Source organism: Mirounga angustirostris, unplaced genomic scaffold, assembly GCF_029215605.1.
Source record: "Mirounga angustirostris isolate CCGP_5_RB_7025 unplaced genomic scaffold, mMirAng1.0.hap1 SCAF_13, whole genome shotgun sequence".
NCBI classification, from domain to species: domain Eukaryota; kingdom Metazoa; phylum Chordata; class Mammalia; order Carnivora; family Phocidae; genus Mirounga; species Mirounga angustirostris.
The window spans coordinates 88,306,976-88,414,679 of record NW_026991721.1 but is presented as its reverse complement, the minus strand read 5'-3'; the positions used below and the strand labels follow the sequence as shown (position 1 = coordinate 88,414,679).

Genomic DNA, 107,704 nt, shown 5'->3' with positions numbered 1-107,704 from the left:
ACGGGAGTGGCGCTGCCCCGTGAGGTAACAGGAGAAGCCCTTGGGCTGGGTAAGAGCCAGGACTGATGAGGCAAGCAAAAGAGGAAGAGCCTCGGGTGCTGAAAGACAGGAAGGAACTTGCCAGGGGCATGGGCTAGGGACAACTCAGGCCAAGCCCAACATCTGTGATAACCCTGTAAGCTAGCCTCGTCAGGTGCCCAGTATTCACTCACCCTGCCTTCAGTAGCTACCCCCCTCTGTGGGTCAGAAGGAAAATGGCCTTCATCTGGCTCCTCACGCTGAAGCTACTTCAAGATGACAAACACTGTACTCATTTATTAAGAATGCATTAATGAGGCCTCGTAGGAGAGCACTTACCCTGCCATCTGTCTTCCCTCTCAGTCCAAGCCTCCTTCACCTTTGCCCCAACACTGAGCTGTCGCCATGCGTGCCCTCCACCCGCTCTCAGCCAGGCTTCCCTGAGTGCCTGTGCCCTGCGCTGCAGCCCGAGGGGAGCCCTGGCTTAACTCCAAACAACAGGGTGGAACAGGGCTGGTGAGGAAAGAGGTGGGACGGGCAGAGTTAACAAAGCCGTAGAAAGGAGCCTTGCCAGAAGGGGGCGCCGGAAGAGCACAGCTGGGAAAGGGAGCGCACGGTGGGTGGAGGGAACAGCGGAGGTCAAGCGCCCGGCCCGGCAAAGCAGAGGTGTGTTGGATAAAGGGTCAAAGAAACCCTTCCTGTACTTCCTGCCTACTTCATCTCACCTACTCCTCCCCGCAACACTGGGAACCAGGTACTGTCATCTGACCACGAGTGAAGTGAACCGAGACAGGCCACATAACTTCCCCAGGGTCAGAGGGCTAGTAAATGATGAGCTCTGGATGTGAACCCCAGCGGTCTTGCTCCAGAGCCGCTCCAGAGCCTTCGTGTACAGTCTGAGACCACACTGCCTCCCAGGATTAGCCACTAATTCGCTCTGCTGGCTGGTGAGAAATGTAGGAAATCAGCCTGAAAGGGAGATCATGAATCATGAATCTTCCATCAGTCCTATTAAACTAGCTGCATCGTCCAGCATTTGGGAGGAATGTTTCCCAAACTGGCATGCCATGGAACACTGCTCAGGAAGATACTGGTATTTCTACTACGCTGAAACAAGTCGGGGAAAGGATACGTGTTGTCTTCCCTCCACCCTCCACCCCCCACCCCGTCCTGGTGCTTCACAAAGCTCATCAGCAAGCGGGCAGGTAAAGAAATCCTGCACTTTAACCCAGGACTCAGCCAATGTCTTGCTCATCACTTTTGTGCAGCAGGGAAGCGCGGGGTTTGGCATCGGCTTCCAACACCGGCCTCAGTTGTGTCCCCCCTCAACCCCCGCCCCGCCCCATTTCTGCGGTTGAGAGCCCCGCGACCACCTGCCGTGTGGACTTTGGACAAGTCTTAAATCTCCACTTTTTTTTTCTTTTCTTTCATATTCCGCCCCCCCCGCCCCCCCTCCCCGCCCCAGGCCGCGCATGGGGGAGGAGTAGAGGGAGAGGGAGAGAATCTTGAGCAGGCTCCACGCTGAGCAGAGCCGCACCCAGGGTGGACCTCAGGACCCCGAGATCACGACCTGAGCAGAAGTCAAGAGTGGGAGACTTAACCGATTCAGCCACCCAGGCGCCCCTCCACTTTAACCGTAGAAAAAGAAAAATGGTTACAATGGCTGGCCTTGCAGGTCGTTAAGAGAATTAAATGAATGGAACAAGGGTTTCTTTCCTTCTCCCCGACACAGAACAAAGCCGAGGCTTCAGGCTGTGCGCGTGGGTTTCGGGGGACGCGGGAGCACCGACTCTTCTTCAAGTTTCTGCGGGTTTGCCGGCTCCGGAGCTCCCAGGGCCCCGGGGGCGGGGCGGCGAGGGGGAGCACCGGGGAGGCGCGCTTCCCAGGCGGGGCGGCGGGGCGGCGGGGCGGCCGGCCGCCGGAGGGCCTTGCAGGCTCCGGGCGCGGGCCGGGGAGGAGGGGCCGCGGGCCGGGCCGCCTCGCCGCTTCCGGGGGAGCCGGAGAGCCGGGCGGCCATCTACCCGGACCTGCGCGCCGCACTTCCCCTCGCCGGGGGCGACCGGCACCGCGCGGGAGCCCGAGCCAGCCCCGCGGTCCGCACCGCGGCGGGGTCGCCGCCACCCACGCGCAGGTGAGCCCTCGGCGGGGGCGGGGGCGGGGTCCCCGCGGTGGGGGTGGGGGTGGGACTGTGGGACCCCTGCGCCCCGGCCGTGCCTCCCGGACTGGCCGCATCCCTGCAGCACGTCTGCCCGGGGGGACCGCCTTCCTCTCTCCTGCCCCCTTTACCTGGCTGCCTCCAGCGGCCTGAACGCGGAAACGGGGTGGACAGGCTCTCCCAAGAAAGCCGTCACTTTGTCCGCCGCGAAGAAGCTTGTGCAGGGAGCCCCCCTCCTTCAGTGTGGGTTGAAGACCCTGGCTCGGTCAGGTTGTTTCCATCTTTAACTGTAGTGTTTCTACTACAGTCTGCTCACATTCTCCTTTGCTCTTCTGATGGTCTTTGCGAGTGTTCCAGCAAGAACATGGCTTTAGTTAGGGTTCATGACTTACCGAGGCATTTCTTTGACGAACATCTATCTTGGGCAGGCCAACGTGTGCAGTGCTGGAGTGACCGCAGTGGACACGGAAGGGTCAGCCCTGTCCTCCCCCTGAGGACGTAAATGAAGAAATCCCAGCACAGGGCGCCTGGGTGGCTCAGTTGGTTAAGCAACTGCCTTCGGCTCAGGTCATGATCCTGGAGTCCCGGGATCGAGTCCCGCATCGGGCTCCCTGCTCAGCAGAGGGGTCTGCTTCTCCCTCTGACCCTCTTCCCTCTCATGCTCTCTGTCTCCCATTCTCTCTCTCTCAGATAAATAAATAAAATCTTAAAAAAAAAGAAAGAAAGAAAGAAATCCCAGCACAACCCTGGTAAGTGCCACCAACAGAGGGACAGTCTGGAGTACCCCGGTAGCTGAGACACCTAAGTCAGAGGGCACCTAGGACCAGGAGTGATGGACTGTCAGAGAAAGTCACATCTAGTTTGTTGTTTTTTTAACTTTTAAGAAACTATTGAAATACAACCTGCATACAGAGAATTGCAGTCATAAGTGTACAGCTTACCCAATTTTCAGAGTGAACATTTCCTGCACAACCCGTATCCAGAATAAATAAAATACGGCTAGCACTCCAGAACCCTCTATGTCCACTTCCATTGACTGCTTTCATCTAAGGGGAACTATTATCCTGGCTTCTCACATCATAAAAAGCTTGCCTGGTTTTGAAGTTTTGATATGTGGACTCATGTGTACCTACTTTTTGTGTATAGTACTTTATACTCAGTATGTGAGATGCAGCCGGGTTGCATTTAGCCGTGATTCATTAATCTCAACTGATGTGTGATTTCGCACCGTACAGATAGAGCACAATTTATTTCTACTTTCTACTGGGCACTTGGGTGGATGGACATGGGTTGTTTCCAGTTTGGGTTTGTTTGGTTTTTTTTTAAATAGTGCCTCGAGGATTCTTTTTTTTTTTTTTTTTAAGATTTTATTTATTTGACAGAGAGAGACCAGCGGGAGAGGGAACACAAGCAGGGGGAGAGGGAGAAGCAGGCTCCCCGCAGAGCAGGGAGCCCGATGCAGGGCTCGATCCCAGGACCCTGGGATCATGACCTGAGCCGAAGGCAGACGCTTAACGACTGAGCCACCCAGGCGCCCCAGTGCCTCGAGGATTCTTGTGGTTGTCTTTTGGGGGATGTATGTAGCAGTCCTGTTGGGTATATCCCTAAGAGTGGAATTGCTAGGTGTGTTTATGTTCAGCTTTAGCCACATGGTTTTCCAAAGTGGTTGTAGGAATTTACACTCCCACCAGCAGTGTGTGAATTCCTGTTCCTCAACATCTTTACCAGTACTTGATTCTGTCTTTTTCATTGTAGCATTCTGCTCAGGGCTCGAGCAGTGGTATTGCACTGAGGTTTAATTTGCATTTCTCTTTTGACAAATGAGTCTGCATCTTTTCATGTCTGCTGGGCATTTGGATATCCTTTTTGCAAAGTGTTCAATTCTTCTGCCCATTTTTTTCAATAGATTATTACTTTTTTTTAAAGATTTTATTTATTTATTTGACAGAGAGAGAGACAGCTAGAGAGGGAACACAAGCAGGGGGAGTGGGAGAGGGAGAAGCAGGCCTCCCGCTGAGCAGGGAGCCCGATGCGGGGCTCGATCCCAGGACCCTGGGATCGTGACCTGAGCCGAAGGCAGACGCTTAACGACTGAGCCACCCAGGCACCCCAGGTTATTACTTTCTTACTAGTTTGTAAGAGTTCTTAAATATTCTGGTTATGAAACATTTATTGGATATGTATTTTTAAAATATCGTCTCGGGAGATTGCCTTTTCACTCTCTTAAAGGTGGCTTTTGATGAACAACAGTTCTTCACTTTAATGTTGCCCAGTTTATCTCCCCCCGCGTCATGGTTGTATTATTTATGACCAGTTGAAAAAATCTTTACTTACCCCAGGGGGTAGTGGGTGGGCAAAATGAGTGAAGGTGGTCAAAAGATACAAATTCCAGTCATAAGGTAAAGAAATCCTGGGGATGTAAATTGACAGCATGGTGACTAGACTACAAAACTGTATTGCATATTTGAAGGTTGCTAACAGAGTGGATTTATTCTCATCACAAGAAAAAAATGTGTAACTATGTGGTGATGGATGTTAGCTAGACTTATTGGGTGACCATTTCACAATATCTACATATATCGGATCATTGTGTTGTGCACCTGAAACTAATGTTTTATGTCAATTACATCTCAATTTTAAATAATCAGAAGATGAAGTCAGAAAGATAAACTCCTATATTTTCCTCTAAAAGCTTTATTGTTTTTCTCACTTATATCTGCCATCCGTTTGAAATTAAGTTTTTTGTATGGTGTGAGATTTGGGTCAAGATTTTTTTTTTTCCACAAGGCTATCAAAAATGATGCAGCACCACTTTCCACTGCTTGGCAGTGTCAGCCTTGTGATCAGGAGACTGTACGGATGTGGGTCTGTTTCTTTTTTTTTTTTTAAGATTTTATTTATTTATTTGACAGAGAGAGACAGAGCGAGAGAGGGAACACAAGCAGGGGGAGTGGGAGAGGGAGAAGGAGAAGCAGGCTTCCCGCCGAGCAGGGAGCCCGATGCGGGGCTGGATCCCAGGACCCTGGGACCATGACCTGAGCCGAAGGCAGATGCTTAATGACTGAGCCACCCAGGCACCCCGAATGTGGGTCTGTTTCTAGACACCCTGTTCTTCCATCCATCTGTGGACTCATGCACAGTAGCATGCTGCCTTAAATAATGCTTTATAATAAGTGTTTATTATTTTATTATTTATCTTTATTATTCTGGTGGTGGAAGCTCTCAGCATTGTTCTTCTTTAAGATCTTAGGTATTTTTTTTTATCTAGCTATGTCTCCCAAAGCTTCTTTAAAAAAAAAAAATACAGGGGCGCCTGTATTTTATATATATATATATATTATATATATAAAAAATATATAATATATATATTATTTCATATATATATATATGAAGGACTCATTTGGTAAGCTCAACGGGGGACTAATGTAAAAGGGTATACAATTGGCATAATTTGTAAACCGTACCCATCCATAAATTTACTCCTGGCACAATCTGTATTATATTCAGTGCTGCATATTTACATCAGATCTACTGCAAAGTAAATACAAAATCAATTTACACCATTTTAGTTAAAATGAGCTTTAGTACCTGTATGATATAGTTTCAGAACAAAGAGGATGTTTTACAACTAAGAAGCTGAGGTATCCCAAAGACCAATTTGCTACTTTTTTGCAAAATACATCATCATCAATTATAATGCTTCCCATTCGTGTTTGATCAGTAAGATAGTTCTCATGTGACTGAGCTTCACTAAAGTTTTAGATTTGAATAACCAGTTACAATACTTTTGACTTATAATTAAGTTTTTAAAAATGGAGGCTGTTACACACACACATGCACATATATATACTTTTTGACATTTTTAAAGTCTTCAAAATTTATAAAATATACTTTTGAAACCATATGTGCCAGTGAACATGATTTATTTTAATAAAGGTCATAAGACTTCAGTTAATCAACCAGAATTCTATGACTGTTTTCTGCCTGCTAGAGTTCCACCTTAAATTTGACTTTATAGCAGAATCAGTCATCTGGAATTTATTTCATAAATTCAATCTCAAGATTTACTGGGCTGCTTCCAATCATTTTACTGCTTATAAATAGAAGTAACAATATAAATTGAGAATAGTGGTTCCTTGGCTCAGAGTTTCCTAGACAGCTCTTCAAAACTGGATTCTTGGGCCCCATTTCTGAAATATCAAATAAGGTTTTCCAGGAGTATCTATATTTTTTTTAAAAGCTCTCTGGGTGATAACAATATGGTTTGAGAACCACTGACATAACCGACTAGACCAATCTTCTTAGGTACGTCAGAATCCTGCTTCCTAAGCTTTACCCAGAGATTGACTTCAGTAGATTTGGGAGGGGGCACAGGAACTGGCATTTCAAACCATCATTGCAGTTAGTCCCTGTATGTGTTTTCTGGGCTGCATAACAAATTACCACAAATTCAGCAGTATACACCAATACCTTTTTATTATCTCATAGTTTCGGTGGGGCAAGGGCCAGGCAAGACTTGACTGAGTCTTCTGCTGGGGTCTTACCTGGCTTAAGTCCAGGTATTAGCTGGGGCTACAGTGCCACTGGGGATTCAGATGGGGAAAGATCCACTACCGGACTCCCTCAGGTTGTTCTTTGTTGGCAGAATCTCCTTGCAGTTATAAGACTGAGGTCTGTTTTCTTGCTGGCTGTCAGCTGGAGATGACTTCTCTAGAGGTTACTTCTAGAGATCACGCAGATTCTAGAGGCAGCCTGCAATTTCTTGACACTGGCCCTCTTACAACAAGGCTGGCAAATTCTGCAAAGTCAGTAAAGGAATCTCTCTCCAGTCTGCTAAGATGAATTCAAACATACACACACACACACACACAAGTATGACACAATATTTATATATATGCTATATTCACATGTACACATCATTTTTTATATATTTTTATTTAAGTAATCTCTACACCCAATGTGGGGCTTGAATTCATGATCCCAAGTTCAAGAGTCATACGCTCTACCGACTGAGCCAGCCAGGCGCTCCACGTGTACTTACCTTATATAGTAAATATACATGGTGTACGTATATACATATAAATGCATATACACACATGTACACATCATGTATATAGTAATGTAACCAGGTGAGTGACATTCCATAATCTTTGCCATATTCAGTCACTTAGAAGTCATGAGTCTGGCCCACACTTAAGGTGTGAACATGGGGGCCACCTTAGGGCCTGTCTACTAGTCTGCAAACCACTCTTAGAAACACAGTATTGGGGCACCTGGGTGGCTCAGTCGTTAAGCGCCTGCCTTCGGCTCAGGTCATGATCCCAGGGTCCTGGGATCAAGCCCCGCATCGGGCTCCCTGCTCAGTGGGAAGCCTGCTTCTCCCTCTCCCACTGTCCCTGCTCGTGTTCCTTCTCTCGCTGTCTCTCTCTGTCAAATAAATAAATATAATCTTTAAGAAAAAAAACACAGTATTGTATCTATCCAGCTATTAACAATTCAATTGAGCACTTTAAGTGACGCTATCCTGCAAGTCCTAACGCTCCTGCCCAACAAGTGTCTTAGCAAATGTTTGAGAAGCAAAAGTTAACCTTTGAAACCAGTGTTCTTAACGTCAAAATCAAGTGTCAAGATAATTTATTCATCAAAGAAGCGAAAAACTCTTTCAAACAATTTAAACCTTTAAACAGACCAGTCTCTCGCACTCAGATTCAATGCTTCCTCCATTCACTAGCATGACAGACAATCAAAGATAGTGTAGTCGTTTCCTGCTGTTTCTCTAACCAGTTACGAAAAACTTAGTGGCTTAATACAGCAGGCATTTATTAGCCTACAGCTGTGGCAGCCAGAAGTCTAAAGTGGACTGTCAGGGCTATGTTCCTTCTGGATGCTCTAGAGAAGAATCCATCTACTTGCCTTTTCCAGCTTCTAGAGGCTGCCTGCATTCCCCCACATCACACCAACCCCTGCTTCCGTTGTCCCTCCTCCTCTCAGCCTGACCCCCCTGCCTGCCTCTTAGAAGGACCCTTGTGATGACATAGAGCCCTCTCAGGTCATCCAGGATACTCTTCACATCTCAAGATCCTTAATCTCATCTGCAAAGTCCATTTCTGCCATGGAAGGTAGCATATTCACTGGTTCTGAGGATTAGGATGTGGACATCTTCATGGGACGTTAACTTGTCCACCACAGACAGTGATTCCAGCTTAACAAAAATGTCATATGAATTATATAAAATACATATTCTAATCATACGTCTTCATAGTTTCAGTACATTCCCTGTATAAAAGAGATTGGACAGGGGCACCCAGGTGGCTCAGTTGTTAAAGCGTCTGCCTTCGGCTCAGGTCATGGTCCTGGGATCCTGGGATTGAGCCCCGCATCGGGCTGCCTGCTCCGCAGGAGGCCTGCTTCTCCCGCTCCCACTCCCCCTGCTTGTGTTCCTGCCCTTGCTATCTCTCTCTCTCTCTGTCAAATAAATAAATAAAATCTTAAAAAAAAAAAAAGAGAGATTGGACACCTGTTAGGTATTGGATAATACTTAATACACCTTGTATTTTGTACAGTGAAACCTCGTAATAGTTCCCTCACATAGTATATTCCTACATATAATACTGCAAAAGCATTCTAAAAAACACTAAAGGTATCGTGTTGTTGCTTTTTTAAAAGAAGCTTTTACTAATTTTCTATCAAGTCTTTGTAATTATCTACAAAGTAGGTATTTAGGTATGTATCATTTTACTTTATGAATTTTTAAAAAGCCCAAGGAAAAATGACTGTACCTAAGGCCACACAACAAATCCAAGACTAAACAGAGCTAGTAATTAGACCTTCCATTTGGAGATTTAGGTTCATTATCTTCTCATCTGTTTGACAACTATGTCCCCTCTATCTCAATATATGACTAGTACTAAATCTTGTAAAGTTTAAAGCATGTTTAAGTGTGATGGTCTCATAGCTTCTGCTGCACAGGAACTGAAAGATAACAAGGAAGGTGCAGTGGAGTTTTAGATTCTAGAAGTAGACCGTGTATAGGGTTAATGGAACTTAATCTGTCATCTTGCTCAATTACCCTATGTCAAAGATGCAATTTTTTCCTGTATTTAAACATTTCCGTAACAATAGTCCCAAGGGCTTATACCAACCCACTTACAGTGGCATATGCTGTTGGGCAACTGGATTTCTTCTTAACCAAGCAATGAAAACAGGCAATTACCAAAAATCAGTATGTATGACCAAAAGGGCAAGTCATGTCCTAAAATGAGAAACTGAAACTTTTAAATCCACATCTGTTAAGAAGATTAAAGTATTATGTTAGTTTCGAACCTTTAAACTACCATTAAGAATATCAAATGATTCTCCAGTTTATATCAAGGCCAAATAATGAATTTTAAAATTAAGACAAAATTGACAAAATATTTAAATAATTTATAAAATCCAGAGACATTATGTCTGCTACTGAGAGAAAGGGCATCTGGAATGGTTGAAATGAAGATGTCGAGGGACAGCAACCCCAGACCTGGAAAAGGATTTCAAAATCACTGGTTATCAGGCATTGCCTTAACTTCAGCCTACCACTCAGACTGTCTGAAATCCAAAGAATATGAGGTAGGAAAAGAAACACACATATATGACAATGTTCACCTTTTAATGTCTCCTTGGCTGGCTTAGCAGCGAACTGCTCTTCTCTTTCAAGATGTCTCTGGTTCCTGTGCCCACTCCTCTTCTTCTTTCTGCCCCCCTGGCTGCAGTGGTTTAAGGTCTTTTTTTTTTTTTTTTTAACTTTGATATAGTTTCATGAGTCATCAGTAACTCGTCTGATAGGCACTGGCTTGTCATAAAGGTGTGTAGCATTCAGCAGTGAACAAGCATCATCCTCAACCTTGAATAACATCCTTTCAACTTGGAAATTTATTACTGTGTGTTTCACAAAACAAGTAGTTTTTCTGTGAGTTCCCAGGGGTCTGTTTTGACCTCTGCAGACAGGTCAGATTGAGAAAGCAAGCAGCTCTGCCCACCGCTCCAGCTTGAGAGCCAAGTTCTCTGCCAGCCCTTCACATGCGAATGCTGCAGCCCCACCTCGGATCAGGGGGTGGGGGGGCTCTATTCCACATACTGTCTTCCCAGAAACCTAGGCTGAAAGAGCCTCCACCATCAGGGGTATCCTGGTCATTGTGGTGGAAGGGAAACACAACAAACTACCCATTGAAGACATTCTTGGTCCTCTGCATTTCCATATACATTTAGAAGCAGTCTGACAATCCCTGCCCCCCCCCCCCCATTCTAGAATTTGGATAACACTTACCTTTAGATTAGTTTGGGGAAAATTACAATGCTGAGTATTCTAAATCATGAACATAATATATCCCTCCAATATCTAGATTATTTTATTATTTTTTTTTAAGATTTTATTTATTTGACAGAGAGAGAGAGAACACAAGCAGGGGGAGAGCAGGGAGAGAGGGAAAAGCAGGCTCCCCGCTGAGCAGGGAGCCTGACACGGGATTCAATTCCAGGACCCTGGGGTCATGACCAGAGCTGAAGGCAGACGCTTAACTGACTGAGCCACCCAGGTGCCCTGATCTAGATTATTTTAAATACGTACTAACTATTTTCTGAACATTATATGCCGAATCATTACCACTTTACATAAATTATGTCATGTGGTCTTCACAATAAAGCTGAGGAGGTTCTAGTTTTATTTCCATTTCAAAGATGGAGAAGCTGAAGCTTAGCAAGATTAAGCAGCTTGCCAAAGGCCGCGATTAATAAGAGGTGAGAATCCAGGCACTCTGCTTGTAGAGTCTGTAGACTCTACCACTATGTGACTCTATCTCCCTGAGTTGACAGCTGAGGGAGAGGGGAAAGGAAGAAGTGGGGGGAGGGGTGTTCCTATGGGAAGACGGATAGGTGGATGGAGGGAGTTATTCAGAAGGCAGACTGGAGGAAGTCTTCCAAGGTTTCTTGCATGTGCTCTCTCACTACTGCTCAGCATCTACCTGGATACATAATTATTTGTCCAAATAGCAACTGTGGTCCGATTTCAGCATTGACACAGGAAGTCCTTGTTTGTCTGTGAAACTGTTCCTCCTTCTATTTTGAATGTTAGCCTTGCTGGATAGAGTATTCTTGGCTGCAGATTTTTCCCACTTAGCTCTCTGAATAGATCATGCCTTCTGGCTTGGAGAGTTTGTGCTGAAAAATTGGCTGCTAGCCTTACGGGTTTACCCTTATAAGTAACCATCTTCTTTTGTCTTGCTGCTTTTAAGATTTTTTCCTTACTACTATATTTTGCCAGTTTAATTATAATAGGTCTTGATGTGGATATGCTTTTGTTGATTTTGTTGGGGGTTCTCTGTGCCTCTTGGATCTGGATATTTGTTTCCTTACTTAGATTAGGGAAATTTTCAGCTATTATTTCTTCAAATAAATTTTCTGCCCCCTTTTCTCTTCTCCTTCTGGGGTCCCTATAATACAAATGTTATTATGTTTGATGGAGTCACTGAGTTCCCTAAATCTATTCTTGTTTTGCATAATCCTTTCTTTTCTCTTTTGTTCAGCTTGCTTACCTTCTAGGTCACTAATTTGTTCCTTTGCTTCTTCCACCCTGTTGTCATTGCATCACACCTGTTTACCGTCTCATTTATTGCCGTTTTTATCTCTCAACAACCATTTCTTAACTCTGTGGTAAGGGTCTCCCTGAAGTTAATTATCTCCTCAAGTCTAATGATCAGCCTTATGAGTGTTACTCTAAATTCTCTATTAGACAGACTAGTTGTACCTGTTTTTCTTGGATTTCTGGCCGTGGCCTTATTTTGTTCTTTCATTTGGTATAAATTCCTCCATGTGCACATTTTATCTAAATCTCTGCCTTCTTCTCTGTGTTAGAAAAGCCAGTTGCGTCTTCTGCTCCTGAAGGCAACGGCCTTATGAAGAAGAGCTCATGCAGTGCCCCGGGCCTGGAACTTCAGTTAGTGTCTCTGGCATGTGCTGCATGTGCTCTGCTGCTGTGTTCTGGCTGCCCTGTCCTTTGGGCCAGTTGTCTGCAGAGGCTCTCCTTGCCGGCAGCGAGCAGTGTTTGGTCCCTGGCCTGAATGTGGCGAGTTTTAACTTGGTGTGATCTGGTTTGCTTGTTAAATGTGACCTGATAACTCCTTCCACTGGAGCCGAAGCCCTGCAGAACACTTCAGTCAGGAGACATGGTGTGGGCAGGGGTTTGGGTTGGGTCTTCTGGCGGAGGGGGCCACTGCCCGGCGAATGAGACAGACTGGGCGGGGACCGAGACCAGAGCTTGATGGAGAGGGGCAGTCCCACCAGAGTGCCGGGGCCGGGGCGCGGTATAAGCTGGTTAGGCCCCCAGTGTCCCCCAGAGCTGCCTCCTGCTGGTGGCTCTGTTTCTGGGAAATGGTGCTGGCCAACTCCTTTGTTCCTGGAAAGGTGTCTCTGCCTCTCCGGAGAGTGAATAATCTGCCCCCAGTTGCTTGCCCGCCTTCTCTCCAGGAGCAGGGCAGTACCCTCAGGGCTCTATCCCAGCCAAGTCCTCCAGTCTTTTAAAACTCCAGGCTTTAAGCCCCACTAGTTGCAAAATCTCACAAATTTCAGTCCCTCTTGCCTTCCAAGCCACTGGCTTTGGGTAAACCGTTCTCCTGTGCGTATCTCCTGTGCGCTCCTCTCTCTCAGCTCTTTGCCACCGCCCCCCGCCCCCCGCCCCGCTCTGCAGCAGCCAGGAGCCGTTTCTCCCCCATGCCAGGTCTCTGCATTTCCTACCTTCCTCGGTGTGGCTTCTTCTCTCCCTTTAGTTGTGGAGTTTGTTCTGCCAGTATTCCGGTCGGTTTCTGTGGGTATTTAGGGTGATATGAGAATTTTTGTTTGTTTTATGTTACGTTAATCACCATACATTACATCATTAGTTTTAGATGTGGTGTTCCATGATTCATTGTTTGTGCATAACACCCAGTGCTCCATGCAGAATGTGCCCTCCTTAATACCCATCACCAGGCTAACGCATCCCCCCAGCCCCCTCCCCTCTAGAACCCTCAGTTTGTTTCTCAGAGTCCATCGTCTCTCAGGGTTCATCTTCCCCTCCGATTCCCCCCCTTCATTCTTCCCCTCCTGCTATCTTCTTTTTTTTTTTTAACATATAATGTATTATTTGTTTCAGAGGTACAGATCCGTGACTCAACGGTCTTACACAATTCACAGCACTCACCATAGCACATACCCTCCCCAGTGTCTATCACCCAGCCACCCCATCCCTCCCACCCCCCACCACTCCAGCAACCCTCAGTTTGTTTCCTGAGATTAAGAATTCCTCATATCAGTGAGGTCATATGATACATGTCTTTCTCTGATTGACTTATTTCGCTCAGCATCATACCCTCCAGTTCTATCCACGTCGTTGCAAATGGCAAGATTTCATTCCTTTTGATGGCTGCATGATATTCCATTGTGTATGTATACCACATCCTCTTTATCCATTCATCTGTCGATGGACATCTGGGCTCTTTCCACAGTTTGGCTATTGTGGACATTGCTATAAACATCGGGGCGCACGTAACCCTTCGGATCCCTACATTTGTATCTTTGGGGTAAATACCCAGTAGTGCAATTGCTAGATCGTATGGTAGCGATTTGAGTGTTCTCTAGCTGAGTTCGGGGCACTTGGTGAGCCCACGGCCCTCTTACTCCTCCGCCATGTTTCCCCCCCCTCCTCCCACATTGGAAGTCCTTATCCAGAGCTTCCGGCCAGCTGCCCTGCCCCAGAACCCCAGGGTGTGCTCCTGGCCGGGTGCAGTGGGGGACAGTCACTCAACTGCTCACGCTGGGCTCCCACTCTGTCTCGCCACTCTCCACAGATCTGGGTTTTTCTGGAAGCCGGATCCAATCCAGTGGTAGATGTGGGATAGGGATCAAGGACCAGTAGAGGGACTGAGCCTCTGTCAGGCATTAGGAGAGAACATCTAGAGCCCACACACTGGGACTGAGAGTAAGGTAAGTACAATTTTTGTGATCTTCTCTCTCTGTCTCTTATAGGATGGCTGTTCCATAAGGTCACGACTGAGTCCCCTCCCTTCTCTCACTTTACCAATGCCTGGTCTCATGGGGTTAGTTTTGAGCCCCATACTATGGCATCATCATCCTCCTTCCCAGCTCCTCGCGCCCGGTCCAAGAAGCCTCTGGGCAAGATGGCTGGTGAGTGGAAGCCGACTCCTAATTCCGCTCTGAGTGTACTCCTCTGCGTTCCTGTTGGCGAGGTGGGAGGGCTGCCTGGCCCACATGCAGCAGGAGATGCAGGGAGGCTGACGATGGTGGGCTCCTGGGCTCCGGCCTTGACCTCAGAGCCTAGATGCTTTGCGGTGAGTGAGGAGAGAGGCACGCATCATAGAACCTTCAGTCCTTTGGGCTCACGGCTTTTCCATGCATGCTCAGCTAATTTTCCTAACCTGGAAACCATGGTGCAGAGCACTTAGCATTGTGTTGCTTGTCATGGAAGTCTTTCTGAACCATTTAGAGGAAGGAGCCAAGCAGAGTGAGAAAACAAATTCATCTCCAGAACACTAAACTTTCTGTCCTTATCAAAAGCTGGGGAAGCTGAGCTGGTCTCATTATGGAATACTTACAGTATACCAGACATGGCATTATCTCAGTTAATCTTCAGCAGCAATTAAAATGAACCTGTGTTACAGATGAGGAAATGGTAGACATAGACTGACTTGCTTAAGGTCATACAGCAAGCAGGCTGCAGGTCTATAATCAGATCTATGCCTGGCTCTAAAGTCTAGATGGCAAATCACTAGGCTCTCCGCTCTTCAGGTGCTCTGAGCAGTAACCCTCTTCCATGCTTTTGTTTTACCATTTAGCAACAATCTGGGATTTCCTGGGGCCAGACAGATGCCAATCCCTCCCCTTTTTCCCCTCCCATAATGGGTAGCCCACCTTAATCTAAATCCACCTCCCCTCACTGCAGCAAGTGGGTTTGGGAATTGATTAATCCTGACCCGCTTAACAGAGCTCTGCTTACAGACTAGCGGATGGTTGGCTAGTCACTACGAGTGGGAAGTTTAGGGTAGAGTGAGCTGACAGTACCAGAAATCAAAGGGCCTGGAATAGGGCAAAGACATCTTTCCTAATCAGGCTGATGAAAGTCAGAGTGCTTTCCTTTCTTTGTTCCGTTGTTGTTTATTTAATCATTGAAGTATAACTGACATACATTATATTGGTTTCAGCAGTACAACATGATTCAATATTTGTATATTTTGTGAAATGATCACCACAAGACCTAGTTAACATCCGTTACCGTACATAATTACAGAACTTATTTTCTTGTGATGAGAACTTTGAAGGCTTCCGCTCTTGGCAACTTTCAAGTAGGGAGTACAGGATTATCAACTATAGCCAGTATGCTGTATGTTACGTTCTCACGACTCATAAAACAGCCAGAGTTTTTATGACTTCCCCAAACCTTTAAAGATGATGGGACGTTCAAGGCAAGTCCTGAGGGATGTACCAAAGAGCAGAGCGGTAGGTCTCTGAGAGTCGGGTGGCATGGTCTGCCCGTGGGGGGCGATGGGCGGACCTGCCAGGTGTGGGGTCCTCTGTGCAGGGCCATGAGGTCGCAGTCTGGTGAGACTACCCGGCCTGAGCAGCGTTTCTCTGCCCCGCAGACTGGTTCAGGCAGGCCCTGTCGAAGCCCAGGAAGCTGCCGGACTCCGCAGAGAGCACCTCCAGGGACGTTTCACAGCCGAGCTCCCGGGACGCCCCCCCCGCCCCGGGCCTCAGCTCAGCCTTGCCTCGCACCCCGCCGCCCACCCACGTGGGTGCCGCCAGCAGCAGCGGCGGCCGCTGGAGCAAGGACTACGACGTCTGCGTGTGCCACAGTGAGGAGGACCTGGAGGCCGCCCAGGAGCTGGTCTCCTACCTGGAGGGCAGCACCGCCGGCCTGCGCTGCTTCCTGCAGCTTCGGGATGCGACCCCAGGCGGCGCCATCGTGTCTGAGTTGTGCCAGGCCCTGAGTAGCAGTCACTGCCGGGTGCTGCTCATCACCCCCGGCTTCCTGCAGGACCCGTGGTGCAGGTACCAGATGCTGCAGGCCCTGAGCGAGGCCCTTGGGGCGGAGGGCCGCACCATCCCGCTGATGTTGGGCCTCACCAGAGCCGCCTACCCTGCTGAGCTCCGGTTCATGTACTTCGTGGATGGCCGGGGCCCCGATGGCGGCTTTCGCCAAGTCAAGGAAGCAGTCATGCGCTGTGAGCTATGGGGAGGGCATGGGGGAGGTGGGGGGCGGCCAGGGAGAAAGGGAGCTCGGCCGCAGCGCCACAGCGTCTGGTCTGCTTTGGTTTTTAGGAGACAGCCGTTGTAGCCCCGTAGCTCAGAATGCAGGCTCTCGAAAAGACTGTTACTCGTGGAGGTTATCTGACCCCTCTGTACTTGGGTTTCCCCATTGGTCAAATGAGAATGATACTATGTGCCTAAATAAGTATATGCACTAAACAAGTGTTCAGACCACGGCCCTGCCCAGGTAAAGTACTCCCTAACAGGCAGAGCCTACCACATATCAAGTTCTCAATAAATATCAGCCATTATTATCATTGTAAGTATTAGGTTTCTCTCACTGAAGTCAGGTTGGAGATGTCCACCCAGAGCCAGGAAAATGCCCAGAGGGACATTAGCTTATGAAGGCAAAATAGTGCAAAATAATAGGAAAGAATTGTGTATCTGGGGGGGGGGGGGGATATTATATTACAGTGGGTTTGGAAGTGAAATAGGTAAAAAGGTAGAAGAGGCGGGACCTATTGGAGGAAACAGAGATGCTAGGATTTGGGAAGGGTGACAAGCCCTGTGATTCTGTTCGCTCTCTTGCAGATCTGCAGACCATCAGCTGACACTTCTTACTTCACCATGGGACCCAGAAAGTTGGAGCGAAGCTGAAAATCCAGTTAGAGAGCCCAGGGCCTCACAGGGCCTCAGAGGGCCTTGGATTCCAGCTGCTGTGACGAGGTGTAAGGAACCAGAGTTTGTAGCACTTTGTATGTAATCCTGGGGTCAGATTGCCCATCGGGCACTCATTACTGTAGGCTCCCCAGAAAGGCCATGGGGAAGCTGGGGACTCCCCCAGGAAGGTCATGGGGAAGCTGGGGACTCCCCCAGGAAGGCGTGTGGAAACTGGGGACTCCCCAGGAAGGCCATGGGGAAGAAGTCGTAGGTGTCAGGAGGTGCTGATACCAAGATCACCTGTGTTTTGCTTCCTGCCTCACTGGACACACACAGCCTGGCACATACCTACATCTTCTTCCCCTGGAACCGGGCACTGGTATAGAGAAGCACCATCCCACCCCTACCCCCCAGAAGAGGTGACTCACCTGGGTCATGAGCTAGAAGCCTGCACTGCACGCTGGGCTGGTTTCCCCAGTGGCCTGGCATCAGGAGAAAGCAACAGGTACCAAGTCCTTCACACACTACTGCCCTTCTCTTTCCCAGGGACGTTGTCCACTCCAGAAGGCTACAGGGAAGATGCATTCAGCACTGTACTCTATTTACTTTTATTTCGTGTGTGACATGAAGATGCAAACCTAGAAACCTTTCTGAATAGTCAGGAGGGGGCAGGGAGCAAGTGGGCTGAAGAGAAGGAAAAGCTCAGCCCCTATCGCTGGCTCAGAAGCCCACCCACCGATGCTTTCCCTCACAGGGGCCTCATCAAAGGTCTGACTAGAACTCATGCTTTTACAAGCTTCTTTACCTCTGTACTGAGAGAGGTCAGCAGTTTTCTTCTGGCAGATGATTGTGTACCTCGTAGGACAAAGTTTCATTCATCTGTTCTCAGTAAGTCTGTTGTTGAACCGAAATGAACTTACTCCCCTGATGGGTATTTTGTGCCTTTGTCCCCCTCCTATGTCCCCTCCTTTCACTGGAAAATATGTATATATTTGAGATAAATTAACACAATGACATTAGTTTTAGGTGTAAAATATGACTTGACATATATATTATGAAAAAAAATTTTAATTATGAATTATTTTATTACATACAGAAAGACTATACTGTCCGCTCATGTACCTTCCACCCAGCTTAAGAAGCAAAACCTTACAATCCCTATGGTGCCCCCTTTGTGCCCTTAATCACCTTCTCCCAATAGAAGAATTTTGAATTCTGAATTTTGGGTTTCTTTGGCTTTTCACTTACACATCCCTGACCACATGTTTACCTTTACATGGTTTTGTACTGCATGTAAATGGTATTATAATGTTTTTGTATTCTACAAATTCTTTTTGTTGACCACATGTAAGGTTTATCCATGTGGATGCATGTAATGCCAGGAAATTCACTTTCATTTCAACATGTAAATGTACCAACAATGGACATTTGGTTGTTTCCCATTTGTTGCTATCAAAAGCAATGAGCTTATGCACATTTTTGTACATGTTTCCATGAGATTTTCTAGGATTTAACCGGAATGGGGAACAGCTGGGTAGTAAATACACATTTTCAGTTTGGGTAGAAAATTCCAAATTTTCTTCCAAACTGGTTATGTCAATTTATGTTCCTACCATTTGTGTATAAGATTTCCCACTTTTTCATGTTCTTACTAAACACGTAGAATCATCAGAGTGTAAAATGTTTGCTGATCTGGTGGGTGAAAACTGATATCCTATTGCCATAATATTCTTTTTCTCTTTCTCTTTTTTATGAGAAATTCCATGTATATCATATAACAAAGGGGAAGACAAAAATCTGATGAATCCCTGTATACCCATCACCCAGTTTCAACAGTAAGCAACTCAGAGCTAAGCTCCTATCAATTAACTCCAATTCCCTCCCCACCAGATCCCTTTGAGGCAAATCCCAGGCATTATTTTATTCCTCTGTATTAAAATTATGTATGTTTTTAGGAGTTTTTTAAAAAATGTATCTTTTATGGAACAGAAAGCTTTATTATTTTTAAATATAAAAACGTTTACCTATTACTGTAATCTGTGTTTTTGCGTCTTATTTAGGAAATCCTTCCCTGTTTCCTGTAATTTCTTCTGGAGCTCTTTCCCATTTAGATCTTTAATCCCCTGGAATGTTTTGCTTGGATTTGATTTTTGTTGTTCCTTTTGGTTTGTTAGTCAAAGGTCCAATTTTTTTCCCCATTTGAATAGCCATTTTTTACTGACTACTAGTCAGTCCATCCTTTCTTCCTACCGATTGTGAGGTCACTGCTGCCATTATACTGTCATGTGTGGGTGTGTTTGTGTATCCCTGCATCAGTGACACACTGGCTCATTTACTATGGTTTTTAAGAAATCTTGATGCCTATAAGTATTTTTATCGGGCTTATATTGAGATGAGAGATTAACTTGGGAAGAACTGATCTTTTTTATATTGAATCTTTCTCTCAGAAAAATGGTATGTCTCCATTATTGGTATTGTGAAATGTATTTCAATAATTTTATAATCAGTCATTCACTTTTATTAATTTATTCTTTAGTGCTTCATATTTTCTCTTGCCACTGTAAAAGGTATTTTTATATCTCTTATCTATTACTGGTAGAAAGGATCACAGTTCTTTTGCATATTGATCTAATATAAAGCAACCTGCTGAATTACTTAAAAGACCACAGACTTTGTTCGGTTTCTATAATCATATAATTTGCAAAACAAAACACAAAACTTTAGTTCCTTGTCTTTTTGTGCTGCCCAGGACTGCCAGTATGTTGAAAGTGACAATAGCAACTATCTTTGTCTCATTTATGCTTTTAAAGGGAATGCTTCTAACATTTCTCCGTTAAATGTGATATTTATTAGAGATTTTTGGTCTGGTGCAAATTTTCTTTTAACAAGTTTTAAGTTTCCTCTTTCTAGTTAAGAGTTTTACATTATCTTGAATGTGTTTTAAATTTAAAATGCCCCCATCTACTAAGGTGAGGTGTTTTTTTACCCTTTTAAATTGGTCAATACAATGAAGACTTTCCAATGTTAAGCCAGCCTTAACAATCTTGGGGTAAACTCAATTTGTCCATGATGAATAAACTACCTCTGTTATAAATCACAGGATTCAGACTGCTAACATTTTCTTTAGGGTTTTACATCTATGTTCGTATGTAGAATTGGCCCATAATTGTCTTTTCTCCAGTTGTGTTACCAAGGTTAAACCAGCCTTCTAAAATAGTTGGGGAGTGGATGAAATGGGTGAAGGAAATTAAGAGGTACAATTTGCCAGTTATAAAATAATTGAAGACACAGGGATGTAATGTATGGCATAGGAAATACAGTAATATTGTAACAACTTTGTATGGTGACAGGTGGTAACAAGACATATAGTAGCGACCATTTGTGTAATGTATACATATATTTTTAAAGATTTTATTTATTTGCCAAGAGTGAGCGAGCATAAGCAGGGTGAGCAGCAGGCAGAGGGAGAAGAATCTGGCATCGTGACTTGAGCTGAACGCAGATGCTTAACTGACTAAGCCACCCAGATGTCCCATTTTGTAATGTACATAAATATCGAATCACTGTTATACACCTGAAACTAATACAATATTGTATGTTAATCATTCTTCATTTGAAAAATAGCTGGGGAGTGGTCCCTTTTTTCTATTCATTAAAGAGTTTAAAAGCTTGGAACTCAATTGTTTCTTGTATGTTTGGTAGACTCATCTGTTAATCCATTTGGGCTTGGCATTTTCTTTGTGGGAAAAAGATTTAAAACCGCAATTTCAATGTTTTAAAGAGTTGTAGATCTGTTGAGATTTTCCATTTCTTCTGGAGTCAATTTAGCATAGAGTAAGCAGTCAATGAAAAATACAAGACCAGCTTAAATAACTTTTCAATTTGAATTTCCTGGATCACATAGTACAAATCTGAATTCTAAACCTGCGTGAAGATTGGCCTGTGGTTATGAATTTTCAGGGGATTTTTTTCTTCCCTACACAGCCAGATGTTGAGACTGATAGCCTTCCTAAATATCTTGTCTCCTTTAGTGGGGAGCTTTTGTTTTGTTTTTAGTAGTTGGCCCTTCCATTGAGGTGGTGGACCTTAGAGATCTTGACTCTAAGGGAAATGCTCTCTTCCAATCCCTCACCTGGCACAAACCCCCAGGGCTTGTCTCCTGTGCCTTAAACATCACAATGAAAGCTCAAGGCTAGGGGCACCTGGGTGGCTCAGTCAGTTAAGCGTCTGCCTTCGGCTCAGGTCATGATCTCAGGGTCCTGGGATCGAGCCCCGCATCGAGCCCCGCATCGGGCTCCCTGCTCCGTGGGAGGCCTGCTTCTCCCTCTCCCACTCCCCCTGCTTGTGTTCCTTCTCTCACTGTGTCCTTCTCTGTCAAATAAAATCTTTAAAAAAAAAAAAAGAAAGAAAGAAAGCTCAAGGCTCTAGACTTCCAGAAACCAGCAATCACTCTTAGAACTTAAGCTTCGGTGTCCACTTAACCATTCTATAGACTCATGCTCCCACATTTTTCATTTCTGAAAATTTTATTAAGAGAGCAGCAATATAACCAAATGGATGTTTTTAATTTTGTAGCCAGAACATTCAGGGTTTTTTTGTTTTTTTTTTTTTTAAAGATTTTATTTATTTGACAGAGAGAGACACAGCGAGAGGGAACACAAGCAGGGGGAGTGGGAGGAGAAGCAGGCTTCCCTCGGAGCAGGGAGCCCAATGCGGGGCTCGATCCCAGGACCCTGGGATCATGACCTGAGCCGAAGGCAGACCCTTAAGGACTGAGCCACCCAGGCACCTCACATTCAGGTGTTTTTAGCTGACCTGTTTTTAGGATATCTCATCTATCATAAGGCCTGAAATGGAAGTGTCTAGTCCTTTAAAATAAAATGGGGGAAAAAAAAAAAAAGGTTTTGGGAGTAGTTTTGAGATTCCTCAAGAAGACTGAAGGATTAATGCTTATTGACAGACTTGCCAGTAATAACCTTCTAATACTGCAGTTGAACTTTCTGTGATGGTAGAAATGATCCACATCTGTACTGCCCAGTGTGATAGTCCGTAGCTGTATGAGGCTATCAAGCACTTTAAACATGGCTGTTGGACCGAGGAACTGAATTTTTACCTAATTCTAATTAATTCAAAATGTAAATATCTACATATGGCTAATGGCTATTAAATGTGGCAGTGCAGGGCCTTCTAATGTTTCCAAGCAAGAGAAACTAAAACATCACCAACAGACAAATGCCCCTGAGCCAAGCAAAGCCCTGTGGTGTTGCCATCAAGGCTAGCTGCACTGTGCTGTCTGGGATCCTAAGAGGTCCTTTGGTGGCTGAGGCTTCCTATGAGTTCATCCTTTCCTTGAGCCAGGCCTTTTTAGGAATGCAATTCTGACCTCACGGATATTTGAATCACAATTACACCTGTGTCGGTGAATTTGCCACTAATGAATTAAATCTCTCCAGAATTTCATTTTGTATCTCCTCTTGGCTCACTACATTCTAGCCACAAGGGCCATTTTTGTTTCCAAAAAATGTCAAGCTTGTTACTACTTTAGGGTCTTCAGCATTCTGACATCTCTGCCTGAAATACACATTCCCTGGTCTCTTCACAGGCTGGTTCCTTCTCATCCTTCAAGTCTCAGCTCAATGTCACCTCCCTGAGAAGCCACCCATGACCACCTTATCTCCTCCCTATCCCCAGGCTCTATCACATTGTCCTGTTTCACTCTATAAATAGCACTTAATCATATCTAAAATTATCCTATTTTCCTCATCTCCATTTGAATGTGAATTCTATGAAAGTAGAGATCTCCCCTGGCTTGTTCAGGATGGACAGTGTTTGGCACAAAGAAAATGGAAGCCTAGAGAGGGTAAGTGATTTCCCCAAAGTTGCACAGCTAGCGTTGGGGCCAGACTTTACAAATCTAATTCAGTGCTCTTTTTGTTAAAACAGAGATATTCTGCTCAAATTCTCTTCCAGAGAGGAGAGAGAGAGAGGGAGGAGAAGGAGAGGGGGAGATAGGTGTGGGGAGGGGGGAGAGGAAAAAGGGGAAAGAAAGAGAATGCAAACTTAGAAATTTCCATAACATCTAGGCCTTGACTTTTTGAACAGGTTCTGCTATGGCCATTTACCCCCAAAGACATTTGTTCTAGTCTTACACATAGTTTATGACCTCCTGCTGTATACTCCCAGAAGGTGGGGGATGTTATCCAGGAAACTTGTGGACAAGTTTTTGGCTGAAGATAATTATTCCAGGTCCTAAGTCTCCCTACTAATGCTCTCTTCTTCACAAATGGTCTTTTATCCAATTCATAATAGTATTTCTGGTAGAAATAATCAATCCAAAAGCAAACGGTCATGGACACAGAATACACTTTGTTATTGACTGACTGAAAATTGCAAAAATTGCCTCCCTCATTAGTTTTGTCTGAAAAAAAACAAAAACAAAATAAAACTGACATTGGCGAAAACAGCAAAATTTTTGACTAAATTTGAAACCATTTCTGTCAAATAACACCAAGGAAAAAGGGACTAGCCAGAAATAACGGCCCCCCCCCAAAAAAAACTTACAAAGGGGGAAATTATAAAATTTTATATGGAAAAAGAAAAAGTAAAGAAAAGCCCAGAAACTGACAGATGATTCATATTCGAGCTGCAAATCACATCCCTGTATAGGATAACAGACACGTGCAAACTAGGTTAACAGAGGAGGCAGAAGCCCCCAGCCTGGAAGAAAAGAAGGTATGGAAATGTATTTCTGCCCTGCTCAGTTACCTTTCTTTTCGGCACTGAACACGATGAAAATTTCTATGAAATGAAAATGGGTGAAAAATGGAAATGGTTTAACGACTCTCATAAAAAAAAAAAAAATCGACCAAGAAGTAAGATTGGTTCAACAGATGTTTCAGAAACAATTCCTTCCACGCTAACTAAGCAATGTTGGTATTCTTATGAAAACGTCAGTATTCGACTCAAGGTGTCAGGTGCAAAGCATCCATGGAGTCCAAAGGTGCTTTCCAGCTCCGGCCACCCGGGGCGGCGGGGGGGAGGAGGGGTGCCCCGACCACTGCAGCATCGTTAGCCGGCCTGGTTAGAGACTCGCTGCCTCCTTTTCTCTTCCCTCCGCACCAGGCTCAACTCAGGCCGGCCAGCGCCAGGGAACAAGCGGCAGCGGCCGGATTTAAATCGCTCACCGCGAACAGGTCACTGGGACCAGCGCTCCGAGACGCGTCCGCGAAGCCCGTCGGGAGTTGTAGTCGCTGCGCGCTCGCGGAGGCGGGACGCGGCAGCCGCCGGAGCGCCGAGAGGGGCGGGGCCGCGGCTGGGGTTGGCGCAGGCGCACAGCTCTGGCCAGGCAGGATGGCGGCTCTAGCGCCTCAACCCAGCAAGAGAAAGCGCGAACTGGACGGCGAAGAGGCGGAAGCCGCCAGCATAGAAGAAAAGGAAGCGGGCGTTGGGAATGGTACCTCCGCCCCTGTGCGCTTACCGTTCTCCGGCTTTAGAGTGAAAAAAGTGCTGAGGGAGTCTGCGAGGGACAAAATCATTTTTCTCCATGGGAAGGTACCATTAGGCAGCCTGGGACGGGGATGCGGGTCGCAGTGAGCCAATCACTGCCTTGGAGGCGGATTTTTTTTTTTTTTTTTAAACCGGAGTCTGGCCGGAAAATACCAATAGCACTACGGGGGGGGGGGGAGGAAGAGTGTACCACTAGCCTGCGTGAGAGCGGGGGCGTACAGGAGACAAGTTTACCCTTAGAATCAAGGAAATCCACGGACGTAGGGTTGATTTTCCTAAGTCTTCCTTTACTAAAAGTAACTAACATTTATAGAGAGTATTGCAGATTAAAAATCACCTGTTGAATTCCCAAACCGTTCATCATGTATTCATTTAACATATAAAGGTGCTGGGAACCAGTAAATGTTCCTGGGTCGTCTGTGGAACGACATAGAGACTGTAGGAGATAGGATCTCAGCCCTGAGGAGACAGTTTATTAAATTGCTGATTCAGTTGCACATTTCATGCACTGAGCTAGGTGCTGGGGATGTAGAGATGAAAGTTACCATCCCTGATTTTCAGGAATGCAGAGTAGACAGATAGGTACAGCTGGCTCTAATAACATGTGCTCAGCTCTGTAGAAGGGATTGAGGAGAGACTGAGACCGTCCTGGGAGCTAGTGAGGAGGCCCAGCCACAGGTAGGCATTAGGGTTCCTTAGAACTCCTAGCAAGAGCTCTCATTTTGGGAGGATCAGGGGGACCTGGGCCTAGGCTACCATGCCTGTGTGTCTCTTGTTTTGTTTGCAAGATTCCATCTAGTTCTCTTAGCCCCACCTGTCTTCCATCTGTAGCACGTGCTGAAGATTTTAGCCATGAGAACTTTTGAGCTAGGAGTTAATTGCGATACCCAGATTCTAGTTTCTGTTTCCGCATTGACTATTCGTGTGACCTTGGGCAAGTCACTTAATCTCTCTGCCATGTTTCTTCATCTGTGCAGTGGGGAGAATTTGACAGAGGCCCTGCAAGCCTAAAGTAGAAGAAAGTGGAGAAGCTTTGCATCTTTCAGAAGAAAGATGCGAGTGCTGCCCCAAGGATTTGGGTTAATGAGGTGGCTGCTCTGGGAGAAGAAACAGGAGGCCCCAGAGCTTCTGCCTCTGCTCCTGGGCTCACTGATGGTGTCTCTGCCTACAGGTGAATGAGACCTCTGGGGACGGAGATGGAGAGGATGCTGTTGTAATCCTAGAGAAGACACCGTTTCAGGTAGAGCAGGTGGCCCAGCTCCTGACGGGCAGCCCTGAGCTCCAGTTGCAGTTCTCCAATGATATTTACAGCACCTATCACCTGTTTCCTCCGCGGCAGTTGAGTGGTGAGCAAGTGGTGGCTGAAGTGGCTTCATGTGGGGAGAGGGGGTTGGTGGGACATTAGGGGGTGTGGTGGTTCCTCTGCAAAACCGGTTTGCATATTCTAGTGCAACAGTTTTCAATGGAAGCAGGAGGGGATTTTGCACCCCGCCTCCCCAGGAGACATTTGGCAAATTCTGAAGACAGTTTTGGTTGTCAGAACTGGGGAAAAGGGGGTGCTGCTGATACCTAGAGGGTAGAGGCCAGGGATGCTCCTGAATAGTCTACAAAACAGAGGATGGGACCTCATAACAAAAAATGTCAGTAGTGCTGAGGTTGGTGTAGTATATTTGGGGAAGGGAGTGTGATTCCTGGTATAAAACATTTCATCTACTAACCCAATAATAATGATTGTCAACACTTACTAAATTCTTATTATTGTGCTAGCCACCATTCTAATTATCTTACATGTGTTATCGTATATAATACTCGAACAGTTATGACTGGACTTTACAGGTCAGGGAACTGAGGTTTTGAAAGGTTAAGTGACTTGTCCAAGATCACACAGCCAGTAGGTGGCAGAAAAACTAAGATCTTTCAGTAGACAGAGGACTCGCTCACCACGCTGCTGTGGGGCTGAGCAGTGTGTAGGGTGCTGCAAAGACCAGTTACTTCTCTGAAGGAACTCACTTTTAGTCCGGGAGACAGTGAGTGCAATCGAGGGGGATGGACTTGGGAAGGGCAGGAATTCATGGGCTAAAAGGCAGAGATTTGTTTTGGATTGCCAGGATTTTTTATTAAGAAGAGGAAGAATTTGGGGTATCTGGGTGGCTCAGTCGGTTAAGTGTCTGCCTTCAGCTCATGATCTCGAGGTGCTGGGATCAAGCCCTGCGTTGGACTCTCTACCCAGCAGAGAGTTTGCTTCTCCTTTTCCCTCTGTGCGCTCTCTCTCTCAAATAAATAAAATTAAAAAAATAATCATAATAAGAGGGGGCGCCTGGGTAGCTCAGTTGGTTAAGTGACTGCCTTTGGCTCTGGTCATGATCCCCGAGTCCTGGGATTGAGTCCCGCATTGGGCTCCCCCTGTTCTGCAGGGAGCCTGCTTCTCCCTCTCCCTCTCCCTCTGCCACTCCCCCTGCTTGCACATGCTCTCTCTCCTTCTCTCTCTGTCAGATAAATAAATAAAAATCTTTATTAAAAAAAGAGGAAGAACTTATTTATTTCCTTTATTTTGTTTTAGCTTCCATGTCGAAAGCTAGGCGTGATGTGGGTTTTTTCCCTTTAGATGGTTAGGTTTAATAGGCAGCCTTGTTGGAAGCATGAAAGAGACCAGTTGACCTTGAAGATTCCTTTCAACTAGGAAATTCTGGGATTGACTTTGTCGTATGCAGCAGTTTTGTATTATCCTTCTATCTTTTTGTTTGTCCTCTGGCATTTAAGAGTAATTTGGCTTTACAGATACCCTTCCACAGCCCTTTTGATAGGTTTAATCTTTTCTACACCCCCAAGAAAGGGTGCTGTTATTTGGAAATATATGTGAACACTTGATGTGTAACAAGGAAGCCTTTCATGACCGAAGGCAGAGCAGCCTGGTCCTCCGCTGAAAGCGAGCCAATCCTGATTGGTTGGAGCTGATGGAAATGGACAGCTGTATTTATTTTCTCAGGCACTGACATTTAAGCAAATGTAGCCCCCAACAGGGGGTGGTGGTAGCAGGACAGAAGGCTCTGTAGCCAAACACCACTTGGGGCAGCCCCCAGACTATAGGCTCTGAGGTCGTTGTTCTGCTGCCACCCCTTTCTCTCGCCTTCCCCAGTCCCTCTGCCCACACTCCCCACCCTCAGTCAAAATACAGAAGGTTCTGCTGCACAGAGAAACCCTGTGGAATTCGCAGCTTTGCCTTTTCCTTTTATTTTTCCGGTACTTCTGTGATACCGCACACAGGTGGTGGTGGCCGCTGTCCTGGCTTTCTATTTTTGTCTTTTTTTTTTTTTTTTTTAAGCTAAGCACTGAAAGAGGCAGTCAGTTATCCGCTCACTACAGGTCTTCCTCCCCACTCAGAACCCCAGATGTCTCCTGCCTTTCCCCAGTATTGTCCACTACCATCCCCTACCCCGCTGGGAGCTTCAGATGTGAACTCATCGTTTCTGGGGCTCACTGTCTTTGCATAAACATTAGTATACACGCAGCTCATTTTACTTTTATTTTCCCTCGCCAAACTAGGCACGGTGAGTGGAAGTCATAAAAATTTGTTTCAGGTCTCAGCCCTCCTCTCTCTCTCGTATGGCCATACACCCTGTCCCCTGGATGATAGTCTAGATCAGGGGTTGGCAGACTTTTACTGTAAAGGACCAGAGAGGAAATACTTTAAGCTTATGAGCCACATCAGTGGTCTCTTTCACATATTCTTCCTTTTATTTTTTCTCTTTTTTTTTTTTTTTTTAAACAACCGCTGTAGAAATGAAAATGCCACTCTTCGCTTGCTGGGTGCACGGAGCTCATCCTCTGGCCAGGAGTAGGAGAGAGAGCATGTGCAAGCAGGGGGAGTGGCAGAGGGTTAATTCATTAACCCCCGTTCCAGATTCTTTCCCACTCAAAGTGTGGTCTGTGGACCAGCCGTACGGCTATCATCCTGGAGCTTGTTAGACATGCCGAATCTCAGACCCCGCTCCGAAGTCAGAATTAGTATCTGTGTTTTAAACGCAGCCCCTCCTCCCCCAGCAAGTCACATGCACATCGGACTTTGAGAAGTACTGGTTTTTAAATACCGTCTGTGTGTGGTGATGCCCATGTTTCTTTCTCCATCCCTCCCTCCAAGGACTCCAGGCTCATTGCAATAAGCGCCTACCTGACATCTCTCTTCGGAGGTCCTAGGTACCTCCTAGGTAAAATGTGAGACTCAGACACACTAATGTCTTTAAAAACACTTAGCACATATTGAATAATAACTGCTATGATTATTCTCACGTGCGGGGCCCTACGCTGGGTCCTGGAGCTTGAGATGAATAAGACACCCGCTCTGCCCGTAGTCTTGTTTGGGGAGGGACGTTCCCCCAGTTACTATGTGAAAGAGGGAAGTAAACTCAACAGGGTTTGGTCATTGCCTGGATGTAGGGAACAGAGGTTTCGACCCACTAGGTGCTTCCTAAATGCTGCTGAAAAATGAACCCACAAACTGACTAGGCTGTTTTTCCTGTGGGCCAAGTGTTCCACAACCACGAGGTGGCGGCATTGCCAAAGTATTCCTGTGGCCGGCTCCTTTGGCCTCTTTGCTGGAGTCTTCTGGGCCCTGGCCCCACCTTTCCAATCTCAGAGTCTGAGTCACCAGCTCTTAACACTGCCTGGAGAGGCCTTAAGGCATGGTTCCTGCAGCCTCTGCCCCCGAAGCCCCCTGCGCAGTTGCCATTTTGAGTTTTTCTGACATCTCTGGCTATTCCTCCAGACGTCCTTCCCATCATACTGCTTGCTGAGGGAAGCCCTCTGCACCCCCAGTTTCTGAGCTGACTGTTCTCCTGATTTCTTCTGCTCTCTCTCCACTCACCGGCAAATTTCTTCTCTTCCAGCCTGAAGGTTTTGCATTCTCCTTTGTCCCTCCCAAATTCTCAGCTGTCCCCAAGAGGCTGCCCGTTGGGGCCACTCACGGCCCCCCACCCTGTTGACACGCTGGAGAGAGCCGGGGCTGTTGGAGTGAGACAGGCCCGGGTCCTGTCCTAGTGCTAATTCTTACTAAGTAAGTGTGGCCTGAGACAGTGTCACGCTGTTTCTGAGTGTAGTGTAGTGCAGAGCTGAAGAGCGAGCCTCGGGCCAGACGTCATCTGTGCTGGAATCCTGGCTTTGCCGTTTCACCAGCTGAGAAGACTTGGTAAGTTTTTTGTATTCGTGTAACAGAGACGAAGTGCCTTCTCCGTGTTTGGTGCTGTGCTAGGTGTATGCATTAGGTATTCGCTGTGTCCTTGGAGTTGTAATGGGGGGACAGAAGCAGCTAGCAGCCAAGGAAACAAGCGTTTCAGTGGCCGTGAGCTAGAGAGGGGCTGCTCGGGCTGTGGGCCCAGGAGGGCTCTCTGCAGAGCTGACACTCAAGCTGAGACCTGCAGTATGGAAAGGAACCAGCTGTGCAAAGAGCTGGTGCGGGGGCTGGGGGAGTATTGGGGCTGAGGGAACAGCATGTGTCATGGAGGAGGAAAGAGGAACAGAGAAGAGGCTGTTCGGTCAGGAGCTTGAGGGGGCAGTTGATGGCTGTGGTGTGCAACACAGATATAGTTAGGGAAGTCGCTTCAGTTATGTTCTTGTTAAATTAGGTTAGTAACTGAACATATCTTGAGATGGTTATGAAACAAATGACATAAGGAAATGTTTTAGGGGCACCTGGGTGGCTCAGTCGGTTAAGCATCCGACTCTTGATTTCTGCTCAGGTCATGATCTCAGGGTCATGAGCAATCGCCCCATGTCCGGCTAAGAGTCTCTCTCCCTCTTCCCCTCCCCTCCCTTAAAAAAAAAAAAAAGAAAATGTTTTAGCCTCCGCCCAGAGTGAGAGATACATCTTACATTGTGACCCGGTACTTATGAATAAACACACATGGATATAAGGGAAACAAAAGGTTCACAAAACAATACTTACCCTTACTTTACCAGACACTCACTAGTATTTTCAACTGAATTCCAGTCTTGTCTGTTTCCTTTTAAATGCTGGTCTTAACTTCCTAAATTAATCTCATCATCATTGTCATGGGTTATGACCCATGGAATAAGGCATATAAAACACTTGGCACAGTGACTGGCATATGATGTATATTTGGTTAAGTGTTAGTCATCTTCTGTTATGGGGTTTCTCCCTTTAAGATTGCATGAGCCTTAAATGGAACAGTATAGATAACGTGGGAAAATGCCTGGCCCTGACCATGGGCAGGTTTCCTTTCTTCCCCCTGTGGCCATGTGGCAAACGTGAGGGCCGAGTGGGCCAGATGGCTGGCATGTCAGTGCTGCCCTGGCCGTCCATGCAGGGCAGAGCCTGGATCATCTGCTTCTTCAGCTCTCACGCTCTCACGCCTATGGCCATCAATGGAGCCCTTTCATAAGATCTCTGTTCTCTCTTACCTGGGGGACGTGGGAGGGTGGGGATAGTAGAGAGAGAGGTGTGACTCAGAAATCCAGACCGTGTCTAAAAAGGCCAATTGTTTTCCCCAATGTAGAGCAGGGGCGTGGAATCTCGGGTTCAGAGGAGGAAGGCGTCTGTGTGTGAGTGAGGCCGGGGCAGGGAGTAGAGGGAACCTAGGGATCACATCTTCTTTTGGTTGCAGAGAACTCTGGATACTTTAGCTATAGGCATGGTTTTCTTCCCTGTGCTCCTTACAGAGGCAAAACCAGGACCCCTGGAGTCCAGAGTGAGGGCTTGTTTGGAAGGAACATTTTAAAAACTAGCCATTCCCATAAAAGTTTCCTCTGGTAGCATTGTTCACGATAGAAAAAACTAGAAACAATCCAGATATCACCAAACAGTAGACTGGATAAGTTCATCAAGGTGTTTCCCTGCACTGGACTGCCTCTTCCGTGCGATGAAAATGAATGAGCCGCGGCTACGCACATCAAGAATCTCACCATGTAGAGCAAGAAAAGCAAGACACGAAATATACACAGTGTGGTTCCAATTAGATAAAGTTGAAAAACAAGCAGAACTAAACAATATACTGCTTAGGGATGCATGCATAAATAATAAAGTTAATAAGACAAAGAAAGAAATGATGACTGCCTAATTCAGCAAAGCGATTATCCCTGGTAGGGGGAGGGCAGAGGGGACATCCAAAGTTTCTCGGGCTGCATGCTGCACGCTCCGTGCATGGGTGTTCTTTTGTTTTATTTTAGGTCTTTATTTTATTTTATTTTATTTATTTATTTATTTAAAGATTTTATTTATTTATTTGACAGAGAGAAAGCGAGAGAGGGAACACAAGCAGGGGGAGTGGGAAAGGGAGAAGCAGGCTTCCTGCTGAGCAGGGAGCCTAATACGGGGCTCCATCCCAGGACCCTGGGATCATGACCTGAGCCGAAGGCAGTCGCTTAACCGACTGAGCCACCCAGGCGCCCCTTATTTTAGGTCTTTAAACAGTACCTATTTTATATTTATGTACATATGTGTGTATATATAAAAATGTGTATTCACATACAAGTTTTATATTGTACAATGTATTTACCAATTAAAAGTTAAGAACAAAACAAAAACAAAGTTAAGAAAAACCAGCAGGTTCTTAGCAGAGCTAAGAATTTTCTCCCACTAATTTGTAGAGTCCTGCCTTCATTCTCAAATTTGGTTTCCAGTCACTGTAACTGAAAGTGTTTGATTAAGGCCTCCTTCCTCTGGGTTTCGGGTGCTAGCAGACTTCTGTTTCTGCATACCACCTTTTCTCTGGCGCAGGGAAGTGGTGTGGCCTGACTCTTTTCTCTGTGCTCCAGCATGGGGCCAGCCCTGGCAGAATAGGGCAGTGTGGGGAGGTCCCCCAGCTACTGGAGGAGAAGGCTCGGTACCAGGCTCCGTGGGCTCCACTCCAGCACGTACTGGCATGGGCCTGTCACCCCATCCCCTGTGGGTATTCTCGGCAGGCCTCCCATTGCAGCTGAGCTGAAGGATAAGAGTTCTCGGAGCAGTGACCAACAGGGAAAGTCTTGCCAGAAAGGTTACCTCCTGGGCGGGGTGTTGAAGAGCCCCATCATCTAACATGAGAAACACCCCAGGCTTTCGGCCAGTGGGTGACACCAGGGCAAGTCATGGAATTGCTCTGAGACTCAGTTTCTCTCATGGAAAACGAGGAATCAGATCGCTGGCTAGCCCACCTCCGTGGGCTTCAGTGTCCTATGAGAGCATAGAACCACAGTATCTCAAGTTTGAATGGAACTCTAGAGGTTTATTTAGTAGTGCGATTCTTAACTAGAACTATTCATCACAAATGCTTATGGAGCTTTCTTGAATACAGAATCTGGAACTACTGAATAGGTCTCTCTGTCGTAGGGGTAGGCCATTCATCAAAGTCATACAGTCACATGGTCAAGTCATCAGATAGTACTGAAAGGCTTATATACATGGCCAGGAACAGGCTTTTGTACCACCCTGCCCCACCCTGGTCCTACTTTCCAGAAGCAACTACCATGAAGAGAATTTCTGGGGTTAGTGCTTCTGGTAGTCTCTTCTAGACCCTTAACTGAAAAGTGAGATAATGCAACTCCTTGATTTGTCACATTTTGACCTTCTTGGTCCCCCACAGTGGAGATGGAGAGGTTTAGCTCCTTTATACATTTCACACCCTCCCTCCCCTCCCCTTCCAATTTTTAATGTTTATATTATTATTTTTAGGGTTTTTAAAAATTGCCTTTGGAATCCTAAATACACTGAAACCTGTAGCCCTTGATCCCTTTCCTTGAGGTTGTCACTCTGTCAGTTAAGAATATCCGTCCGTGCCTCTAGCCTTCACTTGCTTTGCTGTCTCCTGACTTCTCTGTCAGCCATGCTTATATTTCACATTGTTTTATGGTATGTTCTGTTGCATGATTGTAATCAAGTCTTGTGTACTTTGTCTGTAAGTGGATTCTGAGCTGCCCGCCAGTAAACAGCGTTGACATTATGGTGGCCAGATTAATGTGCACTACACACTCAAGCAGAGTGCTGGGATTCTAGTTCCTCTCCCACCTGCCCAGTACTTGAGATCCCCATGCCCCTGGAAGGAGGATGCGTCTGATGTCTAGGTCAAATGGATGCCCTGTTCTCACATCCCAGCAGTTCCTCCAAATCGTGCTGCTTTTTAGTTTACTTCATATTTGAGCCATTTTTTTAAGTTTTTCCTTTTTCATAAAGTTTCTAGTTGCCTCTTTTTTTTTTTTTTTAATTGTGGTTAAAAGAATCCTGAGCCTTTACTCTGTTTTTGAAATTACCCAGCCACTTAGTTTAATAATTCATTACATGGTAAGTCCTTCCTTCCTGGAAATATTGTTTCCAGGACACTCTCTCCTGCTGCTCCAATCTGGACAGCTGATTCTTTATAGGCATGCTGTATGGCTGTCAACTTGAGACATCCTGTCGCAGCGTTGCTGGGTTAGATCCACTGTTCTCTGGATTTGATGTCTCTCTTTAGTCTCTTACTTAGCTGAAGTACAGTCTTAAGTACTTCCTCAGAAAGAACACATGAAAGGTAAACCTTGAATCCTTTATTTTGCCCTCACTTTTGATTGATGGTTTGACCGAATACAGAATTTAAATTTCTTTTCCCTCAAAACATTAAAGGCACTGATCTGTTGACTTCAAGCATCCATTGTTGTTAACAAGACATCTGATGACAGTTTGATTATCATTTTCGTACAGTTAACTTGATTTTTCATTTTCATTGTTTTTTTTTCTTGCTTTGTTAGTTTCCTTCTCTGGAAGCTTATTTTGGTATGCTCTTTATCTTAGGTGTACTGAAGTATTGTAAGGCTGTGTCAAGGTTGGATTTTTTTTTCATTCATTGTACTTGGTACTTTTGGACCCTTTCGATTTAAAGTCTTACGTCATTATTCCGCTCTGTACATTTTTTTCTGTTACTTCTTTGATAATTTCCTTCCCTCTGTTTCCTTTATTTCCTCTTACTGGAAACCCTATTAGGTGTTAATCTCCTAGAGTGATCCTGTATATTGCTTCTGTTCTCCCGCTTTTCCCATTTATGTCTTTTCTTTTTACAGTCCAGTAGATTGTCTTAACTTTATCTTCCAGACCTTTCTAGTGAAGGTTTTAATTTGGCAATCATATTTTTAATTTTCTTCCCTCTGACTCTCTATTTCATTTTCTTAGCATCTTGCTCTTGCTTTACAGGGTCCAAATTGACTTTCTCTGACACACTAATTGGAATTATTTAAAAAATTATCTCCTGACCCATCCATGATCTCATTTCCTCTGGGATCTGGTTCTGGTTGTTTATTTTGGTCATTCTTTTTCAGGCTGCTGGTTTTCTCAACGTCTGGTGAATGTTAGTTCATTTGTGTTTAAAAATGAAGAAGCAGGCTGATAATATAGTGAGCTGATGTGGGGTTTGTCCACCATCTCCTGGTAGGGCTATTTCCACAACAGTCCTCCTGGATGCGTAGCCGGCCCTGTGCTGTGTGGATGGGGAGCGGGCCTTGTTGGCGCAGTTTGATCGGCACGCTGGAGTCACCAGCACCCACGCCGGACCCCTCACGCTCTCTTGTCCACTATAGCTTGTGGGTTGCTGCTTTTTGTATGGCCTGAGAGCCAAGAATGGGTTTTACATTTTTAACGGGTTGTTTTAAACAGGAAAAAACTAAAAAGAGTATGAAAAAGAGACAGCATGACCTACAACACCTAAAATATTTACTGTCACATTTTGCAGAAAAGCTTGCCGACCACTCCTCTAGTCCGTGGTTTTCTGTCTTTGGATGACGGCCCTCCTGTTCATCTGGCATTAAGTGCCTACCCCTGGGATGAGGGTATGGCATTGGATGGAACCAGTTGGTACAGCTGTTCTCTAGATGCCCTTCGGTTGATCCCAACTTACAGCTTCATTTCCCTTCCTCTGTCCCTGGGCACTTGGAGACAGCTAGGTATGTACTGTCAGGCCAGAGGTCACATAAAGGATCAGCCCATTTGTACTTAAAAAAGAAAAGACCTTGGGGTGCCTGGGTGGTTCAGTTGGTTAAGTGTCTAAGCTTTGGCTCAGGTCATGATCCTAGGGTCCTGAGATCAAGCCCCATGTCGGGCTCCCTGCTCAGCGGGGAGCCATGCCCCCCCTTTGTGCTCTCTCTCTTTCTCAAATAAATAAACTCTTTAAAAAAAAGACCTTTATGTAAAAAAAAAAAAAAAAAAGACCTTTATGTAGATATGTTCATATATATGTAAACTCGTTAAAGACTGGGATAGTAAATACCCAACTATTGTTAGTGTTTATTTCAATGAAAAGGCTTGGGTATTAGACTTCTGAATTATTTGAGAATTTATTCATGTGATGCTTGGATAGATATTTCTTAGGATGTTAACCTCATCACCAAACAAAACAAAGAAGCAGATGATCAGATTAGCCTGGATTGGAGCCTCGGCCCCTCCTTCCTTCATAGCTTGAATGACCCTCATTACATGGGCTTGTCAGTTCATCAGCAAGTACTGCATACCCCCAAGATATGTGGACCCCAAACTCTGGTGAATTACACCTGTCTACGGAGATGCACCTGTGAGATGCTAATGGAGAGCATGAAGCTGTGGAGAGGTGCACACTGGGAGCGGGTGGGTTAGAGTGTGCGGAGGCAGCTCCACCCCACAGCTGGGGACATGGTGGCCCCTGGGACGGCTGGACACGGTGATGGGAGGGCGTTCTGGGAAGTAGAAGGGGTGTTCTGGGTAAGGACAACACTGTGGACAGAGCTGTAGGGTGGGCTCTTAGCATTAGCTGGGCTTTGAAATGGGGCAGGGGAAAAAGTGAGTGAACCCACAGGAATCTATTCCTTTGGTTTCATCACTTGAGACCACTTAAAGATGGCAGATTGCTTTCTTTTTTTCCCCTAAGATTTTATTTATTTGTTTGAGAGAGAGTGACTGAGAGCACAACCGGGGAGGAAAGGGAGAAGCAGACTCCCCACTGAGCAGGGATCCTGACGTGGGGCTCAATGCCCAGGACCCCGGGATCATGACCCAAGCCAAAGGCAGGCAGTTAACCAACTGAGCCACCAAGGTGCCCCAAGATAGCAAATTTCTGTCTACTTTTCTCCCTGGGTGCTTCAGAGCTCCTGACACCAGGGAGCCAAGCCCCTTGTGGGGCTTGGAGGGACAGTAGAATAACAACAAGCAGACATTTCAAGATGGAAAGACCCCTAACACCTGGGTAAAATTCTTCAGCCAGAATCTGGGGTCTTCCTTTCTCTTGGCGGTCTAATTGGCTCATGCTCTCCTTCCCCTGCCACCTCAGCTCAAGGAACCCTTGCACACTGCCTCCTCTGTGTCCCCATCTCCTCCCTCTGTTCAATTCTCCATTTAGACTCATGGCTTCCATGAAGCTGGGAGAAGCCATTGCATTCAGAAGCGAGAAATTGAGTAGATCCTGAGCTACTGAGATGTAGTCACCATCACAAGACTGGTGTTCTCGTTCTCTCTCCCAGATGGGGCAAGGTCCCAGGACTTTGTGGCAGTCTTGAGGCTCAAGTCAGCAGAAAAGTCAGCTTACTCAGGACCAGTGGGTGAAGGCGGATCACCCACAGGATAGCTGGTTCCCCTTCATTGCTTGGCTCCGGCTGGTGCTGCCAGCCTGTGGCAGCCTGGTTCTGATCCAGACTTCTTAGTGAGTGATAACCTATAATTCTGGTAGTCCTGGGCCCCTCTCAGTGGGGGATATACCCTGTTTCTTTGATCTTCTGCCCGCTTCCGGCCAGTGCACACAATATGGCAGTGTCCATGGATGTTGCGCTGAGACCGGGTCCGTGTGCTCCTCTCTGAGTAAATAAGGCGATGCCTCTAGGCAGGAAGTTGAGAGAGGGGCCATGTTTTGGAACTCCCGAGTGTTCGGTCCAATAGCTTTTGTAGACTGGTCTGCTTAACCCCAGAACAGCTTCTTCCTGGGTGCGGGGATGTGGGGGTCTCTCAGCTCTAAGGGCAGGACTGTCTGTCCGTGCCTCCATTATCTCATTCAGTACCAGTTCTCAGTCCTTCTGTTCAGATGGAGCTTTGTGGGATGCTGTAAGCCCCACAGCCATCGTATAGCAGCATTTCCCATTCCTAACAGACCACCTCTGATACCATGTAACCAAAGGCCGGCCACCCCAGGCAGCCCTGGAGCAGCATTCAGAGTTGCCAAATTTGCTTGTGAGCCATTGGGTCCTGTCATTCGCCCCTCCTCTCCCTCCGGGGCCTCCGAGAACTGAGGAGGAGGAGGGAAGGAGCCTGTCAGATCCAGGTCCTGGCTAAAATCTGCATCTGCCTTTCCTCTGCCTCTAATAGCATCTCTGAGCTGTCCTGGAGACAGGTAATTAGTGGTTTGAAGGTTCGCTGTGGAGCGGCCAGAGCTTCCAGTAGGATCCTGACCACACCCTTCATCCCTGTTTATTTTTGATCTGGAAGTCTCTTCAGGCCTCCCCTTGAGTACTTCCAGCATCCTTGTGGTGCAGGACACGGACCGCGTCCTCTCCAGCCTCCCGCCTGCTCTCTGGCCACCATGAGGCCCGGGCTGAGGAGAGGGTCACCTCGTCAGGGGAGATCCCCAAGAGGAGCGAAAATAATGCAAGTCCCCAGGAGACCCTGCAGCCCCTCTCCTTGCCAGCCCTCTGTCCGGGTCCTTTGATAGAGCACCCCGCCATCCGCCCTGTCACCTGGGTGGCTCTGCTTGGCCCATGTGGAAGGGGCATGGGGGTGGGCTTCACACGCAGCTCATGCTTTGCTCTTGCTTCTCCCCGGCTCCCCTGAGCCTGCACATCTGGGTCAAATAAGTTGAAACTGGCTCATCGTAATGAAAGGAGAGCAAAAGCCACAGACTGAGCCATAGAAATTACCTCATCGTGTAGAAGTCATCAGTAACGGCTGGAAAGCAGTCTTGTTTGAACATGTGTATGGGAAGGAGCGCAGACTGTCTGTGGTTTGCGTTTTCATGTTTCCTGTGCAACAGCGTCTTCCTGGGGATTTGGCTAAGCTAGCTTTGGCAGAGAGCAAGAAAGGCAGCCGCTCTGTTCCTCTCCACAGCCCTGCCTCCGCCTCTGAAAGCACTTGGGCTTTCGCATCCGGGTAGAGGACAGGGGGTGGGTTTATTCCGGGAGAAAGCCTTTCAGGAGACTCTTCAAGGGTCTTATGAGGCACGCCAGCCTGCCCGCCTGAGCTGCGGAGAGAAGGAACGTGTGTATAGGGCCGCTTTTCAGCTGGGGTGCATTGGTATGACCACTCCTGCTGCCAAAACATCCCTGCTGCCCCAAGCCCCACAAGGGCTGCAAGACCACCACAAGGCCCCTCTCCTCGGAGCCCACCCCAGGCGTCCCCTTCCTTGAGAGCCAGCACTGGCATCTTTGGTGGGGAGCAGTGGGGGGTGATAAAACACACGCAAGTCGAAACAGCCGTTGTCCCCTGTGGTAAGCGGGATCGTCTTCAGTCCCTCTGTGTGCCCCACCAGAGCCTGTTCTAGCCCAGCCTCTGGCAGCAGTTACCCCCAGAGCTGAGGGACACGTGCCTCTGCCCTCCCTCCCTCCCTCCCCAGGACGCACGGCAGAGTGCAGCGCTGTTGCTGATGGATCCCCAGACCTCCCAGTCTGCAGCCCCAATCTCTCTGACACCTTATTATGCCCTTTGGTTTTGCTGACAGCTGTTTACATGTCTTTGGGAGGGGTTGGAACTAATCATGTTTCTCCTATCTGATAAGGCTGCTTTTTGGAGACCCCACCGTGGTCGTACAGGTTCCTTAGGGAAAGGTCTGAAAGAATGGCCCTGTGGCACTGGGGAAGCAATACTGCAGCGAGGAGCCAGACGGCTTGGGTTCAGATCTCAGCTCCACCCCTTACTGGCTGCGGGGCCTTGGGCAAATTACTTAACCTCTCTGGGGCTTATTTAAGGAGTGGCTTATTTTTCAGCTCTTAATGTATTTGTTACATAAGTGATCCACATTTGTTTTAGAAAATATAATGTCCCCCCAAAATTAATTTGAAAGGTTATAATTATATATAACTCCACCACCGAGAGATAACCTTTCAACATCTTGGAATATGTCCTGAATTTTAGACTTTTTTCTGTGCATTCTTATGTGTATGTGGCATGATATATATTCTGTTCTATAACCGTATTGTTAGGGCCTAATATGTGTCAGGTGCTGTTTTAGGAACTGCACACACAGTATATAAAACAAAGTGTCCGCTCTCAAGGAGCTTACGTCCAGTCAGAGGAGATGAACCATAAATAAATAGGTCAAGTGGCAATAAACAGGTAAGAAGAAAAAGAAAGCATTATACAATATTATTACAGTATTATTATGTTCCCTATGCTGTACCTTTCCTCTTCGTGACTTATTTATTTTGTAACTCGAATAAACTTCTGGTTTTTTTGGTTGTTGGTTTTGTTTTTTAGATTCCACATATAAATGAAATCATACGGTATTTGTCTTTCTGTGACTGAGTTATTTCACTTAGCAAAATAACCTCTAGGTCCATCTGTATTGTCGCAAGGGGCAAGATCTCACTCTTTTTGATGGCTGAGTACTATTCCATTGTATAACATAACCACATTTTCCTTATCCATTCATCAGTCAGTGGACACTTGGGCTGCTTCCATCTCTTGACTATTGTAAATAATGCTGCCATAAACATAGGGGTGCAAATTTCTTCTTAAATTAGTGTTTTCATTTTCTTTGGGTAAATACGCAGTAGTGGAATTATTGGATCACCTGGTATGGTAACAGATAGTGACTACACTTCTCTTGGGGAACGTTGAGTGATAAATAGAATTGTCAAATCGATATATTGTACATCTGAAACTAATATAACATTGTATATCAACTATACTTCAATAATACATTTTTTCTTTTTTCTTTACTCTTTGTTTTGTTTTGTTTTTATTTATCTACTTCAGGGGCGCCTGGGTGGCTCAGTTGGTTAAGTGACTACCTTCGGCTCGGGTCATGATCCCCAGGTCCTGGGATCGAGCCCCGTGGGGCTCCCTGCTCGGCAGGGAAGTCTGCTTCTCCCCCTTCCCCTACTCATGCTCTCTCTCTCTCTCTCGCTCGCTCAGTCTCTCTTTCAAATAAATAAAATCTTCAAAAAAAGAAAAAGATTTTATTTACTTGAGAGAGAGAAAGCATGAGCTGGGGGAGGGGCAGAGGGAGAGGGACAAGCAGACTCCCCACTGAGCTGGGAGCCAGACATGGGGCTCAACCCCAGGACTTTGAGATCATGACCTGAGCTGAAGTCAGACACTTAACCAACTGAGCCACCCAGGCGCCCCTTGATAAAACATTTTTTTAAAATAAAGCATTATAACGGAAACAGAAGGACAGGGACGTGGGCTTCCAGTTAAAAGGGGGCATTTTGCCCATCTGCTTCCTCTAAAACCCTCACTAAAAATGACATTAAAGGAATTACCTTACAAAAAATTATGCCGTAGAGACTAGAGAAGGAAGAGGAGACAAGCCTAGGAAATGACCAGGGGAGGAGTGACTGACCCAGCAGATGTGCGTGAGGGAAACCTGAGCCGGCAGGTCCCATAAATCCCGTCCCATTTCACACGACTGGTAGTTGCTGCTCCCAGAGATCCAGCCTCTGGAGAGGTTCAGACAGGGTCTAGAGATTCTAGTTGCGGTGGAGGGGGTGCTCAGGGTACTGAAATGTAGAGGGTTAAGTGGAAGTTTACATATTCGGTGTTAGATCACCCCATGCTCTCTCCTGCCACGCACCAGCCGCTTCTCCTTCTCATGTCTCAGGATGCTGTCAGCCAGGCTTACACCTCCATGTGTGAAATTGGGAGAGTCATGCATGGAGAATCTGACCAGCCCAAGAGAGAAGACAAACTCTTCGGGGTTCTGTCATGCAAGCGCATAGCCCATTCATCCTAAAATGAATCTCCAGGTGAACACCCCTATGTCCGCAGAGCTTCCCATCAGCTTTTTAGTGCTCTGCCCTCAAATATGAGTGAATGGACAGGCAAGGATGATCAGACTTGAGTAAAGTGCCCATTGATAAAAGAAAGGAAGGAAAAGAAAAGAACTTGGAAGAAACAAAAACTATGCAGGGAGAAGAAATTTGCAAAAACTGTTATTAATGTCCGAGACAAATTATGCTCTGTCAAATGCATAAGAACAAGATGCGGTCAATGAGGAATTTTTTTTAACTGTTGTTAGAAATTAAATATGTAGCAGAAATGAAAACTTGAAGAGAAGAAGCTGAAGAAAACTTACTTAAAAGCAGAGCAGCCAGCAGAAAATGGGGAGAGAAAAGAAAAATGGAAGTGGAAGATGAATATCCCGATAGGTGTCCCAGAAAGAAGGGGGGGGGGGAGGGAAGTAGGGAAGAAAATGACCAAAGAAATAAGATTGTTTCCCAGGACTGAAAAACGTGATTTTTGAGATTGAAAGGGCTCAACAGTTACCCAGTTCAAGGGATGAGTAGAAACCACTCCCAAGACCCATCAACACGATTGGGACGTTGAAGACAACAAGAAAACAGGTCAATATAAAGGACTGCGGATCAGAATGACCTCAGACTTCTCAACAGTGCATCACAATCTAGAAGATCAAGGAGCTTTCAGATTTTGAGGGTCATTGCTTTCCATTGTAGAATTCTTTTGCCAAACTCTTGATTACATGTGACAGTAGAATAAAGACATTTTCAGATGTTCCGGGTCTCTAAATGTATCTCCCTTGTACCCTAGCTCTGGAAGCAACTTGACTTTGTGCTTTAGTGTTGTGGTCCTTGATGTGTGGTCCCAGGACCAGGACCAGTGGCAGCAGCTACACACAGGAACTTCTTAAAAAGGCATACTGGTGGGCCCCGCCACAGATGTCCTTAGTCAGGTGGTTCTGATGCACCGTGAAGTTTGAGAACCACTGCTTTAGTAAAATAAAGATGCAAACAGGAAAGAAGGAGATAGTGGACCTAGGAAGCAAAGTAGGGGAGGCAGCCCCAGGATAGTGGTGCACGGAGGTCCCAGGGCACAGCTCCGCACAGCACCTGCTGGAGCGAGTCAGAGGCTCTGGGAGGATGCATTGCTTGTGTTCCTCCCAAGTTTTAACATTAAAAGGAGATTTTTAGGGGCACCTGGGTGGCTCAGTCGTTAAGTGTCTGCCTTCGGCTCGGGTCATGATCCCAGGGTCCTGGGATCGAGCCCCGCATCGGGCTCCCTGCTTGGCAGGAAGCCTGCTTCTCCCTTTCCCACTCCCCCTGCTTGTGTTCCCTCTCTTGCTGTCTCTCTCTCTCTGTCAAATAAATAAATAAAGTCTTAAAAAAAAGATTTATATAAACAGAAGAAGTGGGTGTGGGGATGAATTAGTGACAAGTTTACAGAAAAGTGAGCAAATAAAAGAGTAATTACTAACTCCGTATACCAAAAATTGTTCTAAAGAGGAAAAACAGTCCTAGTATTCATCAGTGCACAGCATGTAAATCGTCAAAGTGGTGTTGACATTGAATACTGACTTACCCACAGTTGTAATACAGGAGTATTGTGAGGACAGGGGTTGTCGGGGGAGTATGTGTGTGTGTGCATGTGTGCATATGCTGGTAAAAAAGCTAAACCCTTATCTTCCATAATGGGAAGTTAATAAGTAATAGTAAAAATGAAAAGTCAAGGGGGAACAACAAAGAAAACTATGTAATTTAGAACTGTGGAAGTACACAAGCAAAGAAATGGCAAGAAGAATTGAAAGTGGTGGGTGGGAAGGAGCAGGAAACTTAAAACCAAACTTCACGTGACTCTAACCTATGCACCAGCCCACCTTGAATTAAAAATAAAAACAAACCTTGAAAACGCATGCGAGGTGGGGAGGCTTCATAAGGAGTATCAGGGAAGTCCTCTTAATGTATAATTGTCCCTTGAGCAATGTAGGGGTTAGGGGTGCTGACCCCCCCCATGCAGTTGAAAATCCACTCCCACCTAAATTAACTCCCTGCTAAAACTCCCTCAAAACTTTACTCCTCTCCCCAGACTTAACCCCTCATGCAATTGATAATCCACACATAACTTTCAACTCCCCTAAAACTTGACAGCCTCCTGTTGACTGGGAGTCTTGCTGGTGGCGCGAGCAGTTGATTCACATGTAGTTTCTATGTTGTATGTATCCTCTCCTGTATTCTTACAATGCAGTAAGCTAGACAAAAGGCAGTGTTATTAAGAAAATCATAACAAGGGGCACCTGGGTGGCTCAGTCAGTTAAGCGTCTGCCTTCAGCTCAGGTCCTGGGATCGAGCCCCGCATCGGGCTCCCTGCTCAGCGGGGAAGTCTGCTTCTCCCTCTCCATCTGCCTCTCCACCTGCTCATGCTCTCTCTCACTCTCTCTCTCAAATAAAAAAAATTAAATCTTAAAAAAAAAAATCATAACGAAGACAATATACACTTACATTAGGCCAGTACCCTATTGTATTTTTTTTTTATTTTTATTTTTTAATTTATTCATGAAAGAGAGAGAGAGAGGCAGAGGCAGAGGGAGAGAAGCAGGCTCCCCGCCTAGCAGGGAGCCCAATGCGGAACTCGATCCCAGGACCCTGGGATCACGACCTGAGCCGAAGGCAGACGCTTAACCATCTGAGCCACCCAGGCGCCCCCCCTATTGTATTTTTATTGAAAAACATCTTGTGTAAGTGAACCCATGCAGTTCAAACCCATGTCGTTCAAGGGTCAGCTGTGTTGTATTGTGAATATTATGAGAGATGGGTTTTTGAGGGGTTTGGCATTGTTCCAAGCTGTTTTGGTTTTTGTGTGTTTCTTTCTTTCTTTCTCTTTTTTTTTTAAAGAATACCAGTAGGAGGGCAGGAGTGGGGCATTCCTTGTTGTTCTCTAGCCATAGGGAAAAGGTGGGGAAGGTGCCAGGTCCTGCTCACCCTGGACAGGTGGCCCCCTTAAGTCAGTTTGCTAAGTGGAGGTTGGCAGAGGGCATCAGGAAGGTCGTTAAGCCTCATCTGCTGACCCATGGGGGTTGGCACCATGGCACCCCTGCCAAAGCCTGGTCCTGAGCCAGACAGAGCAGTGGGAGCAAGGGTGCCCCAGGTTCTTTCTCTGTGAAACGGGGCTCATAATAATACCCACCTCACATTGGTTGTGGGGACCGAATGAGTTAATATACACCTAGGACTTAGCACAGTGCCTGGTATGTCTGTTGGCAGTAAGCTCTGAGGGTCCAGAGGATATCAGCATCTTTTTTTTTAACTTTTTATTAAAAAAATTTTTTTTCAACCCTACAGAAAAGTTGTAAGAATGGTGCAAAGAACTCCCTTCTAAAAGCCCTTTTGTTGGAACGCCTGGGTGGCTCAGTCAGTGAAGCGTCTGCCTTCAGCTCAAGTCATGATCCCAGGGTCCTGGGATTGAGTCCTGCACCAGGCTCCTTGCTCAGCGGGGAGTCTGCTTCTCCTTCTGCCTGCCGCTCCCCCTGCTTGTGCTCGTTTGCTCTTTGTCTCTGAAAATAAATAGATAAAATCTTAAAGAGAAAAAGCCCTATTGTTGACATTTTGCCACATTTGCCTTTTCTTTCTCCACATATACATATCATATTTTGTTACTACTGTTATTACTGAAAAGTAAGTGGCAGACATCCTAACCCTTCCTTGCTAAGCACTTCAGTGTGTGTTTCCTAGGAACCAGAGTAAAGTGATCGATTTTGGAAATTTCACATTTATACAAAGCTAGTTTGTAATGTCGAGACCATTATTACATTTTACCAGTTGTTCCAATACCATCTTTCCAACAGGATTCCCCTCCTTTGTCCACAATCCAGTCCTTTAATGCAGAACAGTCCTTCTGTCTTTCTTTGTTTTCTCCAACTTTGACCCTTTTGAAGGGTTGTAAAGCCACGTGTTGTGTAGAATGTCTCTGGAGTGGGGCTGGCTGACACTTCCTCATGATCAGATTCAGACGACACATCTTTGACTGGAATAGCACGGCACATCCCTCTGGAGGCACTTCATGTCGGTGTGTCCCATTCGGAGTGATGTTAACTCTGGTCACCTGGTCCCTTTGTCATTAATAAGTAATCTATGGGGAGATAGTTTTGAGACTGTGTGTGAGCACCTGTTCCCAACATATTTTTACCTGGTGGTTTGAGCATTTTTTTGGGCATTGACACTTGACCAAAATTCTCATGAGGTTCACTTGCAGGTCAGCATCTTGATTTGGCATTTAGGTAGACACCAACATTTTCTTTTGCCTGCCAATGAGAAACTTTGCATTGGGAAACATTGATTTTTATTTGAGAGATTTTATTCAACATTGGCTCAAAATTGCCCTTCCTGGTTTTAATGTCTAAAGGGCCAGATTCATTTATCCACTTGTTCAGTGCCTATTCTAGGCCAAGTGCTATTCCAGGTGCTGGGGATAAAATGATTTAAAACCTTTTTTTTTTTTTTTTAGATTTTTAGTTATTTATTTGAGAGAGAGTGCAGGAGCAGGGGTGGGGGGCAGAGGGAGAAGCAGACTCCCTGCCAAGCACGGAGCCTGATGCAGGACTCAATCCCAGGACCCTGAGATCATGACCTGAGCCGAATGCAGATGCTTAACCAACTGAGCCACCCAGGTGCCCCTAAACTATTTAAAGGCAGAGGGAAACTCCTGTCCTCCTGGAAGGTACATTCTAATGGGGGAATCAGACAATAAACCTGCACTGTATTGTCAGGTAGGGAGGAGTGAGGAAAAAGCAAGCCAGCAAGCAAGACAGGCAGCGACGCGGTACGGGGAGCTTCTTAAGCCAGGCTGCCAGAGAGCTCTCCCCTTGACTCAGGTCAGGAGGCCTGCCTGGCAGTGGGAGCAGCTGGTCAGAGGTCTAGAGATGGGATGTGAGTTAGTGGGACTGTAAGGAGGTCCGTGTGGCTCGGGCAGAGACATCAAGGAGGACATGATAGTAAATGCATTGGAGAGAGGGCTGGGGCAGGGTGGCCGAGGGCTGTGTCAACCATGACAGGAAGCCAGGGGAGTGGTCCAGGTTTGAGGGGTGCAGCCCCTCAGGGGGCACAGAAGCCAGCCCTCACCCCTGATGCCAGCGGGTGAGGCCGGCCCGCCCCTGCCCTGGGCTTCTGGGGGTGGTCTGACAGAGACCGGATGCCAAGGGGTAGATTGACTTTGAGGGGGCCCGGGGTCCACCAGTGGGGCTTCTGCATCCAGGCCGGAGTTTCTCAGAAAAGGAAGAACGATGGCAGGAAGTGAGCAGTTGGAAACTGCGTTGTTGTGTTTTCCCTGCTGTTGAGAGGGAAGGCAGGAGGGGGCTGGCCAGGAGAGGCCCCTGCTTCCCAGCACCCTGGGTGGCTGGGCAGTCTTTGACAAGCCTTGGCAGACAGGCCTGCTCGCGGGCCCAGCGGCTTTCTGATCTGGAACAGCCAGGGAGCCGCAGGCTGTGGGCCCAGGGCTGTGTGTTCTTGGCCAGTGAGGCAGGCTGTTCTCCAACGTGCGAGCTGCCTTTGTCCCCGGCCATCTCCCCCATACCAAGGGAACAGCGTCGCTCACAGCTTTACCAGCCTGGGCTACCAGAGTAACCACAAACACAACAACAAGGAGAGCTAGCATCTGAAGAGCACTTTTCTGTGTGGGGGCACTTTCTAAAGGCTTTCCATCTGCTGCTTACTGACTTCTCATAACAATGTCCCGGTCACATAACTACGAAGTGCGGATTGGAACCCAGGCTGACTGGCGCCAGAATCTCTGTTCTTCTCTGCCAAGCTACGCTCGGATAAGGATTTATCTAGAGCCCACTACAAGAGTCAAGGGGATGCCATTCGGTCTGTTGGTGGCATTCTCTTGCCTCTTGAGTTCTTGGTGTACTTGAGCCTGTCACCCCCGGCTCTTAGGGAGTGTTGGGAGTGAGGAGGATCTATTTGCTACTGTCCAGACCATTGGGAGGAGGCCTCTGTGCCTCCCTTTCAGGGTCAGATCCAGAGATTCCCAGGAAGTGGGATAACAAGGTGCCTCCCGTGGTCCAGATGACATGTTTTATTTAATGTTGATGACAACTCCATGGGGCAGATTTTATGACCACTCTTTAACAGATGAGGAAACAGGGACTCTGAGAGGTTATATGCCCAAGGTCACACAGGAAGGGGAGAGCAGCATGTCAGCTCAGGTCCAGAGCCTGTTTCTTTGCGCTGAGCTGCTTTGACCCCCAGAGCCAATGGGCCAGGGCCTTTGATCCTTACCAGAAGTCCTGTGCTTGATGTAGCACCTCGGGCCTTCTCCACTGGGCTGTTGGAGTAATATGGGGCCGGCAGGCAGGTGGTGGAAGAGCACCAGCTTTAGGGTAAGGAGACCCCAGGTCCAGTGTTGCCTCTGCCACATCTCACGGCATGACATCAGGTGAGTCCTGACCCCTATGAACCCTTTCATTCACCTGAGAAATGGGTATTTGAGTCACCTACCTCCTTAGATCAAGTATGAAAGTAGAGGTTGATGGGTCTTGGCTGGACCTGCAGGTATGTAGGTGAGTGTGGGAATTTCCCGGTGTGTTAAAATGTGCCTGCTGGTCTTTCCTCAGGTTTCCCTGGGAGAGCTCTCTGAATCCAGGGTAAGGGAGTCAGGGAGGACATGGGCCTTCTGAGAAACGTCCCGACTGATTTTAGAATATCATTTTCCTTTCCTGCCCTTAACATCTATATTGAAGCACTATGTATAAATGATAACAGTTGTAGCAGATGTTATTAGAAATAGGGGAAAGGACTTAACCAAAACCAGGTGGTGTTGGACTGGGACCCTAGCCTAGAGTCTGTTTAGGAAAACGACAAGATTTCCTGCTGATGAAAATAGCGGTTCTCAACTGGGGGCGATTTCGTCCCTCAGGGGACACTTGGCAATGTCTGGAAGCATTTTTAGTTGTCACAGCTGGAAAGAGGGTTTTACTAACATCCCAGCAGAAGCCTGCAATTCTGCTAAACATCCTGCAATGCACAGGACAGCCCCTCCAACCAAGAAGTATCTGGGCCAAAATGTCAATGGTGCCAAGGTTGAGACAGGCCGATTAAAAATAGCCAGCACGGACATTGTATTTACTTTGTGTCAGACATTGTTCTAAGTGCTTCACAGGTATTAACTTGTTTAATCCTCCCAACTCTGGGGCATAGGAGCTATTATTATCCTCAGTTGACAGATGGGGAAGTCGGGGCTTGGAAAGGTTAAATAACTGGGCCGGGGTCAGTGTGCCAAGGAAGGAACAGGCAGAGCCAGGACTCGAACACACACAGTCCAGCTCCGGAGTCCGTGCCTTTAACCACTGTGCTGTGCCCTAGTGCTTTGCAGGGGGGGAGGCCGCTTCCCTTTAAGTCAGATTTTCAGCTTTGGGTCCAGAAAGCCACATACCAAGAAATTTGCTATGTGCCAAGTGTCCAGAACCTTTCATTCCTGTGCCAAGAACAGAAAGGGGGAAGGGTGGCGAGGGGCCCAGTGACCCACCAGGGAAAACCCTGTGACTTCCAGATGCTGAGTATGATTCACCTCATGAGTTGACCAGCATGAGGTGCCCGATGGGAATGGATTCTGGTTGACTATAACCTCTTCGTCTTTGGCTCCTTTCGTTAGGGACTCAGAGATGGGGTTGGGGTCACCACTCTGCACTGGGGACCAGAGTGTGACAGGCCTGTGCAGAGAGTGCACCTCACTTTGCAGTCCCGGGCTGTGTTTGTCATTGCAGACGTGAAGACAACCGTGGTTTACCCTGCCACAGAGAAGCACCTGCAAAAGTATCTGCGCCAGGACCTCCGCCTGGTGCGAGAGACGGGAAGCGATTACAAGAACATCACCTTACCCCACCTGGAGTCCCAGAGCCTCAGCATCCAGGTGACTGGCTCAGGGGATACAGACACGGAGTGCTCCCTATGGCCGGTGGATCTCTCTCAAGGCTCTCTCAGGGGCCAGCACCATCCCACAGGTTTGGGTTGGGCAGAGAGCACAGTGGAAAACCTGCCCTCCTGGGCCTTATGTACTTCCTGGTGCAGGGGTCAGCCCACGAGTGCAGAAGTAACTGCACAAGACGGGAGAGACTGAGTGGCACAGGGAGTTCTGGGCTGAGGTGGTCATTCTTTCATCCATGATGGTCAGAGAGGCTTCACTGAGAAGGGAATTGACCCTGATCTTGAGCATTCCCTGAGGCTCTGTGGAACTCTCAGAGCAGCCTCCAGGCCTTTGAAGAATTTGTGTCTCTAGCAGCATTGATAACTGTCTCAGAAGGGCTCTGCCCTCACCTGGCTCTGTGAATGGGTCAAGACCAATGCCAGGGTTGCCCCCCAACCCCAGTCGAGACTTTTATTCCCACTTCCGCCTCGGGGAGTTGAGGCCCAGAGTAGAAACTTCATTCACCCATTCCCCTTGCATTCGCTCCCCAGAGGGCAGGGTCCCGATGGTCACAGCGGCTCAGTGCAGGACCTCTTCTCTCCGCGGCTTATGTGAGGTGCGGCAGCGTCTTCAGCTACTAGACCAGATGCAAGGCCATTTAGCTCAGAGATCCCGACTTCTCTTTGGGCCGAGGCCCAGTGCCAACCAGAGCCTGGAATTGGCCCCGAGTGAATGCTCAGCATTAAATATGATGGATGAGGCGTTTCCTTGCTCGCTCACTGGCTCTCACCATCTCCGTCTCTCCATCATTCCCCCTTGTTCTCTTTGAGCACTTCTCACCCACCCTACCCAGGATTCAGGTCATAGCGGTGGGGGGCGCTCACACACAGGACACTAGGAGCCATTTCTCCCAGGCCAGAAGAAGGGAGGGGGCCCTAGGTGGGGGGGCCCTGCCAGATAACTTGCACATGGGAGAAGCAAGGGAGGGGTGGTTGGTGGGCGCGCAGGAGGCCCTGTGTGCCGACAGCCTGCTTTCCCACAGGGGACGACCCTGCTGGCTCTTAGCCCTGGCCCCCCTGTGCTGTATTTGCAGCAGTTCTCTGGCTCAAGCTGGCTTGATTTTTGTTTTTTAAAGTCCCTGCACTTGCTCTGTCTTCTAAGTGGAAAGGAGATATGTCTCCATCTCCTTAGATATAGCTGCAGCTCTCCGGGGTCCTAGAGGGATCTCCTGGAATTATGTTCTGTGGCACCTATTGCACAAACATGTGATCTTAAAGTTGGTGTGAGTAGTATGTGTATCTTCTCATACACCACTGTCTAGTACCTCTTGGAAAATAATACAAAATTCCACTATTCTACCGCATTCTGTTCGACACAGCATTCGTGTGTTTTTTTTTTTTTTTTTTTACTATTTCTAGTTAAGTTTACAAGGCTCAACTGACAACAGTTGTTACATTTATTGAGCATCTACTGTGTCCCAGGCCCTTTGCTAGGCTCTGGAGGGTCACCAAGGTAAACACTTGTAATGCCCCCAGAGTCCTGTGGGGAAGACAGACATGGGGTCTGACCAGTGCAATATGATGGGATACTATTCCCACAGGTGGTTTGTATACGAGGTTCAGGGGTGACATGAAGGGGGGTGATCAGCTCAGATAGTGGGGGACTTCACAGAGGAAGGGATCGTCCAGTTGGGTTTTCAGGAACAAAGAGAAGTTTGCCGGGTGTACAAGTCAGAGAAGGGCATTCCAGGCAGAGTCAAGAGCAAGTGCAGAGGCACAGAGGCCTGGAGGATCGGCCGGAGACAACAGGAGCAGGTGGGGTGCACCTTGTCGGGAGACCGGGAGCTCCCAAACCTTGCTGATCGTCAGGATTGCCTGGGGAGATTTTTAAAAATACAGAGCATGGGCCCTACTCCCTATCTCCTAAATCAGAATGTTCAGGGAGTGGAGCTGGGAAGTCTGTATTTTTTTTTTTTTTTTTAATCTCTGTTTCTAATGATCATCAGATTTCAGAACCTCTGCCTTAGGCACTGAGGGCCCCCTAAACGGTTTTAAGCATATGGGTTCCATGAGATTTAAAGAATTGCTGGAGTCTGGGGAGTGTGGTAGCGGGAAGGCTCGAAGGGCCAGCGCGGGTCTGGACTGAGGCCGGGGCAGTGGGGAAGGCTGCAGCAGTGATTTGAGAAGCAGGGCTCAAAGGTGGCGGATTCGGAGAGGCAAGCGAAGAGTAGGTGGTGGGATCTTTAACCAGGTCGGCAGACGCGGACAGTGGAGAGGGTTTATGTGGCAGACAGTTTCGTTTGGGGCTTGTGAGCACTCACCAGGTGCCAGGGACGGTGCCAGCCAGCCTTCTATGAGGTGTGCGTCACCTCACTGAATCTTCTCAGCAGCTCCTTGGAGATGGGATTCACGGCCAGGCAGTGTCAGCCCAGCGCCTGTGCTATCAGCCGACTACCCTATTTGGCTCCTCGAATTTGAGGTGCTTATAACTCCTCAGTCAATAATGCCGTCGGACCTCTGGGTCCCGAGTGTTAGGGACCATCAGGCTAAACCTGCTGGTCTGTGAGTCATCAGGCTGAGGTTCAGTGTCAGCCCAGGATTTGGATTCTGCTTCTGCTGTCTCAGAGCAGTGAGCGCCCTGCACTTCTGAGCCAGGCCCCTTGTCTGGAAAATGTGACTGGGGTCCCAGTGGGGATTGAGAGAGGTGCCACAGATCACGTACCTGCTGTTGATCGCAGCACGCACTAGACGCCAGAATGGTTGCTGCCCTCCTGTGCATATGCAGGGCTCATTCCAGGGCTGGGGCCAGGGGAGTGCAGAGCTGAGACAGCTGCAGGTGTGGGCAGGCGAAGGGTGGCCAGGAGGGGAGCGGCCAGCACGTGGGTGAGCAGAAAAGCAGGAACAGAGTGAGCGGGGAGTGAGATGTCCCCAGGGAGGAGAGTTGCCAGTGTCATCTACCGCCAGGAAGCCGTGCCAGGTGCCTTCCAGAACCAGGGCTGGCTGAGTCTCCCGGGCTTGCTTTCTGATGGGCTCGCTGCCCGTTACATGCACCCCACCCTGCAGTTTCTGTGAATTCCATTCCCTGGTCCCCTCCCTTTCTTAGCCGGGCTGCTGGCCTGGGACTCCACGTAGATTCCCGTCCCTCCCGCTCTCCCAGAGGCCTTCCCCACGTGGCCTGGAGTGTGGGCTCTGGGGCCAGGCTCTGGGTTGGAATTGGGTGGACTTCTCGTGCTTGCTCTTTCCTCACCTGCCACACGGGGACACCAGTGCGTGGGAGTGGGAGTCCCGGGGCGTGGGGGGGACCCTTAGGACGGGGCACAGGGTAGGGCTGCTCACCACCACCACACCTTTGCTCACCTCCTCTCTCGGTGCTGCAGCCTCCAGCAGGGCGCCTGTTGTCATCACAAGGTTGCAGCCCGGCGCCACCTCACGTGGGAGCTTTCCAAGCACCCTCCTCTGCCCTTCGGGACCTCCACTGTGCTGGGTGCGGTCAGTCATTTACACTCCACTCCACCCTGACGTAGACGTATCGTTCGCCCCTCTCAAAGGGGGAAACTGAGGCTCAGAGAGTACGCCACTTACCCAACGTGTCAGCTAGTTAGGGAGGAGGTGGCCGAGGAAACCAAGCTTTGGTGGGCCCCAGAACCAGTTTGTTCTCTATGGACTACCACACAGCTTTCCAGTCCAAGTGGGGGTGGCTTATCTGTGGGCAAGAGAAAAGTCAGGGCCCCAGGGTGGCCACTCCAGGGCTCTCCACAGAGTGTTGTCATCCCCCTTCCTCTTCCCCTTTACTTTTGAGGTACTTTGGGTCAGGTTCCGGCTGACTTTTTTTTTCCTGCAGCACATTCCCGGTGAGCCTTGCAGTGGGAAAGGAAATGCCTCCGTGGGAGAGTCTCCACACGCTGGGCTGGGCATTGCTGTGGTCTCTGTGCCGCCCGAGGAAGCCGCTGCTGGCTGCCCTCCAGCCCACTCCCAGGAAGGTGGCACAGCCAGCGTTCTTGGGAATCCCCTCTTCTGTAGTGGGTGGGCCACACTGTGACTGACCTGTGGGCCTTACTGGGGGGGTCTGGGAGCCCCGCTCTTCCCAGGCAGGTACTCTCTGCTCCCTCCTCTCTGTCTCACATAGTCACATTAGTCATGTGACTGAGAGCCGAGGATGTGGACTTGGGATGAGGCGTGCAGACTCCAGACAGCCCCCGTGGCCCCTGGCCTTCGCGGACCCCACTTGTGCCCGAGCTTCTGGGGGCGGGTAGAGGAGCCCGCCACTGGCCTGGTTGTGTGGGTGCCCTGGCCTCCTGATCCGCCCCCTCAGCGAGCTGGGAGGCCCTTCCTGAGGGCCAGCCCAGCCGCTGCCCTGTCTCTGGCTCTCCAGCAGGCTCCTCCCAACTTTCAAGCTCAGAGTTGACTCAGAGCTCTGGGGAAGTGGAGAAGAGTGGAGGTCTGTGGGTTTGAGCCCTGTGAGCACAAGGGGCTTTCTTATCTTAACCTCCCTGCATGCTGGCTTCTTCAGAGAGGCCACCAGGACCCTAATTATAAAAGGACAGCCTTGGGATCCACACAGAACTCAAGGAAGGGTTCTCTGAAGACTGTCAGCAGCTAATAAAATGGCCTGCGGGGGTGGGGCTGGAGGCCCTGGGGTGACAGGAAAGGTCTGTGTAATTGCCGTCTCCAGGTTGTGCGGCTTCTGCTGCGTCACCCAGGGCCGTGTCAGCTGAGACTGCTGTGGTTCCAGGTGGGCCGAGGCACCAGGCCCACCGCTAGGGAGTCCTACCAGCCGGGTGGGACACCCACACACGTTAATGTCTGGGACCTCAGCCTTTCCTGCCCTGCTGTGTCGAAGGATCTCCTTCTGACTGTCTTTGCCTGTGGTCCTGAATAAAGTGGGCAGGGGCCTAAGGAGACAGCTGTCCCTGAGTCCTGGGGGCAGTGGTGGGGATGGACGCAGACCAGGCCTGTGAGGCCAAGTAGAGCATGTCCACAGGAAGGACCAAAAGAGCTGGCCCCCCAATCCAAGCTGCAGTGCCCGTGAGGGATGGCCCCCAAGAGCAGAGCGATGGGGACAAGGCAGCCTGAGTGTAGACGCCCCTGAGCTTAATGGCCCTTTATGGCTTGGCTGTCCTCCCTGGAGGGGCCCAAGAGAGCGTACCCTAGCCCACCCAGTCTGTGATGTTTCCCCAGAGGTCGTGAGCAGCTTTGTGAACCCTCTCTCTTCCCCTCCTTCCAGTGGGTATACAACATTCTCGATAAGAAGGCGGAAGCTGACCGGATTGTTTTTGAGAACCCAGATCCCTCTGATGGCTTTGTCCTCATCCCCGATCTCAAGTGGAACCAACAGCAGGTAAAAGCTTTCTTGCTGGGGCTCTCTGGTCTCCCAGGACTTGCTCCAGGTTGCTGGTCCTCCTTAATCCTGCCCTTCTTTCTCCTGCTGGTCTCTCTGAGCAGGTGTTAACTCACCAACAATGGAGGCCTGAGCTGGGTACAAATGTTTACACCTTCAGGTGTCAGCTTAAAGTTCTTCTGGTTCTCCTCCCAGCAGGGGGTGAAGAATGGGGTGATGTTTGCATCCATAACCACATGGGCCATTCTTTAACCAGCCAAGTGGCTTGGCCGCCACCCTCCCTTCCAGGAGCACCTAGCACCCTGAGGAGGACTGTTTATATTCTCTCCATGCCCCTGGACACCAGCAGATCTAGGCAGGCCTGTGATCTGAAGCACTGATAGGAAGAGCCATGGCAACCAACCCAAAGGAGGTGACTGCCCACTGGTAGGTGGCGTAGTGGAGGGAGGCTGCCAGAGTACCCGTGTCCACTCCTCCCACCCCCAGCCCTGCAGCTTATCCCCACCACAGGCCTTGAGGGAGGAAGCAAGGCCTGGCTCTGGAGTTGTCTGGGGAGCTAGGACAAGGCCACAGAATAGGAGTGCTGGTGACAGCTCTGGGCGATGCCTTTGTGCAGCTCTGCAAGCCCCCTGTCTGTCCCTGTGGGCAGCCCTGTGCCTGAAGGCCCAGGTCACAGACTGGGGCACGGGAGATGGGATATGAGGTACAAGGAACTTGTCTACCTCACGAGATCTTTGAAGACCAAAGAAAATGCAGCATCATTTTGACCTTGTGCTGCCAGGCATCCTGCTGGGCCTGCCAGTGGAACTGCCCTGTCTGTCTGTCCCTTTTAAGACAGAAGAGTTTTCAGGAACTGCACTGGGCTCCCAGCCAAGGGGCTGGGGTGGCTCACCCTCGGGGCTTATGAATAGGCCCGCTTAAATGTCAGACTTCCTTTGATGGCCATACAGGTGCGATTGTTCTTTTTTTTTTTTTTTTTTTTTTTTTTTTTTTTTAAAGATTTTATTTATTTATTTGAGAGAGAGAGAATGAGAGAGAGCACATGAGAGGGGGGAGGGTCAGAGGGAGAAGCAGGCTCCCTGCCGAGCAGGGAGCCCGATGCGGGACTCGATCCAGGGACTCCAGGATCATGACCTGAGCCGAAGGCAGTCGCTTAACCAACTGAGCCACCCAGGCGCCCAGGTGCGATTGTTCTTAACCTTTGCTTAATTAGCACCTGTCTCTTGGTGGTGCCATATTTCATTGTCTGGGATCCCTGGCTTGTGACAGAATACTGAAATCGACAGCTTCCTTAGAATTTGCGCCAGTGTAACCAGCAGGCGAGACAGACCAGGCCTGGACTTCTGTTCTTTGTCCTTATACTGGGAGGCGGGGTGAGGGGGTGGGGAACAGGGGGGGCACGGACTGAGGAAAGAGGTACTCTGGTGTTTGCTTTAAGGAGCCTTCCTAGCCACCCTGGAATCTCCTCCTCCTGCTGTTTCTCCCAGAAGTATATCATAAAGATATGCTCCCAACTGCTGACCCAGGATTAAAGAAGACTCTTTGTCCATCCATCCATCCATCCATCCATCCGTCTACCCATCTATCCACTCCACATATATTGGTCAGATGCTAGAGAATCTTGCTTCCCTGGAGCTTATCATAGCCCTTCCCCAGTTCTTGTAAGAAATTGCCTGTATATTCTCTTTCATTTGCCTTTTTTTTTTAAGGTCTAGTTAATACATGTGATGTAGTTTGGGGAATGTAGGTGAGATCTGGAGCCAACGACCAAGAAAGAATTCTTGAGGCTTTTTTGGTACCAAAAGGTGGTTTTATTAAAACGGGGGGACAGGACCCCATGTGCAGGAAGAGCTGCTGCCCCGGGGTTGTGAGGGGTGCCTGATTATATACTTGGGGGTTGGGGTAAGGAAAAAGGGAGGTTTTCTAAAGAACCTTCCTATGCAAAAGAGGACCTACAAGGTATTGGAGGCCTTGCCATTGTCAGGTTAAGGTTGTTTTCCCCTCTAGCCAAGCATTAACATTAAGACAGTTGGGAGTTTCCTTCTGGAAGTTCGGTTATTGATAAGAATCCTTTTTTCTTATATATCACTAAGACATTTGTAAACTGAGGGAGACTCCTGTCCCCCAGGAGTGTAATCTCTCTAAGTGAACCATTTGTCTTTCCTTCCCTTGGCTTTAGGGCAGCAGGGAGTGCCTGAGGAATGTCACACATGTCCCACCTGGGGACAAGGGAGCGGGGCCTTGTGGGGTGTCAGCTTGTGCTTTGTCCTCAGCTTGTCTTCTGCGCCCTCCTCACAGACACCCAGTAAAAATGCAGGTAGTACAAAGAGCTCCGTAGAAGTCCTTCCCTCAGCCCCCATTCCTCCATTTCCCTCCCCCTGAAGGGACTGTTTCTCAGGAGAGAGGATTTCTTTGTCTCTCCTCCCAGGTATAGTCTTTGCATATTGTGTAGGTAAGTGTATTTGTATCTGTCTCTGTGGACACAGTGTGTACTTTCAGTTCATCTCAGGTGGGTTCTTGGATCTAAAGTGCCCAGACCAAGAAACTCTTCCTTTGGCTCACTCCAGAGGGGGAGAGATGGCTCCCCAAGGCTCCAGCCACTCTCCATCTTGCCCCTTGCCAGGAAGCCCTTACTTCGAGTCTGCTGTCCTGCCTCGTAAAAAGAGATGGATGGTGTCTAGCCTGCCCGGAGTGATCGGCGGGCCACCTTCTGGGATACCAGCCTGAGACCCTGTCTAGCTTGCTTCAGACCCTTTCTCTGGGCCCAGGGGGCAGGTTGGGGGGTGGGGTGGGGCTTGAACTGCCTGCAGAAAATCTGGGGTCATGTCTGCTGTCAAAGAATGGGTTTCCCTCCCTCACGCAGCCTGTGACGGACGCCCGGCAGCCGGCTTCGTGCCTCATTCCTTGCCTGTGGAGCGGAGAGGTGTGATTTAATGTCATGCTTGTGATTGGTCAGCAGCCATCATCTAAAACAAATGCTACTATTATCTGAGGTCTGGGACAGTGACACATAACAACAGCTGAAGATACCGACGGGCACGCAGACACCCCAAGTTCAAGCACTTTTGTTTCCTGCTTCTCCTGGGGCTCCTAGAGAGAGAGAGAGAGTCCTGGGCACAGGCCCTACGGAGGGAGAGTCTAGAAGGGGCTTGTGGGCAAACCGCGGCTTCGGCAGGCACAGCTTAGCCATTTGCTGGGAGCTTCCCACGGGGCTCATCTGTAGCAGGTGTGAGGAAGAGAGGCCCCGACTGTTAGAGAGGAATGTCTGTGGCCTGAAGAGACTGTCTTGTCCACAGTTGGACCAACAGGCACCATATGGGAAACCTCCTCGGTTTTCAAACCGGGGCCCTGGAGGATTCTGTTGGGTGACTCATGGTCCCCGGATTATGTCCTTGAGGAATGTAGCAGCTTGGCTGAGTGCTGCAAGCCTCCCCTCCCCCTTCATCCCCTCCCCTCCACCAGGCCTTGCCCCGTGGAGCCCTGGCGGCCCAGGGCTGCCTTGCACATGGATGTGATCATCAGCCAGGGCTCGAGTGCTTGGGAGGGGCGGGAAGGTTTTCTGTGCAGAGGAAGGGTTCATTTGCCTTCTGGCACAAGACCTTGTTGACTTTGGTTCTTTATGCTGTTAGAACCTCCAGGTTTTCAGCCAGGCACTGTTTTTAGGAAGGACAGCAGGAAGGGTGCTCTGTGAGCCCTATGTGATAGGGGAAGAGAGAAAAAGGTCTGGCACTCTGGCGGTGCTCATTGCTGAGCTGGCCCCAGGGTCCCTTTTCGCCCTTCAAATCCTTCTACACCCCTTCCCCTGCAACTGGACTCCAGACAAATCAAGTGGCTTACTCTCCCCTTCATGTTCTATACTTCCTTGCCTCTGGGCCTTTGCTTTCACTGTTCCTTCTACTGGCATGACCTTTCTCTAAACGCTACCTCTTCTTTAAGACCCAGATCCCCTGCCTCCCTGTCTGGATCAACCTAGCTAGATAGTCTTTCCTTTTTTTTCCTGTACTTTTATCACTTTATGTCTTGTAGTAGCTACTTATGTACATGCTGTTAGCCCATAAACTCTTGGAGGGAAAGAGTTGTCCTTGGCACTTTCTTGAACCTTCTCCCATCCCCCCTCCATCAGCTCTGTGAGTATATAAATACTCCCATATGATATTCTTTTTTTTAATTTTATTTTTTTAAAGATTTTATTTATTTATTCGATAGAGACACAGCAAGAGAGGGAACATAAGCAGGGGGAGTGGGAGAGGGAGAAGCAGGCTTCCCGCGGAGCAGGGAGCCCGATGTGGGGCTCAATCCCAGGACCCTGGAATCATGACCTGAGCCGAAGGCAGATGCTTAACACCTGAGCCACCCAGGCGCCCCCCCATATGGTGTTCTTGAGTAGCAAGAACAAACAGAAGTTCTGTCCTTAGGTTGTCCCACGCATCCCAGGCATGTGGAAGCTCCCATTGCCGGGGGCTCCCCGGGATCGCCTGTGGCTGGCACTGAAGCAGGCCTGGGGCCAGGCGGTTCCTGGCTTCTATGAGGGATTCTAGGATTGGCAGCCTCCCCTGGCGCTGTCCGCCGCTGAGCCTGGTTGACCCCTGCCGATCTCTGCGCAGCTCGATGACCTGTACCTGATTGCAATCTGCCATCGCCGGGGCATCCGATCGCTTCGGGACCTCACTCCAGAGCACCTGCCGCTGCTCAGGAACATCCTCCGGGAGGGCCAGGTGAGTTGCCTTGGCCAAATCCACACCGAAGCCCAGAGGAATTCTGTTCTTATTCCGGTGTGTTCCCTGGCCACTTCTTCACCCTTCCTGGAAGTCCATCTGTGAACGGGGCTTCTCTCTGGCTGCCCGTCCCAGGACCCCACGAGGGCTCTTCACATGGACTCCTGGTCCTGCCCTTCCCCTCCAGCTCTGCTTTAAGCCGCCTTTCCTCTGCCTGGGTTCCCGCTTTTGCCTCCCTGCCTTTTCTCCTGCAGGTCTCTTCTGAGACCCCCCTCTTCTCCCAGGATCCCCTGTGTCTGCTCATGACAGCCACATCGTGGCAGATGCATTTCTTGGGCAGATGGGTCCCCAGCTCCGATGTGTGCACATTGTACCTCCTCCTCTGCCTTGAGGCCAGAGCCTGAGTTCTATAGCACCTGGCGTTCTGGGGTACTTTGTACAGGGATATCTGCTGGATCACATGAAATTAGAGGAGCCCTGGAGGCAAGGGAAGAGGGTCTAGAATCTGGGCTCGTGGTTTTGGTTCTGGCATTCTGACCCTCACCACCTGAGTGACCCTGGGCAGGACTCATCATCTCACCTGCCTGGGCCTCGGTATGTGGATGGGATGCTGCTAAATCCCATTCTGTGGGGTGGTTCCCAGTCTTTTTTCCACTCAGAATTCAAAGATGCTGCCCTGAGCCAGGGCCCAGCAGGCACCAGGGTGCCCGGCCAGGAGAGCTGCTCTCGGTGGCTTTGCCGCAGGCCTGGGGGGAAGGGCTTTCCTGGATCCGCTCCTTGCTACCTCTGGACCCCAGCTGCCCCGCCACTGCGCCCTACCTGGCCTTCTCCCTCCTGCCGGCCCACATCGCTGCCTCTCTGGCCACCCGTCTCTGAGTGGAGTAATTCGTTTCTCTCCTGCAACAGCCTCTGGATGGCAGAGTGGTGTCTCTCTCAGGGAGATGCTGGGCCTACACTTCCACCTGCTCTGGCAGCTCAGGCAGCCTCGCCCAGACAGGCCAGCCATACTGATGTAATTGTGGGGTGTATTCTGAGCCCACTGAGGCCCTCGTCTTTTTCTCCTCACCTCTGACCTCCTCAGGAATTCGCCCACAGTGGAAATCAGAGTCTCCTGTTAATGCCAAGCCTTGGAGGCTCCAGAACGGGAGTTTGGTAGAAACAGCCCTACCCCTGAGCAAGGTGGGGGGTGGGCAGAGGGAGCCGGGGTCAAAGTTAATGCTTTCCTCTTCTACCGGGAGTCTAGTGAGATCTTCCCTGGGTCTTCTAGGGGCAGCTCTTCCCATGTGCCCTCCCCCATGCTCTGTCTTCCACCAGGCCTCAGCTCGGCCCCATCCCTGTCACCCTTGTTCCCCAGCTCCACTCTGTTCCATGCTAAGAGGGGATACAGGCCCCCTTCCCACCTACTCAGTGACTTAAGTCGGCATCAGTCATCCAGGGGGAGGACAGTCCCCATAGTCTTAGACATCTGGGGCCTGTCCTTAGACACTGGGACTTCTAGATTCCCAGCAGCGACTGTTTGGGGAGCTTCAGTGTTTTATCGAGGTTGGAGTGTGGAACCTTAACGGAGGCCCCAGTTCCCTTCACTTGGGAGAAAAGCCCCTGTTTGCTACTGTCACCTGCTTGTGTTGAGTCCCTAGAATGGAAGACAGGGACCTGCAGCGAACTGTGGCGAGGGCTGTCTGGAGGGCTTTTGTCAGCCGTCCAGAGGCCAGCCGGGGATTAGGGCCAGAGGAGGGCCCGTGGGCGGCACAGTGACCCCTTTCCTGCCACCCCCCCCTTCTCATCAGGAAGCCATCCTGCAGCGCTACCAGGTGAGCGGAGACCGTCTCCGCGTGTACCTGCACTACCTGCCGTCCTACTACCACCTGCACGTGCACTTCACGGCCCTGGGCTTCGAGGCCCCCGGCTCCGGGGTGGAGCGGGCTCATCTGTTGGCGGGTGTGATCGAGAACCTGGAGCGTGACCCGGCCCACTACCAGCAGCGCACGCTCACCTTCGCCCTCAGGGCCGATGACGCTCTGCTCGAGCTCTTGCAGGAGGCCCAGAGGAGCTGAGTCCGGCCCGGGGGCTGTCCGGCGAAGAACACAGATGTGTGGGGTCGGGGGGCTGGGGAGAGACTTCGGGATTTTTAGCACCAAGTGAATTTTTTAAAAAATGTATTTTGTACTGGCTTATTCCTAGTATGTGAATAAAGTATTAGTCCCCTTTGGTGTGGACTGATGACTGGGGAGGCAGGTGGTGCCGGCAGAACAGGGTAGGAAGATCCTGGTACAGGAGCCAAGTCTGGGGTGCTGGCTTCAGCTGACCCGGATGTGTGCCAAGGGCTTTCTCCAAATCCCAGTAAACACCATCCTTGGTGATTTCTGTGTCCCGAATCTGACGGTGCCTTTCCCTGTCTTCGGTCCTTCCTGCTCTGCTCTCACCTCCCCCTTCCTTCTTCCCATTTGCTCTATCTTCCTCCTGGTGTTCAAGGCCCATGTGTCTGGGAGTTCCCCACAAAAACCAAATACAAAAACGTTCTGGAAATAATCTACAGAGTGTTTTTGACAGTGCTTCCTCTTCCCCTCCCCAGAACTGAGATCACACCTTCAGCCTGTAAGTCAGCCCCGCTGATAAACTTCTTGTTGACAAGGATAAAGGATTGCTGCCTGGAAATGGGAGGGTTTTAATAAGAATCAGATGATGCAAGCTCAAAAAAGCTTGCCTTTGCCTCTGTTATTTGGTCAGCGAGCCCCTGGCCTTGAGTTTGTTATCTAGGGAGGAAGACAAAACAAGCTCATAGAACAGCCAGAAGGCCAAACACAAAACAGCCCATCAAGGGCAAAATGATACGGTCGTGGTGGAGGACAAGAGCTCCGAGGGGCTCGGATTCGAGGTGTGACCGGCGACACAGGTCCCTGTTCGTAGAATCCGGAGGCCAGGAAGGGACTTAAGAGTGTCTTAGGCTGGTGGCCTTAGGGAGCCTTCGGGGACTTAATCTGGGAAGGGTGACGTCAGGGTGCACACGTGAGGGTACGCACTTGGATACATGAGGCACTCATTTCAGCACGGGGACAGGTATACTACACTGCGGAGAGGGGCTGGGATTTGCTCGTTAGTCCCTCAGCCCCGCTGGACCGTGCTTCCTCGGGAGGCTTTCTCAGGGGGGACAGGATGTTGGGTTCTGCTAAGTGATAAGAGGGCAGCATAAGGCAGGGATGGCCTGTATTCTGCAATTCCTGGACTGAGAGAGCCAGGAGACAATTCAGAGTCAAATGCACGTTGCAGGCCAGGCACTGCCCTAGAGACTGGTGAGTGGTGAACAAACCGAAGTCTCTCCCCCTGGAGGTGACGTTCACCCCATAACCTTGGACCAGACCCCACGTGTCCTGAGCCTGTTTCTTTGTAAAAGAGAGCGGGGATGAGGATCCACAAAGTGTCCTGCTGTGTAAATGTAACGCGTGATAGTGTTGCTTTCTGGTAAACGTTGACTTACGTCTGGTAAAGGATCGCCTTTTAAGCCAGGCCATGCTTTAACTGTTGGGAAAACAAAGCTCCTCCCCTCCAGGCTACTGGGGCAGCCAGCCAAGCGAACCGTAGGAGTAGAAAGAGGCAGCACTTGGGAAGCTACCTTGAAAACAGGTATGTGGGAGGGGCTGGTGTACAAGGTTCCCCTAGGAAGACCAACGGAGTGTGCTTGTGGAATCTCAGTGCTCGGCGGGATAGCTGACCTGCGCATCTGTCGCGCGACAGCCTAAGTGGAATACGGGGGTGAGGCCAAAGGGGGCTGGTTACAGGGAGAGGGGTGGCCCTGGGTGGGAGCTGCCTTCCCCCCCACCAGGAAGAGATGAAGCAGCGGCTAGTTTAAGAGAACCCCTGGCCGGTTTTGTCCATGTACAAGAACTGTCGCAAAGATAATTGAGGGGAGCAGGAGTGGAGGGGATGCCAACCCAGAGAGGCCCCTCCTTGCAGACAGAGCAGAGGGACCCAATCCCGGGAGCATCCTTTTCTCCTTGACAGATCAGGTTCTGCTGGTGGGGCTCTCATCTGGCTTCACACACGGGTGCATGCTTGGAAAAGATGAGCCCGTGGCAAATCCCGACCCCAAAAGACCGCTGGGGAGCCTCTCAGGGGACCAGGGTCTCTATTTCGCTGGGACTAAGCCCTGCCAAGGTATTCCCTGCCTCCCCAGACTTGACTCCCCAGCGTGATCTGTCCCATCGCTCCTCCTTCCTCTCAGGCTTACTCACCCATCCATCAAGTCTCTACCAAACACCTTGCATGGGCCGGCACTGCAGTGTGGTGTTGGGGACAGGAAGATCAAGAAGACCCACCAACCTGTACCCTCTGGGAGTGTGGCTCCGTGGGTTGGGAGAGTGTAGGACGAGGCCGTAGGTAAGAGCTGTTCTAGAGAGAGGTTCTAAAGGCTTTGCTCTTTTGTACTGCTGGGAGGCACTCCTCTGTCAGGATGAACTCTGCTTTCAGAGGGGAAGAGGGTCACTTCTCCCGTGGCCCCTGAAGCCGGAGTCACTAAGGCCCAGAGAACAGCCCTGCAGGCTGCAAACTGCTCTGGGAGAAGCGACCTCAGGAATTTGGCCTCATGCCCCCAAAGGCCCCCGCAGTGGCCAGTGTCCCTGCCCACGAGTGTTTACTTCTCCTCCAGGGAACGGCTGGTCAGATGTGTGGTGAGGCATGAAATGGATCCTGCTGGGTCCCTGTGTGACATACACCTATTTGCCCTCGCCACCGCATGAGACTGTCTTCGAGGCAACCCCGTCTTAACCTGCATCCTGGGGCCTCCAGCTGCAGAGAGGAACTGGCCGAGTCAAGGGGTCAGTCGCTCTGTTACACCTCATCTGAACTGCCAGAGGGCCTCTTCTCGAAGGCCCATGCTTTCTGACCACATACCACTTCCTGTCAGTTCTAGGGAGTCTGTGTTCCCAGGGACCACAGGGGTCCAAGTGCAGCTCCCGCCACCACAGGCCCCATGGGCCTGGAGCAGGTCACAGCAACTGGGTCACCTCCCGAGCAAGGGCTTTCCTCTCAAGTAAAGGAGCTCCACTCAATCGAGGTCTCCTGCTTCTCAGTCCAGGGGATACAGAGTGAGAGCTACCTACCCCCTCTCTGCCCTAGCTTTCCTCTTTTTTAAGATTTATTTATTTATTTATTTTAGAGAGATGAGAAAGAGAGAGGGCATGAGTGGGAGGGGCAGAGGGAGAGGGAGAGAGACTCCCAAGCCGACTCCGCACTGAGCTCAGAGCCCAGCGCGAGGCTCGAGCTCATGACCCTGAGATCATGACCTGAGCGGAAACCAAGAGTCGGCTGCTCAACTGACCACACCACCCAGGCGCCCCTGCCCTAGCTTTCCTCTGGATGTCACTTTGAAGAACCCCACATCCTGCCTCCCCGGAGAAAGCTTCCTGAGCAAGATCCAGGGGCCCTCGACCCCACCTTAACCAGCTAGCAAACGCTGGCCCCTCTCTGGCAGCATGATACATCTGTCCCGTGTGTTGCCAAGAAAGTCTTCTGTGTTTGACTGCGTGCCCTCCCCGTGCGTGCCTGTGTCCCTGCCCTGCTGGAGCAGGGGAGATAGCACCCTGCCCGGGAAAATCCTGGACATGTCCACAACTGGCTGTCGGCCCCCAGTACTTGGCCCACTCTCTCCTCGGCGTGGCTAGAGAAGGAAGGAAGAATGACTGCTATTGTTCCTTGGCTCCTTTCATTTTGCCCAAAAGTTTCCTCACAGAGCGAAATTGCTGAGTGTCCTGGATTTGTCAACACTCCTTCATGACACGGAGAAAAATAACATTTCGGAACAAATGGGACATGTAAGCTGAACACAGAGCCCCGAACTGAGAAACAAATCGAGACACATTTACATACAAAGTAATATTTGAAATTGTTTCTCTTGTAATACTTCCATATCCAAAACATTTTAGTGTATCTCTTTTCTCTCTGAATCAACTAATGTAGGTCGGCCAACTCTTCCTTCTCAGAAAGGACGAAAATCTTCATTCCAAACATGTATATATTGATGTTAAAATGTCCTTTTTTAAAGAAGATGGTAGTCATTGGTGGTAGTTGTTTTTAAAATATCCTCACTCAGCAAAATAAATGTTGGCAACCCTGTGTTTGTTCTAGTGCTATTATTAGTGAAACGATACTGGATTCTGAAATCTACACAGACTTGAAGTTACCATGTTCTAACCACTTAAAAAATAAGCAGGGACTGAATCCGTTTAAAGTGTTTCAATTCAACGCCCATGTTTTGCACATCTTCCCGACTTTTTTTTTTTTTTAAGTAAGAATCTGGAGCTAGAGCTCACATGGAGCTTATGATTTAGTGAGGAACACAGGCATTAATTACAAAGTAATTACAAGAGTGGTGAATGCCTTCAAATAAAGCAGAGGGGGCTGTGAGAAGGCAAATGCAAAGAGAAGGCAAATTTCTAGGCTACGTTTGACAAACAGAGGCCAGGCAGTTCGGGGGACCATGGCTCAGCACGCTGGGATCTAGAGCCAAGCTTCTGGCATGACACACACGTGCACAATGACAACACTGGCCAGTTCGTCCTTCAGGACCATGATGAAGAAATGAAAGTCCAAGCGAAGGACAAATGTCTGGAAGGCAGTGTGGTCTGGTGGCTTTGGCATAGAATCTGCACCATCCCCCAGGTATGATCGTGGGCAAGTTACCTAACTGCTTCCAAATTAGGAATGATGAGTGCCCACCATGAAGGGTTTTGTGGGGATTAAAGACGAGCCTTTTTTGGACATAGTCGTCACTGGGTAAACGTTAGCTTTATTTCTACTGTGAGAAGGATGTAACCAGAGATATTTGGGCTATATATTAAAAAGAACTTCTGATTAGAAGGGCTGTGAAATGCTAGATTATGCAGTGTGGAGGCACAGAAACCAAGAGACTCTTAAGCAAAAAGCAAGCCATAAACTGTCTGTGGTTAATTGACTGTGGCCCCAAGCAGAGGCAAGGGCTGCACGCAATGACTTCTTGGGATCTCCTCCAGCTTAAAGGTTCCTGGAATGCCTTGGCCTAGCGGCAGGTTTCTAAGACTACAACGGTGATGTCCCCTGCTTGCTATTGAGAACCCTGGGAACAGCTCAGCTCTATGGTCCGGCCATATAAATCTGATAAAAATAGGAGCTGAAATACCCTCCCAGAGTTGCTATTTTTAAAAGCGTCTGAGATGCTGGATTGGGTTTATTTCTTCCTCACAAGGCATCTTGCTGTTCCCTCCTCCTGGTGGGCAGGATGCTAACGGGGCACATGTGTGGCGTTCTGGTAGGAGCCAGAAGCCTGTGAGGCACATTTGTCGAGCAGCTCCGGGCCTCCTACCCACCGCCTGCCAAGGAGGAGCCTCCGGGGCCACGGCTTCCCCGACAAGCATCTGGCCCTGAGGCCCGTCTGGTTGCCCCACTTCCTCCACCGTGGAGACAGAACCAGAGAGGTCAAGGGAGGCAGAGGAAAAAGGAACGGAAGCAGCTCGGCTCCAAACGGGACCAGGACCCAGACGGCGGCTCCTTAGGTCGTCTTGTCCTGTCCCTGGCGCAGCTAGCTGGCGGGGAGAACAGTCCCAAGGAGCCAAACCCCTGCTGGCTTCATCACACTGCCTCTTGCTGAGCAACCTGCAGTGTCCTGCAAGGGGTCAAGGAGCTGGGTGGTGCTCAGATGGCTCCAGAACCCCTCGCCCAGGGTCCAAAAGGCCCCAGAATTGCTTCCCTCCTGCCCCACTGATCATATGGCTTCCAGGCAGCTAGCTAAGCATCTGGTTGTGCCATTAAGAAACCGAAGGGGAAAGATCATGAGTAAGCACACTGGGGCCTGAGGGGAGGAGTCAGAGTACAGTTAGCTTCTGGGCGCCCAGTAACCTGGGATAAGCCCTGGGGGGCGGGGAGGGGAGGAGATCTGACTACTTCTTTTTTTTTAAGATTTTATTTATTTATTCATGAGAGAGAGAGAGAGAGGCAGAGGGAGAAGCAGGCTCCCAAGGAGCAGGGAGCCCGATGCGGGACTAGATCCCGGGACCCTGAGATCATGACCTGAGCCGAAGGCAGACGCTCAACCATCTGAGCCACCCAGGCGCCCCAAGATCTGACTACTTCTATAGGCTCAAGAAGGGATGCCACCTGCATAAGATAATGCACACTTACATGCACACTATACTTTCAGAGCCAAGTTTCAGGCCACTGCCTAATTTAATACCAACAGTAACTTTGACTAAACACAGTTATTTCCATTTTTTTTCTAGTAAGAAAACTAAAGCAATGTAGTGACAGAGGTAGATTTGGGAGTCAGGTCTCCGGGAGTGAGAGTTGGCCCTTCAGTTCTGTTCAGTTCTGTTCTCTGGCAGAGTTTACATGGCTCATGGCAAGAACTGCAAACCGTGTTTAGATCTAGTTCATCAAAGGGTCAGCAAAGTTTAGAAGCTGGGTCGATTCTCAGTTCAGCTTGGCCAGACTCACCTTGGTGATTTGGGCACCTGTTGACTCTCTTTGGGCCAGTTTTCCTGCCTGTGAACCAGGGACGATATCCCCCTTTTCCCCTTGACTCGCTCAGGGCACGGGCTTTAGTCACTGGCTTCTTTCTACCTAGCTAAGCTTAGTTTAGGCCTGGAGCTAAATGCAGTAAGTCTTTGTTGACTGAATGCTTGATGGACCAAGCCAACGGCACCATTCAAACATAACTAAGTTAGACATTGGTGGGATGCAGAAAGAATCTGTCAGTGCAAGGTGTGATTTAGAACGGAACAGTCACCTGTGGAAGGACTTGGAGGCTGACTCTGTTCACCCAAGCCTTCTCCACTTTGCTCCTGCACAGCCTCCTGAGGTATCTGTTCTCAACAAACAGGCCCTCCAGTTTCATCTTCATTCTCTGAACCCCCTTCGCACTTACCGTCGGTTACCAACACCTTACACTTAGTCACTTCCGGTCTTGCCTTATTCTTGAGCAGAAGTCCATTGTGAGCCTTCTCTCTGGGTAAACTTCCTGGAGACAGGGACCAGGTCTTAGACTTTCCTGGGAGCCGCCAGACCCCCCAGCACCAGGCTGTTCCCACGAGGGGCTCAGGAAACACCGCTCACCTATGGAAGATCCACTCACCTATGAAAGAGAGTGCCTCGGGCGCTGGGGGTTTCCTGGGGGGTAATTTCTGGACTACGGGTTCTGGGCCTGCGCGGTTTCCAGGCTTGATGGGGATGTCTGAGCCCAAGGAAGTAGGGTCAGGAGCCTGATGGGGTTTCCCTTGGCGACAGCGTGCCTGGCGCCTTCTGTAAGGAACAGAAACTGAGACGCTTTCTCAAGGCCAAAATCGGTGTGCAGAAGAGGGGCGGCAGAGGGAGCGGTCTGGGAGCTGCAGGTGCAGACGAGGGCAGAGGAGAGGTCCAGGGCCAGGTCCAGCGCACCTGGCCGCGGGGCCCTGGGGAGGGGGTGCGCTCCCGAAACAAGGCCCCCCCCCCCCCCTCCCGTGCCTCACTTTGCCGAGCAACGGACGCGGTTCACCACGTGGGAGAGCCGAGAACCCTTTGTTGGGTCTCATTGTTCCCAGGAGAGTGCGCGGAGGCTGCGCTGGGCACATCCATCCTGGCGCCACTCACAGGCGGCGCCCGCCCGGGCTCTACCCTCACCCCATCCGGCCTCCCCTTCCGCCCTTCCGCGCCCGCCCCGCGCGCCCCAGCTCCCCGGCCCCGCCGCCGGCCTCCCCCCCTCCCCGCCCCGGGTCTCCACGGCTCCCACAGCGTCCCAGGCCGGCGGGCGGCAGCCCCGCCCGCGCGCGGCAGCGCCCCAGCCCTTCCTCCGCCTCCCCGCCCTTCCTCCGCCAGCCCGCGCGCTCCCCGGAGTCGGCTCCCGGGCCGTGTGCGCAAGCGTGTCCGGCCCCTTCCCCGCCCCCCGCCCGGGCCCGGGCCCCCGCCTCCCCGCAGGCGGACTTGCCCGCTCGCAGGCCGGCCCCGCGCCCGGGACAGGGACCCGGCCGAGCGGAGCCGCCGCGCCAGCGCCGCGCCGCCAGCCCGTGCGCCTAGCGGATCGGAGCTGTGCGCGGAAGTGTCGTGCCCCGCCCCGCTCCACCCGCGAGGGTGAGTACGCGGCGGCCGGTCCCCGTGCGATCGGGGGGAGGGCGGGAGCGCCGCGGGGGCCCGGCTGTCTGGTCCTCCCCCCACCTCGCCCCGCGTCGCCGCGGCCGGGGGAGGTGGTCGGCCCGGCACGTGGGCGCAGCGCGGGGCCGGCCGGGGTGGGGCGGCCGCGGCCCGGGGATCCCTTTCTCTGGACCACATTTTCGCGGGAAGCCGGTGCTCTTCACTCCCTTGGAGTGAGCCACCCGGCTGGTCCTCTTCTCCGGAAAGTTTCTAGCCCCCACCCCTGCGCCCCCGCTCAAGAGGCGTCCCCACCTTCAGCATCCTCTGAGCCCTGCTGTCTCGCACGACCGCCCCCATCGAGTCCAGGAGATCGGTGGGCTGGCTTGGCTAGAGGTGACAGGCTTTGCTGGGTCCATCGTGTGCAGGAGTTCCAAGGTCGCTAAGCAGAGCCCAAAGGTGGGAGTTGCTAGCTGCAGGCAGGCGGTGCCCGGGATACCAGGTCCCCGTTGTGGAGGCCTTCGGGCCTAGGCCCCTGTGCCTCAGAGTTGCCGGGGTGGTGGACAGTGGGAAGGGCTGGGGCTGGGGTGAGGGTGGGGTACAGACGCGACAGGACCCCCGGGCCCCGCTGTGGGCGCGGGCTGCCGCCTGGGGGCCCTTGCCGGCAGGCACCTTCCGGCCCTCCCACAGTTGCCAACGTGTCTGCCGGCAACTGCCCCCTCCATTGCCAGTCTTGGGGGTGAGCTCCGTCTGGGCCATCGGAGGCCTGATCCACTGGGGCTGCTTCCCCTGTTCCACAGACCCGGTCCTGAGGGCCTGGCTTAGGGGGCTCCTTCTGGAAGGCTGGGCGTGGGGGGGGGGGTGTAGGCAGTGTTCAGGTGCTCAGCTGAGCTTGTCTGACCTCATGGCCACCCACAGGCTGGCACCCCCACAGGCTCCTCAGGGGAGGGTGTGCTTTCCACCACTGGAGGGAGACCCAGCCAGGAAGCCAAGCTCAGGCTGACTTCTTCTTCGCAGAACCTGGGGAGCGGGGCCTGGTGCGGGCTAGCTTGTCACACGAGGCACAAGCCGATGCTGCTCTCTCTTGAGCGGCCACCTCCGGGCCGGGGCCGTGGCCGTGGCCGTGGTATTTGCCAGGGTGATTTTAAATACGTTGATATGTGTGAAGTGCTCTGAAAGCTACCTGCACAAAGGAAGAGGCATGTAAGTACTGCTAGTGATGTTCCTTCCACACTCCACACTCTTTTTTTTTTTTTAAAGATTTTATATATTTATTTATTTATTTTTATTTATTTATTTATTTATTTATTTATTTATTTATTTATTTATTTTAAAGATTTTATTTATTTATTTGAGAGAGAGGATGAGAGGAGAGAGAGAGCACATGAGAGGGCGGAGGGTCAGAGGGAGAAGCAGACTCCCTGCCGAGCAAGGAGCCTCATGTGGGACTCGATTCCAGGACCCTGAGATCATGACCTGAGCCGAAGGCAGTCGCTTAACCAACTGAGCCACCCAGGCGCCCTAAAGATTTTATATATTTATTTGACAGAGAGAGAGAGACAGCAAGAGAGGAGGGAACACAAGCAGGGGGAGTGGGAGAGGGAGAAGCAGGCTTCCCGCTGAGCAGGGAGCCCGACGCGGGGCTCGATCCCAGGACCCCGGGACCATGACCCGAGCCGAAGGCAGACGCTTAACAACTGAGCCACCCAGGCGCCCCGTCACACTCCACACTCTTACTTACCCTCCAGAGCTGCCCCCTAATTCCAGAGAGGGTGCCTGGGAGGCGCCAGCTATTGGGGGGGCTAGAAATTACCCTGTGGGTCATCTTTTCTCTTTGCTGGGAGCGGGTGGGCCTGGGCCGAGGTGGCGCTCTGACCTTGCTCTGCTCCTGTCTCCACCGAGTACTCTCTGTACCGTCCCTCAGCATCACTGCGCTGGGTGGGAGATCTTCGGCTGTCCAGTGGGCCCTGGGTTTCATCAAGGGTTGCAAGAGAGGGGTTGTAGGAGTTGGGGCCAGTCCCCCGTCCTCTCCCCAGCCCAAGTTGAGGGAGTTAGGAGGGGAGCATAGCTGGAAGAATTTAGGAAGGGGAAGTCAGAATCACCTGCTGGGACTGTGGGCTAAGATGGCCTCTGTAGCCCCGGACAGCAGGGACCCTCTTTCCTGGGAGCAGAGACCAGGGCCGCGGAAGCCCTCTGCGCCTTCTAGGCTGCCTTCCCTTCTCTCCCTCACCCCCTTCTCTACCCAAAGCAGTGACTCACTCCCCACTCCCCAGAAACAGATTTGTTTGGCCCCTTTACCCTCCCAGCCCTTTAAGGATCCAGTTTTCTGGGTAGAACCAAGAATCTGATCCTTTCTGGAATTGTAACAAATCCGGGGGAAGTCCCCAGCAGGAGCAGAGGCGTCAGACCCCCTTTCGCTGTTCCAGCCTCACCTGTGGTCATTCTGTAGTTACCCCATGCTGGCCTGGCATCTGCCCTACGTTGAGGGCCCCCTCGGACCCTATCTGGGCACATTCTCTGGGTCTCACCTCAGAGAGGCTGCCCCGGTGGTGTTATGAATTCCCCCTCTCAGAATGGTTCACACTTTCTGTCTGGGGGAAGGAGTCACTCTACCTTAGAATAATACAGAATGGTTCTAGCCCACAGGGGAGGGAGAGCTCCAGCCTCCTGAAAGGGACCCTCCAGATCAGTGTCACAGAACATTCCAGAGGCTGAGGGCCTGGTCCGCAGATGGGGATCAAGGCAGGCACGAGAACCTCACTGAGCTCCCGAGCCCCCAGAGATGGACCCTGGGCTCTGGAGAGGGGGGTGATCAGGTAGTGAGGGGAGGGCCCCCAGAAAACTTCTAGAACTTGCTCCCTCATGCTGACTCCTCAGCTGCCCTGTCGTGAGACATTTCCCCCCTGCAGCAGCTATCTGGGCCTTCCCTCCCCCCCTCCCCCCGGCCCCCGCCCTGGGCCCTCCTTCCTTCTCAGGGTCTGGAACCTTGACCTGAAACCTCTGGTTGCCTCCAGAAAAGGATGAGAGCAGGCAGAAAAGGATGGAGGCTGTGGTCCTTTGTTTCCCTCTGTCCTTCGGGGCTCCCTTCCCAGAGGCGCTCAGCACTGCTGTGTGAGTGTTCAGAGGGCCCCTGGGTGGGCTGCCGGCCACCCCCGGCCTCAGAATCACCCCTGACCTCAGCCGCATTCCCAATGTATTTGTGTATGTGTAACACTATGCTGCAGATGGGGGAGTGGTTGGATGTAGCCGCAAGTGGGAGCGCAGTGAATGTGATGCCTGGGCCCCAGCCACGTGCCACGGGGCTTCCGACTGGGGCCCCCGAGCCCAGCACGGGGCTGAGCTCTGCCAACGGGTTGCGTGGGGTCGGTTGCTTTCCAGGGTGAGAGGGACCTTCAAGCGTCCAGAACTGCAGGTTTTCTTCTGGTCTTGGCCCCTTGCCTGGGACCAGGAGACATACAGGCAGCTCCTGACTCTCTCTCTGCCCACCCCAGCCCTGCAGAGCTGTCCTGTAGAAAGATGCTGGGCCGACTCTAGAATCTGAGGCCCCGGCTTCTGCCCAGCATGGAGGAGGGGCTGCTGCTAGGGCCGAGGGCAGGTGCAGGCCTGGAGAAGCCCTCAGTGTCTACCTGGGCCTCGAGTGTGGCAAGGCAGGGCTGCAGAAGCCTAGAAGCAGCTGTCCTCGTGTGGTAGGACGGTTCCTTCTTCCTGCCTGGACTTTCCCTCTGCAGCCCAGCCCAGTGGGTCAGGCGCTCCCGGATCTGGCTTCCCCGGGTGGGGTGGGGAGGATGGTGGTGGCTGGAGAGGACAGGGACCCGTTTGCAGAGTGCTGGCCCTGCACATTGTTGTTTCTGCCTTGGATCCAAACCCTCCTGCAGGGGGTGGTTTCCAGGGGCTGTAGCAACGTTCCTTGTGTCCACCATCTGCCCTGTGTCCTCTGCCCGTGCAGCCTCTGTAAACACCTGTCCTTGCAATAAAAAAGACTTAGCAAATAACACAAGTACTTACCACGTATCTATCAAGCACTTCTTAGAAGTCTGGCCCGATAAACTTAACAAGAAAAAAAAAAAAAAGGCATGCTGTGCACTTATTTCCATCCCTTTGGGTAAGCCTCACGCACACCTTTCATTCAGCCCATTTATCAATGAAGAAATGGAGGCTCTGGAAGTTGAAACTTTGGCCAAGGTCACAGCTCCTAAGCAGCCGAGCGGGGACTTGTATCTAGGCCTGCTTTGGAAACCTGCTCTCCGCTGCTCCCCCAAGCTCAGTTTCCGTCCTTTGGTCTCTGAAGAGGCTCAGAGGTGTGAAGGACTTGGCTCGAGGCCACAGTGCGTCGGTGACAGGGCAGACCACAACCTCAGCCTGCCAGCCCAGAGTTCTTGGTGCCGACCCGAACCCCACGTGTCGCCCCGCGCGTTGCAGCACCCTGGCCTGGAGTGCAGGCGCTTTGCTTGTCAGCCCTCTGTGGTCAGGCGGGGCAGGGCTCTCCTCTCTCCCTCCCCGCCCCTCCTGGCCCCCACCTCTCCCGATTCCCCCCGTAATTGCTTCCATCTGGCCCTCCTGCCGGCTTGTATTCCTTTGGAAATGCGGCTCCCCGGCTGCCGCCCACAGGGCTGCAAGGCCTCAGCCGCCCACCGTGGTGACACGTGGGGAAGGGGAAGGCCCCTCCAGGTCCCAGAGCTCGGGGACCTGGGCCAAAGTGGCTGCTTCCAGGGTCCAGGACCTGGCATCCCCAGATCCCTGCCAGGCAGGGATCCTTTGCTTCCGGGTCCTCCTTGACACCCGTCCTGGCCTGGCTTCTCCAAGAGCAGCTCTCAGTCCTCGGGGTGAGCTTCCCTTCTGCCTTGCCAGCACCCGCCCCCCACCCGCCCCCTTGCAGGTGGCTCAGGTCTGGGGGAGGGAGGCCTGGTTGGAAGGGACAGCAGGAGAGAAGTGGGGGCCAGCGAGGGCACGCCCTGGGGACCACTGCCAGAGGCTTCTGGGAGGGAAGCGAGCAGGGCAGTGCCGGCGGCAGAGGCTGAGGGACCTGGGAGCTCTGGACAGGTGAGCACGGGGCCTGCTTGTTTCCTTTGGTCCCAGGTCATTGGCTCAGAACGAGCAGAACTAGCGAGGCCTCCTTCTGTTTTGTGTTGATATACAATAAAACCTGCACATTCTCACAGTGCATCTGATGCTCTGTTGACTCCCTTGCCCCAGGCTCTGCCGAGGCCGGGTGGGGAGGGATGCCAGCAGGGTCCTCAGTGGGGCCAGCTGGAGATTTCGGGAGCGTGCTTCTGCCTGGGGAGGGGGCACGTTCCCCATCGTCGAAGATGTTTAGGCATAGACCGGTGACCTTGACAGGGACAGTCCAAAGGAGATGCAAGCATAGGCGGGGCATGTTGGTGGTTTGGAGCAGGTTTGAAAACTTTTAAGGTATTTTCTCCCCCGAGATTTTAGGATTTTAGTGTAAGCTCCAGGAACCTATCTTGTTCACTGCTGTATTTTTCATGGCTGAAATGATGCATAGCAAATAATAAGTGCTCGGTAAATATTTGTTTGATGAATGAATGGAAGAGGTACCTTGGGTTTTCTTTGTCTTCATTGTGTTCCTGCTTTCCTTCCTCCTTTTCCTGAGGCAAAGGAAGAAAGCTGCCCTTTGGAAAGGTGAGCTGTCTGTCAGAGAAGGGCCTGGCCTGGCAGCTTGCTGCCTTGCTTCCCCCGGGGTCTCTCCATGAGCTGGAGAGGCAAGCAGGAGCCCCAGGTAGGAGCCCCAGGTAGGGATGGGCAGGGGTCTGCCCCCTGAGGAGGGCCTGCCCCTCATTCCACCCACCCTGGGTGCAGCTGGTCCCGTTCCCGCTCCTGTCTCCCCTCCTCAGCCCGAACTTGAGGTCCCTGCACAGACTGGTCCTCATCTCCCCTCTTGTCCTGACATCGGTCCTCTCCTCCCATTTGGGGCCAAGCGAGGTGCCCCTAGGAGTGGAGTCCCTCTCTGGTGTCCACTCAGGAGGTGGGGTTCACCCCTGTTCTTGCTTCAACCCAAACAACCGCACTTCGATGCCTTCTCCATATTGGCCTTCCACATAAAATTTCATTTGGAAGTAGGACAGAGGGTTTCTGGGCTTTATAGAGTTTTACTTGAACCCCCCTGCCCACCCATTCGACCCCATCAAGACTTTTATTTTCCCAGTAGCATGCCGCGTGTGTTCTCATCTCCTCCTCTTTGCTCTGTCTGCCCCCCCTCCCCATGGCTTGGGTGCCATTGGTAACCACCTTCCTAAATGGCAAGTGTCCTTCAGCATCCTACCCGAGGCTCTGCTCTCGGAAGCCTGCCGGACTGCCCAGCACGCTGCCACCTCCCCCCGCGCGCCCCCACTGCTCCCACTGTTGCCGCAGGCGGGGCCGGGGGTGGGGGGGAGCCGTGCTCTGGGGGGTGTGGTGGAGGTGCCCTGCTTGTCTCCTTTCCCGGCTGCCTGGCCTCGGGCCCTCGCGTTCCTCCTCCCAGGAGCCCACGCTTCTGAACGAGAGGGCATTTCCAGTGACATCCCAGTGCGCAGAGTCTTCGGCCCAGATGCTGCCCATCTGCCCAGATGCTGAAGAGTGTCTGACGGCGGGCCTGGCGGCCAGGGGCAGGTGGCCGGGCAGGAGCCACTGCTCATGGCATTCTTTGTCTCCTCTCCGTCTGCTCCCAGGTCTGTGACCTCGGGCAGGTGTCAGGTCATTATGCTCCCTCAGCACGTCTGTGAATTGGGCTCATGGCATCGGCCCCACCTCACAGGTTTGGGAGGCCCAGGGGAGGTAAACATTTGCAGGTTGAGAGCGGCCTCAGAGGTCACCGTAGGGCAGGACCGACGACTGCCTTCCTCCCCGCGGTGTCCTAGCACCTGGCACCGGGATGGCACACGGTACCTGCTCTGTAACGATTTCTTTTTGCAAATGAGGGAGTTGAGCCTCAAAAAGGTAACTTGCTGTTCAAGGGCCCCCAGCGTCTCCTCCCCACAGGCAGGAGTGACCCTGGGTCCCTCTGCCCCTCCGTCCACACCCTGCCCCCACCTCATTCCTTTCTCTGAGGTCCTGACGTCATCCAGGCCCCCAAAACCAGGACGGGCGCGGCTACACCCCCAGGGAGCATGGCCGATCAGGACTGATGGAGGACCAGGTGCCCTAGGACGCGCTCTGGAAACGTCCACTGCCATCCTGCTTCTCCTGGACTGGCCCTGTCCTCGGGGGACGCTAGCCCGGGCCTGGCAGGGCAGAGTGTGTTCTTGGAGAGGGGGAGCCCGTCCTCCCGGGCTGTGTGGACCCTGCTCCCCACATCACTGTCCCCCTTCTCTGCTGGTCCGTTCCTTGGTCCTTTTTCTCCTCTTTTTTTAAAGATTTTATTTATTTATTTGACAGAGACACAGTGAGAGAAGGAACACAAGCAGGGGGAGTGGGGGAGGGAGAAGCAGGCTTCCCGCGGAGCAGGGAGCCCGATGCGGGGCTCGATCCCAGGACCCTGGGACCATGACCTGAGCCGAAGGCAGACGCTTAACGACTGAGCCACCCGGGCGCCCATTTTTTTCTTTATCTGATTGTTTCCTGCCTTCCTTTCTTCCCTCTTCCTCCCTCTCCCTTCGCGTCTGACCCCTCTTCTTTCCCCTCTTGTCATCCGGTGTCCCCCACGCCCCCTGTGCCTCAACATCCGAGTGGTCCTGACATGGCGGCTGGACTTCCGGGGCCGGGGAGGCACCCTGCCAGTGGAGGCTCCGGAGCCCCTGCTGTTTTTGGCAGCTCCAGCGTTTTCGAGGGACATGGTTCTCCCAGCAGCTGGGCTTGGGGAAGGGACAGGGCCGGCGCAAAGCAGACTCAGAGTGAATTTCAGCTCGGCTCCCTGGGCCCTCACCCACCTGCCTGGACATCCTCCTGGGCAGGAAGGTGGGACCTCGTCCGGGAGCCTGAGGGTCTCCGAAGATGAGCCGGCTGGTGGAGCTTCTCTGGCTTCTGACCTCTGCCCTCCGCCCTCCTCTCTCCAGAGCTCTGGCCCTTTCCCGGGAGGGACCTGCTGGGATGGAGGAGGCTGGTCAGAGCAGGGAGGAGATTTCTGTTCAGACACCTTTCAGGTGAGCACATATGGTGTGTGGTGCTTGGGCCCGGGGTGTGTGTGTGTGTATGTGCACTCTAAGTGTGTGGATGAGTGTGTACGTGGGTTGTGCAGGAGAGAGCGAGCCTGGGCAGGCATCCGCGTGTGGACAAGAACACGGGTGGGCCTGTGTGAGTCTGTGTCCCCCCTTCTAGGCCTGCTTCTAGCCCAGAGCTCTCCTCTCTGTGGTCCTCGTGACCCTGGCTTCGCACAGGGCTCTGTTCTGTCTTGAGGGCCAGCTGGCCCCCTGCTGTGGTCCCACGCAAGAATGACTGATCTCTGGCCACCCATTTAGCTGCCTGGGGGCCCTCGGGCCAGCGTTTGCCCCCCACCTCCCAAAATGGAGGCGTGTGGGGGCTTCCTGCCCAGCGTCTCAACTCTGCCAAGGCGGACGGAATGGGGAACAGCTGCGTTGGCTGATTCCGGCTCCGTATGGATTTGGTTTGACAACAAAGCTCCGTCTGTGTTGTTCTCAGGCCCCTTACATAACCCGAGGGTGGGGAGTTGGGGGGAGGCAGGCAGGAGGAGGTGGAGATGGGGACAGGGAGACACCAGGACAGGATGGCCGGAAAGGGGACGGGGACAGGGAGGAGAGGGAAGGGGAATGAGAGACCACTGGGAAGGAGAGAGAGGAGGAAACCTGTGTGTCTTGACCCCACAATTCTGCTTGCCGCCTCCTGGAGTGGGAAGGAGCTGGGTCTCTGGCTCTTCTGACTTTTGCCCACTTGATGCATCCTCTTCCTCTCCTTGAGCCCCACCCACCAGCCCCAGACCGGCTGAGGAGGGGCTGGGGATGTGTCTGAGAGGAAGGGTTTGGGGTTGGGCCCGAGGGGCCATCCCTAGCCCCACCCTGTAGCTGAGCACTTTCCATAAAGAAGGGAGTCATTCTTTTCCTTTGCTCTTGGGCTTCCATTCACTACTCCAGGCCCAAGGCCAGGCTCCAGAGCCCCTCTTGCCACCCTCTTTGTGAATGGCAGCCATTCCCTGTAGGTACCCTGTTGGGCTACTCCAGGCCCCACCTGGCACCCTCGCCTTGCCTCCCACCCAGGACCTCCCCCCAGCCCCAGCCCTCTGCTCGCTCCGTCGGAGGCCCTGTGGCCCTGTCGCTGCCCTGCCCCCCTCTCAGTAATCAGACATTCTCTTCCCACCATCACTATCCCTGCAGCTGTCCAAATAGAGTGAGAAGAAAATGTTCTCTTGCCGGAACAGCTGGACTGACAGGCGGGGAAGGCCAGGTGAGCCGGCCAGGCTTGGGGGTGGGAGGTACCTTGTCCCAGGGCCCTGATCCTGCCCGCTCCTGGGCAGGAGAAAACAGATGCTTGGAAGAGGGCAGGAGGACCCGTGGGGACTTCAGGTGGGGCCTAGGCCCCCGTGGCTGCGTGGTCTCCTGGGTTTTCTCAGGGTCTGCGTCTTCCCTGGGCCTCAGTTTCCCCGAGTCCTTTTCTGGCACCAGGCTTCCTTGAAAAAAGCCTCTGGATTCCATTTGGCCCAAAGGGCAGTGCTTGACCCCAGGTTGCCGTGGCAGGGCTGTATTCTTCGAACCTGAAAACAAGGAAGACTCCTAAAAGGCCTGGGGGAGGATCTGTTGGCAAGGCCCCAGAGTTTGGGCGCTCTGGCACTTGGCTTGACCCCTGGCACCGCCCTCAGTTAGATTTAGGGTGTCTGCCCAGGAGGTATTCTATAGGACCTGAGCCATAGCTCGGTGGAGAGGTGGTGTGAGCGAAGCCCAAACCTGCTGAACGAGCCCTAGACTCTGGAATCCTCAGTCCCCAGGCCCTGAGCATCTTGTGCCTTGCCCTCCCACCACCACCCCCAGGTCTGGGATGATCCTGAAATTGTTAATGCCTCAGGGCTGGAGATGAGAAGGGCCTGAGCGGGGCAGGGGGATGGCTAGGGGAGGGCCTAGGAGTTTCCCCATTTGTGTGTGTGGGGGTGGGTGGGCCGGGAGGACAGTCCCTCTCCGAGGGATCAGGGTTAGGTGCCCGAGCAAAGAGACCAGGCCAGGAGGATGGTGAGTGAGGGTGCCGGGTGGGGGTGCCCTCCAGTGGGGCAGCTCCCTCTGGCCCATGAGTGACCGAGGTCCCAGGCTGCCCCGGGACAGTCCCCAGCCCCTCTGGGGACATCGTTACGAGGCTGTGAATCTTCCTCCCAGTTGCTTCCCTGCAGCCCCCCTCCCCGAGTCTCACCTCCCTGAGTACCTCTGAGCATGGGAGCTGGGCTTGGCCCGGCCGAGGGCCAGGAGTCCAGGGTTTCTCTTTACCCAACTTTAAGAGGTGAAGGGATCCCCGGAGGGCTGGCTTAGCCACTCCCCGCTCCTCTGGAAGCTCCTGCTCGCTGGCTGATAGCTCCAGGGACCTGCAGCCTGACAAACAAACGGGCTAGAGCGGGAGTTGAAGTTGAAGCCGAAGCCAGCTGGGCAGGGCCCTCTGCCACAGGATGGGGGAAGAGAGCGCCCTGGCCGAGGAGGCCCAGCAGACCTCAGAAGCTGTATGTCAGGGGGATGGGGCGGGAAGGAGAAGGAGTGAGGGCTGTGTGCATGTGTGGATAGGGGTCACTACATTCCTGTGCGTTTCCAGTGTTGGGTTTGGGCGTGCCTGTGTTTGAGCAGAGAGCCGTGTGCTTTTATAGAGATGCGTTTGTAGGTTTTTGACATGGGAGGGCCCCAGCGGACTAGAGCTCGGGGTGGACTTGAAAAGGGGTTCAGAGTGTCTTCCTGGTGCCTCCTGGCTCTGGGCTGTGGGCTGTGGGCACTCAGACTGATTGGCTGCATGTTTACCCTGTGGGGGAGCTCCGGGGGCAGAGGTGGGCCTGGATCACCTCTGATAACATCAGTCAGCCCTCCAGCCAGCGTTCCTACCTGCTCTGCTCTGGGCTCTGCCCTGACGGACCACTGCTTCCCCCGCAGGGTCAGTACCTTCCCCAGCAGCACCTAGAATGCTAGCCAGCCCTCCCCTTACCTCATCGCCAACCTTTTTCTTGGAGGAGAGTTGGTTCATTGAAGGTCTTACTGATGTGAACCAATCTTAAAAGGGCCCGCCTTACTGGCTTCGCCCTTCCCAGGGGACAGCCTACTGCATGGAATGGGAGTCTTGATTTTCCATCTCCTTGGTCGCATCTCTCCTTCAGGGCCCCCGCGCCAGGTGCTACGCCGTCCACCTCAGCATATACACACAGCACCTCCTCTGTCCCCGGGCCCCACCCTCAGCTCCTCTGACTCTCTCGGGCTCCTACTGGGAATTCAGGAGGGGGTTCTCCCCTGCGGACACCCCAAAACCTCCCTGTTCCCAGACCGCCATTGTGGGGCAGCGTGCATCGCCAGGGGAGAGAGGTCTCCCTGCTGTTCCAGATGCTCCAGAACAGCCTTGCTGAGAGCCGCCATGCTTGGGCCAGAGCTGGGATTGTATTCACCTCCCTCGAGGTCCCAGGACTGAGCATGGCCCTGCACTGTCCCTGCTTGGGGACTTGAGGAGCACCTGCCCTAGAGAGGGGACAACCAGCAGAGGGAACATCCCTCTGGAAATAAGTGAGGAGGAAATAACTGCTTCTGGAGCTGCTACGGAAAGGGGGTGTTGGCCAGTGGAGGGGGCCCATCTGGATCCCTTTGGGATGGCTATCAGGTGGAACTGAGCAGGGGCCTGGGCACCATCTCAAGGACATGATGTACCCAGAGAGACAGAGAGAGGGCGCTTCTCCGGTGAGGCCTGCTCTCTCCCTCCCACCCTATGCTCCTCACACCCCAGCAATGCACCTAGAGTCTGGCCAGTACACGGGGCCCGAGTTTAGTGCGGGGCAGAGTCTCGGTGGCAGTGTCTCTCCCCGTCTCCCTGGGCAGCCGCGTGCATCCTGTGTCGTGTGTGCGATGGCCCAGCAGCCAGGAGGAGGGAGGAGCACGGTTGTGGTTACAGCAGTGGACCCCACCCTTTGCTGGGATGGAGAAACCTTGGGTGGAGAGGAGCTGCCGTGCGCTGGGGTCCCTGCAGCTTCTGTTTGCCGAGTGCCCGGTGTCGGCCTGGCTTGTACTACGGCTCCAGGCTTTCAATCTCAGGATAGCTTTCGAGGCTCACACACCTCCCAGAACTTGCCCTCGTGACCTGCATTTCACAGAGGAGGAATCTGAGGCCCCAAGAGATGTAGGACCTTGTCCAGGGACGCCCGGCCTGTGACTGCAGAGGCTGGGTCGGACGTTGGGTTTGTGTCCAGACCCCTTTCCTCTGCCTCCAGGATGCCGAAGGTGCTTGGGGGTCTGGGGAGGGGTGGCTGGGGTTTTGGCTCAGGCTGGCCCTCTTGGGGAAAAAGAAGGAGGACGTGAGGTTTCCTGGGTAATACGGCATCTTCAAGCTTGGAGCTCTCCTGGGACCACGCCGGCTTTGTTGGTTGATAGCAGCTCGTTGTGTGGTCCCGTAGCCCTGAAGCTGGTAGTGATTCAGGGGAGTCAAAGGTGGTGATAGCCACTTCTTCAGAAACCACGCCTTCTCGGTGATAAGGCTTTGCTTGTGGGCATAGCCACGTGTGTTTAGCAAAAAGTGTGGCACTTGGTGGCTCTGCGGGCTCCCAAGCCGAACCTCTAGCAAGCCCCTGGCGCCTTGGGTGCTCAGGTCTTCGCAAAATAAGGGTCTGGGATGCTTTAACTTGATGAAACATTCTGTCCACACTTGTTCTGCTCATTTGCTCATTCATTTAGACATCCGTTCATTTCGGTATTTGTCAATGACCTACCATGCAACAGGTATTAAATTTGGTGCTGGAGATACTGTGGGCCATACGAAGTCCTGCTTTCTCGGGGCGCACAGATTCATGAGTACATGAGATGGTGTGGTGTCATTGCTCCAAAGGATATAAGATGGGGTAAGGAGGCGAGTGTGGGGGTAGAGAGGAGATTCCTGGCTGGGTAGTCTGGGACCCTGTGTTGGGGGCAGCATGGAAGGGAGAGTGGCCAGGACAAGGGAAGCCAGGGAGGGAGATCTGGGCTTGTGATTCCAGATCCCCCACCATTTACATTTCAGTCAACCCCTGCCCAGACAAGGACTCAGATGTCACACTGTTGGCACTGACCAACCCCCCACCTTCAGTCCTGCCTCCATTCTCAAATGGGGGTTGGGGAGTGGAGGAGGCATGCAAGCTAAAATCCTTACCTTTGGGGAGGGGAGGGCGTGTTTAGGAGGCATGGGGGAGACCTGGCGGTCACCCAGGACTTTCTCAGTTCAATGGATAGTCATTTGTGCATCTCGTAAGGTTCAGTGTTTATTTCTTTGCTTTTGGTCACGGAACAGACTGACTAAAACACACTGTTTCTTTTTTTTTTTTTTTTTTTTTTTAAGATTTTATTTATTTATTCATGAGAGACAGAGAAGCAGAGGGAGAAGCAGGCTCCCAAGGAGCAGGGAGCCTGATGCGGGACTTGATCCCAGGACCCTGGGATCATGACCTGAGCCGAAGGCAGACGCTTAACCGTCTGAGCCACCCAGGCGCCCAAAAACACACTGTTTCTTTTCTTTTTTTTTTTTTTTTTAAAGATTTTATTTATTTATTTGACAGAGAGAGACACAGTGAGAGCAGGATCACAAGCAGGGGGAGTGGGAGAGGGAGAAGCAGGCTTCCCGCAGAGCAGGGAGCCCGATGCGGGGCTCGATCCCAGGACCCTGGGATCATGACCTGAGCTGAAGGCAGACGCTTAACGACTGAGCCACCCAGGCGCCCCAAAAACACACTGTTTCTTAAATGATGTTTTAATCCACCCCACGTTCCAGATAGCTGCAGCTTTTGGATTCCACTTAGCACACAAAGGAGTGTGGCTAATAATTACTGTTCACGGAGCATTTCCCATGTGTCTTTTCTCCGTTATCTTGTTAACCAGCACAACGAAACTCGTGGTAGGGGCTCCTTACCTCCATTCTACAGATTGGGAGATGGAGGCTTAGGGGTTCTAAGCGGCAGAGGCAGGGTTCAGGTCCAGTGGCCAGTCCCCCAGGCACAGCTCTTGCCCAGAGGAGACAGTTTCTTCTGACCTGCTTGCCAGCCCAGACGTGGCCATCCGCGTGGGCCCAGGGCAGGTGTGTGTGCGAGGGATAGCTGAGAGGCCGGTTCTGCATGGGCACTGGGGCAAGTTGCCAGGGTCAGGACGAGGTTGGGTGTGGGCAGAGATGAGATTGGGTCAGCGCGTCAGGTGACAATGTCACCTTGAACTGTGTCTCCACACTCAGAACGCTGACCACCCGGGAGGAGGGGGGCGGATGCAGGGCAGAGTGGAGTCTCAGCTCTGCCGCACTTGAGACCTTGGGACAGTGCTCACTGTGGCTGTCCCTCGGAATGACCGGGGCCCTCTGCAGGCATCCCAGACGCCCTGAGTTAGCCTCCCCGAGATGGAGTCCAGGAAGCGAGTGCATCTTCAAGTCTCTACGAGAGCTTCCTGTCCGATCTCAGGCATGGCCTGGTCCAGCGCTGTCCAATAGGAATGCAGCGGGAACCCCAAATGCAAGCCACATCTGTAATTTCAAATCTTACAGAATGTTAAGTTAGGGGCGCCTGGCTGGCTCAGTTGGAAGAGCATGCCACCCTTGATCTCGAGGTCGTGCGTTTGAGCCCCACGTTGGGTGCTGAGATTACTTAAAAGAAATAAAATTTTATGGGGTGCCTGGGTGGCTCCGTCAGTTAAGCATCTGCCTTGGGCTCAGGTCATGATCTCAGGGTCCTGGGATCGAGCCCCACGTCGGGCTCCCTCCTCAGTGGGGAGCCTGCTTCTCCCTCTGCCTCTGCTGCTCCCCTGCTTGTGCTCTCTATCAAATTAATAAATAAAATCCTTAAAATAAATAAATAAATAAAAATCTTAAAAAATGTTGTTACCCACATTTTTAAAAAGTACAAATAAGGAGGTGAAATACATTTTAATATTTTAACCCAGTACAGCCAAAATATTACTGCAGTGTGTGATCAGTATGAATAATTCTTAAGGTGACAGTTCACTTTTTTTTTTAACTAAGTGTTTGAAATCCAGTGTATGCTTCCCCCTTACGACAAACCTCGGTGTGGACCAGCCACGTGGCAAGGACTCCACAGCCACAGTTGGCTGGGGGCCACCGTGTGGGACGGGGCAGGGCTGGTGCTGTCGCTGTTTTCAGAAGAGGCACCTGGAGGCCAGAGGAGGGAGGGGACTGGCCATGTTGGTGGTGACCTGAATTCAAGCCCCAGCCCTGGTCGTGCCTTTAGCTTTGGCTCCCTGGGGCCAAATTCAGTGGCTCCTGGCTGGGAGGTCTGGGGAGGGAAGCCTGCCCCAAAGCGCCTGCCTGGGACCCTGCGGCAGGTCCGCAGCCCCACCAGATTTTTCCTTTTCTTATCCTAGCTCTGAGTCCATACTGGTTGGTTCTCTACCCGGTCACACAGCTTCAGCTTTCTCACCCGGAGAATGGAATTCAAAGCCTCTACCCGCCCCCCTCCCCGGACCAACACCAGAAGTAGGATTTTCAAGTGGTTTCCTCTGGTGTCTTGTGACTGGCAGCTGATGAAGTGGATGGTACAGCGTTTCTATCCAGGAGGCTGCAGTGCTGGGCTGGTCAGGGTGTCTGATGGCGGGGCAGCCTGTGGACCCCAAGGGTGGGGAACAGAGAACCTTCTGTGCTTCCGTGGGAAACCTCTCAGGCCCCTTTCCCTCCAAGCTTGGACGGCCAGACAGACCGCCGCATCTGCCCACTCATGGGCCTTGAGGCGGTTGGCCGATTACTCAGCCTTCTGCTGTCTCACGTGAGCTGGGGCCAAGGCAGGCCTCCCTCCCCACTGGGCATGCTGTGTCCAGCCAGGGGTTGGGCCGGAGTATCAGACTCACTGTTACTGCCTCTTCCTCTCTTGCTCCAACGACGTCCCTGACGCATAGACCCATTTATTAATTCAGTGAATTTGTATGGAGAGCCAGTCGCTATTCTAGACATCGGTGGTGCGGCAGCGAACAAAACAACAAAAAAATCTTTACAAGCCCGGGAGGGGGATCCAAAATGTTGGGTGTGCATGGAATTTTTGATGGCAGGTAATGAAGGTGAATAAAGAAATGAATGAAGAGATATCAAGCCTCAGTCTCTCTGAGTACACAGGAGCCCGTGGAGGGTTTTTGAGCTGAGAAGTGATGTAGGTGACTGATCTGTTCTGGAGAATTGCCATTAGCTGGCCATCTCCACCCAAGATTGAGCGATTAAAGTAGGTTATAGCCCTCCATGACCCCAGTGGCCTGTATCGTCATCTTGCCTTACCTAGCGATTATATTAGCTGCATTAACTTCACAGTGCAGCTCGAGTGCTCTCTGGAATATTAGCAGCAGACTCCGAGCTGGGAGGAACCGCTGGGGCCAGCTGGCACCGCTGAGATTCACGCATCTTGACAGGAGGAGACATGACCCTAAAGTCCTAAGGGGAAGTGTGCGTAAACAGGTGTCATACAGTCCTTCTCTTCGGTTGGACAGGGTAGCCACCCAAGTTCAGGGTCCAGGAGGCCTGGCTTACCAGCTGAAGGATTTGAGTCTCGTGCCAGGGGTGTGATGTGATAAGTGAGCGCAGCCTTAGCCAGCATTCCTGGAAGTCTGGTGTCCAGATGGAAGGCAGTACTAATCCTGTAGCTACAGTTGCATGCATCTGAAGCATGCTGGAGGGCTTCTAGAGGAGCCCCGGGCTACAGCAGTGGGTAGAGACTGTGTCCCATGAGGAAGCTGCCAGAGAAGGAGCACGGGAGGCTCTTTGTAGCTGTTGTAAATATTCGAAGGACTTGAATCTGATAGAGGGCTGACTTCCTTTATTTGCCCTAAGGGCCGCAGGTGGACATTCAAGGGATCGTGGAGTGTAGGGAGCCATTCCTTCACAGGAGGGCTATTGAGGCAGTAGGGGCTTAGGGGTCAGGCATGTGGGCTCTGGAGCTAAGCAGCCTGAGTCCCAGTCTTGTCCTCACTAGCTCAACATCCCTAGGAAGTTGCTGACCCTTCTTATACACTGTGTCCCTGTCTCTACAACGGAGGTCGTGATCGTGTTTAACTCACAGGGTTGAGATCATACTTGGACAGCCCTTAAAAGTGTCTAGCAGAGTAGTTCTCAGCATTTGGTAATGTCTGGAGACAATTTGGTTGTCACAACCGGGGCCTGGGGTTCCTACTGGCATCTAGTGGGTAGGGGTCAAAGATACTGCTAAACATTCCATGGTGCACAGAGAGCCCCCCACAGCAGTGACTTATCTGGTCCCCAAAGCAATGGCAATGGGGTGGGGATCCTCCTGGTATCCCACATGGTAAGTGCACTGTACATTTTAGTGATTAATAAGGGATGTAATACATGTTTAATCTCATCTCATTACTTGTGTGTCAGATGTTTACAAAACATCTGCCACCTTCTGAACTCTATAATAGAGTCTGAAAATATAAAGAAGTCTCCCAGACAACAGAGGTCATAGTCTCATGGGCCAGATACAAAACATATATTAATATAACATAAAATGATATTATGTGGTAAAGCATCTTGTGCGATCCATGTACTCTGATAGACTCTTGGTATAAATAAGCCTCCAGTTTCAGAGGCCATAAGATAGTGGGCAAGACATGAAAAGCAGTAATTATATAATATGAAATTATATTACCTGTTAAGTGCCAGAAGCAAGTTATAAACAATATTTTGGGGGAAGAAAAACATCGGTTGCTTAGAAATGTTGGAAAAGACTTCATAGAGGAAGAGCCCTTTGAGCTGATGCTGGAGTGAGGTTGTCTTTGTGCAGGGGAGGGGCTCAGGGTATCCTGCTGCAGAGGTGGGAAGAGGGGAGGGGGAAAGGCAGCTCCTCTGGCTTGCTTGGGAATAGGGTAGGAGGTGCGCCTTCAGCACCTATGGCCCAAGGGTGAAGGGTCCTGATTGCCACTAAGGAGCTTTGGCTTTTCATTTAAGGAATGGGGAGAAATTGAGGCAGGAGGGTGGTTTGATCCAAATTATTTCTTGGAAGCATACCACGTTGGTAGTTCCAAAGAAGGGTTGAATGGGGAAAGACTTGTGACAAAGAGATGAATTAGGAAGCAGGTGAATTGAAATGGGGTCTAGACTCAATGTGTCTCAAGAAGAGGAGATAGAGGACTGTATTCTAAAGTGTTTCTGAGGGGCACTTGGGTGGCTCGGTAGGTTAAGCGTCTGCCTTCGGCTCAGGTCATGATCCCAAGGTCCTGGGATTGAGCCCCACGTCAGGCTCCCTGCTCAGCAGAGGGGTCTGCTTCTCTTCTGCTCTTCACCCTGCTTGTGCTCTCTCACTCCCTCTCCCTCTATCAAATTAATAAATAAAATCTTTAAAAAAATAAAGTGTTTCAGAGGCTCTAGACCATGTGGCCTTCATGCTGCATCTGGGTTTTATTTTATTTTATTTTATCTTATTTGTAATCGTTAATACCCAACATGGGGCTCGAACTCACAACCCTGAGATCGAGTTTCATGCTCCTCCTACTGAGCCAGCCAGGCACCCCTCAGCTGAGGGGTCATTATGACCCCACAGGATCATAAACTCAGTCTTTTTTTTTTTTTTTTAAAGATTTTATTTATTTATTTGACAGAGACACAGCGAGAGAGGGAACACAATCAGGGGGAGTGGGAGAGAGAGAAGCAGGCTTCCCGCTGAGCAGGGAGCCCAATCTGGGGCTCGATCCCAGGACCCTGGGACCATGACCTGAGCCGAAGGCAGACGCTTAACAACTGAGCCACCCAGGCCCCCCATAAACTCAGTCTTTATGACTGAGTTTTGTAAAGCTTACCTCCCCAGTGCCTCTGACAATGCCAAGCATTCAGTAGGAGCTCAGTGAGCACTGGTTGGAATGAGGAAATGGGGTAGAAACAATTGAGTTTAGTAACTGTTTAGTAGGGGTGGTGTGAGGAGGGGCAGATGTTGGAAGACTGAGTTTATGATCCTGTGGGGACCGGGGTGGAAGGGTGGAGTGGGAGAAATGTGTCTAGTTTCGGACGTATTAAGTTTGAAGAGTTAATGATCATCCAGGTAGGCTGTGCCACAGGCAACCAGAAATACTAGGATGGGATCTGGGGAGGAACTGAAGGGTCTGAATCATCAGGGTAGGAGCCATGGGCAGACCTCTGAAAATGAATGAACTTGTCCTATAAAAATAGGCAGGAGGTTGACGAACACGGATGCAAAAATTCTCACCAAAATACTAGCCCCAATAGGATCCAACAGTACATTAAAAGGATTATTCACCACGACCAAGTGGGATTTATCCCTGGGCTGCAAGGTTGGTTCAACATCCACAAATCAATCAATGTGATACAATACATTAATAAAAGAAAGAACAAGAACCATATGATCCTCTCAACAGATGCAGAAAAAGCATTTGACAAAGTACAGCATCCTTTCTTGATCAAAACTCTTCAGAGTATAGGCATAGAGGGTACATACCTCAATATCATAAAAGCCATCTATGAAAAACCCACAGAGAATATCATTCTCAATGGGGAAAAACTGAGAGCTTTCCCCCTAAGGTCAGGAACACGGCAGGGATGCCCACTATCACCACTGCTATTCAACATAGTCCTAGAAGTCCTAGCCACAGCAATCAGACAACAAAAAGAAATCAAAGGTATCCAAATCGGCAAAGAAGAAGTCAAACTCTCACTCTTTGCAGATGATATGATACTTTATGTGGAAAACCCCAAAGACTCCACCCCAAAACTGCTAGAACTCATACAGGAATTCAGTAAAGTGGCAGGATATAAAATCAATGCACAGAAATCAGTGGCATTCCTATACACCAACAAGACAGAAGAAAGAAATTAAGGGGTCGATCCCTTTTACAGTTGCACCCAAAACCATAAGATACCTAGGAATAAATCTAACCAAAGAGGCAAAGGATCTGTACTCAGAAAACTATAAAATACTCATGAAAGAAGTTGAGGAAGACACAAAGAAATGGAAAAATGTTCCATGCTCACGGATTGGAAGAACAAATATTGTGAAGATGTCAATGCTACCTAGAGCAATCTACACATTCAATGCAATTCCCATCAAAATACCATCAACTTTTTTCAAAGAAATGGAACAAATAATCCTAAACTTTATATGGAACCAGAAAAGACCTCAAATAGCCAGAGGAATGTTGAAAAAGAAAAGCAAAGCTGGCAGCATCACAATTCCAGACTCCCAGCTCTATTACAAAGCTGTCATCATCAAGACAGTATGGTACTGGCACAAAAACAGACACATAGATCAATGGAACAGAATAGAGAGCCCAGAAATGGACCCTCAACTCTATGGTCAACTAATCTTTGACAAAGCAGGAAAGAATGTCCAATGGAAAAAAAAAAAAGTCTCCTCAACAAATGGTGTTGGGAAAATTGGACAGCCACATGCAGAAGAATGAAACTGGACCATTTCCTTACACCACACACAAAAATAGACTCAAAATGGTTGAAAGACCTAAATGTGAGACAGGAGTCCATGAAAATCCTAAAGGAGAACACAGGCAGCAACCTCTTCAACCTCAGCCGAAGCAACTTCTTCCTAGAAACATCGCCAAAGGCAAGGGACGGAAGGGCAAAAATGAACTATTGGGACCTCATCAAGATAAAAAGCTTTTGCACAGCAAAAGAAACAGTCAACAAAACCAAAAGATAACCGACAGAATGGGAGAAGATATTTGCAAATGACATATCAGATAAAGGGCTAGTATCCAAAATCTATAAAGAACTTCTTAAACTCAACACCCAAAGAACAAATGATCCAATCAAGAAATGGGCAGAAGACATGAACAGACCTTTTTCCAAAGAAGACATCCAAATGGCCAACAGACACATGAAAAAGTGCTCAATATCGCTCGGCATTAGGGAAATCCAAATCAAAACCTCAGTGAGATATCACCTCACACCAGTCAGAATGGCTAAAATTAACAAGTCGGGAAACGACAGATGTTGGCGGGGATGCGGAGAAAGGGGAACCCTCCTACACTGTTGGTGGGAATGCAAGCTGGTGCAGCCACTCTGGAAAACAGTATGGAGGTTCCTCAAAAAGTTGAAAATAGAGCCACCCTATGATCCAGCAATTGCACTACTGGGTATTTACCCCAAAGATACAAATGTAGGGATCCGAAGGGGTACGTGCACCCCGATGTTTATAGCAGCAATGTCCACAATAGCCAAGCTGTGGAAAGAGCCCAGATGTCCGGGGCGCCTGAGTGGCTCAGTTGGTTAAGCGACTGCCTTCGGCTCAGGTCATGATCCTGGAGTCCCGGGATCGAGTCCCGCATCGGGCTCCCTGCTCGGCGGGGAGCCTGCTTCTCCCTCTGACCCTCCCCCCTCTCATGTGCTCTCTCTCTCTCATTCTCTCTATCTCAAATAAATAAATAAAATCTTTAAGAAAAAAAAAAAAAGAGCCCAGATGTCCATCGACAGATGAATGGATAAAGAAGATGTGGTGTGTATATATATATATATACATATATATATATATATACACACACACAATGGAATGTTATGCAGCCATCAAAAGGAATGAAATCTTGCCATTTGCAACGACATGGATGGAACTGGAGGGTGTTATGCTGAGTGAAATAAGTCAGTCAGAGAAAGACATGTATCATATGACCTCACTGATATGAGGAATTGTTAATCTCAGGAAAGAAACTGAGGGTTGCTGGAGTGGAGGGTGGGGTGGGAGGGATGGGGTGACTGGGTGATAGGCACTGGGGAGGGTATGTGCTTCTGGTAAGTGCTGTGAATTGTGCAAGACTGTTGAATCAGATCTGTATCTCTGAAGCAAATAATACATTATATGTTAAAAAAAAAAAAGAAGAAGAAGAAGAAGATAGCAGGAGGGGAAGAATGAAGGGGGGGAAATCGGAGGGGGAGACGAACCATGAGAGACGATGGACTCTGAGAAACAAACTGAGGGTTCTAGAGGGGAGGGGGGTGGGAGGATGGATTAGCCTGGTGTTGGGTATTAAGGAGGGCACATATTGCATGGAGCACTGGGGGTTATATGCAAACAATGAATCATGGAGCACTATATCTAAAACTAATAATGTATGGTGATTAACATAACATAAAAAAAAAAAAGAGGCGGGAGGGCAAAAGTTCAAGCACAGATCCCTGGAGAAGGCCAGCCTTTAAAGGGAGTGACAGAGCAGTCTCCAAGGTAGGAGGGAAACCAGGAGAGTCCTGACCCAGAAGCCAAGAAGGAGGCATCTGCTGACAGTGTCAGTCTCAGAGGAGGAGGAAGAGGGAAAATAGACCTTCCTCGGGCTTGACAGGAGGCTGCTGGTGGGTCAGGAGGAGGAGCTGTTTCTGTATGAAAATGGGGGTGGGAGCCAGGGGTGGTGTCCAGTAAAGGCGTGAGTGGATATAGCACAGATGCAGAGGGCTGGCTCTGGAGGTAAGGGTGGACGTGCGGTGGTAACTGGAGGAGGACGTAGAGGCAGAGAGGGGCTTTGTTTTGTCTGAGGAGGAGGGAGATTGAAGTCTGTTTATTCGAGAGGAGTGAAGCGGAGAGAGCGGGAAGAGACAGGGCAGAAGGGGATCCCTGATCGAAGGGTACTGGGGAGGGGAGCCGGGGATCGGTGTCCAGGTGGAGGGATTAGGAGGGAATGGGAGGGGTGGTTGAGTCTAGTCGGGGCAGGCAGGCAGCTCTAGATTTTTCCCTACAGAACCGAAGGGATGGTGACATCGATTATGTGACTTGCTCAAGGTCTCTGAACCAATAAGAATGGAGACTCTGCTTCCGCCCGCATTGGTCTTCCCAGGCCCCTGCTCAGGGACACTCAGCCTTATCCCTCTGATGGGCCCCAGGGCTCTGAGGCACCTGGCATCATGTTGTGCCCTTGGGCGGATATGCATTCTGTTCCTCTCGCTCCAGCAGGTAGCTGCTGGGTACTTGCTGCGTGTGAGGCTATGAGTGTCCTTACAGCATGAGGCGTGGCGGCTGCTTACGGGGATGGGGGGTTAATTCTTCCCCCTGCGCCCCGCGTTCTGCCCTTCAGCGAGGTCTGGGGCAGTGTCACAGCCTCAGGTCAGCGAGGGACACTGTGGATTTGGCAGATCACCTGAGAGCATGCGGACGCCCTGCCCCAGGGTCAGCGTGGCCTAATGTGTTGGGTGAGCTGGTCTCCCTGGTGGTTGGTGGCAGGCGGCGCTGCTGCGCGTGGGACATGAGTGGAGCGGAGCCCTGCTCTCGCGCCCAGGTACTCCCCTGTGACTCTGCCTGTGGCCATTCGCACCCTGACGGCCTGGTCAATAATGCGGGGCAGCCAGCGGCTGGGGGAAGGCTGGGGGTCGCCCCGAGGCTTGGGCTCCCCGAATGTCCGTGGCTGCTGGGCTCTGGCCTTGGCTTGGCCCAGCAAGGGGAGAGGCTGGGCTGGTGAAATCCCTGATTGGGGGTCTTGGAGCAAGCTCTAAGCCTAGGCGGTCTGCTTCGCACACACCAGCACCGCTTGGGAACAAAGACATACCCAGGCACGCTTTCTGGGGAAGAGGTCAAGAGGGCTAGTTGTCTTGTTGCTCGGGATCTGGGCCAGTCAGCTCTGTTCACGCCCATTGCCAAAGGTCTCCTCCACCCAGGTGGGGCCTGGAGGGTGCCCGAGTCTGTGTCTTTCAGTTACTGTGGAGCTCGCTCTATGTGGTGGTGTCCATCCTGCGGTGTTTGCGCAAATTCCGGTGCTGGGCCAGACACATCAAGTCAGAATTCCTAGGTGTGGGACCCAGACGCTCTTAATTATTTCTTATTTTTAAAAATTTTTAGCACCCAGGTGATTCTCCTGTTCAGTCAAGGTCAAAAACATCCACCTGAACCAGTGTTTCTCAGACTTGAATGTGCATATGATTCATCAGGTGATCTTATTCAAATGCAGATCCTGATTTTGTCTGTGTAGAGGGGCCTGAGATCATGCATTTCTTTTTTTTTTTTAAGATTTATTTATCCATTTGAGAAAGAGAGAGCACAGGCGGGGGGGCGGGGAGGATAGAGGGAGAGACTCTCCAAGCAGACTCCCCACCGAGTGCAGAGCCTGACACGGGGCTCCATCTCATGACCCTGAAATCATGACCTGAGCAGAAATCAAGAGTCGGACGCTCAACTGACTGAGCCACCCATGCACCCCGAGATTATGCATTTCTAATAAGATCCCTAGTGATGCCCGTGGTGCTGATCTGATAAATGTATTTTGAGCTGTAAGCATCTATTAGGCTAACTTCCCAGTTTTACAACCAAAGAAACTGAGGGTCAGAGAGGGAGAAGTAACTCCCAAGGTAACCCAAGGAGCTATTCATCAGTACTTCCTGGGCGCTGGCTATGTGCTGGGCAGTGTGCTGGATGCTGGGAACAAGACAGACCGCATTGCTACCCTCACAGAGCTCATCTTCCAGTGGGGAAGACAGACAGAAAGCAAGCAAGTAAGTAACTAAGCTCGGTAGAGATCAGGAAAAGTGCTCTGGACCGTGCAGGGGTAAGGAATGAATTGGCAGTGGCTGTAGGTAGGTATGGAAGAAGACATACCACTTTCGGAGGAGTGACCAGGGAAGTTACTAGAACCGTGGCTTTCGTTGGCATCTTCTAACTACAAATCCAGAACTTTTCTTTACTGGATAGGGTCATCCTCCATCCCTACTGGGGTTTGGGGATGGGTGCTCCTGACTCTCCTGGGGGTGTCTGGCTTGGTCCCTACCCCTCATCCCGCCCCCTCCCAAGACTCTCATTCTTTGGTGTTTATGGGCTCAGAGCGGAGCCTGGGGGCAGAACATTGACTCCGTCATAGGACAAAGTTCAGGATAATTGATTTATGATTTCTAACAAAAACCAGCTCTCATCCTGATGCTGTCTCCTGCCCTGAAGAAATAATGTGAGGTTTTCCAGGTCGCCCTGAGAGAGCACAAACACTAGAGCTTCCCTCCCTTTCCACGAGGATCATAAGAATCACCTGGGCTGTTTGTGAAAATGCCTGTCCCAGATTCCGCCCCGTCTGATTTAGCAATCCCTGGGAGGAGCCCTCGAATCTGTGTTTTCAGGAAGCGGTCCAGGGTAACTCTTCTTATTCAGGTGACTGGGGAACACTGCACGGATGACAAAAATGGTGCCTGGCGTCCCACACCTCTTGGTGTTGTGTGCAAGCTGCCTGAATTCCTTCCCCCGTGTCTCTGCAGCGTGGCCCTGGCTGAGTTTGTGTGTAGGGACCTCTTTGCTTATGTGCATATAACAGATGACCCCCTTCCAGAGCCCTGTCCTTGCCATGCCGGCTTCGCCCTTACCCCAGAGGGTCTCCCATCTCCTCTGACCAACCGGACCCTCCCTCCTCCCTGCGCTCCCATTCAAAGACTTGCCTTCACGGAGCTTCCTCCAGTGCTGGGACGATGAGGGCTTGGACACTGTTTTCATTTAGCCAGAGTCTAGAAGGGCTGGAGGACCATCCCATAGCCCACCTTCCCCCCAGTGCCTGGCCTGAGTGGATGCGTTTGGCTGGAGTAGTGGGAGACTGAGGATGGAGAGGTGGGTGGGAGCCAGAACTAAGGGACTGCTTTGGATGGCGGAGAATAGATAAACCTCAGCTGCATAAAATACAGATCACACCCTTGTACTGTTCACTTCCATGTAAAAGGTGGGTTGAGGGGCGCCTGGGTGGCTCAGTCGGTTAAGCGGCTGCCTTCGGCTCGGGTCATGATCCTGGGGTCCTGGGATCGAGCCCCGCATCAGGCTCCCTGCTCAGCAGAGAGCCTGCTTCTCCCTTTCCCTCTGCCTGCCGCTCTGCCTACTTGTGCTATCTCTCTGTCAAATAAATAAATTTAAAAAAATCTTTAAAAAAATAAAATAAAACGTGGGTTGAGGTTCCCATCTGCCTCCTGGAGCTGGCCCTTCCCAGGTCAAACTGAGGAAGGGGACAGAGAAACCACGCCAGAGAAGCTGGAGTAGGCCAGTCTGGCGTGGGACCTCACGTTTGAGGAGTGGGACTTGGGTTCCCTTGCCCCCCCTGGACCCCTGATGCTGTCTTTGAGGGATTAGGAGGATGTCCGCTCTCTGGATGGCCACGCTGGAAGCAGCTCTGTGCCTTCTGGAGCAGGGAAGGCAGGCTGTGGGTGTGTCCTGCTCTAGTATCTAGGTAGGTTTCCAGAGCTGACCTCACACCTGTGACTCCTAACCTCCTAGGTGGCCCGAGGCAGCCGGGATGACAGCTCTCCCCAGGAACCCTGCTACCTGCTGAGAAACATGATCAGCAAGTCCCGTGAGTGTTGTCCCAGGGCTCTCCCACCCTGAAGGATGGGCCCCCAGAAGCAGTCTTCAGCATCATCCTGCAACCCCCTGGGGGTTCTGGAGGCACATGCAGATAGCCAAGGGGCCCTCTCTCCATCTTGAAGGACAGTAGAAACACAGGCCCAACCCCAGTGCTAGAAAACTCTGGCTGGGCGAGAGCCAGGGGCCGGGTCTGCTAGAGTTGGAGGTTGCAGGGGCCCAAAACAGGGTCGGTGCACTGGGGCTGTCCCTGCCTGTCTCTGTCTAGCTCCTCTGTGCATGTGCCCTGCAGGCTGGAAGCTCCTGGCCATGTTGGCTCTGGTCCTGGTCGTCATGGTGTGGTATTCCATCTCCCGAGAAGACAGGTACATTGAGCTGTGAGTCCAGCTTCCTTGTCCTTCCATCGGTTCTTCTCAGGAATGGGCTCAGGGATGGAGGGTCATGGGGTGGCGAACCTAGTGGGGCCAGGAGGGTTCAGAGGGCCAGGGTATGACCCCTCCCTTCAGCTGTTAGCATGAAATCCTTCCGGGAGGGTTAGGCAGTGGGTTTAGGGGTAGGGTCTGTGATGCCTCCCCAGGGTCCTCACCCAGGGAGCTCAGGAGAAAGGAGAGCCGGATCTGCAATGAGTTGGTCTCAGAGCAAACGGGTTGAGATGATTCTACCCTGCACATCACTCTCTGGGACCTTGGGACCAATGTCATGGGAGAAGATTGAGGCTGCCTGGGATGCTGACCCCTGGGCCCTGAGAGGTCTGACTGGAGCCCCTGCCTCCTCTCCTTTTCTGTCTCTAGTTTTTATTTTCCCATCCCAGAGAAGAAGGAGCCGTGCTTCCAGGGTGAGGCAGAGAGGAAGGCCTCTAAGCTGTTTGGCAAGTAAGTACTTGAGGCTGAGGTGAGGCAGGGCATGGGGGCAGGGCACGGGGTGAGGTGGATGGGGAGTTTCACAGGGTAGGGGCCTCAGTGCTGGCTTAGATGGAAGGAAACGTATTAGTGGACATGTGTTAGGTGAGCCCGTGAGGGGAAGAGAGGCGCTTGAACATATGTATGTATGTGTAATATAATATAATATGTAATATTATATTATTATATACAAGATCATACAATATATAAATATAATTTATATATTGAGTTGGAGGTTGCAAGGGCCCAAAATATTATATTATTATATATTATTTCATATAAGTAATATATTTATTATATACAATGTTATTCTATATTAGATATAATATACATAATATATAATATTTTGTTATTTATTTTATTATTATATGTTATAAGTATGTAAAGAAATATGTATTATATATTTAAAATATATAGTATATATCTTAAATATATAAATATATAATATATATTATATGTAAATACATAATATATATGATATATTATTATAGTATTAAATATTATATAATTACATTATATATTATATATGCTATATATACTATTAGTCAGGGGCCTGATCCGACCCTGATTCTGGCTTCTTCAAGATTAATCCCTTTTTTTTTTTTAATTTTTTAATTTTACTTTACTTTTTTTATTAATTATATTTTATTATGTTATGTTAGTCACCATATGGTACATCATTAGTTTTTGGTTTATTTATTTATTTATTTATTTATTTTTAAAGATTTTATTTATTCATTTGAGACACAGAGATAGAGAGCATGAGCAGGGGGAGAGGCAGAAGCAGAGGGAGAAGCAGGCTCCCTGCTGAGCCAGGAGCCCGATGCGGGGTTCCATCCCAGGACCCTGGGATCATGACCTGAGCCAAAGGCAGCTGCTTAACGACTGAGCCACCTAGGCGCCCCGTCTTTAGTTTCATCTTGTTTCATTTTTTCCTCCCTTCCCCTATGATCCTCTGTCGTGTTTCTTAAATTACTCATATCAGGGAGGTCATATGATACTTGTCTTTCTCTGAAGATGAATTCCTTTCTCATCCCCGCCCTGCTCTCACCTCTGTGCAGCTACTCCCGAGATCAGCCCATCTTCCTGCAGCTGAAGGATTATTTCTGGGTCAAGACGCCATCTGCCTATGAGCTGCCCTACGGGACCAAAGGGAGTGGTAAGAGTGGCCGGATGGTGGGCTCCCCTCGGCCACACTGCTTCTTGTTCTTTGCTGCCCGTGGTCCCAGTACCCACGTTCTGAGCCAGGCTCTGATGTGGGGTCAGGGGAGGAGCGGGGGCAGTGGAGGCTCTGAGGAGCAGCGGAGGGAAAGTTGGCAGCCTTTGGAAAGCTAGCTGTTATCATGGGCCCCTCCCAATCTGTGTCTTTTCGTAGAAGACCTGCTTCTCCGGGTTCTAGCCATCACCAGCTACTCCATTCCAGAGAGCATCCAGAGGTAAGGAGACAGTCCTGCCCTGAGGCTGAGCGCCCTCTCCCTCCTGCCTCTACGTGACAGTCATGGGCCAGCACCTCCCAGCGAGCCTTCCTATCTCTGCTCCCCTGCGGCCAATTTGACCCTTCTTCCCAGCCTGCCTGTCTCCCGGGGAGGCAGGGACGCCGGTGTCCACGGCAACTGAGCCTGGGCATCCGGGTGCCCTAGCAGGCAGGGTATTGCCGTGGCACCAGGCGGGCCTGGGCACCAGGCGAGGGGGCTTTGAAACGGGCTTTCTTATTGGTCCCCACCGGGAGCCCTCCCTCCTCCCCTCCTCCGTCTTCCATGCTCTGCTCGGTCCCCTCTCGCCTTAAAGCCCAGGGCCGTGGAGTCCGCAGGACCGTAAGCAGGACCCTTGGAGATGCCTGGGCCCTGGGGGGTCGGGGGCTGAGGCGGCCTGGGAGGGAATCCGGGGCCAGGCCCGCGGGCAGACCCAGGGCAGGAGTTAAGTGGGGCAGGAGCGGGGATGGCTCCTGGGGCTGATCCCCCTCTCCCCACGGCAGCCTCAAGTGTCGCCGCTGCGTGGTGGTGGGGAATGGGCACCGGCTGCGCAACAGCTCGCTGGGAGACGCCATCAACAAGTACGACGTGGTCATCAGGTCGGTAGGACCGACCCTCATCCCTTCTGTTTGGGAGTGACTGTCGACCGGCCCGGGGGGCTCGGGGTGACGGACATCCTCCTCCCCGCCTTTCAGATTGAACAACGCACCAGTGGCCGGCTACGAGGGGGACGTGGGCTCTAAGACCACCATGCGTCTCTTCTACCCCGAGTCAGCCCACTTCAACCCCAAAGTGGAGAACGACCCAGACACACTCCTCGTCCTGGTAGCTTTCAAGGCAATGGACTTCCACTGGATTGAGACCATCCTGAGTGATAAGAAGAGGGTGGGTGGGGACTCGGGGAGGGGAGGGCTCAGGCCTCAGGGAGGGGACCCTGCCCGTCTCAGGACCGCACGCTCCACAACGTCGGCCCTGTGGTCCTAAAGAGCCCACAAGGGTAAGGCGTGAACTCCGTGTTCTGTGGGGCTTCTGAGAAGCCGCCGCAGCAAGGGAGTCGGGGGGCACCCCAAGCCTGAGGCTGCCTGGGCCAGGGAAGCTGCCAGGATATGTGTTTGCTGGTGAGGAACCTGGGAGCAGAGGAGCTGGTCAGTAGTCATTTCCAGACGGGGGCTGGGTTAGAACGAGAGATCTGTCCTCCCGGGTCGTGTCCACTGTGTCTTTCTCTCATTGAGTCAGATGCTGAAGGGTCCCATCTAGCATTTTCGCCAAGTGTTCACGCAGCCCCACACTTAAGCCGCTTCCACCTGCTTGAATATCTTTGGAAGCGGGCAGTGGGGGGACCCCATACTCTCACAGCCTGAGCAGGGCCCTCCCACCTCTCTCTCCCCACTCCTCTCTGGTCGTCCTTCCCTTCTTGGGTGCGGGCCTAGCCTCCACCTCCCCCTCGCAACCCTGCATTCCTGGGGGCCTCCGCCATCACGTGGACCCCATCTGCTGGCTCAGGACCACCAGGCTGGACTTGAGAAACAGGTCTTCGCACACCCTCATATCTCCCTTCCAATCCTGTGCCCCGCAGGTGCGAAAGGGCTTCTGGAAGCAGCCTCCCCTCATCTGGGACGTCAACCCCAGGCAGGTTCGGATTCTCAATCCTTTCTTCATGGAGATTGCAGCTGACAAACTGCTGAGCCTGCCGATGCAACAGCCACGCAAGATTAAGCAGGTGCAGGTGATGGTGGGCCGCGGGCAGGGGAGTTTCTAGTTTCTGGGGTGGGACGTTTCTAGAGGCTTGGGAAGCCCTGGAGGACCCCAGGAGAGGGGAAAGTAACAACTGAGACAGCAGTCTGCATTTGAACAGCACCTGGGACAGCCTCTTGACCGCACCTTCCTGCACTCCCTGGTATTCAGTCTGGTTTATTTGGCTGCCGGAAGGATGGGTGTGTACTTTTGAGAACCGTGGGAGCACCTGCGCAGCAGGAAGTTGGCGGGGGGTTTTTATAGGGCTTGCGGCCAGAGTTAGAGGCTTTGGCAGGCATGGTCAGAATTTATGAACTAGGGAGTTGCTGGAACAGTCTGTGGCCTTGACTTTTGAATGACTGGGGTTTCTGCAGTTGCTATTAGGGTCACTTCATCTGTGATCTCATCTTGGAACAGATTAGTCAGAATGAGTTAAAAGGAGCTCGAGCTTCAGTTTGTCTTGTGTGTCCTGCTTTGGTGTGATATGTCAGTTTGGGGAGTCATGGTACAGTTTTGCAAGCTATGGTTTTTGTTTCAGCTGGTGGGCTTTAGCTACCAGCTCGTACCTTTCCAAGGACTTCCACACGTGCCTTTTGAGCCCCCAGAGAGGCTGTGTGGGATAGTTGTCAGAGGTAACTAGCAAACATAGCCAGGACCCGGCTGTCCTGCTTACCCCGTAGCCTTGGGCAGATCGGCCACTTGCAGCCATGGTTTTTTTTATCTGTATGGTGGGGATAGTGTTAGTACTGACCTTTTAAGGCCCTTGTAGAATTTTTTTTTTTTTTTAAGATTTTATTTATTTATTTGACAGAGAGAGACACAGCGAGAGAGGGAACACAAGCGGGGGAATGGGAGAGGGAGAAGCAGGCTCCCCGCAGAGCAGGGAGCCCGATGTGGGACTCGATCCCAGGACCCTGAGATCATGACCTGAGCTGAAGGCAGTCGCTTAACCAACTGAGCCACCCAGGCGCCCCGCCTTTCCTCCAGTTTCTTTCTTTTTTTTTTTTTTTTAAAGATTTTATTTATTTATTTGAGAGAGAGAATGAGACAGAGAGAGAGCATGAGAGGGGGGAGGATCAGAGGGAGAAGCAGACTCCCCGCTGAGCAGGGAGTCCGATGTGGGACTCGATCCCAGGACCCTGGGATCATGACCTGAGCCGAAGGCAGTCGCTCAACCGACTGAGCCACCCAGGCGCCCGGCCCTTGTAGAATTTAAAAACATAATTATGTAACATGCCTATCGCAGAGATTGGTACACAGTGGATGCTCACTGTATTTGCCAAATTTTGCATCAAGAATCTTATTCTTCACTGAATATCTACTACGATTCAGCTTCATATGTTGAAAGCATCCTTTTGTGGCTGCTCAGTCCCAGGCCCCACATTTGCATGCTTGGGGAGTAAGACATCACCTTGCCCTAAGGACACTCAGTCTAGCAGAATAAACATACAGGTTGCAACATGGAGTGGCAGAATGCCCCAGTAGAGAGTTGTTCCAAATGCTGTAGGAGCTGGGAGGAGGGGCAGACCTCTGTGTGGGGCTGGCTGGGAGGCCCCCTACCCACCCAGAGGAGGTGGTCTTGGAGTTGGGCCTTTGAGGGGTCATGGGGCCCATCATACAGAGACTTGGGAAAAAGGTATTTCCTTTGGCAAGACCAACCAGCCCCTCTAGCACTGAGTTCTAGCACAAGTGAAGTTGAGGGGAGCAGAGAGGAGGCGTTTTATGCCCCTGATGGGGTGTGTGGCAGAGGGGGAAGGACCAGAATCCAGCTTCTGGCCGTGGGAGGGGAAAAGGAAGAGATGCCCTTGATGTAGCGGTTTCCCATTGCTGCCTGCCTAACAAATCACCACAGTTGAGTGGCTTAAAGCAATACCTATGGATGGACTCATAGTTCTGGCAGTCGGAAGTCCAGCAGGGCATGGCTGAGTTCTTATCTGGAGGCTGGAGTGGGGTTGGGGTGGGGGGACACGCTTCCAGGGTCCTTCTTGTCAGAGGGATTCAGTTCCTTGTGGTTCCAGGACTGAGGTCCCATTTCCTTTGCTGGCTTTCAGCCTTGATACCCTCAGCTCTTAGAGATGCTGCGGGTTTCTTGCAATACAGCCCCCTCGACCTTCCAGCCAGCAACGGCATGATAAATTCTTCTTGGGCTTCCCACCCCTGACTTCCTCCATGACTGACCTCTAGACCCAGATGCAAAAGCTCGGGTAAGTAGGTCAAGCCCACCAGGATGATCTCTCTATCTTATGGCCAAGGGCACCTGTTGGGCAACAGACTGTAATGTACTAGGTCTCAGATTTGTAGGTTCCACATGCACTCAAGGGTCATTCTTAGGGACCTCCTGCTACACCATTTATTTTACAGGTGAAGTTGAGAGATTTATCACAATTCTTGGTTTCCAGCTTAGACAGCTGGCTGGGTGGTAACATGCTTAACTAGTATAGGGAATACAGGGGGAGAGGGGAGTCTGGCAGGTTTCAGGAGCCCGTGACCAGGCAGAGCTGGCTAGCAGGCCATGGAAATGTGGTTCGGCAAAGGTGTGGACTGGAGAAGATAACATAGTGGTGGTCAAAGCAACAGGAGGGAAACAGAAGGCCCTGGCAGGAAGGGACAGATGAAATGACAGAAGAGCTCAGAAGGGACATTGGGAAAAACCTGGGCCGACAAGGACCAGGGAGCGGCTCCTAAATGGGAGTGGGCAGCCGAAGCAGTCAGGAAGGCAGGTTGTTGAAGCTGAGGAAGGCAAGGTCTGTGAGGTTAGAGTATCAGGTTGCCCATCCCCGTGGCTGAATTAGGGATGGAGAAGGTATGTCTCCCCCTGCCCCCATAGCAGCCCATACGGTGGGTGGGAACAGTATTGCTATCCCTGCTTTATGGAACGGGAGAGCCCACCCTCAAAAAGAGGCACACAGCCCATGAGTGAGAGAGTCCCCAGGTTTTCTGAAAGAGGGGAGGTTTTCCAAAGCAGAGAGCAGAACCTTTACATTCCTTGAGCGAAGAGTCCTAAGCCTGTTTCCCTATCTGTAAAATGGGGCCATGATAGCGTCTACCTCAAAGTGTTTTTGTGAGGATCGGAGGCACTCACGTATTATACGGGGTAAATACTTAACATAGGGTCTGGCACACAGTGCTCAAAAGGTAATAGATGATGACGATAATTACCATTGTCACTGTCATCCTGATTGCCGTCATCATGCCTCAAGGCCCAAACCCTCCCCGAGCTGTGTTGGGCTATCCTACCCAGTCTGGTAGCCCTGAGCTACCTGTGGCTATTTAAATTCAAATTTAAGTCAATTAAATTAATTAAGTATAAAATTAAATAAAGTGAAAGATTCAGTTCCAGCCCCACTCCCATGCCTGGTAGCCGCATGTGGCTCATGACTGCGGTGTAGACTGCCCAGATGAAGAACATTTCCGTGGAAAAGAAAGTCTGTTGCAGGGGCGCCTGGGTGGCTCAGTCGTTGGGCGTCTGCCTTTGGCTCGGGTCATGGTCCCGGGGCCCTGGGATCGAGCCCTGCATTGGGCTCCCTGCTCCACGGGGAGTCTGCTTCTCCCTCTCCCACTCCCCCTGCTTGTGTTCCCTCTCTTGCCGTGTCTCTCGCTGTCAAATTAATAAATAAAATCTTAAAAAAAAAAAAAAAGGTGTTGCAAATTGCTGGCCTAGAAGGCTGTGACAGGAGCAGGGCTCCCTCTAATACCTTCCCCACCCCTTGTCCCTCAGAAGCCCACCACCGGCCTGCTGGCCATCACACTGGCCCTCCACCTCTGCGACCTGGTGCACATCGCCGGCTTTGGCTACCCAGATGCCCACAACAGGAAGCAGACCATTCACTACTACGAACAGATCACACTCAAGTCAATGGCGGTAAGTGGCCCCTGCTCCCGAGCTGGCTGGGGCGGAGCTGGGGACACTGGGTGAGTGAGAGTGGTGCCAGGGGCCCAGAGGCAGCTCGTGGTGAGGTCACTCGGAGGGTGGAACCCAGACCCCTGGGCTCCCGGCCTGAGTCCGCTGTCTCTGGCCACACAGGTCCTTCCTTCCTTCCTTCCGGGAGCCAGCCCAGGGAAGGGAGCCCCCAGGAGGGCGGGGCTGTGGGGAGCACCAGAGAGACCTTCTTGCGCCGGGGAGGTCCCTGGGAGTCCCTCAGTTTGCTTCCTTGGCTGTCTCCACAGGGGTCAGGCCACAATGTCTCCCAGGAGGCCCTGGCCATCAAGCGGATGCTGGAGATGGGAGCAGTCAAGAACCTCACGTTCTTCTGACTCGGGCAGGAGCTGTACCCATCAGTCTGCCCGCTCTGCCACCTGAGCGGCCCTATCCATGGCTGTGGGGGTGCCTGGTGCCAGCATGACCTGCTTGGACTCTCCCTCCCCTGTGTGCAGAGGGGTCCTGGTACTGGCCGGGCCTGAGACGGGGCCCTGCCCCTGGTGGCTCTCGCGGCGGCCAGATCCGGTCAGGGTGGAGGCCCCCGGGTGGCGGGAGGCCGTCTGAGGTGCAGGGTTTATGCTGTGGCACCCCCTCTCCACCAGTGCCGGGAGCTTATTTAATGGGCTATTTAATTAAAGGGTAGGAATGTGCCACGGGCTGGTCCCATGGCATCGGAAAAGGGGGCAAAATACAGTGTTCTGCCCACTTTCGATAAAAACACAGAAGTGCTGGGTCCACTACAGCCTAGACCCAGAGCAGGCCTCCCAGGAGGGCAGGGGCGTCTGGAGCGGGTGAGTGCCCTCCAGAGAGGGGCTGCTACCTCCCAGCAGGCTTGGGAAGAGCAGTGGGATGGGGGTTCCACGGAGAATGGGACCTCATCTAGAAAAGAGGTTTGAAACCTAACATTAAACTATTTTTCCTAAAATGGAAGCAGTTGTGATACCCTGTGTCCTTTAGGTTGGGGAGGACATGGAGGGGGCAAGTGAGTCACAACAGTGTCCCCCCCCCCCAGCCCCCAGCACTAGACAGGCTGGTTAAAGACCAGCAGTGTCTCTGGGACCCTGTGGGACCCAGAGGAGGCCATGGTCATTCAGGAAATAATTACTGGGTACAGTGCTTGGTGCCAAGTCATTCATTGTCACCCTGGTGAAGCAGGAGAGCAGGTGGCGCCCAGAGCAGGCTTCTGCTGGACACTCAGCCTGGCATTCTACATCCTGGTTTACTTCTCAGAGGTAGGGAGAGGCAGGAGGATGCCAGATGGGAATGGCAGAACCCTCTCCTCCTCTCCCCGCTCCCTCTCAAGCCTTTCTTTTCTAAAACCTCATGCTGGGAGGTGTGGGTTTGAGGATGGGGTGGAGTAAGACAAAGGAAGCCAAGTTTCCTTTCTCAGATTAAGTGGTAATCATAAAATGGAGTTTACAGAAGGTCCTGCCTAGTGGCCCAGGCTGCCAGGATTGGGATGGGCAGGGTTTGGGCAGCGTCTGAGGGATTTGGCAAAGCCTATCCAGCCAGTTGCTGGGCCAGGGGACAAAATGCTGTTTTCCGTGGGTTTCTAGAATTATGAGAGCCCTGCCATTTGCCTGTATCTCCCCGTTTTGTTCTCCATCTTCCCAGGCCTGCTTAGCTGCCAGCCGGGCATCTTGCCACCTCCACAGCTGTTCCTTTACATCTGGAGCCAGGAGGGAGAGCTGGAGCTCCCCCACAGGGAATGGGACTCACAGCTGCATTCCTGGCTTTCTCAGAAAGAGTTGCAGCCTTGAGGTTTTGAGACTGCGAGACTGGGACAGGACAGATAAAGAGGGGCAGAGATCTGGGAGAAGCAGAGGAAGATGACACACTTCTGGGCCGAGTGTGGGAGTAGCCTTGAGAACACCCAGCCTCGTGCCACAGAACAGTCCTGAGGAGTATCGCTGGGAATAGAATTGCCTACTCTCTCAGAAGCCTGGTGGCATTACTTTGCCAACTGCCTTCCCCCCAGGGGAGAGGGGGATTCCGAAAGCAAATAGGGCCGCAGCCTCTGCAGCCCCTTGCCCTCTCCCCTCTACTCGGGCAAGCTTTGTCTCCCAGGCTTTAACCTGGGTGGTGGCGGGGTGGGGTGGGGGGCAACTTGTTGACTCCAACAGGAGTGTGAACGTGTGCCGGGATCTTAGCTCTGCTTATCTCTAAGGCTTCCCCAGCAGCTTCTCGTGAGGGTATGCAAGGGAGTGTCCATTTCCCCATCCAGGGCCATTGAAAGTGGCTGTCAGCACATATGATCCAGCTGTCCTGGACTGGGGCCACTGTCTCTTACTGAACATGCCTAAACTTGAGCCAGAATCCAGCACACAGGGATGGGTCAGATTCCCCCCTCCACCCCGCCCCCCTAAACTCCACACACATGCATAGAGACACGGGAGCATTTTACATTCTTGTTGGGTTATGCCTCTGATGCCTTATGCAGTCTTTCACAAGTACATACTGATAAGAGTGTGTATGGGGGGGCGCCTGGGTGGCTCAGTCGTTAGGCGTCTGCCTTCGGCTCGGGTCATGATCCCAGGGTCCTGGGATTGAGCCCCGCATTGGGCTCCCTGCTACGCGGGGAGCCTGCTTCTCCCTCTCCCACTCCCCCGGCTTGTGTTTCCTCTCTCGCTGTCTCTCTCTCTGTCAAAGAAAAAAAAAAAAACTTAAAAAAAAAAAAAAGAGTGTGTATGGGGAGGGGGCATATATATCTAAACTGGCCATTGTTCCCTTGGGTGGGCTCAGCTCTCTCCAGGGTGCCCCAGCCCCAGTGCAGATTACAGATTGAGTCAGTACTGGCCCAACGTCAGAGCGGGGAGTAGAGCTTCGATTTGGAGTCGTTGGCTGGGGTTCTTTGGTGTTCTGAGAAAGGGACTGCCGTTCTTCAGTTAGCTCAACCAATGGGAATGAACTGCCTCCCAGTCGGCCTGGTACTGATTAAACAAACGTGCCCTGAAAATGAGGCAGGAGGGGAAGTAGGGAACACTATGGGAAAGCACTTGAGTGCAAGTCTACACATCTGGGCTCTACACCGGGCTCTGCCACGTCATTCTGTATGACCGTGGGCCAGTCATTTCTCCATGTCTAAGCTCCGATTCCTACATTCATTGAGACGAGAGGGTGGTCCAGCCAATGAGGACCACTTACACCAGAACTATCTGGGGGTGATTTAAGAATGCATTCCTGGGTCGCATCCAGGCCGCTGGGGAGGAGGCTCAGGAATTTGGAATTTTGACAAGCACCCAGAACCACCGCTCCAGCAGTCTAGACTCCAGGATGAGCTCACGGCCTCTTCCAACCCCACGGTCTGCGCGCGCACAGCCCGACCTAATCCCTGGTGTCCCTGAGGGGTGTTAATTAGGCGCACGCGCGCTTCTCTCCCGCGGGCGGCGGGCCACGCAGCAGCAAGGGCGCTCCGTTTGCCCCGCCCCCAGCGGCGGCGGCGGCGGAGGTCCGGGCGCGCATGCGTCGCGGGCGCGGGGCTGGCGCTGACGGCTGTGGGAAGCGGGTGGGGACGGGTGGGGACGGGTGGCGACCTCCCGCAGTCTACCCGGAGTCCTCTGGGGCGCTCACCGCAGCGCCGCGCCTCGTCCGAGGCCGGCGCCTCCCTGGCAACCGGCTCAGGGCCTGGCGATGGCTGCAGAGGACGCCCGGGGCGGGCTGGGGGGGGCGGTCCGCCCCCTTCTACCCGGGTTTGCTCAGCCCCTGTAGCCCGGGGCTCCTCTGCCTCCCGCTGGCTCCTTCACGTGACCTCCGCTGACTTCACCGCAGAGGCCGGGGCGAAACAGACTTGGACTGCGAGGGAGCGGAAGAGAGCTCCACCCAGTGTGGACAGTGGGGGAAACTGAGGCCCGGAGAAGTGAAGGGACCCCCAGCTCGACCGCCTAGCTGGGCAAGACAAGA

The 107,704-nt window shown here is 51.1% G+C and overlaps 3 protein-coding genes and 2 long non-coding RNA genes across 15 annotated transcripts; 4 read left to right on the top strand and 1 right to left on the bottom strand.

The window, feature by feature from the left end:
- The first annotated feature begins 1,928 nt into the window (after nucleotides 1-1,928).
- Nucleotides 1,929-18,321, top strand: TIRAP (TIR domain containing adaptor protein). Of its 3 annotated transcripts, none has more exons than XM_045894717.3 (4): nucleotides 1,929-2,149; nucleotides 14,204-14,362; nucleotides 15,835-16,416; nucleotides 17,033-18,321. In XM_045894717.3, exons 2-4 carry the CDS (start codon nucleotides 14,296-14,298, stop codon nucleotides 17,050-17,052), a joined length of 669 nt encoding a protein of 222 aa, XP_045750673.1. In that variant the 5' UTR covers nucleotides 1,929-2,149; nucleotides 14,204-14,295; the 3' UTR covers nucleotides 17,053-18,321. The 3 variants fall into 3 exon arrangements, with proteins under 3 accessions (XP_045750673.1, XP_064433318.1, XP_064433319.1); XM_064577248.1 differs by having other exon boundaries at nucleotides 2,017-2,149; nucleotides 15,835-16,243; XM_064577249.1 differs by lacking the exons at nucleotides 1,929-2,149; nucleotides 14,204-14,362 and adding an exon at nucleotides 14,382-14,526.
- Nucleotides 18,322-24,417: 6,096 nt separating this feature from the next.
- Nucleotides 24,418-61,618, top strand: DCPS (decapping enzyme, scavenger). The gene is made up of 6 exons (XM_045894716.3): nucleotides 24,418-24,652; nucleotides 25,779-25,953; nucleotides 49,222-49,367; nucleotides 54,585-54,698; nucleotides 59,303-59,413; nucleotides 61,201-61,618. The coding sequence occupies exons 1-6, from the start codon at nucleotides 24,452-24,454 to the stop codon at nucleotides 61,465-61,467; spliced, it is 1,014 nt and encodes a 337-aa protein (XP_045750672.1). The 5' UTR covers nucleotides 24,418-24,451; the 3' UTR covers nucleotides 61,468-61,618.
- On the top strand, nucleotides 26,035-37,745 carry LOC135362410 (uncharacterized). Its single transcript, XR_010407038.1, has 2 exons — nucleotides 26,035-29,789; nucleotides 35,293-37,745. It is a non-coding gene; the product is annotated as an uncharacterized LOC135362410 (long non-coding RNA).
- LOC135362409 (uncharacterized) lies at nucleotides 61,601-69,137 on the bottom strand. The gene is made up of 2 exons (XR_010407037.1): nucleotides 68,511-69,137; nucleotides 61,601-68,396 (listed from the first exon to the last, which is right to left on the bottom strand). It is a non-coding gene; the product is annotated as an uncharacterized LOC135362409 (long non-coding RNA).
- Nucleotides 69,138-69,277: 140 nt separating this feature from the next.
- Nucleotides 69,278-104,734, top strand: ST3GAL4 (ST3 beta-galactoside alpha-2,3-sialyltransferase 4). Of its 9 annotated transcripts, XM_064577244.1 has the most exons (13): nucleotides 69,278-69,481; nucleotides 77,467-77,553; nucleotides 78,739-78,808; nucleotides 95,697-95,772; nucleotides 96,073-96,157; nucleotides 96,572-96,652; nucleotides 97,741-97,838; nucleotides 98,058-98,115; nucleotides 98,655-98,750; nucleotides 98,847-99,036; nucleotides 99,728-99,877; nucleotides 103,604-103,747; nucleotides 104,053-104,734. In XM_064577244.1, exons 2-13 carry the CDS (start codon nucleotides 77,501-77,503, stop codon nucleotides 104,137-104,139), a joined length of 1,188 nt encoding a protein of 395 aa, XP_064433314.1. In that variant the 5' UTR covers nucleotides 69,278-69,481; nucleotides 77,467-77,500; the 3' UTR covers nucleotides 104,140-104,734. The 9 variants fall into 9 exon arrangements, with proteins under 9 accessions (XP_064433314.1, XP_064433316.1, XP_045750669.1 ...); XM_064577246.1 differs by lacking the exon at nucleotides 78,739-78,808 and having other exon boundaries at nucleotides 69,280-69,481; nucleotides 98,055-98,115; XM_045894713.3 differs by lacking the exons at nucleotides 77,467-77,553; nucleotides 78,739-78,808 and adding an exon at nucleotides 70,496-70,681 and having other exon boundaries at nucleotides 69,280-69,481; nucleotides 98,055-98,115.
- The last annotated feature ends 2,970 nt before the right edge of the window (nucleotides 104,735-107,704 follow it).

Excerpts from the sequence above, each read along its gene's own strand:
- TIRAP (XM_045894717.3), top strand. The coding sequence starts at position 14,296 with ATGGCATCATCATCCTCCTTCCCAGCTCCTCGCGCCCGGTCCAAGAAG. Across the intron at positions 14,363-15,834 it reads GCCTCTGGGCAAGATGGCTG|ACTGGTTCAGGCAGGCCCTG; the intron begins GTGAGTGGAAGC and ends TCTGCCCCGCAG. Across the intron at positions 16,417-17,032 it reads CAAGGAAGCAGTCATGCGCT|ATCTGCAGACCATCAGCTGA; the intron begins GTGAGCTATGGG and ends GCTCTCTTGCAG.
- DCPS (XM_045894716.3), top strand. The coding sequence starts at position 24,452 with ATGGCGGCTCTAGCGCCTCAACCCAGCAAGAGAAAGCGCGAACTGGAC. Across the intron at positions 49,368-54,584 it reads CCCAGAGCCTCAGCATCCAG|TGGGTATACAACATTCTCGA; the intron begins GTGACTGGCTCA and ends CCCTCCTTCCAG. Across the intron at positions 59,414-61,200 it reads ACATCCTCCGGGAGGGCCAG|GAAGCCATCCTGCAGCGCTA; the intron begins GTGAGTTGCCTT and ends CCTTCTCATCAG.
- ST3GAL4 (XM_064577244.1), top strand. The coding sequence starts at position 77,501 with ATGGAGGAGGCTGGTCAGAGCAGGGAGGAGATTTCTGTTCAGACACCT. Across the intron at positions 78,809-95,696 it reads TGACAGGCGGGGAAGGCCAG|GTGGCCCGAGGCAGCCGGGA; the intron begins GTGAGCCGGCCA and ends CTAACCTCCTAG. Across the intron at positions 103,748-104,052 it reads TCACACTCAAGTCAATGGCG|GGGTCAGGCCACAATGTCTC; the intron begins GTAAGTGGCCCC and ends CTGTCTCCACAG.